Source organism: Amborella trichopoda, chromosome 12, assembly GCF_054954075.1.
Source record: "Amborella trichopoda isolate Santa Cruz 75 chromosome 12, AtrichopodaSantaCruz75HAP2 v2.0, whole genome shotgun sequence".
Taxonomy (NCBI): domain Eukaryota; kingdom Viridiplantae; phylum Streptophyta; class Magnoliopsida; order Amborellales; family Amborellaceae; genus Amborella; species Amborella trichopoda.
The window spans coordinates 29,179,466-29,306,458 of NC_142347.1; the positions used below are offsets into that span (position 1 = coordinate 29,179,466).

Below are 126,993 nucleotides of genomic sequence, written 5' to 3' on the forward strand. Positions count from 1 at the left end.
ACCCATAAACAGGTAGATTTGGCATAACAGAGAGACTAAGTTTAGCATGTAAATGGTCCCCTTGTGGCCTAACTGATGGATTCACATAATGGGTTTGCCCAGGTCGAAGCATAGTAGACATGGGTATAGGTTCAGAAGGACCACTGGTATTAACAGTAGCAGCACATAAAGATGCAACATCTTCCCCAAAAATCAACTGATTAGGACGCATATAGGCCAACCTCAAAGAACCATTACCCAACCTTGGATCACCATTAGTGAAATTTGGAGCATCATTAGCCGATCTTGGAGCATCATTAAGCGATTTTGGAGTAGGATCTGCAGACTGAGCATTATGTATTGATGGTTGAACTGGATTGACATGACCCGCACTCATAACAATCCCTGGATCACTAAAGGGATCAGCCACTTGAATAGAATCCAAAGTAACCTGTGGCTGCACATTCAACCTTATTGTTGCCCTGAATCTTGATGATTCGCAAACTGAACAACACCATAGCAGTCAGGCTCTGAGGCTGAAAACAAGAAGACATGAAGCATCCGAGATCGCGCTGGTGAGGTTTTCAAAAGCGTGTCATATTCCATCATATTTTGCAAATCTTCATCGCACGAAACTGAAATCAAAGTATCGAGATCCTCATTAGGGAGCTGATACTTAATGACCATACGTTGCCCATACACATCAACCATCTTCTGAAGCTCTTGAAATCGAATACCCCTCCACAAATTGATGATCCGTGTATGACCCCCTACATATCTCGGCACCCCATCACTTGGCCTAGGAACAAATTTACCCCAAAAACTAAACAAGAACTTCTCTTTTTTGGTGGAAAAATCATCAGTAGATTCAAGAGAATGAAAATTTTGAGAAGTTGAGGGCTTTGAGGTTTGTTGTTGGCGCTGATAAACGTCAAAATGGGGGTGAGAAACATTATCAGATTGGCCATCAGAATTATTACTCTCATGTGTAAAGGGCCTCCTCTGCACCACATCATAAGGGCACTTATCAGTTAATGATTCATTACCAATGCCTGAAAAAGTGTTAACACAGCCCGGCATCTCAATGGCTGAAGAAGAAACCAGGGGCCGTATCATCTTAGACTCAATATAGGTCATGGGATGGTGGCCTTTAAACCTCGTTGTTGTCTCTCGTGATACAAAGCAATCCTAGGGCTACCAATGATGTTCTAAACCAGTATAGGTTGCCAGTCTGCAATCTTTCGACCAAAATCTTCGGGCATTGAGTTTTGATCTGCTGCCATTACACGAAAGCCTGAATCCTGAAAATACCAGAAAGCAATTAAATTTTAGAGATTCTAGCAAATCATCCCAATCCCCGAATCAATATCAAATTTTAAAATCTTTGAGAACAGAGAAGTCTAAATCCTACAAATTTTAGGGATTTTAGCATATCATCCCTATCCCCATCCCCGAAGGAATATCAAATTTTAGGGTTTCCTGCAAAACACTAAAACCTCTAATTCTCAAAGAATTAAGACACACATGCAACGTCATTATTTTCAAGCAGACTCTTCGCAGTTGACATAGCAGTAAATCAATGTCTGAATCAGGAGAGCGAAAGAGAATATCGCAGTATGTCAAGTCGATCGAGACTGCATGAACAAGATTTTGTAGAAAGAGAGAGACAATGAAAAAAGGAGATGAAAGATGTTAAAGAGAGAAAGTACACAGAGATAAAGAGAGAGAGAGAGAATACCTGGTCGGAAGAGGTTGAAAGCTCCTGTACTTGCAACAGAAGGGAGGACCTACCGAAGACTCTCTCGCTATCTGAAATTCCACAGAGAGAGATAAATGGTCGTTGAGTTTTTAGACCAAATATTTAATTCTCAAGAAAGAGCGGTAGAGACCGTTGGATTGTTAGACGAAATATTTGATTTTCAATAAAGATAAGAAATAGGCGTCGGGCTTTTAGACCGAATATTTGATTTTCTAGAAAGACAATAAATGAGTGTTGGGGTTTTAGACCAAACATTTGATTTTCAAGAGAAAGAGAGAGAAAAATGGGCATTGGGTTTTTAGATCAAATATTTGATTTTAAAAAAAGACAAGAAATGGGCGTTGGGTTTTTAGACCAAATATTTGATTTTCAAAAAAAGAGAGAGAAATGGGCGTTGGGTTTTTAGAAGAAATATTTGATTTTCAAGAAAGAGAAATAGATAGAGACCAAATATTTGATTTTCAAGAATTGTTTTCAATTGGATGCAAGTACGTGGTCCATCTAAAGACAATAGAAACTAACAATCTTAAAAACTAACAGTCTAAATGCTTTCTTAATCGAATTATTATTTTTAGTTTTTAAATTTTTTTTTCTCATATTCATTTATATATCCTTAAAAATTAAGTAAAAAAATCTAGTTTAAAAATAGTTTTTTAAGAGGCGTCGGATCCTTTAGGAAAATGTATATCATGTGTACTTTGAAAATTTAGGAAATAAGTACATAAAAATATATAAAAGTGAAAATAAATCGAATACATAGTTCTTAAATTCCATTCTAATATCATTGTCTATTGTCAATATATACTTAAGTGAAAATTAATTGATTACTGTTTCAGTAATGAATATTTGAAATAATAATAATAAAAACAATATTGTATTATTGTATTATATAATAATACAAAATTGTAACATGAATACTAATATAATACTACCATCGCATCCTTTACGATTTTATCTAAGAATAGCCACCCTAGTTTGTAAGTGACGCCCTTGAAATTGGGACCCTAACAAGCAAAAGAAGCTCACCACTTGCTTTCTTCTTTTGCTCTAGCATATTTCATTGCTAGGGGTATGATATATACATTTACATTTAAATATTTAGGTATTTAACTAAGAAAAAGGTTAGGTAAAGCGTTAACCTTATAATAGAAGGGAGTAGCACCTAACAAATACATAAAAAAAGGTCATTCCGCTGCTGAAAAACCCTCATATTGATCATCTTGACATTTAGATATTAAAAAATAAAAATTTCCAAGTCTTCAAATTAATTCATCATAAAACCTAGTATATCAACTATCTATTTTCAAGATTTCAAGTGTTTATAGAACTGCTCGACTTGAAATATTTTTAGAACTTAAAATTTCATAATTAGAAATAGAAACAAATTTTACGTCATCAAAAGAGTTTTCGGCAACAAAACTGCATCTACCAGCAAGGTGCATCTTTCTTTAATTGTTTAAGGTGAGTTACTTATATAATACCCACCCATTTAACTAAAGGAGGGCTTTCTATTGACCCCACCCATATGTAAACATATGGTACATGTGACCCCAGGCCTCAGCCATTAGATCTAAGTAGATAGCTGAGATGGCTTGAATCACAATGTCACAAGTTAACACTTAACCGTCACATCTTGATCAGACGACTCATAGTATTTTATTTTATATTTTTGTTTTACAAGGCATGCGTAGACGCACATGATAAAAATATTTTTTTAAAAAAAATATTTTCGGTGATGAATAATTACCAAAATACCTTTGAAAATTGCAGGGGCATATTGATCATCTATTTTTACATAAATTTTTTTTTTTTTTTTTTCTAGGTTCGCCCTAATTTTCTGATGGGACGACCAATTTTATTTTTATTTTTTTTGACAGGAGTGTGTCTATTTCATTACAGTATCAAAGATGTTACACATATACATAAGTGAAAGAAAGAGACGGAAAGAGAAATTCAAAAGAGGATATCAGATATCTCTAAGTCATCCATCACCACTCCTTTGTTTGCAAGAACATCAGCCTTTTCGTTTACTTCCCTATAAACATGCTGAAAAATAATCAACATCTGATAGCTTAAATCCACGATTTCGATCGACTTGCTTCTCAATCTCCATGGTGACCTTGACTCTTTCTTATACTAATTAATGAAGGTAAAAATTTCTATGTCCCCCCTGCAACATGGAAGTTCTATCCTCCCCCTTACATCCAGCAGTCCATTTTTTATCAAGAGAGCCACTCACCGTTTGATCTTAGATCTAACGTCTCAAAGTATTTTATTTTTATTTTTTCTAATACAATTTTTCTGAATATGAAATTTGGTACGTGCTATCTTCTCATTGGGCTGCACCTATAAAAAATATTAACAATAATTTTTTGATAAAAAATAATGACCAAAATACTCCAGGGGTATTTTGATCATTTTATTTTATTGAAAATATTTTTTTTATATTTTTCGTTAGTGCGAGTTTATTAGAGGATAGACGTCCAAATTTTGTGTCAAAATAGTTTATAGAAAAAATTTGAAAATAAAATAGTGTAGAGACGTGACATTGTGATTGGGGTAATCTTAGCCCTCCATTCAAAAATAGACGGTTGGATAAGGGGGAGGATAGAACTTCTATGTTGTAGGGGGAACATAGAAAGCTTTCTCTTTAAAGAATCCCCTTCAACAATGCACAGACAATTTCTAAAGCGGTGAAACAATATACGCGTACCTTAAAGAATAACCTCTAACTCCGTAGCATTTGCCGTTACATTCCCACAAGGTCCCCCATAGCATAAAACCACATCCCCATAAGATTTTCTGATCAAACACCCATACCCAGCTGCACCAGGTTTACCATGTGACCTTCCATCAAAGTTCAGCTTGAGTAAACCATGTATAGGTGGACACCACACACTTCTCGATCGAACTTTAACAAATTTCTTTACAAACAGAATGGAGAGGTTTATTTCAATATCAATTTCAGCACGCTCCTTTGTGATGGAAAGCCAGCTACAAATAGTATGAACAATTATTTTTATCACCACCCCTATTTCTACTGTTCTTCCTTTAAAGACCCTATCATTTCTCTCTTTCCATATTTCCCACAACAACATTGCCTTTGCAATCTGCCATAGCTTTCTCCCCAAACCATAAGGACCAATACAATCCCATTGATCCAAAATATGAGCAGAAGACACCAGGGACACCAAAGAGACCCCAAGCTTATGAATTAACCAGCACCAGATATTATAAGTGAAAGAGCACCACATTCAGCATCATCTTTGGGTATCATACATACATTCACCATCACAAACCCTTTTGATCAGATTATCAACAGTTAAAACTCTGCCTTGGAAAAGAATCCACAAAAATCCACACATTTTCAAAAGAATCGACTATTTTCAGATACTATGCAAAGATGACCAATTCCACTGTATTCTATCATAGAACAATAACGTGTAAGCAGACTTATCACTAAATTAGCCATCAGTGTGGGCATCCCATATCATTTCATCCTCCATCGAGAGCATAACGTGATGGCTCTAAAAATGCCCATTCATGTTGAAAATTGCTGAATCATGACATCTAAGACATAATTACGTGTCAAAGTAATCTTCCACTGGATATTTTCCCCAAATACTTCCATCATATTTGCAACAGTTGCCTCCTTACAAGTAGAAAGCTCATCGAAATGTTTTGTAGCAAAAAAATGAAAAATAAAACAATGTTTGACATGACATTGTGGTATAAACAATCGTAGCCATTTGATTCAAATCAAACGACTAAGAAGTGGGGTTGCATATAACTTATATGTTGTCAGGGTTACATAGAAACATTTCCCCTTAAATAATTGGCAAGATGTTATTAGAATGTAGGCATATCACCACTCGAAACTGGAACCCACCACCATCTTTTCGACAAATCTTACTGCAAATATTTCTCCTAATCCATGTCAATTTCCATGTAAAGAGTTTATAGTTTCTACTCACATGGGTGCAAATATTATAATTATCAATAGCACGGACTCAATAATTCGCCTATGCATTTTGGTTCTGGCTTCTCCCCAAAAATCTTTGGGGGTGCTTCAGCCATTTAATCATAATCCTATTTTAAACCAGTTTTACTAGCATCGATGCTTCAGTCATTTGACCTCATTTCTATTGTAAACTTGATTTCCTAATTTATAGTCAAACAGTGTGAAAAATATTTTGGGTTTTTCAGCATGAATTTTGAGTCAGGAAAATATATATATATATATATATATATATATATAGTACCTAATGATGGTACCCAGCTTCGGCTGACACCTTTCATTGGACTTGATTCTTTCCAAATGTCCATTAAGTGGGAGAAAATGTAACTATGAGATTATAACATCTCTGAACAAATTAGAATTAGAGTTTTAACTTTATCTCCAGTGGAATATTTGAGGAATCTTTGTATAAAGAAAAATAGGTTACCAAATATATATATATTTATATATATATATATATATATATATATATATATATATATATATATATATATATATATATATATATAGTTATGTTCTCCTATAGGAAGATTGTTTCAAGAAAGCTGGACTTCATGACTACATATATAGTCCAAAAACTGTAAAGCGTCCATCTTAAAGATGGATGCAAGTAGGTGTTCCATCTGAAAACAATGGAAAGTAACGGTCCACATGTTTTCTTACTAGAATTATTATTTCTAGTTTTTAAAATTTAATTTTTTTTTCATATTCATGATCTTCATGTTAGATATTCCATGTTCTTAAAAAATTAAGTAAAAAAATCCATCTGAAAAGTAAATTATTAATAGGCCCGCATTTCTACATATGCGGGCTTGGCCGCATAAAAACCGGGTCCTTTCCTATAAATCAAGAAGTCCACTACTCAAATCACTACACAAGTAATATCAAACAATCGCAAATAACATGTTTACAAGACAATGTGAAAATTAGACTTGACCAGCCATCTGACCAGAAAAACAATTGGACACATACTAGCCTAAACCATGGCTGTGCAGATGAATTTGAAAGTAATCGAGTATTTGACTCAGGAAAACTCCAATCATTCTTCTTGCCATTTAGAAAAGCCTCATTCCAAGTATTAAACACTACATAAGTCATGTTTCTACTCAACATGACTATATCTTCAGCAGTCACATTCCATGTATTTGAAGAATGAAAACCCCCCTCTCTCCTCTTAGATTCATCTTCGAGGAAGACCCACTTGCCAATGCCTCTATCTCCATATCAAACCACCAAAGTTTTAGATTACTTCAGAAGGCAAAGCTGCCAGCAATTGCTCCCTCCTAGGCATAAAAAGTATGGCATTTTCAAATACTTTTATATACTCTTACACAGAACAAAAAATAGTGGCAGTTTTGTAATTGTTATAAAACAAGTATCACATATCAAAGCAAGTGGCACTTTAATGATTGGACATTTCGAAGCTAGAATTTATGAAAGCAATGAATTGGGAAGGAGAGTGAAGAGGAGTACTACAATTAAGTACCAAGGAGTTTGCCATCCCTGAGAGCGAGAGCCAAAGAACTAAACTATTCAAAAGAAGGATCCTTTTAAAGGTTGATATAAATAATATAAAGTTATAAAAATATCTCACCACATATTGGTTTGACAAATACTTCATCCTCTTTAAACTCACAATTATCACATTGGCACTACATTAATGTGGCTTTCATGCTCATTTGACGTAAACCATTGCATATATTCCTTTGGAAGTACCAAGCACTCAAGCAAACAAAGCTTAGCAACACCCACATAAAAAATTTTATGTAAAAAAACGTGTAACCTCGAGGAATAATTTCTCTTGCCTTGGATCAATAATCAATATTATGAGAATCAAAAAAATTTCAATGGGTTTAGCAAATCATGGATCATGTTTCATAATTTTAGAGCTCAAGAACAATCAAGACAACATTACATAAGAGAAAAGCACAAAATCATTTCAAGTTAACGAATAATACCCTAGAGAACACACTCCATAAAACATTGGGCTCTTTCATCCTATGCATTCGTTGCCCAGAGAGATGAACAACCATTTCATCCTTAGAGAAACAAAAACATAGACAATGGGCTTCGTGGTTTGTCAGCAGTGGAAATTGTAACTTTTTAAAATTGGAGGCCCAGTGACACTATTATTTCAAGCATGTGACATTGCAGTGGTTATCCTTATCAAGCCAAAAAAGAGGCAGTTAAATTGAGAGCCTGTGAGAACCCATACATTGGAAATAATGTGTTCACAATCAAAGGTTTAGAAACAAAAATCAATAATTGATAAGGACAAGAAATCATAATTCAATTGATGGGAATAAATATTTTTGTTGGAGCACATGAAGGTTGTATCATATTTCATACTTCTCCCATTCTTTACCATGTTTCTGAATCTCTATCTTACATGTTTATGATCTCAACTTATGAAGTAACAATCACAAATACAAAATGCAAAACATAATAAGAATATCACTAAAATATAAGTAGGCATCCTCTTGTTTATTGAATTTTTTAATATATAAGATTGAGATTATCAAACACCGGTAGAACAATTAATCAATATGATCAATTACCAAATATTTTCAATATGTATTGTGTGGACAGATATAATAATAAAGAGCATAATTTTATTAAAAGCCTTATCAATACGTCAGCAACCAGATGACTGTGATTCCCTCATGTTTCTAGGTGGATGGTTCACTTATATAATAATATCAGCTCACCACGCTAGAAGGCAGATGGCATGCTCTGTCGTATAACAACACTAAGATGTCGCATCAACACCAAAGCATAGGAGCTCTTCCAAGTCGAGCTATTTACTCATTGAAGAGCACATACACAAAAGAGACACATAGGAATGCATGTCAATGAAGTAGTGAACAAAGCACAATGGTTAATAATGTGAATTGTTGAAATCTATGAAATCCCAACATAAGTAACAAATTCAATTGAGAAAATTGTTAGTATGGAAAATTTTTGACTCTGGGGAAGTCCACAACTTGCTTCACACTTTGTGTTCACAATTGGCAAAAGATAACTATCTGCATTGTGGTAAATAAGAATCAACATAAGCAATTAGGAGTCTGAATGATTAAACATATTAATGTTTAAATTCACAATTTTCTGAATTATTTCAGTGGCACATTTAACATGAAGTGAAAAGCAAAATTGTGTTTACCAATTGTGTAGGAGCAAATCAAAAAGAGAATATTCAGATTGAAAGCTTCTGCCTGAATGGCCCCAATAACAAATTGGATAATTGCCTCTTGTTTTGGAAGATCATACTGAAGGTATCACAAGGTCCAGATCAGGTTCTATAGCAATTTCAAGTGCACACAATTAAATAAAAAACAACAACTAAATGTCATATAATCTAAAAATTCATATTTCTTTAGATTTCAACAAGTAATAACATCACAAGTACCTTGATTACTACAACAGAAGATCAACACAATTGACACAAAATAAAGGGACTTTTATATTCTTATTTTGTTACCAATTATAAAAGACCCCAAGTTATTACATTCGCAACTATTACTAGAAAATACCATGGTATTATAATGAGTCTAGAAAATTCACAATTTAAAATTTTACACCATTACAATTGGCACATGCATTGCACGACCTGTAGAGTAAAATTATTTTTTAAATATTTAATTGAGAAGTAAATGATTTATTTTTTATTTTAAATTCATTCAATATAATTTTGTAAAGTTTTAAAATTTTTACCTAACTTTTTTTAATTCCTTCTTATTATTATAGATTTTACTATTTATAATTCTTATTTGTGATAAACATAATTAGCAGAAAAAATACTTTTCTAAATTTTAATTTAATTTTCCTTTTTGTTCTCTTTCCAAGATATTATGTTTTAAGGAAACGTACACAACAAACCCATTTATCCTTAGCACAAGGAGGTCATAATCTTTCTAAGCAGTTGGATGCGAAAATGTGTGGTTGGAGGTATTTTAATAAATGCTCTCAAAGTTAAGAAAAAAGGTACACTTTGTAACATACCCAAGGTTGTCATATTTCGCATTTGACGGTTAGGCGTGATTGTGGCCTTGTCGTCGTCGTCATCAGCAACATCATGTTCCTCCTTCTGCTCTATCAATGCCATACCCTCAGTAAGACTACAAGTCCCCATATCGTTTCTTACCACTTCCATCTATGTCCTTTTGGGTTTTCTCTTAGCCCTTTTAAAGCCTTCCACTCGAATCAAATCATAACTCCTAACCAATGTTGTATTGGGTCTGCATTGCATATTGCCAGCCCGCTTACTTTCCCACATCTTGTTACCTATTGGAGCCAAGTCTAAGTTCCCTTAAATATATTTATTTGAAATTCTGTCCTTTCTTGTGTCGTTACTCATCCTTCTCAACGTTCTCATCTCTGCTATCCTCATCCTATGTTATATTCTTTTTGACTGCCCAATATTTTGTCCCATAAAGCAACGTTGGCCTCACAACTGCGATTATGACCTTGTACCAAAAATAAATAGTCTTATATTATACAATCTTTATCTTTTTAGCTCAAGACTCGGATGAAACAAGAAAAAGATCTTCAGGAAGAGATGGATATGAAATTTTGGCAACTTTGTCATTGGATTTACATAACAAATCAAAGATAATATTAAGCAAAGATATTTCAAGGATTAGAGTTTAGAGAGAAAAGATGAAGACAAATTTAGAGGGAAAATTACTAGTTGTGAATTTCAAAAGTCATATTGCTATTTATTTTCCCTTATGTAGATTGATGAGTTTCTTTTAAAGAAAGAAAGTTTCATGACAAAAAATGCAAAGCAATTACAAAGACTAGAAGATCACATAGATGAAAAGGTGGCATCTCATAAAAAAGTACCCATCCACCAAGGACTCCCAATTTCACGCCATTATAAAAAACATTGGCATCCTCATTTGCCCTGAGGATGTGATTAAATCCGACCTCTTTATGATGACTAGTAAAAAATTTCCAACATGGTAATTTGGACCATTTCACATTAATAAGAACTCACATGCACATGAACTTAAGCAAAACGAGATTTATGGTTTCCAACACGATATGAAAGGAATATATGCACTCATTTACACCTAAACCACTTTTTTCCATGCATGACACAAGAAATGTAGTAGGAAGACTAAGGCCTCAGACCACATATTTGAGTTTATAGTCCACTCTTAATATTGATAAATAGTCTAAAACAAGAATACAAATTGCTAAAGTTCCAAAAACAAAAATATGGAACAATAAGTGGAATCCACTATTGAGAAATAGATACCATGGAAATGACCAAGAGATGAACATGATACTGAATACTAAATAAGGTCCTCATATACTTGTGCATCACACTATGTGGCATCAAGGATGAGGGTGTCGATGCTACAAGACAGGATTGAATTGGTACCCATTTATGCGTAGAATTGAAAATCACCGGAATGTAAAACAACATGCAATTTTATTGCATAAATAAGCATTAAACTCATGGAATCAACAACAATTGCAGTAAACCACATGGAAAGTTACTCAGTTTTCATTGTATTAAGATACTGAATAACAAGAAATTAGTGCCAAATACAGCAACCAAATATTCACTACCCTCAAAGTTAGGACCATCAGACTGCACCAATATGGATATTGCTAAGTTTTAGATTCAGTAATTGTGACATGTTTATCATAAGAACTGTATGTGACTTGGAAATTGTTATTTGCGAAGTGGAGTTATATTTTGTATGTAATTTGGACATTAATCTTTCACGGCAAAGGGAATATCCCATTTCTCATTGAGTTTGCCACAAAAACATGGTATCTAATATTAAAGAACTCCATTTAATTTGGCCTACCTTCCCATTGGATGGTTCAAAGAGAATCATTATAGAGCCGGGGCAATGATTTGCATCAAAGCAAGTGACATTTACTCCAGCAATATTTATTTTACAGTTCAGAGGTAGAACTTGTATCTTGTCCTAAGTGATATTATACCATCTTCAATCAACTTAACATGTATGGAGGACCTTTATGGATATACATTGTTATGTCCATATTTTGATATTTATTAGATGCGTTGTGATCTCAGAGCAATAAATTTTACCATGACGGAATCCCCTAGTAAGTCGTTGATAATCTTAAAGAACCAAAATCTAAAATTAGCAAAACAAAAACCTAAGACAAATTATAAAGCATAAGTTATACTGTTGTTTACAACAAGCAATGAGAATTGCCTTGTGTTAATGAGTATTATAATTCAATGAGGGGAGGACATTGAAGCCTTGCGTAGCTTGAGCAATCTAGGCTTTGGGGGGAACATAAACTATCATGAAACAAGAATACAACGCAGCCTTATCGGGCTGTTATTGAACAGGCAAACACATTCGCAAGGATATGCACTTTGCTTTCAACTGCCATGATTACTTACTAGCATGACATGGATGGCAAAATTAACCAAAGTAACATCAAAAAAAAGAAAAGGACAAGAGATGAGCACTAGATGAGTCAACTAGTACTATATGGACTTGTGCAATGTATAATAGAAAGCAAACTATTAATATTTCACAAAGAGTTTGTTTTGGCATACTGGAATATGGCTTGTAAGCATTGCATGAAATGGAGTTTAAAAGAAATTATAATTTATTTTTTTTATGAAACATGATTAAAACATTTCCGTTGGGAGTAATCATCACAACCACATAAAAGCTACAAAACAACTCAGTTCTAAAAGATTTTAGATGTGGGAATTGTACGCATGCTCAAATTAAGCTTGAGTATTACTGTCTATATGCTCAAAACAAGGGTAAAAACATAGATGGAACATTAAACAATGACTTTCCTTTTCTTTTTCTGTTAATTTTTATATGCTTAAGATAGGTTTCTAGGTGGCGGATTATGCAACGACCATAAAAATAAAAATTAACTACTAAATAAAGAAAATAGAATTAAAAATAGCCCAATTAGCAACAACATTGTACAAGCATCGTTTTTTACAAAAGATGGCAACAAAGAAATTAAACAACAAATAGAAAAGACAAAAATATGGCTTTTTAATTAATTTCTTTGGTAAGTAATTAGCTAAATTATATTTTAAGGATGGGTGTTAAGAAATATTCATACTTCCACTTACATTGAGTAATTTTGTTTACATGTTTAGTATGCATTTCCCAAAATTCTCAGATCTTTATAACTTCTTAAAACTTTTGTAGAGCTATATATATAAGGGAGAATAAATATGAATGAAACTATTAAATTTCTAGCTGCTCTTACTTTTCCCAATGAATTTCCTAAAATATCTCTGTGTGTAAATTCACATTCTTGAAATTTCTTTGCTTAAAAGTTTCTTTGATTAGGTATGTAAATTCATTGATAAAATTGCCCCAAAAAAAAGGCAAAATAGCCTATATGGAGAATAAAAAAGTGCAAGCTAAAAAATAAAATTTAATTAGAAAACTCTCAAAGGGAACTTCTATGCTAATCCAAACTAGGAATTCATATATTAGTATATAGCTTACCAAAACAAGAATACTCGAACAAATTGAATTAGAAAAGGTATAGTAGAAGATTAAACAACAATGAAAATATTATTGAATGAAAAAAGAAATAAATCTAAGAATATTATTTTTATTAAATACTTAAAAATAATTTTTGTGTAGTTTCTCTATAAGTGCATTGTGCAACACACATCACATTTGCTAGTACTGTGTGTGTGTGTCTCTGGAAATACTTGTACAGATATGTCTTAGGCCTGTGTCTTGATGATATTAGTTTGAAATTTTAGATGCTTGCATTGTTGTCTAGGTAACATCGGCTGCAACACTTTTCATTGCTATTACAGATTTCTTAAATTTGTCTATTAATCCCTCCCTTTTAGTGGGGGGAGATCCTGAGATATCTATTTGGAAACATTTTTGTCAATTGGAGTAGAAAATGTAAATAAAGTGGCCATAAACAATTCATGTAAATTTAATAAAAAAAACCAAAAACAAGTATTACATGCATTTACAACTACATTTCCATCTATATTGGACTTAAAAAAGTTAATCTTAATGCTCATGGACAAAATGGACTTACGATCTAGGTGAAAGTGAGTGTGAAACCAGTGGGAGAAATCCCCTCTTAGATAACAAAACGTGTCCTGCAAGCATATATTAGAAATGAACTCGACATAATTCCCTCAAACATAAATCATGTGGGAAAACATAAGTGGTCACACAACCTTCATAATATATATATATATATATATATATATATATATATATATATATATATATATAAAGATGGGATTAGCCCACTAACTCATATGAACATATGAGCCCAAAATCCCAAATTCAATTTGGACAGATCTGATGATCACGGATGTTCGGTAGTGCTTGAATTTTATTTATTTATTTATATATCCAAATCACTTAAATTTTAAGTGTGTGTTCTTCTTATCAAGGAGGACATAATAAAAATATAAAAAAAATTATCCACAAAAAAAAACCAAAATACCCCTTGAAGTTTTTTCGGGATATTTTTGTCAATTTATTTCATGTAAAATATTTTTTAAATATTTTTTGAAGATTCATCTACTTTTGATGAGCACACTCCTAAAATTTCAAGGTATTTGGATTTGTAGAAAAAAATTAAAATTAAAACACTATCAGACTTCTGTGGTCATCAGATCAGCCTAGATTCAATCTGGAACGTTGGGCTCATATGTTCATATGAGCTAGTGGGCTATATATATATATATATATATATATATATATATATAACCTATAGGCGAAAATGACAGTCACAGTTATCAGGTAGTGTTTCAATTTTTGTTTTTGTTTTACTAGTCAGAATGATCTGAAATTTGGAGCGTGTATACATTTTAGTGAGACTCATCTAATAAAAATATGAAAAACATAATTTGTAAAATATAAATTGACAAAAATACCCTCAAAACATTTTCAAGGGTATTTTGGTTAATTTATATTTTACAAATTATTATTATTTTTTTCATATTTTTATTAAGTGCGCCTTACTAAGATGTATATACGCTCCAAATTTCAAATCATTCTGATTAGTAAAACAAGAATGAAAATTGAAACACTGCCGGACAACTGTGATTGTGCGATGAAGTTTGGATGGTGATGAGGGTAGATGAAATCACTATTCATTTTCGCCTATAGGTGTTTTGTAGTACCTTCCTTGTTTGTATAATACTAATACTATATTACAGTAGAGTATTAACATATAATATCATTATATTATGATAGTTTTATATTAGTATATATGTTACAATATTGTATAATACAATAATAAAATATTGTTTCTACTATTATTATTTAAAATATTTATTACTGAAATAGTAATCAATTAATTTTTACTTAACTATATATTTACAATAAACAATGATATTAGAGTGGAATTTAAGCACTATGTATTTCATAATAAATAGCCTATATACATTAATATATATTTATTTTCATTTTCATATGTTTTAGTAATATGCTTTCCATTTACTTATTTCCTATATTTTCAAAGTACACATGATATATAAATTTTTTTAAATGACACGGTGCCTCTTAAAAATCTATTTTTGAGATGGATATTTGGATTTAAGTTTGAAAGATACGTAATATCTAACATGGAGATTACGAATATGAAAAAAAAATTAAGAAAATAGAAATAATAATTCTATTAAAAAAGCATTTGGACCGTTAGTTTCCATTGTGTTTAAATGGATTTGAGATGGATGCAATACACTTCTGGACCGCATATGTAGAAACTTTATCCAGCCCGCATGAAACAATTTTTCTTTCCTAAAATCTCTCAAAGTACATAGATTTTTTTTTATATTTTAATTTTTTTAACTCTAAAATATTGTCTAGAAATAAAATTCTCTTTTATTCTTACAATATATATCCTATGCTTGCAGAACATAGTATAGATACATAAAGAAGGAGTTTGATAAGAAGAGCAACCTTAAAAAAAATATTATTAAGTTTTTAGTATTTTTTTATGGGAAAAATATCTTCATATCCCCTGTTTTTAAGTTTTATTTCTCAATACACCTAAGGTTTGAAAATATATCTTGGGGCATAAAAATCTCAAGTATTGTATCTTCCAACCCTTTGAACTAATTTTCTCTATTTTTTAGACCAAACAAATCTTAGAATGACACACCCTTTCTAAACCCACATTCTCTCTTCACTTCCCCCAAACTTCTCTCTCTTCCCTCGTGATTGTCTCCAAATCCCCCAATTCTCTCTCTCTCTCCCCGTGTTTCCCTTACCCACTCTCTTTCCCCGTGTTTCCCTATACCCACTCTCTGCCTTGTGTTTTCCCTAAACTTCTCTCTCTCGCCCCATGATTTATCCCCAATCCCCCCAACTCTCTTTCTCCCTCTATTTTCCCGTACCCACTTTTCCTCCCCTGTATTTTTCTAAACTAAAGAAGCCACATCTTTCTCTCTCTACAACCCAGTCATGACAGTAATCCAAATAATAAACACTACCCTCTCTCTGATTTTCAATAGCTTCGCTTCCCCATTGTAGGAAACCAAAAGTCTCTCTGATCTTCAATAGCTTTATGCAACCTAGCCCAATATCTCGATCACAATAATCAAAATAAAAAGCACTACTCTCTTTTTGATCTTCAATAGCTTTGCTTCTCCATTGCAGGAAACCAAAAGTCTTTCTGATCAGTTTTTAGTATTGCAGAAAACCAGAAGCCTGACTTTCTAAACAACCCTCATTGCTGCAAACCAAACATGTCCACTTGATCACTGCAAACCAAAAACTCCTCGTCTTCTTTAACTTTTCTATCAAGAACTGTAGCAATGGCTTCCAATGGTGCAGATGTGGCTTCAACCAGTCAACATCAAAGCCTCATCCTTCTCCATCTCCCCTACGAAATTTCGTAAATTTTAGTGATGGGTGGAGCTGGGATCATTGGCTCCCACTTAGACAGAGGCTTGTCGTTCTAAAAAGGTAACACCCTCCCATTTTTGCATATGCATTGTTGGGGATCTTTTACGGGTACCAAAAAACATTGTAGGGGGAATTCTCATTCAAGTTGGTTTTTTATTGTAGTCTTGATTAATAGATGGCAAGTGTTGAATCTGGTTTGAAAAAAGAAGATACATAGGTTCAAGGCTGATGATATCAATTTCTCTGGTGTTCTTAGTGCTTGTGCAACTATAGATACCCTTTCTCAGGGTTCACTGATCCATACAAAATACAAAAGTTTAGAAGAGGCCTGTAAGGTCTTTGGTGAAATGGTTTATAGGGATTTTATCTCATCAAATTCTATATTCACAACTTACAAACAGAATGGAGATGATATGGAAATATTATCACACTGCAACCGGATGCTTTCTTATGCCATGAAGCTCGATGAATGGAAGTGTTCTTAAGGCCTGCTCTGGGCTTCACAGATAGAGAGAGGGAGGTTTGGGGAACCATGAGGGAGAGAGAGAGTTGGGGAAGTATGAAGAGAGAGAGAGGGATTTGGGGAGAATCATGGGGGGGATAAAGAAAAAGAGAGACAACGGTGAGGAATATCACGGTTAAGAGAGAGAAAGGATATATGCCTTTCTAAGATTTGTTTAGGCTAAAAAAAAAAGATAAAGGAGGGTAAAGTTGGTGTAGGGGTTTAGAAGATATAATAGTTGGGATCTCTATGATTTAATATATGTTTTGAAATCTTGGGTTCATTAAGAAATAAAACTTAAAAACAGGGGGTATGAAGATATTTTTCCTCTTTTATGCACCATCCATATCATATTTATGAACAATATATTTCAGATAGAGAAATGATACGATGTAACCATTGTATCTTAATATAATGAAACGGTGTAGTGGCTATCTTCAGTCGTACAATCTACTTTAACCTAATAGTTTATATATAGACAACAAAAAAATATTTTTTAATCTAAATTTCAAATTTTGAATTTGAAATCAAATTTCACGATCAAATTTGAATCCCTCTTTACTTTCTTCAAATCTAACCACCTTGGTCTCTCTACGTGAGGACATGCTCTCTCCCTCCATTGTGGCCAGAGCACCGAGGGCTCTCTCACTGTGGAATTCTTGGAGAGAGAAAAGGTACAGAGTGATTAGAGGAGTCCACTTCAGGGAAGCGAAATGAGAAGGGATATCGTGAGAAAAAGAAAGAGAACAAGCTTTAGAGAGAGAACTTGAATCATAAGGGAATACGTGGTGTTCCTTGCTATCAGTGGCACCTCAGTAGAGCCTTTGTTCCGTCTTTGGCCCTAAAAAACTCGTTGTCTGGCACCCATTGGCGAAGCTTGAATCGGAGGATGATTGAATTGCTAAGGGAAATTTGGGCTTCAACTAATAGTGGGCCTGATCCTCTGGAGTCTCAGAGCGATAGGCATATAATGAAAGAGAGAGAGAGAGAGAGGAGATAGAAGATGAATTAGAGCTACATTCTCCTTCAATCCATGCTTCCACCATATTCCAAGGTGCCGTGTATTTTTATAGCAGCAAAAGCCCTATTTCGTTTATAGCAACAAAAGGTTGAACTTTTTAATGGAAGTATGTGAATATGCCTGAGCTTCTTGGGTTTCTTTCACTTTCTCTCTATCTAAATTTATGTCCCTTGGGAAGAGCTCGAAGAACAATATCTATCTAGCTTTCTCTTGTTCTGGAAATCATTTTGTCCAATAGTTTACAAGAATCCTTAGTAAATGAAAGAGTCACTTGATGTGTTTGACTGGTTTAAATGTGCTTGTAATGTCTACAGCTTCTATATAGCTTTGCCTCTCCAAGGGAGCACTTAACTCAAAGGATATTAGTTAGAGTTGAAGGTTGAAGTGTTGTTTTATTTCAATTTGTTTTTGTTTTCATTCATTACAATGGATTTTCACTACAACTTATTCTTGAATTACAAATCAATGGCTAGAAAGTACTTAGGATCAATTGCAGTGATTATGTAACTCAAAAAATATGTTATTTTATAATCAATTACTGTTGTTTCTGCTGCCATTTTTACAATAGAAAAATTACCATTACATTCTTGTTTTGATGACATTTTCTTCATCTCTATTACTCTTAACTGTATCTTAATATGTGCTCATGTCTAGAAAATGTTTGGATAGAATTTAGATTAATTCACATGAGCAATTCACATTGAAATTAAATTTACTTTACTGTTGTTTTTGTATCATAAAAGGTAGCAGCCTTTTCTTTGATTTTGATCAACAGCAATCATCAAATGCTAAGGGAAAGAAATTATGAGGCGTCACCCACCTGCTCAATTATTGGTTTCAAGTGTATCAATAAAGGACTTTTAGACTAGTAGTTATCAATTGGAATTCATTTCCAGACTTCTACATTACTCAATCTGTTGAATGAATTCTCATTAAAAATTTGAACTTATTATGTTTGAAATTATGTGGTAGGGAATAGCAAGGAAGCTTCTTAGGGAAGCTGCTAAGGTGACATCTAAGAAAAGAAGTTGATGAGAATAGGTGTGCACATTTGATTGCAACTTTACAAGAAAAGGAAAAATGAGCTCGCATCTTGTCCAATGCTTGTAATGGCTTGTGAGAAAGCAGTGGAGACTTTGTCTAACATGAACCACCTAGATGAAAACTGCCCATTGTATTTGTATCCTTTGGTTACTGAAGTTAGAGAAGAACATTATGTTCCCTTTATGAAGCTGATGTCTTGGTATCACTGCTTTCACAGTCAATGCATTATTAGGTCGTGGAAGTGGCTCCAAGAGGAAAACAGAACCAGAACCTTGTCAAGTTACTTCTCAACAACATCTTCGCCTCTTTCTATAGATTTGGAGGGAGAGGGAAATGCTTCAAGAGAAGCTCAGAACCACTTGCAGCTGAAACTCACAATGTGGGGAGATAATGAAGAATAGAGCTCAAAGAGCCGTGCTTATGAGCTCTAAGCTTAATAGGCCTGGGTCAAGTGTGGATACTGGATTCATGAATACTGCAAACTCTAATGAGAGAATGAACAGAGCTCATAGAGCCCATAAGTGGAACCCGAAGATGAATGGAAAACTGGATAATAAAGGAATTGAATTCCATTGAGTGAATTCAATGAATATTTTCCTTGGCTATCATCGAAATCAAATGGCATCACCCATACATGTTTCTTTTTACTTCATGTCTTTTCAACTTTGGTGGCAATCATTTGATTCATTTGATCTTTTAATTAATACGATCTATGTAATCCATTGTTTCCAAGACAGTATCGACAAGAGTCATAGTGATTAGTTGGAATAATATTCAGTCTCCATTAAACGAATTGGATATCTTTTACTTATTCAAAGCCATTCTGCCTCTTCTCTCCTAATATGCGATTGACCTTTATGAATTCTCTACATAAATTCAAAGCTCCTTACAAAGTAACAACCACAATTTTAAAGCTTATTGCAAAGTAACATCCATTCTTTACAAAGCTCCTTGTTTATTTTTATATATATCTATTGTGAATAATGCCTTCTATTCTAATGAACTTTGAATTGGGTTCTGAGTGGATAATGAATTCAATAAACACCGGTCTAAACAATTTGGAGAGAGAGAGAGAGAGAGAGAGAGTTAGAGTTGTGATCTCAATGCATTTTCCAATATTAATGAATACATCCAACTATTTTGAGACAGAAACATAGAATTGAAATTACAAGAATCTCTTTATCTGATCTATGCTATGCATTATAAGAAAAGTGACCCCAATATGAAGCCTCCTCCAAGCCCAAAAAGCCCACCAACCATACCAGCCAGTATTCTACCATGCTCACACCCACAAAAACAAGAACCTGTCATAGGGTAAGTATGTGGTGCTAATGAGAGATCACAAGTTCCACCCAAAGAACAATTTCCTGAGAATAAGAAGTGGTGCTAATGAGAGATCCTTCAGTTCTTCTTGATATGTTGACTTTCATGAGACCAAGATATTACCAAAAGAGCAACTTCCTGCAACATGCAATTAGATTTTATACTTGAGATTACAAAACCAATTTACAAGAATAATTAACAATGCAATAAACGTTAATTACCAATAATTACTAATGCAACTTCTCCAATACTCTTCAAATATGAGTATGATTGTCATTTGAATCTGTTACAAAAAAAATATTAATTAATTGAGGGTGATGGGTTAGGAGGTGGGAGAGAGAGAGAGAGAGAGAGAGAGAGAGAGAGAGAGAGAGAGATCAATTATGAATTCATTAACAATTGAAATGATGGATTTAAAAAAGGGGTCAGTTTAGGAACCTTTTGATTTGCATTCTTCAGTATTCAGTACATTCCTCAAAGTTGGGCAATTCCTCTTAACTTTACACTTGATACATTTCCTATCATCTTTTGTGTATTCTCCAAGAAGAATTTCAACCGATGCTTAGGAAGCTTCCCTTTCGTCTTCACTGGTAGGGGGTCAAGCACTCTCCTATTGTTTATTAAATTCACTTCTTCACTTACATTTACATTTAATTGCAAAAATTCAGAATCTTTCGGGCTGCCTTGTTGACGTGTTTAATCGATATTTTCATTGACAATTGCAACTTTCTTCAATGCATTGCTTCTTGAAATGTTTCTTTATACATAGCTCCATTCTCTGCAAAGTTTATCGCCCTTCAACACAATTCATTGTATTGTACAGTCGAGGATTCATGCAAACCAACTTGCATTGGATGACCATGTCCATCTATTACACATCCTTCCTTGGCATTTTTTGTCCATCACTTCAAAATGTAACAAGGTGGGATTTTAAAAAAAAAATTCATTCTAAGAAAAATTAAAATGTATCTACAAAGTAATCCAGTGATGTCAAACAATTGGCAACTACAAGTTGCTTTGATTTCAGGTACATTCAATGCAGCAATGAATACCCTTTTCTCTTCGTCATATTTTGACAATTTAAATACCATGATTTCTCCATCATTCTCTGATTCTATCACAATATACTCAATACTGCGACAAAATTCCTATTGGAAATTTCAAACATTTGCGACGAAATTCCTATTGGAAATTTTCAAACATTGCTTTGGTATAAATGCATGCTGCTTCTTTCTCCATTGGAAAATAAGTCTTCAAAACCCGATGTTTGTGAATTGTTTCAAAGTTCACATCTCTCTCCTTTCTAAACCGACAATCTAATGTAAGTGCATAATTCTCAACAAATTTTTTTAGAGTGCTTTTTGCATTTATATAGCCATCAAACAATGAATTCATACTTTCATTATATTGGGTTGTAGAAATCTCTGCAAAAAAGATGTTGTGCATGAATGCCGGAACCCATTGCTCCGAATGCCATACATTTTGATTAGGCATTTATTCTCTCTTAAATTGTAGCGATCAATGATTGTTTGCCAATGTTATTCAAACTCTTATATTGTCTCGGAATTATGGATGCACTTGTGAAAATTATCACTAGAACTTTTTCCATGCTCTGCATATACATAAGACAACTTCTCTAGTACTTTCTTCAAAATGTGCCAAAAGCAAAGACGATGGTGAGTATTTGGAAATACTCGTCTGATGGCTGCTCCCATAGCAAGATCTAGATCAGTAATTATTGAACTTGGATGATGGCCAGACATTGCTTGAAGCCATGTCTTAAAAAGCCAAACAATGACTCTTTACTAGTAAAGCACCTCCAAATAACACAGATTGACGATGATGATTTACTCCTGTAAATGGCGCAAAACGTATTCGATACTTGTTTGTTAAATAAGTTGTGTCAAACACAACAACATCCTCAAAAAATTGATGGTTCATCCTTGATCTAGCATCGACTCAAAATATTCTAGTCAAATGTCCATTATCATCTACTTGCATCGCATAGAAAAATGCAAGATTATCAAATTGCATATTTCTAAAGTATTTAAGGACAAATTGAACGTCTCCTTTTTCAAATCTCTTTTGCCGACTTTTGGCAATGTATTTCGACAATAACGATCAGTGAATGCAAGATTGTCACTTCCACCCGTTTCTTTGCTAAGCACAAACATTATAAGGTGCAGACGTAATCCTGCACTGGTGTGTGTGTCTATAATGTGTTGTGTCGTGTTGGTCATCTTCTTCTGTGATTGTAGATATTGAACTTCTCCTGGCTTCACTAGAAAATGGTTGTGATTTTTTATAAACTTCCTAATGATCCATTTTCCACTATCAACTTTCTTCACCATCATCATTGCCTTAACACCTTTCTCTAGGAATTGCAATTGGTTTTTTAACTCTATTTTCATTTTTCATATATTTCTTCTCTCAAAATCCTTGTTTTGAACAAACAAATCTTCTAGCATTAGCAATTCCATCATGCGTATGATAAAGGCTATTGGCATGCATGCTAAAGCCTACCCGCCTAGCGTATTCATTATAGAACTCCTTCGCAGATTCCCGAGATTCAAATTCCATTCCTTCAAATGGTTCAAACTTCAAATTTTCTTCATAGTCAATTACAACTTTTACCATAGAATTTTCTATCATTCTAGCATCATCATTGACATAATGAGAAGCTTCCACCATATTTCTCACCTACAATAGGAGTAATGGCCCAAGAATTCAATTCACTGTAACTGAAAACATCATTGGTGAGGGCATGACTCTGATCTTTGTCAATATCCATGACAATATGTGTGCAATAATAACCTATGCAAAAAACATCATTCCCATGAGGACTTTGCAATTTTTAAATTTTCTGAACACAATAAAAAATTCCCAAGAAAATAATGGGGAGCTTAAAAAATTTAGGAGTTTCGCAATGATGGGAGAAAATAAAACAAATTAACTTTATGCATAAACCATAAAAGAAATTCACCAAAAAGTTTACAAATATCCAATAAATGCATTGAAGGATCCAAAATATAACTTGGTAGAACTACCAATTTGTCATGATATTAATGAAAAATTGCTAAAAAATAACATTTAAATTCCATTGCAGCAATATTTTTAGGTTAAACTCGCCAAGAACATTGTACAAGTTCTTGGAAATCTCTAAGCCTTGACACAAAAACATTCAATAAACATTAAAAAATCACACTTCTAAAAATTTTTGGTGATAACTCATAATTTCTTGGGATTTTTCTGAAAAATCCTCTCAAAATCGTGATTTTCCAATGCGGCAAGTTTTTAGCTTAAATTTAAAAGAAATCAACTCGTAGTTCCATCCCATTAAAAAAACTCATTTTTCAAAAGAAACTCAAACAAAGTAATCAAAAAAAAAGAAAAGGGCCTAACAATGCATGCAAACCGCAAAGCATCAAACTCTAAACCTAGAATAAAGAAACAGAACATGGCTCACTAGCCTTCTCTACATAAAGAAATCAAATCAAAGAACAAATGCCCGCCATCTGCATTATTTATTGATTCAAGAATAACTAAAACACAAGAAAACTGCAGAAAACTCGCATCTTCTACAAAAGCCCTAATTTGGCTATACACTGAAATCCCACGAAATGCCCACCATAAGAGTTTACGGAACTTCTGAGTTTGCTGGGACTATCACACCTTCTACAATGAGTGGAAAAATCATGCCTTTTGAGTTTAATTTGGTTATTTGGAACTTTTGAGTTCGCTGGAAAAATCGTACCTTCTACAATGAGTGGAAAAGTCACGCCTTCTGAGTTTGGAACTTCTGACTTTGCTTGATTATTTGGAACTTCTAGTTTTGGGAGCAATGAGAGAGATGGAGGAAGAAAATGAGTGAGGAAAGAAGTGAGAAACAGAGGATTAGCGGAGAAGGGTAGAGATAGAAGAGGAGACAGCAAGAGAGAGGCAACAGAGAGGAGAGAAGAGCGGGAAATAGAGGTGCACAAATGAGATTTGGGGCATTAATCTCAACCGTTGGATTCAACAGAATCCAATGGCAAAAAATTGGCCAATATACCGTCTCATTATATTAAGATACAATGATTGCATTGTATCATTTCTCTCTTAGATAACTCCATCTTTAGGATGGACGTTTGTAGGTCAGCGGGTTCTTGCTGATTCATCAAACCATTTTCCTAGATTCTTTAACACCAAAGAGCGATAAATTAACTTTCGAAGGAGTCCGAGAGAGAGAAAGAGAGAGAGAGAGAGAGAGAGAGAGAGAGAGAGCCGTTGCAAAAAGGGCAATGCCCATAGATCTCAGGTCATGAGAGCTACTCCTGTCTCAAAAACTCTATTCTCTATCACAATTTAGGTCACCCAAAATTGGCGGAGACCTTGGAATCCCCAAGCTATGTTTGAAGAAGATGATTTCCATTACCCTAGCCACTCTTTTACCCTCACCTAAAAGCTTATCCTCACTTCCTGCAAAAATTCATCAAATAAATATACTAAAAGACCCGGTCTATGTCTATTGAATCAAGATTGTAATGGTTGGGAGACAGTAAGAAAGTGTGTTCGAAATATGGCTTTGACTTCAGATCTGTAAATGATTTGGAGTGTTTTGGAGATGGTTGGATGGGGCACTTCGAGCATACTTCTCAGTTGGATGCTTTGAATAATTTGTTGTGCTTCTAGATTAGCTGAAAAAGAAGTTAATTTGGGTATGGAAGGAGAGAATACCGAGGTTTTAGTGAGAGAGAGGGGCTTGCTTCGGAATGATGGTTGCTCTGAATTAACTGAAAAATAAGTTAATTTGGATGACGAAGAAGAGATTTATTGAGAGATGCAGGCTGGCTTGAAAATGGTGGTTGTTCTGGATTTTTTGAGAGAAAAAAAGCTGGGGCAATGAAGGAGAAATATGATGTTCTTAGAGAGAGAAAGGGCTTTGCAGAGAATGGTTGAGGAAATTGAAATAGATAGAGTTGGGGTTCATCAGTTTCCCAAGTAGTGGAGTGTCCTTTATGTGGGATGGATATCATATACTTGAGTGAGGAAGAGAGGTTAGTTCATAATAATGGTTGTCTTGACAACGATGAAATTCCCAAGGGAATGTCTTGGCCTGAAACTTTATATTCATTCATTTTTTTCGGTTTTTATTTCTCTTTGAAGTTCATGTGCATATATTCTATTATGTATAGAAGGAATGGGGATGAGATCATTTTGGCTGCACCAACTGAGCCGCAGCTACCGGTCTAGGGTTTCATTCTCACTTATACATTCGAAACCACTAACTATTTCTAAAAAAAAAAAACCCAAATAAAGAAGAAGGGCTTTAAATCAAAATTTTTTTATTTGAAAGCAGGTCTTTATGTATATAATAATCCTTGTTACAATAGTATAATTTGGGGTTTACACTTGCTCCTTTCATGAACAATGATACTTTTAAGTAACACTATTTTTTCATGAACAGCTCAGGAAGTTATATCCAAAAATCCTGTCACCAGTAGAAAAATTATTTGTAATTGGGTATGAAAAGGACTCACCGGTGCCTTTTACAAGGAGACTACAAGAGATGTTCTTCAATAAGTATAAAGGTAAAATACCCAACAAACATGGGCATATGCTTCCTCTCAGGCTGGAGAGTGAACGGCTTGAAATGATGCCTCACTTCAAATATTTTTATGAACTTGGCAAAGACTTGATAAGCATGTCATGGAGCTATTGTGTTTAGTTATAATTCGCTCAACTTATTGATAATGGAGGTATAATTTGAAAAATGTGCCTCTGCAAAATGTAACTGGAAATAACAATAGAAACATAAACTTGAGATAGAGGTATTTATTGTTAATGGTTCATGATTGGACTTCATCTTCATCGAAATAAAAATTAGCTTTTTTGTTGCTTTGTTTGTTCATACTGCACAATTAATTTTTTGTGCTTTCGTTTGTTCACTCTACACAACTACTGTTTTGATCATGAGAATGCAATTGTATGGAATTACAATGCAATCAACTTGGTACCGCAATAAGCTTGTCACCAAGGTATGATTCTCGCCAGTGCTATGGACAAGTTCAGACTTTGTTTTTTTGTGCTTTGTTTTGTTGACACTACACAATTAAGGGCCATTTGGATACTTAGAAATATATCGTCTATGAAATATATTACGGGCGTAATACATTACTGCATAATACATTACCTACAAGTGGATTGTTGCTGTTTGGGTAGTACTTAGATGCAACTTGGGAAATACATTGCTACTGTTTGGCTATGTATGGAAGAAATATGATAAATACATTACCATCCAAATATGAAAAATATGGCTATGTTTGGCTAACATGATTAGACTTTGGTTTCAACATGACAAGCCATTAGAATAATATGACTGGAATAACATGATTTTATTGTGATAAACTTTATTTTTATTTCGAATAATATGATTGGAATAAAATGATTTTATTATGATAAGCCTTATTTTTATTTATTTTTTATAGAAGTCTTTCAAATGTCTCTCTATATATAATTTCAAATCAGCAATAAGTTTATGATACCAAAATCAAAATCTGTATAGTACAAGTTAAAAAATAGGAAGAAGTTAGATTAGTAAACTAGAAAGTTTTGTAATTGCAGTATAAAATTTTGAAGCATTGAAGGAAACTAAAGATATATCTTATTTCAATTAAGCTTTTACTAATCTCTTATGAGGATTATGTTGTGGGAAATTTTTTATTATGATTATGTTGTGTAATTTCTTATCGATTACCAATTATTATTTTTGTTTTTATATGAGAGCTGATGGCGGGCTACAACCCAAATTGGGGATAGAGGGATGTAGAAATTTTTTTTATTATGATTGCAATAGAAAATTGTTACTCATCGAGTTCTATAATGGTTGAAATCAATTTAAATTTCCCTTTACTTTCACTTACCAATTATTAAAAAATTTTGTTTTTATATGAGAGTCAGATAAAGGCTACAAGCAAATTGGGGAGAGAGGTATGTAGAAATTTTTTTATTATGATTACAGTAGAAAATTATCCTAGTACATCTGTTCAAATCAATTTAGATTCCCCTTTTCATATCCCTTAAATTTAGATTCCGCTTTTCATATGCCCTACTTTCACTTTCTACCTACCCTAATAATTATACAATACAGCCTATACTTGATAGAGGGAAATGTTTTTTAAGCGGAGATAGGGCAGAGAGACGCACACCAAATATTTTCAAATATTACCCGTTAACTTCGTAATAGATTTTTCACCATCTCAGTTAATCTCGAGTAATCTCTTTCCATTTCCTTACTATTAAAGTATACCCAAACATTATAAATGTCATATTTCCTTGTAATCGATTGTCACATAATAGATTTTCACGTACCTAAACGGCTCCTTAGCGTTCTGAGCACGACCCCTTAGCGTTCTGAGCACGACAACACAGTTGTATGGAGTTATAATACAATCAACCTGGTACCTAAATAAGTTTCTTAACAAAACATGATTTCCAAAGGTTTATGGGATGGTTTGTACTAGCCAATTTAAAAGAAGCATTGGAAGTCCTAGAATAAAGAAAAAAGAAAATACATGTACCCAGCTTATGCTTTTGGAAAAGAAGATGTACCATATCGTCAGCACTTGAATCTCATTTGTAGTGAGAAATAGAATATTATAACTTAAGAGTAGGATTTGACCTAGGGCTACTTGTACTTTTACTTGCCCCTTTGTGATGTCCTATAGATACCTAGCTTCCAAAGAACTGAACTGAATTTTGTGTGTATCTTTAAAAGTGCAAGGTCTTAAATATCCGTACAGGCGTGATTTAAAATTTTAAAAATCCAGATACGTGTGAGCATATTTGACAAGCTTAAGGATGTTTTCTACTTAATCTTCTTGAAACCACTGAGAATTATTCTAGCATAGGTTCTTGGCCCAAGTTCTTTTAACTCTTAAAACCTTAAAAAAGAGACAAAGTGGTTTTTGTCTTTGAACATCATTTTCAAAGCTTAAATGTATGCCTATCAATTATATATCTTTGAAGATGGTTTTCATGTCACAATATTTACTAATTGAAATTAACTCTTACTGGGTTGTGAACGAAAACTTGAAGTATAAGACAATATGCTCCAAACCTCATATGATCGTCTTAGTTAAACTTAAAGGTGCCGAATACTATAGCTTGTTGGTTTCCAAATACTTTATTGAGCATTTTCTTTAAATTCTTTTATAGGGACTGATTTGTCTTGGTTATGCATGATGTCGTTAAAAATTAAGTCCAAAAATCGTCCTTAAGGAAAATGTATATATCATCAATACTGTAAAACTATAGGAAATAAGAAAATGAAAAGCATATTACAAAAAAATACAAAAATGAAAATAAAATATTCCCGAAAAATATATAAAAGCGAAAGTAAATATATATTAATGTATATAGGCTTAATACATATTGCTTAAATTTCACTCTAATATCACTGTTTATTCTAAATATATAGTTAAGTAAAAATTAATTGATTACTATTTCAACAATAAATATTTGAAATAATAATAATAAAAACAATATTGTATTATTGTATTATACAATAATACAATATTGTAACATGAATACTAATATGTTAATACTTTACTATAGTATACTATTAATATTTTCATAATAAATATTTATTTAAAGTAAAAATACGTAATTCTTAAATTTCACTCATAAATTTTATTGTTAATATAAATATTGATTTAAGTAAAAATTATTTGATCATTATTTAAGTAAGAAATATTTTAAATAACAATGAAAGATAACTTATCAAAATCTATATATGTACTACATTATTAATGCTAGATGTAAGGGGTGGACATGTGTCGCGAAAATAAAAAAGGATCATAGTGCTATAGAGATTGGACACATTCCCCTATGTTTAGGTAGAGAGAGATGCAAAACCCACATTACGGAGAGATTGAGAGAGAGATGCTTACTATGCATCTCTAGTGGAGAGAGAGAGAGTCTGAAACTAAAGAGACAATCTCCACCTTTAGGGGAGAGAGACAAAAAAAAAAGACATGGATGATATGTGACAGAGATATATAAAGAGAAAAATAGGGAGAGGAGATTTTTAGAAGATAATTTTTATGCATAGAGAATCCATAAAGACAAGTCAGGCCTTATGAAAGAAATTTATTTGTTTCTAACACGAGGGCAATTAAGCTACTAAACATTAGTATATCATCCACATATAAGGAAATAAAGACGACATACTCACACTGATCTTTTTATAGATGCAATAGTCTTCCTCATTTGAGGTAAACCTTGTCAGATACAACGTTTCTTAAAACTTGATGTACCGCTGGTGCGATGTTGGTTTTAGGTCATAAAGGGATTTTCTAGGTTTATATACAAGGTTCCTATTTCTTTACTCTTGAAATCCCTCAGAATGTTTCATGAAAATTTTCTCTTCTAAATTCCCATTGATAAAGGTTATCTTTATGTCCATTTGATGGACCTCAAAGTCAAAATGGGCAACTATGGATATCAATATTCTAATAGATGGAAACTTAACAACTGGAGAGAAAGTTTATTCATAGTCTACCCTTTCTTTTTGGATGAATCCTTTGGCTACTAGTCTATCTTTATATTGCTCTAGTTTTTCTTATGTGTTTGGTTTCTTCTTAAAAAACCACTTACATCCAATCGCCTTACGGTTTTCAGGTAGACGTGTTAGTTCTTAGACTTTGTTTTGGGTTATGGGCTTATATTTATCTTTATGGCTTCTACCCAATAGTTCTTTTTAGAACATGCTATGATTTCTTTATAAGTGGAAGTTCATAATCTGGCTCATCCCCAACCCTCTCATAGTGTTTCCCTATATAGGTGAAGAATTCAGGTTGATTTCTAATTCGTTGGCTTCTCCTAATTTGTGGGTCGGGTTCTCAAGACTCAACCTTGTCACTAGCTAGTTCAAAGGTATCAACTTGCTTGTGAGTTATGTTTTTTTCGAGGAACTCATACTCAAAGAAGTGTGCTTCACGACTTTTTATGACTTCCTCATTTTTAAGGTTGAAGAATCGATACTCCTTTCCATGGTCAAGTAGCCAATGAATATACATTTGATTGTCTTGGGATTTCGTTTTGTCCCATTTTTATATGGGATTAGGACATGGCCCGAACTGCCCCACACTTTTAAATGATCAAGGGACGGAGTACGACTAGTGAAAATCACGTGAGGAGTAAGATAGGCAGCCTTAGTGGGTGCACTGTTTAAGATGTAAACTGTCGTCAATACTGCTTCTCCTCAGAAATCTAGAGAGATCGTTGCATATTCCACCATACTTCTCACCATTTCTATCAAGGTTCTATTCCATCTCTCGGCAACTCTATTTTCTTGAGTGTGTAAGGCATTGTGTCTTAGTAAATAATATCTTGCTCCACACACAAGTCCCTAAAAATTTGTAACGATTACTCACCAACCCTATCAGTTTTAAAGACTTTGATTTTCAAGTTTATTTGGTTATCTACCTCAGCTTTATATTCTTTAAATTTTTCTAAGACTTTATATTTTGTGTGCATTAAGTATATATGTTTATATTGAGAGTGGTTATCAATAAACATGATGAAGTACCTCTTGCTTTTTTAGTAGCTTCATTCATAGGACCTCAAGTACCTCTTGCCTTTTTAGTAGCTTCATTCATAGAACCTCAAATGTCACTGTGAATGAATTTTAGTATACTAGAAACCATTTGTGCCCTGGTAGAATTTTTCTTTGTTAACTTTTCTTGCACACACAACTTACACACCCTTGGTAGGTTGCATTTATAATTTTTCATAATTCCATCTTTCCTTAATCTTTCCATTCTCTTAAATCTTTTGTACCCTAGTCTCATATGCCATAAGAAAGCATCAACATCATTTGAAGACGAGATATAAGCAATCACATCTTTTATTTCAATGGAATAAAGATTGTCTACAAGTAGACTAGTCATGACAATCTCATCATGGCCTTTCACTATCACCTGATTTCTAGAGAAGGTGGTGATAAACCCAACCATACATTCTGGGACTGAAACCAAGTACTTCTTCATATCATAGACTGCTTATTTTATGACCATGACTTTTCTATTCCTCAGTTCTAAAGCAAAGTGACCAAACACCCAGAACATGGTCTGCCTTTGATCTCAATGCTTCCAGTGACCCTGTGCAGAACCCGGCTCGAGATCGCTCTCTCAGATACCGCGGTGCATGTGCTCACTCGCTGTTGTGGATACATGTTGGTCCGGCCAGAACCAACAAAGAGAAATGTTTAAAGGATGCGAGACAGGACCTACCTCACGTAGAAGGGTTTGTGATATGCTTGCCCGTGTGAGCAGCCCTCTTAGATCATGAAACGCAAAGCCCTCTGCCTCACAACTCAATCCAGCTCTGATTCCCTTGCTTCTCACTATGCATTGGTAAACAAACATGAATAAGATGGCTGGATTATGGGTCGATGACCCTGGCTTGTCCTCAAAGATGTGTCTTGATAGTTATGAATGGATGGCTGTAGGGATCGGTCAAAAGAAGGAGAGTAGGAGAAAAAGAGGAAGAAGAAGATAAGAAGAAGATGGGAAGAATAATAGAAGAGGAAGATAATAAGAAGAGAAGAGAAGAAAAAGAAAGGAGAATCAAGAAGCAATTCAAGAGCCTTTTGATGCCACCTTCCCTAGGAGGCATCAACTGTGGTATGAAAAGGCATCAAACCGAAGTTTGAATATCCTGCAGGATGCCTTGAGGATCAAATACTGTGGATCGAGCCCAAACATGATAAACGTTAGCAGAGCCTCCTAAGAGCAATTGAATATAAAGGAATAAGAAGAAAAAAGAGAGGAAGAAGATAAGAAGAGAAAATGAATAGAAGAAGAAAGGAGAAGAGAAGAGAAGAAAAGGAGAGAAGAGAAGAAGAAGAGAAAGAAAGAGAAGAATCAAGAAGCAATTCGACAGTGTTTCGATGCCACCTCCCTTAAGACGCATTAACAATGGTACAAAAAGGCTTAAAACTGAAGACTAAATACTTCGGAGGATGCCTTGAAGATCGAATATTGTGGGTTGACCCCAAACATGATGAACTTCAGCAGAACCTCCTAAGAGCAATCAAATATGGAGGAAGAAGAAGAAGAAAGAGAAGAAGAGTAAAAAAAGAATAGAAGAAGAGAGGAGAAGAGAAGAGAAGTAGAAGAGAAGAGAAAGAGAATAATCAATGAGCAATGCGACAGCCTTTCAGCACCACCTCCCCAGAGGATGCCTTGATGATCGAATACAATGGATGGGGCCCAAACAAGATGAATCTCAACAGAACCTAAGAGTAGTCGAATATAGAGGAAAAAGAAGAAGAATAAAAAATAAGAAGAAGAGAAGAAGAGAAAAAAGAATAGAAGAAAAGAGAAGAGAGACGAGAGGTCCATAGAGGTGAAGAAAGAGAAGAAGAGAAGTACCCCAAGGGATGGCTAGAGGGTCTAATACTGTGGGACAAGCCCAAAACAAAATGATCCCAATAGAGCCTCGTAGGGGTAGTCTAGAAGAGGGAGAAACAAAGAGGTTTGTAGAGGTGAAAAAGATAGAAGAAGAGAAGTACCCCAAGGTACTATGGGACGAGCTCAAAACATGATGACCCCAGTAAAGCCTCATAGGAGTAATCTAGAAGACGGAGAAAGAGAGAGGTTCGTAGAAGTGAAATACGAGAGAAGAAGATAAGTACCTCCTCTATTGTTATCTTCGCTTCGTTTCGGGTTTTCCCTCCAGAGTGAAGAAAACCTAATACTGAAAGACTATTCTTATCAATTTGAAACTTGTTACTTTTCAAAAGTTTCCATAAGCTAACAAAATGACGTGTAACTAATTCTTGCCACATATAAGTACAAAAAGAAAATGCCACCTCACATTATTTAACATGTATAGAGATAGAGTAATATATACAAAAAAAAAAGTAATAGTATTTCCATAATACCCCTTTATCAACTTTGACAGGGCTCAAACAAAAGTCAAAAGTAATAGTTTTGAAATTTTAAAAAAATTCAAGTACTTTCATTACTATGCTCCTAAGTAAGGGCATTAAAAGAGTAAATTTAAAATTAGTAGTATTAAAATAATATCTCAACCATTGTATTTATTATTAAATGTAGTAATAAATTTATATATTGGTAATTTTTTATTTGTAATTATTTATAAAATAAAAAATATATTTTTATTTATTTTAAAATAAATAAATACGACTAGAAGTCTTCTACCAAATCAACCGAAGCACTGAATTTCTTCCTTTTTTTTACCAAACCGAAGCAGGCTCCGAAGAAAATATGATAACATTAATAAGTGCTCCAAAGGCTGCTTAGAGGGTCTAATACTGTGGCACAAGCCCAAAATAAGATGACCCCAATAGAGCCTCATAGGAGTAATCTAGAAGAGGGAGAAAGATAGATGATCGTAGAGGTGAAGAGAGAGAGGAAGAGAAGAAAGAGAATTCAAGGGAGAGAGATTTAAGAGAAAAAGAGAGAAATTAAGACACAAAGAAGACTTAAGGGGGAAAGAGATTTAAGAGTGATAGAGAGAAATTGAGAGAGAAAGAGATTCAAGGGAGAGACAGAGAGAGATTTAAGAGAGAGACAGAGAGAAAGAAATTAAGAGGGAGAGTTCGAGACTTCAGAGGCAGATAGAGTTTAAAACATTTGAGTGAGAGAGAGAGAGAGAATTTAAAAAATTGAGAGAGTAAAAATTTAAGAGAGGGAGAAAGAGAGTTTTAAGAGTGAGATTTGATAGTTTAAGATTGAGCTAATTTCAAAAGAGAGAGAGAGAGAGAGTTTGAGAGTTTCAAGACAGAAAGAAGCTTGAAAATTTTAAGAGCGAGAGAGAAAGAGTTTAAAGAGATGAGAGAGACATTTAGAAATATTGGAGGGGGAGATAGAGTTTAAGAAATTTAAGAGAGAGAGAGAGAGAGAGAGAGAGAGAGAGAGTTTAAGGATATTAAGAGTTTGAAATTGAGGGAGAGTTTCAAGAGAGGAAGAGAGAGTTTCAGAAGAGATAGAGATATTAAAAGAGAAAGAGAATTAAGACGGAAGGAGAGTTTAAAAGGAGAAAGAGAGTTTAGAGTTTAAGAAGATTTAAAGTAGATAGAGATTCACTCAAGAGAGACAGAATTTAAGTGAGAGGAAGGTTTAAGAGAAAGATGTATTTTAGAGAGAGCGATTTTAAAGAGATTAAGAGAGACAGATGAGGGAGAGAGAAAGATTTCAAAGAGATTGAGAGAGAAAGATTTTAAAGAAATTGAGAGAGAGAGAGAGAGAGAGAGAGAGAGATTTGAGAGATAGAGATTTTAAAGAGATTGAGAGCGATAGATTTGAGAGATAGGGATTTAAAAGAGATTGAGAAAGAGTGATTAAATTTAGAGAGAGAGAGAGAGAGTTAAGAGGAGAAAAGAGAGGCGATAGAGAGAGAATAAGGGGGAGAGAGAGGAGGGGAAAGGCCCGAACCAGTGGTTTGCACCATCCCTCTAGAACAGAGAGAGAGAGAGAGAGAGAGAGAAAGAGAGAAGGGGGATGGGCCAGGGCCAACATCCTGGGCTGCCCCTCTATAGGAAGAGAGAAAGCGAGTGAGAGAGAAAGTTAGAGAGAGAGAGGAAGAAGACAGAGAGGGAGATAGAAAAGAAGAAAAAGGAAAAAAGAGAGATGGTGAAAAAGGAAGAGAGAGAAAAAGGGGGGGAGATAGAAAGAGATATTACAAGAGAGAGGATCAAGTACCTAAGGGCAAGGGCGAGCCCGGGCTCTGGCTCGGGCTCGAACTTGGTTGCTAGGTTTGATCCAAGTTGTCTTGGGGTCCTCCTTGAAGGGCTACGGCTCTTGAGAAGAGGGTTGAGTCAAGTGGGTCAAGTGAGTTTGGGCTTGGGTTAGTCAAGGAGAATAGAGTCTCTTTTGTGTTGGGGTGTATGGACTAAGGTAGCATAAGGGAGTTGGGTGAAGTATAGGTTATGATGATCTAGAGAGTATAGGTGGGGTGTAGTGTATGACGACCTATTGAGTATAGGAATGGGAGGTGGGGACAATAGTCTTAGGAGTATAGATAGGTGGAGGTAGGGCCTATAGTCTAAGGAGTATGGACAGATGGGAGTGGGAACTTTGAAAGTGAAATATGGGAGTAGGAAGTTCAAGGGTTCAACTATCAAGAGGATAAAATATTCCCTCTCCTCTCTCTCAAGTTGAAAATGAAGGCACACAAGGAAAAATCAAGCTAAAAATCTTTTATCTCCAACCTTTTTCGCTTATGTCAAACTTAAGTTCACAAAATGAGCATGAAAACTTATATATCACTCCCTTAAAACATTAGTGGATGAAGAAAAGTGAAAGAAATTGATTGAAATTACAATTTAAGAAATTAAAAAGTGATTCTCGGGTATGAGAAAAAATGATCATTTTGCCGTAGCAAGAATCATAGAAATGGCAAAATACTCCCTCAAAAAGGTGTCATATGCCATCACCATGGTTCGTGACCACTTTTTGTGGCTTCTGGTGACATTCCGAACAAGATAATATTGTAAATGTGACGGGTTCATTGTAACAATCGATTTGATACCCACTTTTAATATTGGATTGAGTATTTGACCTCACTTTGAAAATCCGGCCAAAACCCATAAACTTGTCATCTTCGATCTTTGATCTTGCTCGTTCCGTCATGTTTCCGATAATTTTCTTTATCACAAATTGAAGGGCAAATTGTTGCGATCATTTTGCAACAAAAAGCCCTCGATTTAGTCATCGTTTAGCATTTGCCAAATTGGGGAGGTTGCCGGAATATGAGATCCAGGCGACCAGTAAATATGCCTTCTTGTAAATTGAAATAAGGTATCTTTCAGTCTTCAATCTCATGCAAATTATACCTCAAATCAAAGTCCACTGAGTTGCGATCGTAACGGACCCGCATTTGAGGTGACCTGATGTCGGAGCTTCAAGATATGGCCATTTGAATGGATGTGTATTCTTCTTTAAATTTTTTGCAATACATGAGTTTTCGGATTCAACTTCTCTACGATTTCTCTCAATTCGAGCGTCTTCTCAAGCTGCGCCTTATATTAAAATGTGTGGTCAGATGAGACCTACCATATACTGAAATTTGGGTTTAATTGCCCTCAAGATGAAGGAGTTATGACCTTCGCAAGATAATTTCATATTTGAATGATAGAGTTTTCATAAATAGAAAGTAGTTTATTGGAACAACATATGAATAGTGTGAAACCCACCTATTTTAGGTAAGTTGGTCTTAGAATGGTCCATAAGTGTCCAAATGAGTTGAAAATTGATATTTGGGGATTTTCAGACCTTCTAAATCTAATGATGGTGGTCTGGTGATCATTTGAGACCTTGGTAATATAGCTCTAGTTATGAGGTATTTTTTTTCATGCTAAGAATTGGCTTCGTGAACTTTGTTTCAGTGAGATCTGCTTTAACCTTGTTGGATATTTGCTTTAGCTTTGTTGGATTGAGACGAAACTTGATGGGCATCCTTAGGGCATAAAATGCTACCCTCACATGCTTTTCAGAGCCGTTATGACACCATTTCAAATTCACCTAAATTTTGGCTTATTTAATCTATGCTTTCGTAGACCACATGTATTTTTGGCACCCACGGGTCAAGGTTGCAACTAGATTATTCCTTATTTGCAGCGAGGATACAAGTGCATCAAAAATACCTCACAACAGCTTGCCTGTCGAATATTGCTCTTCAAGAGGAGCGAGAAGTGTAACATTCAGAACAAAATTGGTCTCTCAATTTTCATTTTCTTCCCAATCACAGGCACCGACATGACCTTCGAGAAGAAATCATGCGAAGCTTCTTCCCTAGAGGATGATTGAGGTGGTTTCGGGTTCGAATGGGGGCCTTGTTTAAGGGCTTAAGACTCAGTTCGCTATAACGTTTTGGGGGAAGGTTGGTGGCTAGGGGCGTTTCTTAAGGGCTCGAAGAATCAACTCACCAATTATTTTTAGCTCCAACAAATGGGGGCCTTGCTTAAGGGCTTCCTTTCCAATCTATCAGGTTTTGAAGAGAGTCTGGTGGTTGGGGCTTCCTCCACTGGCCATCAGAACTTTCAATTTTGAGGAAGTTTAGTGATTGGGGCCCTAGGTTAAGGGCTTGAAAACCGAACCCACCAGGCCTCTTGTCTTTATCTTCTGGTGGGGGCCTCACTTTTTTCTTGAAAACCCAAAGACGTTTTGTTTTTGATAGACAGTCAAGGGCCCTTTGTGGGCATACAAACCGCTACACCATAGTGAGGACCTGTCAATAGTCGGAGTCTTCTTTTAAGGTGTGTACCCAATCTGCTAGGGCCTAGTCGGGGCCAATGGAGGCTTTCTCCCCGATTTTCGAGGCATGTATAACAATGGGGAGCCTTATTAAAGAGGTTACCCAAGCTACCGAGGTGCTGACATGGCTTGATAGTCAATAGGCCTTTTGGGGGTATTGCCACCCACTCTGTTGGTGTGATCTTTTATTTTTGATGACTTCATGGTTGGGGAATTCCTTCAGCATGTGGCTGACCTGACTTGCCATCTTGAGGATTTTTCTGATCTTCAGGGGGTGCCTTTGGAGGCTGACCTGAGCTGTTGGAATTTTCTTAAGCAATTTTTTATTTCAGTAATAGGGTACCCTTTGAGGGATATTGACTCCCAAACTACCAAAATTTTGTAGGGAAGGGATGGTCGAAGCCGTCTACGAAGGTGAGCGCTGCATCAAATTGCTTATTGGTCCAAATGCCCTTTTAGGTTTTCACCAAAACTGGGTGGAAGTGGTCGCATAATGGTTTCCACCAACTTTCTTTTTATTAGGCAATTTTGCCTATGACTTCGTGGTCATGTCTGCCTCTATTTCAATTTTTACTCATGACGCCTTTTTGAGTTTTCATCATGCCCGGTTTCTATTATTTTTTTGGCATTTTTGCCGATGGCTTCATGGCCATGTTCACTTGTCTATATATTTGTTGATGAATGATGGGAAGGTTTTTCACTTTTCCATTGGATACGGTGATGGTGTGCTTGATGAATGATGGGAAGGTCCCCTTATTGGTGGTAAGGATTGAAGAGTGGGTTGAAGTGGTATTTTGAGGCTCATTTGGGGCTACAAATGCCTTGGGTGAGACTTGTTGGGGATGAAGAGGGTGGTTAGGGCGAGAGCGCTCATTCATGATCTTAAATGATGCTCAATGAGAGGCGAGGGCGGCAACTCAATCCATGGTGGAGTGATCTGTCTAAGTGACCATCCAAAGCTTTGAATGGTGAGTGTGACAAGGACTCACTGAGGATTGGGTTGGTTTGGATGAGAGCGGTCATTCATGATTTTGAATGGTGCTTTGCATGTGACAGAAATGTGTTGAGTTGGGTGAGGAGGAATGGTCAAGTGAAGGCGACCATTCAAGGTTTTGAATGGTATCATTGGTGAGGCGAAAGTGTGACTAAACTGGGGAATTGGTGTTTTGCGATGGTAGATGAGACGAGACCTCACTGTAGATTGTGTGGGATGTATCTTGCATGGGGGTGGTAAACTGTTGAAAGTCATGGATAATGGGACAACTAGGGAGAGTGAGGTGCGGCAGCTAGACTTACTAGGGGGTAGGAGACCCATGCGTGACTCACTGGGGATGAAGGGGTCAAAGTGGAGTGACCCCTTATGGTTCCTTACAACAGGTGGTGAGGGCCCGTAAGGCATGAGGGTTTTGAAAGTCGGAGGGGTTCAAAAGAGGTTTTGAAGGTTTATGGGTTTGGGGCTTTTAGTGGGCCACAAGGTTTATGGTTGGTGGGGTTTCGAAAGTTTGAAGGCTGAATGGACCCACATGTTCATGGGTTTAGAGGTTTAAGAGTTGGGATGGGCTTAATGGGCTAAATGAGTCCAATGGGTTCAAGGGTCCCATCGGTTTCATGGGTTAAATGGGTTTAGTTTATGCAAGTGGTGTGTTTGAAATGGAGTGTGTGTGAGAAAGATAGAGAACAAAGAGATGAGAAAGAGAGATTAATGGGGGGAGAGAGACGATGGGGTTGGGAGAAGAGAGATTAATGGGGGGAGAGAGACGATGGGGTTGGGAGAAAGAAATGGAAGAGGTCGAGATTTAAAGAGATGAGAGAGGAAGATGAGAGATGAGAAAGAGAGGGGCAAAGGGGTGAGAGAAATGAGTGAAGTTGGGGTGAGAGAGGGGGGGTGCCCGGGTCGGCGGCCTGGCCTGCCAGTAAGAGAGAGAGAGAGAGAAAGAGGGAGAGGAAGAGAGGAAAGAAGGGGTCTCTTGTGCCCCTTTGTGGGCCTAGAGGCCTGTTTCGAGTGGTGAGTGAACCCACCCCACTATTTTAAATATGTACTTCGCAATGGCGTTGGTTTCGGGCCATTCTGAAAATATAAATTGACCGAAACACTTTTGAAATATTTTGAAGGTATTTTGATCAATTTGTTTTTTACATATTTTTATTTTAATTTTTATTTGATTCTCCTATTTTTGAAGAATAAACGTTTAAAATTTCAAGTTATTTGTATTTGTAAAAAAAAAAAAATTCAAATACGAAATGAGGTTGTGTCCAATAGATTAGGTCCAAATTCAATCTGAGCCATTGGCTGAGATTGTTATATAAGCAGCCTGGCTGACTCTATCTTTTTCATATATATATATATATATATATATATATATATATATATATATATATATATATATATATATATATATATATATATATATATATATATATACACACAGGTGCGGTTTCTATAAGGTTGCATCTTTAAACAATCCAATTAAGGCTCACCTCCAAATTGTACTATAACATGTAATTTTGGTGGAAACAATTGTTAAGATTATCTCAAAATCTAATTTTATATCTAATTATAAAATTTTAAACTCCAAAAATAGTTAAAATCAAGTAGATCTACAAACATATGAAATCTTAAAAATAGACGGTCTAGATAATCTATTGCAGGACACACTATTTTTGGGACTTTTTCATATATATATATGAAAAAGATCATTCTGATTTGTAGAAAAAAAATGAAAAAATGAAATACTAGCAGACAATCGTGACCGTGCGATGAACTTTGGACGGTGATGAGGGTAGGCGAAATCACTGTTGATTTTTGCCTGTAGGCGTTGGGAAGACTTATATATATATATATATATATATATATGTATATAGATATCTTAAAAATGCCTATAAGCGAATTGCTACAGTGTTTTTCCCTCGTCATGGACAAGCTACATCCGTGATGGTATGGTTTTGCCTGAAAACCACTACGGACCTACGGAAGCCGTAGCGGTTACTGTATATTTTATACGTCAAATTTGCATAAAAAAATCCCGTCATGGACATACTATATCCGTGACGGTCTTTAATCTACGTCATTCAAAAAAATCGAACGGCACCGAGCCTATGGGCGAAAATACTATTCATTTTCAACCATAAGCATTTTGAGAATAATATTTTGATTTTACGATGAGGCATTACTATACAATTCAAGCGGATGGTTCATGTTTTGTATGTATAACAATAAAGTATGTATAACAATAAATTTTGAAGTAAACTTGAGATAGTAAATAAACATTTCCTATGGAAGACATTTGGAAAACTACCAAACTTTACATAGTGGCTACAATATCATAAAAGAAATATTGTCTTTCATTTTCAAAATGAAAATTTTGTTTATAACTCTATTAGAAATTTATGATGACAAAAGCAAAAAAAAGGGAATAAAAATATGAGAAAGCAGGATAGAATCCAGCAATCATTCACCCTTAAATGGATTTTAAGGGCCAAATCCGATCTAACAACCAAAGAAGCCTTCAGCATGAATAATCATTCTTTATTGTGGATTGTATCTCTATCTTTTAAAAGGAAAGTAATCCGTGATCATGAATGTCGGTAGTTACCTTTGCTTGCAAAATGTCACATATCGTCAAATCCCAGGAGAAGTTATACACTAAGGCCGCAATAGAGTATTGCAACTTCCAATTTTTCAATCCAACGTAAATAGACATTGATTACTGCAAAGGAAAATCAAGAAATTCGTCAACCTGACTTTTCAACTTGCATATACACGTTTACTATAAACACAAAAATCACTAGTTCACGAATGAGATATACCGTGAATTTGAATATTAGAATCATTCCAATTAATGCACGGGCTTTTATTCATATGCATGATGCATAAGCATCAATGAATGTAAACCAATGGGATGACACCAGATGGATATGGAAATAGCCAAATCAGTTGTTATTGTCACCGTAGAAATGTTAATATGTTTTGATAATAAGTAAACAAGATGTGGCGTAGCATTTATTCTAATTGACAATGTTATATGCCATTTTTTACATGTTATCTTCAGGGCGAATCAGGAGAGAGACGGTAGTAACATTGTAAGGATTTAGACTTTTTTGGCATATATGAGGATGCCATCGTGTGTGCATGAGGAAGCTGCCGTGCGTGCGTGAGGAAGTCGCAGTGTGTGCAAGGGATGCCACCATGCGTACGAGAGGACGCCACCATGCGTACGAGAGGACATCACCGTGCGTGTCATGAGGAAGCTGTCGTGCTGCAAGGGATGCCGCCGTGCGTGCAAGAGGACACCACCGTGCGTGACAGGAGGAAGCTGCCATGCGTGCAAGGGATGCCGCCGAGCACGACACCACCGTGAGGGTTGTTGCCGAGTGTGTGACGCTGTCGTACGCGATGTCGATGAGAGCTTCCGTACGCGATGTGGGTGTGAACTGCCGTGCACGATGTGGGTGTGAGTCACCGAGCGCATGTGAGCCGTCATGTGTAATTGAATAGGGTAGTACAGGGGACTTCTTCTTCTTTTCCCTCTTGATTATTTGCTCTCCCTCTTGTTTACTACTTGTCACTTGCTGCCACCACTTGTCACCTGTGTGCTACCACTTGTCAATGCTGCCCCTTCCTCTTTGTTTATAAGTAACCCCCCTTCACACCCCTCTCAAGGGTTTTGCTCTCTCTCACCTACATCCTCCCTCTCTATGCTTAGAGCCTTAAGCTTGAAACCACTCTTGGAAGGTTGGCTGTGTGAAGGGAAGCTTGGAGTCTTATGGTGCATGTAAGTGGATCTAATATCCCATGGCTCATGCTTTATTTGCTGTAAAGTCAAATTGCTTGTCAAAGTATGAAATTGAGTAGAGGTATAGAGGTGATTGTGAAAACATGTTCTTGAAAATTGGGTTATGTGTGCATTCTGTTTTTTTTTCCAGAAGTACAACTCTCCTGTGAATGATTATTTGAGCATTAAAACTATTCCTGTTGATTATGAAATTCATGAGGAATTATCCCTTTGAGTCTATTTTCAAAGAGAAGAGACCTCATGTTGATATCTCTTTTGATTGGGAAGTTACAAGCTAATTGCTAGAACATACCAGAACTGTGAAAGGAAAATTTCAGAACTATATGTGCTCTGTAAGTGGAACTATTCATTGACCCATAAATGTCCAATTGAGGTCAAACTACTTTTAAATGAAAGATGAGTGAGTCTTTTCAAAGATGGTTTTGGAGTCAAGAAGAAATTCCTTATAAATTGCAAGTTAGGCCCATTTTCTTAAGAACTGTCACCATGAGATTTCTGCAAAATTCTAGAACTGTATGTGTTCTGTAAGTGGAACTGTTTATTGACCAATATATATCCAATTGAGCTCAAACCGAATTCCATCAATAATAACGCCCACTTAGCAAGGGGTCCCGACAAGCATGGGTATGTTATGAGAAATTTCACAGTATCTGCTTTTGATATAAGTTTTACTTCATGACAAGTAAGTAATGACGAAGTTTTTGGACCTCTAAGATTAGGGTCAAGCACATCTTCTCTATAGGGGGATAATTCTTCTCGGCCCCTTGCATCCTACGATTGAGATAATATAGTGCAGTCTCTTTTCCCTCGTCATTGTTTAGTGCCAACAATGCCCCGAGAGACTCGTCCAGAGCAGTCACATATAGAATGAGGGGTTTTCCCAACACTGGTGTAGAGAGCACTAGAGGGTTGAGTAAATATTGCTTGATGTCATCAAGTGCTGCCTGATATGCTTCATCCCATATGAATGGAGTATCCTTTTTCAGCAGGTGTGTGAAAGGTTTACAGCGACCTGAGAGATTAGAGATGAAGCGGTGAATGTACACCAACTGCCCTTGAAGAGACAGCAGTTCTCACAATGTAGTTGGTGACGGTATTTCTTGGATCACCTTGATCTTTACTGACTCAACTTCAAGTCCTTGATGTCTGACAATGAACCCCAAGAACATTCTCGAACGCAGGCCCAAAGCGTAATCGCTCAAATACCTTTTCAAGGTCTCTGATGTGAGCATCTTCCTCTTCAGAGTTTGCCACCAAGTCATCTACATAACACTCTACCTCTTTGTGCATTATGTCCTTGAAGATGGTCATCATTGCTCTCTGGTATGTAGCACCAGCATTCTTTAATCCGAAAGGCATTATTGTATAACAGAAGACCCCTTTTGGAGTTAAGAATGCAGTGGCTTCTTCATCTTTGGGGACCATCCGTATCTGATTATACCCGGAGTACCCGTCCATGAAGGAAAAGATCTGACAGTGAGCCGTAGAATCGATGAGCATCGCGGTGAATGGCAATGGGAAGTCATCCTTGGGACAGGCAGTATTGAGGTCACGGAAGTCAATGCAGACCCTAATTTGACCGTTCTTCTTCTTGATTAGAACAACATTTTCTAACCATTCGGGTACTTGACTTTGCGAATAAAGCCTACTTATCTGATTTTTGTCACTTCGGCATCTATCTACATTTCGAGGTCAGGACTAAACCTCCTTGATTTTTGCTTGACGGGTTTGACAGTTGGATCATTGCCGAGATGGTGAACAGCCACTTGAGGGTCTAAACTAGGCATCTCATGGTAATGCCAAGCAAAGACGTCTCGGCTTTCTCGCAAGAAGTAGTGAAATTTTGCTTTTCTTCTGGAGACATATTCGTCGAGATGAAAGTAGGCTTAGGGTCGGCTTCATCCCCTACATTTATTTCTTCAAGTTCATCTGCAGTAGCTTGATCGCCTTCTTCCCATTCTTCTGAGGATTCTTGCAACTCTTCCTCATTGTTTTCAAAGGTCTTTTCATCAACCTCAAATGCAGAGACCCATGACCCTGACATCTCTGCCTCCAATAGGGCCCCAAAGTAGGTCATGATTTAGGCGCCTTTCTCGAACCGAGGGATGGAAAGTTTAGCCTCAAACATGGAAAGCCTATCAGGCTGTAGGAGCTTGTCTTGAAAGTTACAAGGAAATTGAGGTTCAGCGATGGTGGGGCTAGAAGCATCTTCGTATGAATCACATGGTATTTGCACGAGTGCGTGTAGTGTTTGCCCCATGCTAGCTGGTGCTTCATAGACTTGTACCATGTGGCAAGCTTCCTGAGAATAAAAATTTTGCTCCCTTGATTCTTTCATACTCTGCTCAAAGTCAGGCTCAGAGGGCCATTGGGGTTTCCTTGGCTTTGACTTTTTGTTCTTCTTTGAAGAGGATGGTTGTGCTTTGGCTTGAGCTGCCAAGGCGTCAGCAACTGTTAACAACCTTGCTGTCTGGGCGAGCGTCTTTTTCAATCACCTCCATTGCGTCCTGGATATATTGGATTCTTCAAGTTCTCTACCGAGAACCTCGAAGTCCGGACTTATCAAGGTTGTACCTACATTATACATAGAAGAGGAAGGAAGAGAAGCAGAAGAAGTAAAAGAAAGAAAAGGGTCAGAAGGTGGAGGACTTTTAAAATCGTTCCCCTCACCAGACCTATCTGGGCAGCTTTTTACGTCATCACCAAGTTGGGCATGTGCAGGGGATCTTTTATGTCTTTCCCATGCTTAGACTGTTCGGGAGTGCTTTCAACGGCGCCACCCTCATTGGACGTGCTCTGAGCAGAAGATGACTCTGGGAGGTCCTCTTGATGAGACTGGGAAGGAAGAAGGATTGTGCTAGGGATAAAGTCCAGTAAAGTTGGCAGTGGGGGAAGGGGCCTGAAAAATTCCTGCTCAAGTGGCAGTTGACCGGTCCTATTTCTCTAGCAAGCGTCCCTTGGTGCCCTGTCTCCTTTTGATTTTCTGAGGTGGTGTTTGATTCGTCTCACTAGGCTTGTGAACAACCCTAGCTTGACGAATTGCTTCTCGTCTTAAGGACTTGAGTCTACTTCACCCCTGGCGGACTATCCACGGTTGGAAAGTCGAGGGTTCAGCAGATTCTGAATCATTATTAGGAAAGTCTTGGAGGTCCTCTTGCACCGGTGGAGCACTGGCCTGGGGATCATTTACTGGGACGTTGTAAAACTCCTGACATTCCTGCATTTTCTTTGTGAATATATCATGGAAACTGGTACATTCCCACAGGTAATAGCCCCATATCTGGTGATACAAGCACCAACGGTCCTCAGTCCCCTACGCAAGGCGTTGAGGCTACCTTGCAGGCTTCGGTATAATTATGCCTTCCTGGAGCATTATAACAACGAAGGAGTGAAGGATGTCAAGGGCTTCGTCTTCCTCTTGGACGGTTACTGCATGTGAGGCTTATGCTGCTCCGAAGGCCTTCTTTAAGTCTTCAAGCTTTATCTTACCCTTCTGAATCAAGGCCTCGATAATATCCTTTAGCGTGAAACAGTCATCTGTGGGGTGATTGATCCTTCTGTGGTAAGCACAATAATTTGCCTGTGTCGAGCCCAGCTTGCTTAGGGCACTTGGCTTCTAGAAGCTCAATCATATTTTGTTGCAATCATAACCGGAACAGAGCAGGGACCCATTCCTTTTCAAAGGGGTAGACCTTTCTCCTATGCCTGGTGAAAAAATCATCCCGATTAAGATTCACCGGCGGGGGTACTCGATTGTACGACTGTTGTTGCTTGTCTGCCTGGGGCGTTGTCTTTGATGTGCTCACTTTGGAGAGGTCCAAAGTTTGGGTGGGAGCCTTCTTTGGATCAGTGATAGTGACGGCTACCCTGATTACTCCTTTTTGTTGGTTGCCCCAGGTGTTGTTCCGAGGGCTACCGTTGCCTCGGTCGTTCACAGAGCTTGGAGGTTGTTGTCGTGACCCACCATGGTGGCGTGACAGAATTTCTATATGGACTGATTTAGAAATCAACTCTGACATGGAAGTTGGATTAGAGGCCTCGACGTGTAGAGCAATTCAGGTCGCATGTTCTGCACACAAGTTTGAACTACTTCCTTCTCAGGCATAGGATTGGGATGGCGAGCAGCCAAATTTCTCCATCTTGATATGAACTGGTCCACGAGCTCATCGGGGTCTTGAGTCAAGGTGAGAAGTTCAATGGTTTGAACCTCTCTCTCGACCTCATAGGAGCGTTGATGGAACAATTTCTCCATTTCCTCCCATGTATGTACTAAGTTTAGAGGGAGTCGTGCATACTGCTGAAATGCTGGGCCGTCAAGGGTTTCAAAAAACTGATGGAGAAGAAGTCTCCCATCAGCCATTGTTTCTCGACATGCTTCATGAAAGTGGGCGATATGTTGGTTCGAGGACGTGGTTCTGTTGAATAGAGGAAACTTCCCTTTCTTGTTATCTGAGGGAAACAGGACCTGGTCAATGTATGAAGGGTACAGCCTTTGATAAGGCGTTACACCCTGTATCCCTAGAATTTGTTTGTTCTCCAGGCTATGGGTCACCATAGCATCAATGTCTGCCTTAGAGATGGGGTGAGGGACAAAATTGTCTTGTGAGGTATAGGGAAGGGGCTGCCTTGAAGGTACATCATCTGAGTGATGGGAATTGACCTCATGATTAGCTGATTGTCGTGTGGCTCCTATACGATTGATCTTCTGCATCATTACACACACCATATCCTCAAACTTGTTTATACGCTCTTCTTGCGAGTCGTCAAGCTCGTTTACAACCATTACGCTGACTGTTTCTCCAAGGAGGTCAGTGTTAGTTGCAGTTGAGGGCTTGCGAACTTGACAGGTCGTGCAGAGTAGATCGGTTAATAGGGGGTCAGCATGCCCCTACTATCTCGACTCTTATATGTCGATCGCGTTAAGACCGGTTCTCGACGGTCTTGGGACTGTGGCTGTTGAGTGGCTGGGTCATCTTCTACAACACTAACCACAGTGCAGAGCTCATGTACGTCTTCTTCAGGCTTAGTCATTTGAAGAGGGTAGAAGGGATTCAGACGTAGAGGGTTGTCAGAGCTGGTTGCCCTGACCCGCCTTAGTCACTTCCTTGGTCAGAATTCACAAACCTCTATCACGCTTAGCTCTGAGGCTTTGATGGACCTCGAACCAAAATTGTAATCGGGACTACGGCTGATTATCTCTTCTTGCACAAGAGAGAGTTGTCTCCATCAGATGCGGCAAAGGATGAGTGTCAGGGATTGGAGTCATCTTGGGCCAGAGAGGATGAAGGACTCGATCTTTCATCTGGTCTTTGCCCCAAGCTCTCTTGTGGATTCTAAAGACATGACCAAAATGATGAGGCTGGTTCAGGATGGTACTCTTGGGGAAGGTCTTCAAAACCACAGCTGAAGATTCTTGCTCAATGAAGGAGGAGCAGGCAAGAGCGTGGTTGACTCTTGAAGACACATGAGTCAAGGGTGAGGAGTTGTTTGTGACAGCGACATGTGTGTGCCCCATGAAGAAGGGTCATGGGTGACCTGGGGTCAGCCCGGGCTCGAGCAAGTGGTCTGGCCTTAGGAGGTCAACAACTGCGAGAGAGTGTCTGTAAGAGAACAGGTGGCGGCCTGCCTCTTACAGGGTACGCTTGTGTGTGCTGAGTAGGAGGACGAGGAGGTCGTCTCTTGTGTATTAGGGTTGACGCATCAATGGCGTTGCCCTGAGTAGTGAGATGCATATACAAACGTGTGCAAGACCTGGCCTTGGAAGGTCAGATCTTGAACATGGACTCGAGGTAACATAAGGGTTGCCCCGAGGTGTGGCTCGAGTAGGTGACCCACGAGCCTTATGGTGTGTGCAAGAGGTGGAGGCCTCAAGGTCTCCACCTCTATGCATCGAGCCTCTAGGGATAGAGACTCATGGTGGTGCAGGAATGTGGGGGGTAGCCTTGCGGCTACCCACAGAAGCAATGGCAACTTGATTTCCTTTTGCATAAAGGGACTGGGCAGCCTTCCGGCGTACCTCGGCAACATAAAATCGACAAGTGACTCGCCGGTGGCTTGGTGCATGCGGTGTGTGGCAATAGATGTGCTACCAATGCAGGGTGCCTTGGTGGAGGTTCCACCAAAGCGAGCCTTTAAGTCCCTCCTCACACCGATCCAGGTTAAGACCTGGGAGCCAGCCAAGGGGTCTTAACTCAAAAGGATAATCGAAAAAGACGTTAGAGGAACTTGTTCCCCAGGGAAAGCCGCGAATGCAGGGATAAAAAAATCCCCGATCCAAATGAATGGGTTACAGAACCCGCACGGCATAAGTGATGTGTGAAAACAGAAAAATAGAAATGAGAAACTAGCCAAACAAGTACGATCCGACTAAGGTGTAGTAAGTCTCCAGTGGAGGTTAGGTGCCTCTTTCTCGCCCTCCGAATCAGGATGATCGGGCAGCACAAGTCTCGAGTTTCAGGGAGACCCGAAAATTTTGAGATCGCTGTCTCGAGAATTTAAGGTGGGTTCAGGACCAACCGATGAGAGAGGAATTTCAGGTGGGTTCAGGACTTACTCGGGCTCACTAGCGTGGGCGCCTTCTTAGAACACGAAGAAAGCCCCCCGGTAGTAAAACTGGTTCAGAATCTCCTCCCTTAGCCAGTATTCTCCTGTTTTCTGCAATCACACATATAGGGCAAGTGTTATAAGACAGGTGGGTCAACAGACCTCACCATGCCTCTTCAGTGAACGTACACAAGCGTGCACATCCAAAAAGAAGGAGAGAAGAATGAGAGAAGAAAGATGAGGGAGAGAAAAATTTGAGCAGGCAGGGAGATCAACACAGTGACTAAGGTTGTAAGTAATTAGTCTGACGTGGCAGTAAAACGGGCTCGGTAATTCAGACCGGTTCAATATAATTACTATTAAACGTCAATACCGATTCTGACTAGCTACACACGATGGTTAGTCTGTCGTGGCAATAAAGCGAGCACAATAATTTTGGTACAACAATATTAGGCTAATCTCAACCCCTCTTAATTAAATGAAAGAATAACAAAAAGAATGAAGATCATAAAGAAAGAATAAGAAGTAAGATAAGAGAAGAAGAAGAGAATAGAAAGAAGGAGAGGAAGAGAAAGAAAGAAGGAGAAGAGTGTAAGAGAAGAGAGAAGGAAGGGTCGAAGACAGAAACATATGGCAATAAGAGGAGGAGAAAGAAGGAAAAGGGCACATGCAGAGGTGTGCTTCCGTCGACTGTGGTGGAAGGGAGGAGAGAGGAGATATAGACGGCATTAAGCCTTTGCCGGTTGTGTTTAAAAAATAGGAGAGAGAAGGATACAGTCGGTGCTAGGCATTGCCGGATGTGTTTTGAGAAAAGATGAGAGAGAAAGACATAATCGACGCTAGGCATCACCAGCTGTGTTTAGGAAAAGAGGAGAGAGAAGGACATAGTCGGCACTAGGCATCGCTGGTTGTGTTTAAGAAAAAAAGAGAGAAAAGGACACAGTCAACACCGGGCATTGCCGTCTGTGTTTAAGAAAAGAGGAGAGAGAGGACATAGTCGGTGATAGGCATCACCAGCTGTGTTTAAGAAAAGAGCAAAGAGAAGGACACAGTCGTCGCCAGGCATCGCCGACTGTTCTTAATAAAAGAGGAGAGAGAAAGAGATGGGAAGAAGAGAGATAAAGATGAAAAAAAGAGAGAGAAAGAGAGATAGAGATGAGAAAAAGAGAGAGAAAGAGACATAGAGATGAGAAAAAGAGAGAGAGAGAGATAGAGATGAGAAGAAAAGAGATAGAGATGAGAAAAGAGGAAGAGGAGAGAGAAAGAGGGGAGGAGAGAGAAAGTTATCAAAGGGTACCAGCCCTTTTTTCTTTCTCCTCTCTTTCTCTCCAAGACGCACCCATGAACTTAAGTAAAAATTGAAACTTTATTGGTTGATAGAAGATATGAACTGAAGGTCCTTTACAATTTGGCTTTACATGTTTATATAGAATTGGGCTCATGGGTGGATGCCCAAAAAATACCTAAAATTGAAGATAATTACAATTTAATTGAATTAAAAAAATTCTAAAAGTAGGTGCAAAAGGACTGTTTTGCCCTTCCCAACAACGTGTGGAATTCCAGAGCAGTCTTGCTGCTGCTCGTGAACTTGCGTGATCTTCCATGATTGATCTGGGGTTGTTCTGATGTCCGTTTGGGCGAAAGATGAGTTTTTTCTTATAGGGATCGACATGGCGATCAATTTGATAACAACTTCGAGCCATGAATCATTTTTTTAAATCATGATCATGAAACTTGACTTTTTGATGAACCTTGAAAACTTCGGATCAGTAGTGTGCTCATTTCTTGATGTTTTTCATCTGTTTCTTCGCTGAATCACACTGCGCATGCCGTCACAATTATGTTGTAACAAACGCAGCTCGATTTCCTGTTCGGACGAAGATTTTGTCATCTTGGGTTTTTGACTGGAATCTTGAAATTTAGTGGCCGAAATTTACAGCAGCTTTGACGCCTTCATGTGTGAAATCCAACTGTTCATTGTAATCGGGGTTTGGACCAAAGATAGCCTCGGACCTTATACACATAATGCAATTGGTTTCGCATTGATCGGGAATGCCAGTGTCATGATTTGGCCGTCAGAGTGAGGCGTGCTACTGCTGAATTTTCTGCAACTTCCTTCACAGATCAACAACTTCTCTATAGTTTTTCATCCTGCTCGGGCATCGTCACAGGGCGTACCACATATAAAAATGCTTGTCTTGACGAGACGAATGTGCTCACAAAATTTGAGAGCAATCCAACTCGGAACGAGTGAGATATGGGTTCTGAACGTCACTACCAGTGACTTTAAAAAAAGCCTCCTTTAATGGTGTTTTGGTGCAAGGTGGCCACACGAGAATAGTGTGTGGCCTACCCCTTTTTGGTATTTTACCCATAACATTGTCCTGGAGTACCCGATTAAGCCGAAACTTGACCCATAGGGCTTTTTAACCATGATGGATCCAATAGCGGTAGTCCCACAGCTGTTTGAGACACCAAACATATAGTTCTAGTTACGGGGTCCATTTCTGAGTGCTAAAGGCTAATTTTTTTGAAATTGTTTCTTTATGTTCACTGCCTTAGACATGTCTTATCGTGATAAAACTTGGAAAGTGGCCTTTTGAAGTGCTGATGAAGATCTTGACCAGTTCTGGGCCTATTCTGATAATGTCGGGATTTCTATTGTTTTTTCAAGCTTTATTGACCTGCTTCCTCTTTATTCCACATCAGGCACCAAGGTGCTGAAAAATACGTTCAAACAGAAATATCTATCTAAGAGCAAACTGAACAACCTATTGGTGGCTTATCCTCAGTGGAGCAGCCAGTTAGTCGAGCCTAGATCTGCCTCACCCGGGCTCCCTCTAGAACCCGAATCCGATATATCCCCTCTCAAACAACCGCCTTGACCTCACGAGCATGTGTGCGGCTCATGTGCCATGTGCCGATAGGTATGTCCAACTTGTGACAGGATTTTAAAGCAATGAAGAAATGAACTCGAGCACCTACCTCACCACAGTTTGAGTTCGTGGGATAAGTCAGGGCTATTTCTCTCTTAGATCAATTAATGAAAGCACTCCAACTGTCCAACAACGCAATTTGAATTCGGTCGGCTCTCGAAACGCGATATCTCACCTGGACTCTTTCTTGAAAAACTACTAATGAGATCCTAATAGAATGTACTCCTCTCTGATGTACCTTTTTATGGGTGAATGGCTTTAGTTCTTGGGGGTAGAGTGTGGTTAAAGAGATAAGAAAGAGAGGGAAGAAAGGAGATAATAAGAATGGGTGAATGTGGTTTAAAATGAGAGAAAAAGAAGAAAAATAAGAAGAAGAAGATAAAAGAAGGTGAAGAGACGACCCAAAGAAAATTGGGCAGCCTCCCTACGTAACCTCTCCTAAGAGGTATTACCAGAGACAAGGAAAGCACCAGGCTCAAAGCCTTGATACCCGGTTGGAAATTGGAGTTATAGGACTAAGCCTATAACTATGTCCCTAAACCAAAGAGGCCCCTGAAAGTGATCAAGTGAGAAGAAAGTGGAAGAGAAAGAAGTTTCTCAACACCCAAACAATTAGAGTAGCGAAAAGGTAAGAACTCTAAAGAAAGTTGACTCAAGATGACCCCAACCTGAGCGACCTAGTGTAAGAGAATCAGTGTCTCTTATGACATCACTTCACTATACGAGATGGTGGTTAAAATAGCAAACCAACAGTTAAAACCCTGGGGCACAATCTCAGGACGACCCCGAGTCGATTGCTCAAGAATTGAAAGAAGCAACCAGCATAAAGAGAGAGATAGAAGAATGATGGAGTAAAAATAGAATAAAGTAAATGAGGAATTAAAGTATGATTTAGAGAGAGAAGAGAGTGAAAGAAGGGTTAATGGTGTCACACCCCAAGAATTTACAATACTGTTATTCCTGAGATGTGACAGACAAAACATATATACATCTCTTGATAGAACAAATTTACAGTGGCGAGGTCTTACAAAGTAACAAAGGAAAGCTAGCACAACAACAATATCTTCCAAGGTTGATCTTGACTAGCACTCAAAATGAATCCGTAGTTATCCTGAAAAAATGTTTACCATAGTTTGATGAGTTTGGCTACTTAGTAAGTGATCATCATAATCCTAAAAATAATCATCGATGAAAGATATAAACAAAATTTCAAAATGGAAGTCAATAAAAAATAATGCGAGCACTAGCATTTATAGATAACAATTTCACCTTCAGAAATGCACAATTAAATACAATCCAAATGATTGAAATGCATATAACACTTTAACGGCAGTGCATAATTCAAAGGATTTCACAAAATACCCTACTGGCATCCCAAGTAGGTCACCTATATACCCCATCAACGTCCTGATGGGTCCACTTAATCCCTATTGGCGTCCCAGATAGGTCCACTTAATCCCTGCAGGTCCACTTATACCTTACCGGGGTACCGGATGAGTCCACTTAATCCCTACCGACGTCCCAGATAGGTCCACTTATACCTCACCGGCGAACCGGATGAGTCCACTTGTATACTTAAAGTATTTCTAAATCTCTTTAAACATTCGAAAGCAGCAATATCATGTACTCAATATATCACTAAAATCATTGATATGAATTTCACTGAAACCATTAATAACAGTCACTTTCAATAACATTTTAAAAATAACCAATCAAATATTTGGGCTCAAATTTAGAAAGGTAGCAGTTCGTAAAGACATTCTAGCATAATTTCCAATCTAATATGTATAGAAAAACTCTTATAAAAATTCAAGAATACAGAATTATCACAATTTATGGGATGTTAATTTGCAATAAAACATTTCAAAACAATACTATAATCAAATGCAAAAATATCATTTTTCAGATAATAAGGCAGTCATTTGCACATGAAATTCAGAATGTCTAAATATTTTAAAACAGTAGAAAGAAATCTCACAATTTTACTAAAAGCAGAAATATCACATTTATTTCTAATAATTTGATAGTATCTAAAATTTTCTAACAATCGACAAGATAAATAAATAAATTTATTTTTCTAAGAATTTACAGCATTTAAAATTTCTAACATAGATAAAATATCACAATTTTTATTAAAAAGATTATTTTTCAAGATAATTAGGTCGTGTGAGCATAAAATTTATCGCACTTAAAATTCATGATAATAAGCAGAAATAATTATTTCATTTTATTTTTAAAAAGAATGGATTATTTTTCAAGACAATGAAGTCACTTACACACAAAACTTATAAAATAAAGATCCTAGACGGAAATATCGCTATTTATTAAAAACAGACTATTTTTCAGGAAGACGATATCACTTACACACAAATATTTAAGAGGGAGCTTCCGATAAAAAATTCGATTCGAGAGAGGAGTTCACTGTGTTTCGACCAGAGAGAGAGAGATCTCAAAATTTTCTAGGGAGGGAGTGCTCACCTCCCCTATTTAAATTCTTATAACGTATTATTATATTAATTTATTAGACTCTACCTCATACCTGAGGTGTCGCATTAAAAGTCCATTTTTAACATATGAAAACCACGTCCACTAAAGGACGTGGCAAGCAGCAAGCAAGACTTTAAACCAAGTAAAAACTTTTGAAAATAGTGATGGTCCCTAAGGACCATCATGCTCAAACGGACCATCACCTATTTAAAACTATCTTTTCTCTTTTTTTTTCTTTTTTTTTTTTTTTTTTTTTTTTTTTGAAATGTTAGGATTGTTACAAATGGGGTCAAAGAAGGGTTAATGGGGTCAAAGTGGTGACGGACCTACGTAAGGTAGGGGTCTGAGCTCACAAAGTGTGGATAGAAGTTAGGGCGTGAGAGGGGCAGATAGAGGTTAGGGCATGAGAGGGGCGAATAGAGGTTAGGGAATGAGAGGGGGTGGATAGAGGTTAGGGCGTGAGAAGTGCGGATAGAGATTAGGGCATGAGAGAGATAAGGGTCAAAGAGATGAGGGCGAATGGAGGTTAAAGCGCGATAGATATGTATGGAGGTTAAAGAGATGAGGGTGGATAGAGGTTAGAGAGATGAGGACATAAGGGAGTGCTAAGAGAGTGAGGGCAGATGGAGGAGTGAGAGATGAGGGCAGATGGAGGTTAGAGAGATGAGGGAGGAGAGGAGTGCTAAGAGAGTGAGGGCGGATGGAGGTTATAATGATGAGGGCGGATGGGAGGGTGAAAGAGATGAGGCTGGCGGGGAGAGGGTGAAAGAGATGAGGGTGGACAGAGGTATAGGAGCGTGAGGGGGATAAGGGTTGATGGGAGAGGGTGAGAGAGATGAGGGCAGATGGGTGAGGGTGGCTGGGAGAAATGAAGGCGAGAGAGAGGGTGGCTGGGAGAGATGAGGGCAGATGGGAGAGGATGAGAGAGGTGAGGGTGAGAGAGTGGGTGGCTGGGCCCACCCTAGGTGTGGGTCCAGGGAAAGAGCGAGATAGAAGAGGAAAGAGAAAAAGAGAGAGGGGGAAGGATGGGAGCTTGGACCCATCCTGAGTTGGAGCAAGAGAGAGAGAGAGAGAGTGAGGGGAAGAGAAGAGAGAAAGAAAGAGAGAAAAGAGAGAGAGAAAGAAAGAGAGAAGAGAGAAGAGAGAAAGAAAGAGAGGAGAGAGAAGAGAGAAAAAAAGCAGAGAGAGTGGACCTAGAATGTGCTTTAACCTAGGTGCACTTTCATTGGTCCCTTTGCATGCACATAAGAGAGAGGTCATGGTCTTTGTGGATCATGACTAGGGTCTAGGGCTTAGGTGTATGGTTTAGATAGGTTACGTCGGGGTGTGGTGTTCGAGAATTAGGGTATATAGGGTAGGCTAAAGTTCAAGAGACACTTTGGTATATGGTGTAGGGTGTATGGTGTAGGCTAGGGTGTAGGCAAGCTAAAGTGGGGTGTAGGGTGTATGGGTTAGGACTAGGAGTTAGGGGTTCTAAGGGTGTATGGAAGCTAAGAATCCTAGGGAATATGTGTATGGTTCTAGGGGTATTCTCTCAAGGAAATGTTTCTATCTCCTCTCATTTGAACCTTGAACTTGAAAACAAAATAAAAGAACAAGCTAAGAATTCAAGAACTTCACTCTAAAATGCTTAAGAATTTGATTGCAAATGACCAAGTGTTTAAGAGTTCAAGAGCGCCATTACAATTGACTTGGGTTTCCTTATATAGAGCAACCACTAAATAATAGTGGAATGCTCAAAAACACCCAAAATTATCAAAAAAAATACACATTTTATGAATTAAAATACTAATCCCGTTTTTTGACCGAATGACTAAAATACTTCTAAGCATTTTTCAACAAATGACAACTACAGCTCTCCATGAGGGGCTTCTTGTCATTGCTAGGCCTTGGGAGCTTTTTTGGGTGTCTACGGTGGTAATTTGGGTGATCAATCATCATAGAATCGATGTTTGAACCATTGTACATGTTTTGATACCCTTTGATCGTCTTAAAGCAGATTTTTAAGGAAGAACCCAAACTCGGGCCAAGTCAATTTGGTACGATCTATAACATTCCAAGCCTTCATTTTGATCACAAATTGAAGAGAGCGCTATCACAATCATTTTACAATAAATTTTGTCCATTTTGATCTTCGTTTGAGCACGTTCCAATTTTGGGAAGTCACCCGAAAATTGGATTCTGACAACTGGAAAAGTATGACATTTTCGACCTTAAAATTTGTGTCATCTAGCCTTCGATCATACATAAAAATTATATAAAATTGTAGCTATTCGAAGCACGGCCGCAACGAACCCATACTTGCAACGATCCGTCATCGAGATCTTGAGCTATGGCATCTCAAAGAATTGGATGTTCTTCTTTATAAAATCTGAATTTTCATGTTTTGAGCCCATCATCTATTTAGAAATTCTCTTGTTTTGGGCCACGTCATGATGTGTGCCACATGTCAAAATGATCGGTCGTCGAGATTTAGCTCGTGTCTAAATTTGAGCTTACTTGCAATCAAAATAAGTGAGTTATGAGCATTTGAAAATCATCTCGAAATGAGAAAACATAGTTTCCATAAATGGAAACTAGTTCACTAAGGCTGCACCGCAATAGTGTACAACCCACTTTTTTATGGTAAGTTAGGCCCATAATAGTCCCGGAGGGTCCGATTGAGCCAAAATTTGGTACATGTGAGTTTCTCAATGTTTCAGATCCAACAGCGGTAGTCTAGTACCTTTTTAAGACCCAAAAATAGGGCTATAGTTATATGGTCTTTTTTCAGCATGATAGGAACTAGATTTGAAAACTAAGTTTCATCCTGATAATATCAAAACTTGTCAGAATGCGACAAAACTTTATAGGTATCCTTGGGGTATCCAAAACTACGCTCCCATGCAATTTAAGGTCATTCTGACACTTCTTCAAAGGTCTAACGGCGTATTGGGCACCAACAAGACAAGGTTACCACCGGTTCTCTCCTTACTCGCCTCGAGGATACAAGTACATCAAAAATGATGTATAACAGTGTCTACATAACTATACTTTTAATAGAGCAGAATAAAAGACTAGAATTTATGTAGCCAACCCCAACTAAGTTAGGAAAAGGCTTAGTGGATGATGATCATCATCATCATTATATAATTATAATAAATTAGAATAAGATGTCATTCTAATCGTTATCATAAACAAAGTAAAATTATGATCTAAATAGATTAGATAATCATAATTAGATTAATAATATTTAAAATTATGATCTATATAGATTAGATAATCATAAATAGATTAATAATATTTATTATAATATTGAATATTATTTGCTTATGTTATAACTTTGCCACAAAGTAAATTCTATGTAGAATCCATGCAGAGTGAATTATTTAGGAATATATACTCTGTACATCTATGACAGCGACAAAAATATGTCCCCAAAAAAAAAAAAAGCACACATATTACAGATAATTATAATTTTATCATTAATATACATAATTAAGTTTATGTTATACACAAAAAAATTTATCCAAAATATCAAATTCACACATATTATAGACAATTATAATTTATCATTAATATACATAATTAAGTTTATGTTATACCTAAAAAAATTCTATCAAAAATAAATGAACTCCAAAATATCAAATTCATAATTTGATACGTGGAATTAAATAAAAAAGTTACAGAGTTAATACTTACATGTGATTTAAAAAAATGAATACCCTCCTATATAGGGATCTAAAATTGCTAAAAAATCTACATGTAAAAAATACAAATTGACATTCAATTATTGGCCATATTTACCCAATTTTCATACTATCCAAATATAATAAAATAAATATTGAACCTTTTTTTCCAAATAAAAGGTCAATGCCACAAATTATACAAGCCCAACAATATACTTCTTCATTTTGAACCCAATAAAAAATAATTTTATTAATTCAATAAATAAAAGTACTATAAGGTTAAATGGCTAATAACGTAAAATTACGATACTAAATAGATTATCATAATTAGATTAATAATATTTACTATAATATTGTATATTATTTTCTTATGTTATAACTTTGTCGTAGAGTGAATTATATGTAGGAATACATACTCTGCATATCTGTGATAACGACAAAAATCTGTCAACAAAAAAAAAAAAGCACACATGTTATAGATAATAATGCTTTTATTATTAATATAGGTAACTAAGATTATGTTATACACAAAACAATTCCATACAAAATAAATGAACACCAAATATCTATCAAATTTGTAATCTGATGGGTGGAATTAAATAAAATAAATAAATAATAAATACTTATATGTGAATTTAGAAAAATGAGACTTTAAAAAATACATTATGTTTCCCCTGCAAATCACATTATCAAATAATAGAAATATCACAATAAATCAAAGCAAAACCCTCAAATTTTTAAGACAATAATTCAATACTATAGTATATAGAGATCTAACATTGCTAAAAAGTATGCATGCAAAAAATAAAAATTGACTTCTCAATTGATTATTAGCCCCATTTTACTTAATTATTCATGCCATCCAAAAAAAAAACGAAAAACAATACTGAGCCCCTTTTTCTAAATAAAATGTCAAAAAAATTATTAATTCAATAAATAAAAGTATTATTAAGTTAAATGGTAAATGATATAAATAACTGCAGTACCTATCGTTTTGATGCTATGAAAAATTTGCCAGTGTCAAAATCGCTATGGTTATCCGATTGTTTTGGTATTCAGGTACAAATTATGTTGAAAATAATTTGGCGAATTTATATTAGGTAAAATCATAAAGAAATAATATATATATATATATATATATATAGGGAAAAGGATTCGGTACGCCAGCCCATGCATAGGGTTTGGTACGCCAATGGTGATCTACCATTTTCTCTCGATGGAATTCTCACACTCCCCAACTCGCCCTCAAGCTACAGCAGCCACTCTGACATTTGAATAGGGCTTGACGGCTTATGTTGGCAAGTCTCTCTTTCTCCCTCTCTCCATTTCCCACCGCCCTCTCCCTCTACCGAAACTTGGCCCTCTCTCTCTATCCTGATGTCTCATGATGACAACTCTCTCTATCTCTTCCTCTCTCTCGCTCCTGCTGTCTCTCCCAAATCATGTTGGCAACTCTCTCTCTTCTCAATCTCTGACTGCTGCCCCTCTCTCTCCACCCAAACTCCATCTTCTCCCCTCTCTCTCTCCACCCAAACTCCATCTTCTCCCCTCTCTCTCTCCACCAAACTATCTCGCGCTCTCTAAATCTCTAACGCTGCTGCTCCATTGCTGCTGCAAACCTCTCTCAGACTATTGGGGCAACCAAACCATCTCACCCCTCACTCAATCTCCCTCTCTCAATCTCTCTCGTTCCTGCCCCATTGTTGCTGCAAAATTGCTACTGCTCCATTGCTCGATTGGGGCAATCTTCGAGATTTAAGGTGCATCCAAGGTTTGCTACTGCAAAATTGATGCTGCTCCATTGCTTGATTAGCGCAATCTTCGGGATTTGAGGTGCATCCAAGTTTTGCTGCTGCTCCATTGCTTAATTGGGGCAAATTTCGGGATTTGAAGTGCATCCAAAGTTTGCTGCTGCTCCATTGCTGGATTGGGGCAATCTTCGGGATTTGAAGTGCATCTAAGGTTCAGGTATGCATCTTTGCCCCATTACTGATTGATTGAAACTGTGGGCAATGAAGTGCAGCATTGTTTTATCGCTCAAATAGTATTCCACCATGACATTGTGGATAATAGAGTTCTATGTGAATGTATTATTGTTTATGTTAGAAGAATTCATTAGTTTCTGGATTGAATAGGATGTGAGATGTATCTGAGATGATACATGAACATGGAGAAAGATGGGGTTGGGTTAATTTGATTGCTTGACATATCTGAAACCAAATGATCCTATTTGTGCCTAACTTGGAAAAACTCATATAGTCAAGTGTTTGTCTATGTGTTGTATGTGTGTGCGTGCTAGTTGGTGTGGGGTACATATCGATGAATGTGCCCCTTGTTATGTTATTTTTAGAGATGGAAATTCTTGAAAAAATATTATTGTAGAGAACATATGAATGCAGGTTCATGGGGTTTTACTGAAAATGCCATCCAGTTTGTTGCTTAAATATGAATGTACTTAATGTTGTGACTTACAATACATCATACTTATAAAATGGCCTGTAATCAAACCAAAAATACTAACTGCATTCCCCTTCTCTAACACGTTTTCTAATATTCTTTATCCTAACTGTGTCCCTGCATTTACTATAACATCACTTTTGTAGAGGCTAGTCTTTGATCCTTTGCCCTGATTCTTTCATTTATGAATTTAGAACATTCATAATGAGTACATGCATAGGTGACATTCTTTTTTTATCATGGTTACTTTTACCTAGATTTAATCGGCCTTTTTATTATTCAAAAAAGCACATACGAGATGCTTTAATGAAAATGCAGGACTTAGACAAGACTGAACTTATGCACATAAATTTCGATTATGTGTTCCTTGAAAAACCTTTCCCATACAGTCCTTCCACCAACTATGCATTTCCCTCATCAATATGAACACATGCATGAGTTTTCTGCTACATCCAAGTATCATAAATTGAATTGGCGCCTTAGTTGCTCATCTTTTTTATCTATTACTAGGCTAAAAAGGCAATTAAAGCTGTTGAAAGTCGATTAGATAGTCCAACAAGATATCAAAAAACGTTGTAGAGTATTGACTCATCTTACTTTATTGTTTGTTTGGTTAAGAACATTTTTAAAACTTCCATAAACAATCTATTATGGTTATTCTTTTGTGATGTTTGTCTATATAGTGTTTTGATAGAACCACTCAATAGATTTTTGCAGACATCTACTTAGGTGGTTTGGTTTTTTATGTAGGGTCAGTTGAAAGATTTTTATGGACCCCACCATATCAGTCGGTGTGACATCTTCCCGGTGCCCAACTGTAGACAGCACGAATGATACCATGGAGCTGGAGCAGGTTCCTTATCTTACAGAAATGAGAGACGGGGAACATGGCTCATCAACTAAGGGCCTACAAATAGAAGAACCATATATAGGGATAAAGTTTGGTTCTGAGAATGAAGCATATGAGTATTATAAGGAGTATGCATTAGCCAAAGGTTTTGGCATCCGTAAGGGGACAACCCACAATAAAGATGGTCAAAGGCTCAATTGTTCTAAGGAATGATTTCATCGAGAGAAAGATTGGGTAGGTAAAAAGGTACACCATGAATCAAGGTGTGGTTGTATAGCTAAGATGGGCCTAAGTAGAAATGCAAATAACGAGTGGGTTGCGACTAGGATTGCTAAAAAACACAGTCACTATCTTTTGTCTCTAAGAAAAGATCGTGTAATTCGCTCACATCCAAAAATGTCAGGCGCTGCAAAGTTGATGATAGGTTCAATGAGCTCGGCATTGGTGAAGGCCACAAATATTCATGGCATTTTCATAGAGCAATCTGGAGGGATTGATAATGTTTATTGTACAGAAAAAGACATCCAAAATGTAATCGCTAACTTTAGAAGAAAACTAAGAGGAGAAGATGGAAGTCTTGTTATGCAATGGCTTTATAAAATGAAGGAATTGAACCCATCTTTTTTTTATAGAATGAAATTAGATGAAGCCAATCACATCTTGAGCGTCTTATGGGTAGACGCATTTTCTAGAGTTTCATACCAGTGCTTCTCTGATGTGGTAACTTTTGATACGACATACAAAACAAACACATATGGTATGCCATTTGCACCCATTCTTGGTGTAAATCACCATCACAGTACCACTCTCCTCGGATTTGCGCTCATTTTTTATGAGAAGGTTGAATCATTTGTATGGATATTTGAAAATTGGTTAGAAGCTATGGGGAGACGTCAACCTGGAGTTATTCTCACTAATTAAGACTCTGCAATTTCGAATGTAGTCAAACGAGTTTTAGATCAAAGTAAGCATCATTATTGTAAGTGGTGTATACTATCAAAGATTAATGAAAAAATGTGTCATGTCTTGCGTAGGCATCTAAATTTTTCAGAAACCTTCAGGAGGCGTGTGGCTAGTGCAACAGTGGAAGAATTTGAATTGGGGTGGAAAGATATGATTGAGAATTATGGGCTGGAAAGTAATGAGTGGCGTACTAGACTCTATAGTTGTCACATGCAAGGGGTTGATACGTATTTGAGTGACGACTTCCACTCAAAGGAGTGAAGGGATGAATAAGAACTTCAAAGGTGACTGTAAAGGTGCAAGGTAAGAAGTGACTGTAAAGGTGCAAGATAAGAAGGTGCGAAAGGACAAGGAAAATGACTTAAGAGACATTAATACTACTCCAATATTAAGAACAACTTCTTTTATTGAGGCCCAGGTAGCAAAGATCTATACTTAAAAGATTATGAAGCTATTTGGGGAAGAGGTGGTGAATTGTATTAATTTCATGAGCGAGTCAATTGAGGACAGTGGATTGCTTGCCACTTTTAAGGTATCAATACTAAGAAGTGATTCCAAACCCTACCTGTGGAATTCAATTCCAATGACAAGAGCGTTTGTTGCAGTTGTCATTTATATGAGAGGATGGGTCTTCTTTGTAGGCATGTGTTGAAGGTTTTTGTAGTGAAGAATGTATTCGAAATACCCCCATAATATATAATGAGGCATTGGACAAAAGATATAACAAATGGGGTTTTTATCAATGAGAGTGGCAATCAAATTCAAGAAGCATCTCGACTACAACGCTCCATTCGATATAATTAGGTATATCAGGCAACTCGATACCTCGCCGAGCATGCTTCAGAGAGTGCAGAGCTCCATTAATTTATAATGGCCATAATACACGATAGAATTTGTCAGGTTGATAGCCAATTCAAGCATAAGGGAGGTCAGCAGAATGACGCCACAATCAATTGTAATGCTGAAGAGAATGGTAATGTTGAAGCAAATGCTAATATTGATGAGAATGCAGCTAGTTGTAGTGACACACCAAGTGCAAGTGACTATTGCCAAAATATTCTTGAGCCTTCATGTGCACGGACAAAGGGAAGACCTACCGATAAAAGAAAGAAAGCTTGATTAGAAGGGTGGAAGCCGAAGGAAAATACTAAGAAGCCGAAGGAAAATACCAAAAAGCCAAACGAAAATACTAGAAAGTGTGCAGTTTGAAAGGGCATTGGGCACGACAAAAGAAATTGTTTGTCATTCATTCGTGCAAAGCATACCATTAGTATCTCTTGCATTTTGATTATACAAGCTTCTTAATTCTGGTTGTAGTAGAGCTTACTTATAATTGTCGAACTTTTAAATGTAATATAAAATGCTAACAGTGCAAATTGTCTTCCATCTTCAGGGCTGCTGACAAAATGTGCCGTATGGAACGGTCTGTTAGGAATGCTGAAGAAAACCATTGGTCATAAGGAGCACCATGAATTGTAGTGATTGCTTGCTTTATTTTTGAAGCACCTGTAAATTGTTTGCTTGTTTGTAGTGATTGCTTGCGTACAAAACTGGGTTCTTTTCCTGTCTTGTATGGCTACCTTTTATTGATAAACCCTTTAATTTTTAAAGCACCTGTAAATTGTTTGCTTGTTGTAGTGATTGCTTGCTTGTTATATAGTGATTGATTGTAGGGATTGGTTTTGATGTTGTGAATATTGCTAAACAAGATGGTCATATCGGAGTGGGTAATTTTGAACTTGGTCTTGGATACATGCCATTGGATAGCATCTGGATACAACCCAGGTTTGGTGTTCCCACTGTTTGGACTAGTAATCACACTGTTTGGATATCCTGTCTTGTATGCTACCTTCTATGGTCCAGACTATCATACTTTGTCCATCTACACCCTTTAATTTTCCTGTCTTGTATAGCTACCTTTTATTGGATACAACCCAGGTTTAATGTTTGAATTTGTCAATGATTGCTTGTTATTGATTGCACAATTTATAGAACATGAATATGATTGTTGAAATACAATGTGGCTTTGTGAATTAGGTTGGGTGCAACAAAGTTATCTAAAATTGGTGGAAAGCAACAAGCTGATCTTCGTTGATGCATACAACAAGAGCAGATGGTTCTCAACCATCTCAGGGAACACTAGGGAGAAACTTGTTATTGCGAATTCAAGATTTCTATTTTAGCTTTTTCAATTTGCTATTGCAGACTCAAGATGTCTATTTTGGTTATTTGAATTTGCTGTTGCAGACTCAAGATGTCTATTGTGGCTTTTTAAATTTGCTGCTATGGACTCAAGATGTTTATTTTGCCTTTTTTTGTTGTATGCGCTTTAGAAAAGAACATTATAGAATATATGTTCATTGTGTGGGTACATGTTTCTAGATATGTCGGCATCATGGGCACCTAGAAAGGAAAGAAATGAAGATATCGCACTTGTCATATTCGGGATCAAATGTTTCCCTTCACTGTGACTTTAATTTCAGTATTGCAATGTATCTTGCCTATAAAATTGATGTTCTTTCGTATAACAATCAAATTTGTGCAATGTTCATATGTGCACCTCACGTTTACTTTGCAAGTGTTGAGTTGCAAGAGTGCTTTTTCTCCATAAAATTTTTGTCCATTCAAATGCCATTCACATTCATACAATGATAATTGAATTGTCGTCCAAATGCTCCCTATGCTTGGGGAGTGCATTGCATGGCTTCTGGCATATGTATTGAAGCATTTTAAAGGAAGAAAACTGATTATTATGAAACATCGGCGCCCATTCTAAGATTTCTTGTATTAAGTATCAATGCATTCAGTTAGGAAATAATGGATGTTGCAACATGTATTAAGTATCAATGCATTCAGTTAGGAAATAATGGATGTTGCAACATGCAATGAGAATTGATTATAAGAATTGTCATGTATGTCTCTTTTAGACAAAGACGTTTCTTAAGTTGGCATACCGCATTTGATCTCTATTGTTGGATGGATGGACCAAATTTTGGAAACGTGCCTGTTATTCTTCCACCCCTCAATTAAGAGAGAGAAAAGGCATATTTGATTGATAATAACTACAATTGTAATAATATTTTTTAACCTATTAACCATATTACAATATATCACCAAACAAGAAAGTGTTATATGAAAAACTGAATTACATTTGTAATGATACCATGAAACAAATACCCATTCCATTCAAAAGAAAAAGAATGGTGAGCATCAACAGTAAAAGAACAATTGCGCATACAATAATAAATTTTACAACGACTACTTTCTCAAGAACCATAGCAACAACTTTGGTCTTCTCTTCTTCATATAGAGCAGGATGTACTCCAATAGTGACACAAACATCTGGCCTAACAAACATCTGGCCTCTGTGACACGAACCTTCTAACTATGGGTTTTCTAGCTTGGCCTAGTATCTCGTGACACAAACATCTGGCCTCACAAACATCTGGCCTCTGTGACACGAACCTTCTGACCATGGGTTTTCTAGCTTAGCCTAGTATCTCGTCACACCACACTAGATAGCCGCATCCCACTTCATTCTAGTGGTTAACACAAACATATAAAAGGTTTTAAGTTTGTGCATACAATTGAACAATAATATGATTTTACATTATTTTCATGAATCAATGTCACATAACTTCCAGTTGGAGCATTTGTAGAAAGGCTTATTGTAGTTATCTCGTGTTTTTGCGATAAAGACGTGCATTTGACCACATTGTGGTCTGCGTTTACAAAATAATAGTGGGAATTGGTTGTCGAGATTTATTCTGCATAGAAGTGACATGAGAACTATAAAGAACTTCATCATTAACATTCTAAAAAAAACCAAAATACTATGTAGAACTTCATCACAACCATGTGAAACACAAACAATTAAATTCATTATGTAAAATTATGATGTTACACTTTACAATGTAAAATTATGATGTTACAATGTCAATTTATGATGTGTGGACACAGCAAAAAACGGGTGCATGTGTTCATAATAGATATAGATTATTCAAGTCTAATTCTCTATCTCAAGCTCTTATGCATTCGACTAGTAACAAGTATACATATGTTCTTCAGAACCCAGAAATACTGCTTTACTTGAAAGATCATAAATGAAAGTTATTTTTTTTGCGTTTTTAAATTGCCTGTGGTAGATATAGCTGCTATCCAAGCAGCAAACTCAAATCTCTACTTCAAAGGGCACCTTATATGGAAATTACCAAATTTTGGTGAGTGCAACTCGAGACACACATAAAAGAATTGTATGAATGACAGAAAACACCTTGGCATAGTACGTGCAGGTTGCATGTAAATTTTCCAAAAAATTGTAAGTTAAGTTGTTATTAACCAGCTGATGACAAAATGACTATTTCGTCACAAAGTAGAACAGAACAAAAAAATCATAATCAGTTTATAGGTCATGAAACTTAAAGATATCAAAAACCTTTAAGATATGGAAGTCAATTGTAAACTTCAAAGCCAAGTAATCTCCGCTAAGTATGATTGGGTGAGATAGGCTTATGATGAGTATGATTGCATAAATGTGCAGTACGTTACAAGAGAAACTGGGAAGAAAAAGAAACCTACCCACAGATACCCGTTGAGATTTTCATGAAAAATAGTACGATGAGAATGAGACAACAATACAAATTAGAGAAGTAGAACCTATATCTCTTAAAATTTTCTTTAAGTTAGGAAAAGAAACCTGATATAACCACGAGACTGCTTAACTCTTAGGAAGTGGGTGGGGAAGGAAGGTAAAACAAATGCCACTAAAGGAAGAGACGACCTTGAAACCAATACCTCCACATACCATGCCCAAATAAAATAGGAAACTTGTTTTATTATATTGAAAACGAATAAGCACAGAGACAATGAAAACCCCCAAAACTCAAAACAAAAGATTGATATCACCTGTAAAAATCAAAATAATGCACTAACACAGTATCCTAAAAAATAAAGATTAAAAGAAAGCACTAAAACAGATTCAAAGATATCCTAAAAACATAAAGAAATTGAAACAGTAATAGGAAAGATTCAAAGATAGAATATCTGAACCTCGGATGAGCCTCAAATCTACTGAAGATTGCCCCAATCGTCTTTGCAGTAGCAATGGAGCACAAATTTTTTTTGAAATTTCAGAAATTTTCCGTGTTTTAGGTTGTATTTTTAGAGAGAGAGAGAGAGGGGCATAGAGGGAGATTGAGAGAGAGGGGACCCAAAAAGAACTTGATGGAGGTTAATGCAGAGGAGTCACAAAGGTTTGTTAATCATAAACTTCATGCAAACTGCCTAAATCTTGGTGTGGTCTCAAGAAGGTACCAATAAATACAGGCTATGCTTGTCACTTAGCCATTGTCATTTCTTTCACATTGAGAAGAAGCATAGGGATGGTTTTGGTTTCCTTAGTGACTTCAGCACCTCAGATGGTTTTGGTTTCCTTAATCGTTTTCATCAAAATTGATGGTTTTGGTTTTCGTAGTCGATTTCATCAAAATTGAGTGCATAGTGCCTGCAAATTTACTTGGGAGACCTGGAAAGTTTGTCAAATAGAATTGGTGCTACTGTCTACAATTTTATCAGCTGTGCCAAGGCAGGTGGGAAATGTGTACTTCTATGTTTATTGATTTTGGTTAGGAATCCTATCACTTAACCTCTCAGTTCATTCTTGCGATTCATTGAAATTGTAATATATTAATGTGAACAGAATTTCTATGACCATAGTTTTGTTGCTCTGTATCCATTTACAGTAACACATTCAACGACTGAAAAACCAAAACCACCAAAATTTAAAATGGGACAAACAAAATCAAAATGCAAAGATTAAGCGATAGCATACCTAAACCTCGGATGAACCTCAATGCACCAAAGATTGTCCCAATGTCTTTGCAGCAGCAGCAATTGAGCATAGAAAATTTATGAAATTTTGAGAAATTTTTCATGTTTTAGGTTGTATTTCAAGAGAGTGAGATGGGCATAGAGGGCGATTGAGAGCGAGGGGCAGCGAGAGATGTATAGAGAGGGGCGGAGAGGGGTAGGTGGGAGAGAGATTGAGAGAGAGGGGTGGGTATCAAAGAGATTGAGAGAGAGGGGTGGGTTTCAAAGAGATTGAGAGAGAGGGGCAGCAGGTCAGCGAGGGTTTGTGAGAGAGCGTCATCGAGGGTTTGAGAGAGAGGGGCCAGTCAGAGAGAGATTGAAAGAGAAGAGACTCATATGACATCGTATTGGAGCAATGGAGCGATAGGGGAGAGAAAGAGAGAGAGAGAGAGAGAGAGCCATCAAGTTTGGCTAGAGAGACAGAGGGTGGGAGAGTGGCAGCAGGAGAGAGAGAGGGGCGGAAGATGAAGAAGAGCGATAGAGACAGTTGCCGTCATAAGCCGTCAGGCCCTTTATAAAGGTCAGAGGTGTTGTTGTAGCTTGAGGGAGCGTTGGGGAGCATGAGGTTTCCATCGAGAGAAAACGGCAGATCACCACCGTTGGTGTATCGAATCCTTTTCATGTATATATATATTGAGTCGAGGCTCCAAACAATCAAATTGGAGTCTACCTCAAAATTTCACTAGAAGATGTTTTGATGCCCAAATATCCTCAAATTGATCATCTCAACATCAAGATGCATGAACAAGAGAAAAAAATGGATCTCAAGTTTCAGAAATAGCATATCTTGTAATGCATTTTTGGACTGTCAATTTTCAAAATTTTCAATTTTTCATAGATACACTCGGTATACACTATTTTTGAAGGTTTAAATTTTATAATTATATATGAAAATCTATTTTAAGGCTACCACAAAGATTTTCAGTATTGAAACCACAATTATCGGTACTATTTGAAGGTGCGTTTTACTTTGATAGTTTAGAGCCTCGACTCTATACAAACCTTCCAAACACTTGGCACCTATAATGAATAGCAATGTAGGTGGAATCCCAACCGTCAGATTTTTATTATGTGGTTCAGAATGCATATTATTATATGAATTTTAATATTTTTTCTAAAAATCATATTATAACGAAATTTTAGATGAATGTACTAAGGGCGTATAATTTAAAATATATATATAAAAAATATTGCCCAAAATATAAAATGACCTAAATACCCATGAAAAATGATGGGGGTAATTTGGTCATTTTAAATTATTGAAAATGATTTTTTTATTTTTTTATATGGTGGGCAATAGTGTTAGGTATATACACCCAAAATTTCATCTTAATCAGATTCATAGAAAAAAATTAAAATTAAAATAGTGATATGTATTTTGAACCACTCAATGAAGATCTGACGGTTGAGATTCCTTCTATATTACTATTCATTATAATTGCCGGTGTTTGTTAGCCTTTTATATATATATATATATATATATATATATATATATATATATATATATATATGGCAGTGATCTAATGCAACGGATGCATCATAGTGTAAGAGCAATGATCCAATGCAACCGTTGTATCATAGTATAATGCAAGACACTTCTAGAAAACTATATTTATGGTATTTGTATATCCTCAAAATTTTCACACACACTCTCTTCATCTCAATAATCAATTACCCAAAAAAAAAAAGTTCAATTTGAAGCCTAGATATGGTCAAAATGAGTCCCTTCCAAAAACGAATCTACACCACTCATTTTGTGAATTTCAAGATCTTAGCCTTTTATAAACTCAAAATCATTTTTTTATTTTTTAACATTGTTCATCTAATGATAATAAAGCCATCCAAAAAAATTGAAAATGAAAAAATCCTTCTAAGGCGTAGATCGAAGCATCTTACCTAAATGAACGGCCTATATTAATTGGGCTAAAAAAATACTTTCTAGGTTGTGTTTTCGAATTTTTCTTTTTTTGTGATTGTTAATTAGAATGAAAATATTGTATATTTCAAATTTTGGATCAAACAAATGGTCATAAGATGGTTTTTTATGTTGTTGCATCATATTATTATACAACGGTTGCATGATATCATTACTCATAGTATAATTCAACCACAAGTCCAGAAAACCATGTTTGTGGTATTTTTATAACCCAAAATTTTGCACACAAACTCTGTTCCTCTTAATAATCCAACCAAAAAACAAAGAAAACAAAAACTAATTTGCACGCTATATATGGTCAAAGTGAGTCCCCTCCAACAATGAATCTAGACTATCCATTTGATGAATTTCAAGATCTAGGATTTTATGAATTCAAATTTTTTTTTTTTTTTTAATATTGTTAATCTAATGATAATATAACTCTCTAAAAAATTTTGGAAAGAAAAATGATCATTCTAAGACCTAGATCTAAGCATCTCACCAAAATGCACGACCTATATTCATTGGGCTAAAAAAATACTTTCTAGGTTGTATTTTTAAATTTTTATTTTTATGTGATTGTTCATTACAATAAAAATATATATATATTTGTTAAATTTTGGATCAAACAAAATGGCCTGCACATGGTTTTTTAATGTTGTTGCATCATATTACTGTATACAACCGTTGCATGAAATCACTGCCCGATATATATATATATATATATATATCGGGCAGTGATTTCATGCAACGGTTGTATCATAGGATGATGCAACCACACTTTATAGAAAACCATATTTGTAGTATTTTTATGACCCAAAATTTTGCACACACTCTGTGCATCTTAATAATCAATCTAAAAAAAAAAAAGTTCAATTTAAACGCCTAGATATCGTTACAAATCTAGAATTTCAAGATCTCAGCCTTTACAAAAAATCATTTTTTCTTTTTAATATAATAATAATAAAGCCATTTAAAAAAATTGGAAAAGAAAATATCCTTCTAAGGCTTAGATCTAAGCATCTTATGTAAATCAACATCCTATGTTAGTTGGGTTTAAATAAATACTTTCTAGGTCTCGTTTTTTTTTTTTTTTCTTTCTCTTTTGGTGATTGTTCATTAGAGTAAAAATAGTGTATATTTTAAAATTTGAATCAAATAAATAGTCCTAACATAGTTTTTTAATGTTGTTGCATTATATTACTATGCAACCGTTACATGAAATCATTCCCCATATCTATATATATATATAAGAAATGCTAGCTAATGAGCTTACAACTACATGCAAGCACTACAGACTAAATTCAATCTCGGCTGATCTGACAAACACAACCTCATTTCATATTTTAATTTCATTTTTTTCTACAAGGAAAAGGGATATTTTAAATTAGAAAGAGATGAGATATTATAAAAGAGAGAGATTATCTCATGTGGAACATTTTTGACGGGGATGCAGTTTGTGTCCATGTTGAAAAAATCGGGCAATCTAATCGGTAACTGCCCGGTTGGATCGGAACCGGGCACCACCGGTTTCATGCGGTTTTAGTGATCGGGCGGTATTTTAAAAAAAATGTCTATAATATATCAAAAATAAGGAATCTGGTTTGTAATACATTTTTTAATATTCTTTACATTATAATAAAGATTAAAAATTATTTTGGTCATTAATACTCACTTTGGTATTTTCCCATCTTTTTCGAAAAATTTTAAACCCCCTAGGCACAAATCGACTCTTTAAAATCTATTTTTTTTCATTAATTTTCAACTTCATTTGAATGTATTTTGTTTTAATCATTCTTTATATGCTTCTCATAGTTTAATAGATATTTTTTTGTATCTTTTTTATTTTTTTCAATAATTTGGACCGTCCAAAATTTGTCTGGTTAGAATGGTTGAATTAGCAAGTTTACTGATTAGGCCGGTTAAGCTACTTCCGTACTCATGTCCGATTAACCACCTCAGTTCGATTTTGCTAACAATGGTTCACGTGGAAGAGGAAGAAAGTTAGAGATAGGTGGGAGAGAAAGTGAGATAGGGGAGAGAGAGGGAAAAAAAAGGAAAGTGAGTTTTGAAGGAAGAATTAAAAAAGATATATTTTGTGAGATCTTTTAGAAGCAAATAGATAGATTTGAGAGGTGAGAGAGAGATTTTAGAGATGAGAGGAACGACGAACCTTTTAGCGAAAAGATATTTTCGCAACATTCATAGCTACCCATAGAAGAGAGTATAAAGAGAGATAATAGGTGGCACAATAATAAATGGGATTCCCTTCTCACTTGTGGATCCATGGCCATCCACCCTAGGCATTACAACCCTTGTCACATTACATACGGGATTTCTTTATTTATTCATTTTTTTAACGTTAAAAACGGGATTTCTATCTTATAATAAATCTCAATGTAACAATTTTCTTGTTAATTTTTTTATTAGCTTTCAAAAGCCTGCACTAATTATGAGTTACAATAAATAGTTGATATTTTAAGTTTATTTTTACAAATAATAAATTATTAAGTTTTTAATCGTATTATGTTAATTTTTCTCTAAAAGTTAATCTCTCAAAGTTAATCAAATTTTTTTTTGAGCGATTATGTAGTCACATTTTTTAAATTTCTGACATCCATGTTTTGATTCCAACTCAAGACGACTTTTATAAAAAACACGCAAGGAAGGTATTACTATTCCTTCGTTTTCGATTCAAATAGCAAACATATGCGGTTTGGTTCCTTGTTTTATTTTAGGAAAATCAACGTGATTTCCCCAATATAGAAAATGCTCTGAAGTATACACTGATTATCGACAATTGAAAAATACATTGTATGAACTTGTTTGGAAAATTTTAAGTAGAAAGCTTTCTATATGCCATTAGGACTAGGGAATTTATACATGTCAGTCTTTCCTAGCCATCAGATCTTAATGAATAGCTGGGATACTTTTATCAAAATAATCATAAGGGTTGCAATATTTAACATTCTATCTTTGACAACCTATTTTTTTCAAGTAGATTAGGAGTTAGCTTTTTGAAGGCATTAGTGGGGTGATGTTAACGATGGGAATGAAATAATCATAATAGTTGCCCTTTTTTTCAAGTAGATTAGGAATTAGCTTTTTTAAGATATTAGTAGGGTGGTGTTAGCAGTGGGAATGAAATGGAAATGAAATAATCATAAGAGTTACCGTTTTTTTTCAATTAGATTAGGTGTTAGCTTTTTTAAGGTATTAATGGGGTGGTATTAGCAGTGGGAATGAAATAATCATAAGAGTTGCAATATTTAACATTCTATCTTTCGCAACCCCTTTTTTTCCAAGTAGATTAGGAGTTAGCTTTTTTCGTAATCCGTTTTTTCAAGTAGATTAGGAATTAGCATTTTGAAGTTATTAGTGGGGTGGTGTTAACGGTGGGAATGGAGTGGTGACTAGAGTGTGGGGTGCTACCTATTACAAACTCAGAATACTGCATAGAACTCTCTCTTTATTTATTAATTATGGATAAATACCAACAGTTATTGATAATTACTAACTAATCTTATCATAATCCTAGACACCAAATAGATATATACCCATACAATCAAGAAATATGACCGACTTCACCACATCCCTAAAAACAAACTTGTTTTCTCAGCCTTTAGACTTTGATAGACACTTAGACTTCTTGAAGAATTTTGAGAAAAATTACTTCGCTCACTTGAACGACCCTTTGATATGTGAATTTTCAATTCTGAATCTCCCGTAGATGCCTTTTTCAGAGCTTATGGGCAAGCAAAGTACTAAACATAGTACTTCAGACATGTAGATCTTCTTTAGTGCAACTTAATGTTGTCACTAAATTATTATAAAAAATTCGATAAAGTACATGAGAACATTATTGCCTTGTCCGCATCTTTTCCAACACTTTCAAAGTTTACAAATAATATCGTTGAAAGTGTTCAAATGATCAAAAACTTTTGTCCCCTCTTTCATCCTTAAACTAAACAAATTTGTCTTTAATAGAATATGGTTTGTAAGATATTTGTTTTGGCAAACACTTTCCAATTTCTCCCACGAGCCATTTGTCGTCTTCTCTCCCACTATATGGAATAAAACCTTATTCGTTAGGCACAATCAAATTGTAGTCATAGCCTTAAGATCCATTTCCTCTGATCCTCATTACTCATGAATTTAACATTTTTTTCTTTCTGGGTAATGTTTTTTATAGTACCAAAAGACAATGAAAAAAAAAGAGGTTGAGGCCAAAGGCTCAGGATAGTGAATCCTCAAAAAAACAAAATTCAAAACCAGACCCAAATGATGTTCGAGTTGGTCAGGTCAAATTCCCTAGGAAAGAAATCCACCATGCCAAGTGCATTTCATTCCAGGAAAATCAACAAGATCTCAAATCAAGACCAGGAAAGGTTCCATGGTGGCAAGAGCCAAAAGAGCTCACCAAACTCCATCAGTCCTTCACCAAAATCATTTCAAGTTCTTTGGAAATTTAAAATCACATAAATTCATATCTCTATGAGGACACGAGTTAAAACTACTTACCAAAAAAAATTTCAATTAGATCCAAAACGTATATCCCATACGACATAAAAAGATCAAAAATCAAACTCAGAAAAAGTCCATCCCGTATGACATAAAAAGGTCAGGAATATCAATCAAAATCAATTTCGGAATACCTCTATCCGATGTGATGTAAAACAGTCAGGAAATCAATCTCTACCAAATGTCAAATTCGTGCGAATTAAAAGAGTCAAGACAAGAATATGTCAAACCCATGCGACATAAAAGAGGTGGGGTAGGTATATCCTATACGACGTAAAAAGATCAAAAATCAAACTCCAAAAAAGTCCATCCCGTGTGACATAAAAAGGTCAGGAATATCAATCAAAATCAATTTCAGAAGACGTCTATCCTGTGTGACGTAAAACAGTCGGGAAATCAATCTCTACCAAATGTCAAATTCGTGCGACTTAAAAGAGTCAAGACAAGAATATGTCAAACCCATGCGACATAAAAGAGGTGGGGTAGGTACAAAGATACGTCTATCGTTTCATGATGTAAAACTGCTTAGAGGGCTCCATGGTCACATGAACTTAAAAGGCTAACCGAATCAAATTTGATTTTCAAAATTATCCCCTTTTTTTAAGTTTTTCCCTATATATCCATGAGCATTCAAAAATTTTAATTTCTTTGGTTAAATAGTATGCCCGAAACCCTGTTTTTGTTTTTAAAATTTCTCCTTGTTTTCCAACTTTTCTAAAATTCTTTAAAAAACAAAAAAGTTTCAAAAAGGGGTCGCACATGATATTTCCGGTGCCACGAAATCCATATTGTTATGTTGCAAACCCTTAAGGAAAAAAAACCAGCCTACAAATTCATAAAACTCGAGCCTAAACTGGTGGACCTTTCATAAAACTCGAGCCTAAACTGGTGGACCTTATGAATTTAGAATTAAAGGTTAATAGAAGTTCAACTAGCTAAAACTTCATCACCAATCATTTCTTCTCAATCAAATTCCCATTCAAATGAAAACTAAGCCCAAAAAGCAAATGTCTAAAGGCAAATATAGCTACACTGACGTCCTAGGTAGAATTGAGGTGAACTCAGTCTCAAAGATAGTACAGTTTCTGCTAACTGTCACTTCGGATCCTAATTTTCAATGAGCTCTCATCGCCACTGCCTTAAGGATAGTATAGTGCTAGTTCGATGTCCTATGGATAACAAATATCCATTGGCGTACCGCCTTCCCAAAAAGTACTAGTCATTCAAACTGATGATTACTCATTTCTTTCCATCATGTCTCGAGTGTCTACTTATTTGCCAACCACCCAATATCTCAGGAAAATGCCAAAGAAAGACAACTGTAGACATCCCCTTCGAAACTCTGGCTAAGGGAATTCCTAGTGAGTCATAGGTAACCTAGACCCAGTTTAGATGTCCCCAGTTTAGATGTCCCCAAGCTATTTAAAACACATTCAAATTGAAAAATTTGTTGGAAAGTTAGTACCGCGAGGGGGGGGGGATTATTGGACAAAATAACCAAACTACCCTTATGTGTGACTCATACAGTATTGTGCATGGGCTATGAGCCACGCAAAGAGTCGTGCCACATGATTCACCACGTGTCGTGCAGCCTGATGAGCCTTGGTCGGCCCAAAACTCGTCCCAATCCCATTTAATTAGAATTTTAAGTCAAATGTTTAATTGGAATAATCCAAAAACATATGAAAATCATCTTATTCCCAAAAAAAATAGGACTCAAAGATTAGTTTAATTAATTTCAAGCCTAACAGTCTTAACCTATAAATACTCCCTCAAAATCTTTGGAAAAAACATATTAAACATAACCCAAATATTAGTTAGAAAAATCACTAGAAATATTAGCAAATTCCCAAAAAATTCTATAAATTAGAAAAAAGCGTACATGAATCCTAGAAATTCAAGCAAAATTAGGAAAAATCACAATAAATCCCAAAATTTTGTATTAAACCTTAGGGTATCCCAAATCCCTTAGAAAAACATAGGAAACCATCTCCTATCCTTCAAAATAATTAGGAAAATTCATACGTAAGATCCCTAACCCCTTTTTGAACCCTAGAATCATCGAATCTAGGTAAAATAACACAAGATCCAGCAAATCCAATAAGCGAAAGCATTCAATGATGAGATAGTGGCACAATAAGAGTGGCCTAATCCGAGCTCGAAACTCCAAATTTCATGTTCCTAAGGTAAGAAATATCCCTTATTCTCTTTTAATTTATTATTTTCTTTAGTTTGAGTTTATTTTTTGTAATTTCAATTTATTTTTTTCATAGAGAATTTAGTCAGATTTTAGAAGCTTTTTAAACTCTTATAAACGGATTTCGTGCTAGTACTACTAGTAGGATTAGAGGAGAACTAGATCTACAAAAATATGCGATACTCCTAAACCTATAATTTGAGCGATCCCACTCTCTACTTATATCTAACTACTTAACTTATTTCGCAAGAGATTTGAGCCGAGATTGATCCAAATTTGAGCGCAAACAATATTCTTAGGGCCTGTTTGGGTACATGGATTTCAAGGCATGGAATCCTAATATCTTGGATATTGCCAAAATCTACTGTTTGTGTTGCTTAATGACTAGGATACTCAAAATCAGGAAAATCAAAATCATCGAAATGAGACCTACTTTCACATGATTTCATTTCCACACCAAAACTTATTTTTTTGCATTTTCAAGGCCCATGGATTTCACTCATTAGCTCTCTCGATCCAAAACATAGGGAACATTTGATAGGTATGACAATTTTAGAGAGAGAAAGTACTTAAATTTTTTAAACGGAGAAACTATCTAAAAAAAATTAGAGAGAGAAACTATCTCAAATTTTAAAGAGAGAAAGTGCCAAATGTTTTTAGAGAGATGAACTATCTCAAATTGTTAGACAGAAAATATCTCAATTTTTAAGTTTTAGAGAGAAACTATCCATTTTAGAAAGAAAAAGTACATGCAAATTTTTAGATAGAGAAACTATCTCGATTTTTTAGAGAGAGAAACTATCTCAATTTTTTAAAGAGAAACTACTTCAAAACTTTTAGAGAGAGAAACATTGATAGAGAAACTATATCAAACCTTAAGTTTTAGAGAGAGAAAGTATTATAAAAATTATAGAGAGACAAAATATTCTTAAACTTTTAGAGAGAAATTATTATAAATTCTACAAAGAGAAACTGTCAAAAATTTTTAGAGAGAAATATCTCATTTTTAAGAGCGAGAAACTATCTCGAATTTTGAGTTTTAGAGAGAAAATATCTCAAATTTTAAACTTTAGAGAGAGAAAGTATATCAAATTTTAAAAAGACACTATATCAAATTTTAAAGAGAAACTATTTCAAAATGTAAAGAGAGAAACTATCTCAAACTTGAAGTTTTAGAGAGAGAAAGCATCTTAAAATTTAAGAGAGTCGTACAGTATCGTGCGTTGGCTATGAGCCACACAGATAGTCGGGTCATATGATTCACCACGTGTCGTGCAGCCTGATGGGCCTTGGTTGGTCCATAACGCGTCCAAGACCCATTTAATTAGAATTTTAAGTCAAATGTTTAATTGGAATAATCCAAAAACATATGAAAATCATCTTATTCCCAATAAATATAGGACTCAAAGATTAGTTTAATTAATTTCAAGCCTAACAGTCTTAACCTATAAATACTCCTTCAAATTCTTTGGAAAAAACATATTAAACATAACCCAAATATTAGTTAGAAAAATCACTAGAACTATTAGAAAATTCCCAGAAAATTCTATAAATTAGAAAAAAGCGTATATGAATCCTAGAAATTCAAGCAAAATTAGGAAAAATCACAATAAATCCCAAAATTTTGTATTAAACCTTAGGGTATCCCAAATCCAGTATAAAAACATAGGAAACCATCTCCTATCCTTCAAAATAATTAGGAAAATTCATACGTAAGATCCCTAACCCCTTTCTGAACCCTAGAATCACAGGATCTAGGTAAAATAACACAAGATCCAGCAAATCCAATAAGCGAAAGCATTCAATGATGAGATAGTGGCACAACAAGAGTGGCCTAATCCGAGCTCGAAACACCAGATTTCATGTTCCTAAGGTAAGAAATATCCCTTCTTCTCTTTTAATTTATTATTTTCTTTAGTTTGAGTTTATTTTCTGTAATTTCAATTTATTTTTTTCATAGAGAATTTAGTCAGATTTTAGAAGCTTTTTAAACTCTTATAAACGGATTTCGTGCTAGTACTACTAGTAGGATTAGAGGAGAACTAGATCTACAAAAATATGCGATACTCCTAAACCTATAATTTGAGCGATCCCACTCTCTACTTATATCTAACTACTTAACTTATTTTGCAAGAGATTTGAGCCGAGATTGATCCAAATTTGAGCGCAAACAATATTCTTAGGGCCTGTTTGGGTACATGGATTTCAAGGCATGGAATCCTAATATCTTGGATATTGCCAAAATCTACTGTTTGTGTTGCTTAATGACTAGGATACTCAAAATCAGGAAAATCAAAATCATCGAAATGAGACCTACTTTCACATGATTTCATTTCCACACCAAAACTTATTTTTTTGCATTTTCAAGGCCCATGGATTTCACTCATTGGCTCTCTCGACCCAAAACATAGGGAACATTTGATAGGTATGACAATTTTGGAGACAGAAAGTACTTAAATTTTTTTAAACGGAGAAACTATCTAAAAATTTTTAGAGAGAGAAACTATCTCAAATTTTAACTTTTAGAGAGAGAAAGTTTGTTAAACTTTTAGAGAGAGAAAGTATGTTACAATTTTAGAAAGAGAAAGTATCAAATTTTTTCAGAGAGATGAACTATCTCAAAATTTTAGAGAGAGAAACTGTCTCAATTTTTAATTTTTAGAGAGAGAAAGTATATTAAAATTTTAGAGAGAAAAAGTATGTTAAAATTTTAGAGAGAGAAAGTACCAAATTATTTTACAGAGATGAACTATCTCAAAATTTTAGAGAGAGAAACTATCTCAAATTTTAACTTTTAGAGAGAGAAACTATGTTAAACTTTTAGAGAGAGAAAGTGCCAAATGTTTTTAGAGAGATGAACTATCTCAAAATTTTAGACAGAAAATATCTTATTGTTTAAGTTTTGGAGAGAAACTATCATATTTTAGAGAGAGAAAGTACATGCAAATTTTTAGAGAGAGAAACTATCTCAATTTTTTAAAGAGAGAAACTATCTCAATTTTTTAAAGAGAAACTACTTCAAAACTTTTAGAGAGAGAAACACTGATAGAGAAACTATATCAAACCTTAAGTTTTAGAGAGAGAAGTATTCTAAAAATTATAGAGAGAGAAAATATTCTTAAACTTTTAGAGAGAAATTATTATAAATTCTACAAAGAGAAACTGTCAAAAATTTTTAGAGAGAAATATCTCATTTTTAAGAAAGAGAAATTATCTCGAATTTTGAGTTTTAGAGAGAAAATATCTCAAATTTTAAACTTTAGAGAGATAAAGTATATCAAATTTTAAAAAGACACTATATCAAATTTTAAAGAGAAACTATTTCAAAATGTAAAGAGAGAAACTATCTCAAACTTGAAGTTTTAGAAAGAGAAAGCATCTTAAAATTTAAGAAAGTCGTACAGTATCGTGCGTTGGCTATGAGCCACACAGATAGTCGGGTCACATGATTCACCACGTGTCGCGCAGCCTGATGGGCCTTGGTTGGTCCATAACGCGTCCAAGACCCATTTAATTAGAATTTTAAGTCAAATGTTTAATTGGAATAATCCAAAAACATATGAAAGTCATCTTATTCCCAATAAAAATAGGACTCAAAGATTAGTTTAATTAATTTCAAGCCTAACAGTCTTAACCTATAAATACTCCTTCAAATTCTTTGGAAAAAACATATTAAACATAACCCAAATATTAGTTAGAAAAATCACTAGAACTATTAGAAAATTCCCAGAAAATTCTATAAATTAGAAAAAAGCGTATATGAATCCTAGAAATTCAAGCAAAATTAGGAAAAATCACAATAAATCCCAAAATTTTGTATTAAACCTTAGGGTATCCCAAATCCAGTATAAAAACAGAGGAAACCATCTCCTATCCTTCAAAATAATTAGGAAAATTCATACGTAAGATCCCTAACCCCTTTCTGAACCCTAGAATCACAGGATCTAGGTAAAATAACACAAGATCCAGCAAATCCAATAAGCGAAAGCATTCAATGATGAGATAGTGGCACAACAAGAGTGGCCTAATCCGAGCTCGAAACACCAGATTTCATGTTCCTAAGGTAAGAAATATCCCTTCTTCTCTTTTAATTTATTATTTTCTTTAGTTTGAGTTTATTTTCTGTAATTTCAATTTTTTTCATAGAGAATTTAGTCAGATTTTAGAAGCTTTTTAAACTCTTATAAACGGATTTCGTGCTAGTACTACTAGTAGGATTAGAGGAGAACTAGATCTACAAAAATATGCGATACTCCTAAACCTATAATTTGAGCGATCCCACTCTCTACTTATATCTAACTACTTAACTTATTTCGCAAGAGATTTGAGCCGAGATTGATCCAAATTTGAGCGCAAACAATATTCTTAGGGCCTGTTTGGGTACATGGATTTCAAGGCATGGAATCCTAATATCTTGGATATTGCCAAATTCTACTGTTTGTGTTGCTTAATGACTAGGATACTCAAAATCAGGAAAATCAAAATCATCGAAATGAGACCTACTTTCACATGATTTCATTTCCACACCAAAACCTATTTTTTTGCATTTTCAAGGCCCATGGATTTCACTCATTGGCTCTCTCGACCCAAAACATAAGGAACATTTGATAGGTATGACAATTTTGGAGACAGAAAGTACTTAAATTTTTTTAAACGGAGAAACTATCTAAAAATTTTTAGAGAGAGAAACTATCTCAAATTTTAACTTTTAGAGAGAGAAAGTTTGTTAAAATTTTAGAGAGAGAAAGTATGTTATATTTTAGAGAGAGAAAGTATCAAATTTTTTTAGAGAGATGAACTATCTCAAAATTTTAGAGAGAGAAACTATCTCAATTTTTAATTTTTAGAGAAAGAAAGTATATTAAAATTTTAGAGAGAAAAAGTATGTTAAAATTTTAAAGAGATAGTACCAAATTATCTTACAGAGATGAACTATCTCAAAATTTTAGAGAGAGAAACTATCTCAAATTTTAACTTTTAGAGAGAGAAAGTATGTTAAAATTTTAGAGAGAGAAAGTGCCAAATATTTTTAGAGAGATGAACTATATCAAAATTTTAGACAGAAATTATCTCATTGTTTAAGTTTTGGAGAGAAACTATCGTATTTTAGAGAGAGAAAGTACATGCAAATTTTTAGAGAGAGAAACTATCTCAATTTTTTAAAGAGAAAAACTATCTCAATTTTTTAAAGAGAAACTACTTCAAAACTTTTAGAGAGAGAAACACTGATAGAGAAACTATATCAAACCTTAAGTTTTAGAGAGAGAAAGTATTCTAAAAATTATAGAGAGAGAAAATATTCTTAAACTTTTAGAGAGAAATTATTATAAATTCTACAAAGAGAAACTGTCAAAAATTTTTAGAGAGAAATATCTCATTTTTAAGAGAAAGAAACTATCTCGAATTTTGAGTTTTAGAGAGAAAATATCTCAAATTTTAAACTTTAGTGAGAGAAAGTATATCAAAGTTTAAAAAGACACTATATCAAATTTTAATGAGAAACTATTTCAAAATGAAAAGAGTGAAACTATCTCAAACATGAAGTTTTAGAGAGAGAAAGCATCTTAAAATTTAAGAAATTCGTACAGTATCGTGCGTTGGCTATGAGCCACACAGACAGTCGGGTCACATGATTCACCACGTGTCGTGCAACTTGATGGGCCTTGGTTGGTCCATAACGCGTCCAAGACCCATTTAATTAGAATTTTAAGTCAAATGTTTAATTGGAATAATCCAAAAACATATGAAAGTCATCTTATTCCCAATAAAAATAGGACCAAAGATTAGTTTAATTAATTTCAAGCCTAACAGTCTTAACCTATAAATACTCCCTCAAATTCTTTGGAAAAAACATATTAAACATAACCCAAATATTAGTTAGAAAAATCACTAGAACTATTAGAAAATTCCCAGAAAATTCTATAAATTAGAAAAAAGTTTATATGAATCCTAGAAATTCAAGCAAAATTAGGAAAAATCACAATAAATTCCAAAATTTTGTATTAAACCTTAGGGTATCCCAAATCCCTTATAAAAACTTAGGAAACCATCTCCTATCCTTCAAAATAATTAGGAAAATTCATACGTAAGATCCCTAACCCCTTTCTGAACCCTAGAATCACCGGATCTAGGTAAAATAACACAAGTTCCAGCAAATCCAATAAGCGAAAGCATTCAATGATGAGATAGTGGCACAACAAGAGTGGCCTAATCCGAGCTCGAAACACCAGATTTCATGTTCCTAAGGTAAGAAATATCCCTTATTCTCTTTTAATTTATTATTTTCTTTAGTTTGAGTTTATTTTCTGTAATTTCAATTTATTTTTTTCATAGAGAATTTAGTCAGATTTTAGAAGCTTTTTAAACTCTTATAAACGGATTTCGTGCTAGTACTACTACTAGGATTAGAGGAGAACTAGATCTACAAAAATATGCGATACTCCTAAACCTATAATTTGAGCGATCCCACTCTCTACTTATATCTAACTACTTAACTTGTTTCGCAAGAGATTTGAGCCGAGATTGATCCAAATTTGAGCGCAAACAATATTCTTAGGGCCAGTTTGGGTACATGGATTTCAAGCCATGGAATCCTAATATCTTGGATATTGCCAAAATCTACTGTTTGTGTTGCTTAATGACTAGGACACTTAAAATCAGGAAAATCAAAAGCATCGAAATGAGACCTACTTTCACATGATTTCATTTCCACACCAAAACCTTTTTTTTTTGCATTTTCAAGGCCCATGGATTTCACTCATTGGCTCTCTCGACCCAAAACATAGGGAACATTTGATAGGTATGACAATTCTCGAGAGAGAAAGTACTTAAATTTTTTAAAACGGAGAAACTATCTAAAAATTTTTAGAGAGAGAAACTATCTCAAATTTTAACTTTTAGAGAGAGAAAGTTTGTTAAAATTTTTGAGAGAGAAAGTATGTTACAATTTTAGAAAGAGAAAGTATCAAATTTTTTTAGAGAGATGAACTATCTCAAAATTTTAGAGAGAGAAACTGTCTCAATTTTTAATTTTTAGAGAGAGAAAGTATTTTAAAATTTTAGAGAGAAAAAGTATGTTAAAATTTTAAAGAGATAGTACCAAATTATCTTACAGAGATGAACTATCTCAAAAGTTTAGAGAGAGAAACTATCTCAAATTTTAACTTTTAGAGAGAGAAAGTATGTTAAAATTTTAGAGAGAGAAAGTGCCAAATATTTTTATAGAGATGAACTATATCAAAATTTTAGACAGAAATTATCTCATTGTTTAAGTTTTGGAGAGAAACTATCGTATTTTAGAGAGAGAAAGTACATGCAAATTTTTAGAGAGAGAAACTATCTCAATTTTTTAAAGAGAGAAACTATCTCAATTTTTTTAAAGAGAAACTACTTCAAAACTTTTAGAGAGAGAAACACTGATAGAGAAACTATATCAAACCTTAAGTTTTAGAGAGAGAAAGTATTCTAAAAATTATAGAGAGAGAAAATATTCTTAAACTTTTAGAGAGAAATTATTATAAATTCTACAAAGAGAAACTGTCAAAACTTTTTAGAGAGAAATATCTCATTTTTAAGAAAGAGAAACTATCTCGAATTTTGAGTTTTAGAGAGAACATATCTCAAATTTTAAACTTTAGAGAGAGAAAGTATCTCAAATTTTAAAAAGACACTATATCAAATTTTAAAGAGAAACTATTTCAAAATGTAAAGAGAGAAACTATCTCAAACTTGAAGTTTTAGAGAGAGAAAGCATCTTAAAATTTAAGAAATTCGTACAGTATCGTGCGTTGGCTATGAGCCACACAGAAAGTCGGGTCACATGATTCACCACGTGTCGTGCAGCTTGATGGGCCTTGGTTGGTCCATAACGCGTCCAAGACCCATTTAATTAGAATTTTAAGTCAAATGTTTAATTGGAATAATCCAAAAACATATGAAAGTCATCTTATTTCCAATAAAAATAGGACTCAAAGATTAGTTTAATTAATTTCAAACCTAACAGTCTTAACCTATAAATACTCCCTCAAATTCTTTGGAAAAAACATATTAAACATAACCCAAATATTAGTTAGAAAAATCACTATAACTATTAGAAAATTCCCAGAAAATTCTATAAATTAGAAAAAAGCGTATATGAATCCTAGAAATTCAAGCAAAATTAGGAAAAATCACAATAAATCCCAAATTTTTGTATTAAACCTTAGAGTATCCCAAATCCCTTATAAAAACATAGGAAACCATCTCCTATCCTTCAAAATAATTAGGAAAATTCATACGTAAGATCCCTAACCCCTTTCTGAACCCTAGAATCACCGGATCTAGGTAAAATAACACAAGTTCCAGCAAATCCAATAAGCGAAAGCATTCAATGATGAGATAGTGGCACAACAAGAGTGGCCTAATCCGAGCTCGAAACACGAGATTTCATGTTCCTAAGGTAAAAAATATCCCTTATTCTCTTTTAATTTATTATTTTCTTTAGTTTGAGTTTATTTTCTGTAATTTCAATTTATTTTTTTCATAGAGAATTTAGTCAGATTTTAGAAGCTTTTTAAACTCTTATAAACGGATTTCGTGCTAGTACTACTAGTAAGATTAGAGGAGAACTAGATCTACAAAAATATGCGATACTCCTAAACCTATAATTTGAGCGATCCCACTCTCTACTTATATCTAACTACTTAACTTTTTTCGCAGGAGATTTGAGCCGAGATTGATCCAAATTTGACCGCAACCAATATTCTTAGGGCCTGTTTGGGTACATGGATTTCAAGGCATGGAATCCTAATATCTTGGATATTGCCAAAATCTACTGTTTGTGTTGCTTAATGACTAGGATACTCAAAATCAGGAAAATCAAAAGCATCGAAATGAGACCTACTTTCACATGATTTCATTTCCACACCAAAACCTATTTTTTTGCATTTTCAAGGCCCATGGATTTCACTCATTGGCTCTCTCGACCCAAAACATAGAGGACATTTGATAGGTATGACAATTTTAGAGAGAGAAAGTACTTAAATTTTTTTAAACGGAGAAACTATCTAAAAATTTTTAAAGAGAAAAACTATCTAAAATTTTAACTTTTAGAGAGAGAAAGTTTGTTAAAATTTTAGAGAGAGAAAGTATGTTACAATTTTAGAAAGAGAAAGTAGCAAATTTTTTTAGAGAGATGAACTATCTCAAAATTTTAGAGAGAGAAACTATCTCAATTTTTAATTTTTAGAGAGAGAAAGTATTTTAAAATTTTAGAGAGAAAAAGTATGTTAAAATTTTAGAGAGAGAAAGTACCAAATTATTTTACAGAGATGAACTATCCCAAAATTTTAGAGAGAGAAACTATCTCAAATTTTAACTTTTAGAGAGAGAAAGTATGTTAAAATTTTAGAGAGAGAAAGTGCCAAATGTTTTTAGAGAGACGAACTATCTCAAAATTTTAGATAGAAAATATCTTATTGTTTAAGTTTTGGAGAGAAACTATCATATTTTAGAGAGAGAAAGAACATGCAAATTTTTAGAGAGAGAAACGATCTCAATTTTTTAAAGAGAGAAACTATCTCAATTTTTTAAAGAGAAACTACTTCAAAAATTTTAGAGAGAGAAACACTGATAGAGAAACTATATCAAACCTTAAGTTTTAGAGAGAGAAAGTATTCTAAAAATTATAGAGAGAGAAAATATTCTTCAACTTTTAGAGAGAAATTATTATAAATTCTACAAAAGGAAACTGTCAAAAATTTTTAGAGAGAAATATCTCATTTTAAGAAAGAGAAACTATCTCGAATTTTGAGTTTTAGAGAGAAAATATCTCAAATTTTAAACTTTAGAGAGAGAAAGTATATCAAATTTTAAAAAGACACTATATCAAATTTTAAAGAGAAACTATTTCAAAATGTAAAGAGAGAAACGATCTCAAACTTGAAGTTTTAGAGAGAGAAAGCATCTTAAAATTTAAGAGAGTCGTACAGTATCGTGCGTTGGCTATGAGCCACACAGATATTCGGGTCACATGATTCACCACGTGTCGTGCAGCTTGATGGGCCTTGGTTGATCGATAACGCGTCCAAGACCCATTTAATTAGAATTTTAAGTCAAATGTTTAATTGGAATAATCCAAAAACATATGAAAGTCATCTTATTCCCAATAAAAATAGGACTCAAAGATTAGTTTAATTAATTTCAAGCCTAACAGTCTTAACCTATAAATACTCCCTCAAATTCTTTGGAAAAAACATATTAAACATAACCCAAATATTAGTTAGAAAAATCACTAGAACTATTAGAAAATTCCCAGAAAATTCTAGAAATTAGAAAATTCTCAGAAAATTCTATAAATTAGAAAAAAGCGTATATGAATCCTTGAAATTCATGCAAAATTAGGAAAAATCACAATAAATCCCAAAATTTTGTATTAAACCTTAGGGTATCCCAAATCCCTTATAAAAACATAGGAAACCATCTCCTATCCTTCAAAATAATTAGGAAAATTCATACGTAAGATCCCTAACCCCTTTCTGAACCCTAGAATCACCGGATCTAGGTAAAATAACAAAAGTTCCAGCAAATCCAATAAGCGAAAGCATCCAATGATGAGATAGTGGCACAACAAGAGTGGCCTAATCCGAGCTCGAAACACCAGATTTCATGTTCCTAAGGTAAGAAATATCCCTTATTCTCTTTTAATTTATTATTTTCTTTAGTTTGAGTTTATTTTCTGTAATTTCAATTTATTTTTTTCATAGAGAATTTAGTCAGATTTTAGAAGCTTTTTAAACTCTTATAAACGGATTTCGTGCTAGTACTACTAGTAGGATTAGAAGAGAACTAGATCTACAAAAATTTGCGATACTCCTAAACCTATAATTTGAGCGATCCCACTCTCTACTTATATCTAACTACTTAACTTATTTCGCAAGAGATTTGAGCCGAGATTGATCCAAATTTGAGCGCAAACAATATTCTTAGGGCCTGTTTGGGTACATGGATTTCAAGGCATGGAATCCTAATATCTTGGATATTGCCAAAATCTACTGTTTGTGTTGCTTAATGACTAGGATACTCAAAATCAGGAAAATCAAAAGCATCGAAATGAGACCTACTTTCACATGATTTCATTTCCACACCAAAACCTATTTTTTTGCATTTTCAAGGCGCATGGATTTCACTCATTGGCTCTCTCGACCCAAAACATAGGGAACATTTGAAAGGTATGACAATTTTAGAGAGAGAAAGTACTTAAATTTTTTTAAACGGAGAAACTATCTAAAAATTTTTAGAGAGAGAAACTATCTCAAATTTTAACTTTTAGAGAGAGAAAGTTTGTTAAAATTTTAGAGAGAGAAAGTATGTTACAGTTTTAGAGAGAGAAAGTATCAAATTTTTTTAGAGAGATGAACTATCTCAAAATTTTAAAGAGAGAAACTATCTCAATTTTTAATTTTTAGAGAGAGAAAGTATATTAAAATTTTAGAGAGAAAAAGTATGTTAAAATTTTAGATAGAGAAAGTACCAAATTATTTTACAGAGATGAACTATCTCAAAATTTTAGAGAGAGAAATTATCTCAAATTTTAACATTTAGATAGAGAAAGTATGTTAAAAATTTAGAGAGAGAAAGTGTCAAATGTTTTTAGAGAGACGAACTATCTCAAAATTTTAGATAGAAAATATCTTATTGTTTACGTTTTGGAGAGAAACTATCATATTTTAGAGAGAGAAAGTACATGCAAATTTTTAGAGAGAGAAACTATCTCAATTTTTTAAAGAGAGAAACTATCTCAATTTTTTTAAAGAGAAACTACTTCAAAACTTTTAGAGAGAGAAACACTGGTAGAGAAACTATATCAAACCTTAAGTTTTAGAGAGAGAAAGTATTCTAAAAATTATAGAGAGAGAAAATATTCTTAAACTTTTAGAGAGAAATTATTATAAATTCTACAAAGAGAAACTGTCAAAAATTTTTAGAGAGAAATAACTCATTTTTAAGAGAGAGAAACAATCTCGAATTTTGAGTTTTAGAGAGAAAATATCTCAAATTTTAGACTTTAGAGAGAGAAAGTATATCAAATTTTAAAAAGACACTATATCAAATTTTAAAGAGAAACTAATTCAAAATGTAAAGAGAGAAATTATCTCAAACTTGAAGTTTTAGAGAGAGAAAGCATCTTAAAATTTAAGAGAGTCGTACAGTATCGTGCGTTGGCTATGAGCCACACAGATGGTCGGGTCACATGATTCACCACGTGTCGTGCCGCCTGATGGGCCTTGGTTGGTCCATAACGCGTCCAAGACCCATTTAATTAGAATTTTAAGTCAAATGTTTAATTGGAATAATCCAAAAACATATGAAAATCATCTTATTCCAAATAAAAACAGGACTCAAAGATTAGTTTAATTAATTTCAAGCCTAATAGTCTTGACCTATAAATACTCCCTCAAATTCTTTGGAAAAAACATATTAAACATAACCCAAATATTAGTTAGAAAAATCACTAGAACTATTAGAAAACTCCCAGAAAATTCTATAAATTAGAAAAAAGCGTATATGAATCCTAGAAATTCAAGCAAAATTAGGAAAAATCACAATAAATCCCAAAATTTTGTATTAAACCTTAGGGTATCTCAAATCCTTTATAAAAACATAGGAAACCATCTCCTATCCTTCAAAATAATTAGGAAAATTCATGCGTAAGATCCCTAACCCCTTTCTGAACCCTAGAATCACCGGATCTAGGTAAAATAACACAAAATCCAGCAAATCCAATAAGCGAAAGCATTCAATGATGAGATAGTGGCACAACAAGAGTGGCCTAATCCGAGCTCGAAACACTAGATTTCATGTTCCTAAGGTAAGAAATATCCCTTATTCTCTTTTAATTTATTATTTTCTTTAGTTTGAGTTTATTTTCTGTAATTTCAATTTATTTTTTTCATAGAGAATTTAGTCAGATTTTAGAAGCTTTTTAAACTCTTATAAACGGATTTCGTGCTAGTACTACTAGTAGGATTAGAGGAGAACTAGATCTACAAAAATATGCGATACTCCTAAACCTATAATTTGAGCGATCCCACTCTCTACTTATATCTAACTACTTAACTTATTTCGCAAGAGATTTGAGCCGAGATTGATCCAAATTTGAGCACAAACAATATTCTTAGGGCCTGTTTGGGTACATGGATTTCAAGGCATGGAATCCTAATATCTTGGATATTGCCAAAATCTACTGTTTGTGTTGCTTAATGACTAGGATACTCAAAATCAGGAAAATCAAATTCATCGAAATGAGACCTACTTTCACATGATTTCATTTCCACACCAAAACCTATTTTTTTGCATTTTCAAGGCCCATGGATTTCACTCATTGGCACTCTCGACCCAAAACATAGGGAACATTTGATAGGTATGACAATTTTAGGGAGAGAAAGTACTTAAATTTTTTTAAACGGAGAAACTATCTAAAAATTTTTAGAGAGAGAAACTATCTCAAATTTTAACTTTTAGAGAGAGAAAGTTTGTTAAAATTTTAGAGAGAGAAAGTATGTTACAATTTTAGAGAGAGAAATTATCAAATTTTTTTAGAGAGATGAACTATCTCAAAATTTTAGAGAGAGAAACTATCTCAATTTTTAATTTTTAGAGAGAGAAAGTATATTAAAATTTTAGAAAGAAAAAGTATGTTAAAATTTTAGAGAGAGAAAGTACCAAATTATTTTACAGAGATGATCTATCTCAAAATTTTAGAGAGAGAAACTATCTCAAATTTTAAAATTTTAGAGAGAGAAAGTGCCAAATGTTTTTAGAGAGATGAACTATCTCAAAATTTTAGACAGAAAATATCTCATTGTTTAAGTTTTGGAGAGAAACTATCATATTTTAGAGAGAGAAAGTACATGCAAATTTTTAGAGAGAAACTATCTCAATTTTTTAAAGAGAACCTACTTCAAAACTTTTAGAGAGAGACACACTGATAGAGAAACTATATCAAATCTTAAGTTTTAGAGAGAGAAAGTTTTCTAGAAATTATAGAGAGAGAAAATATTCTTAAACTTTTAGAGAGAAATTATTATAAATTATAGAAAGAGAAATTGTCAAAAAAATTTAGAGAGAAATATCTCATTTTTAAGAGAGATAAACTATCTCGAATTTTGAGTTTTAGAGGGAAAATATCTCAAATTAAGTTTTAGAGAGAGAAAATATCTCAAATTAAGTTTTAGAGAGAGAAAATATCTCAAATTTTAAATTTTAGAGAGAGAAAGTATATCAAATTTTCGAGAGACACTATATCAAATTTTAAAGAGAATATATTTCAAAATGTAAAGAGAGAAACTATCTCAAGCTTGAAGTTTTAAAGAAAGAAAGCCTCTTAAAATTTAAGAGAGTAACTATATCAAATTTTAAAGAGAGAAAGTAAATAAAAAATTTTAGAAAAATAAATTATTGCAAAATTTTTAGAAAAAAATTATATCAAATTCTAGCTCTTAGAAAGAGAAAGTATCTTAAACTCTGAGTGAACAACTATATCATATTTTAGAAAGTGAAACTACATAAAACTTTTTAGAAAGAGAAACTATCTCAAAATTATTGAAGAGGGGAACTATCTCAAGTTTTAAGTTTTAAAGAGAGAGTATTTTAAAATTTTAGAAAGAGAAACTATATTAAATTTTAGAGAGAGTAAAGTACCTAAAATTTTTAGAGAGGGCAATTATCTAAAAATTTGTAGACAAACAATTTCAAATTTTAAATTTTGGATAGAAAGTATATTAAATTTTAGAGAGAGAAATCATGTAAAATTTTAGAGAGAGAAAGAGAGAAATCATATAAAATTTAGAGAGAGAAACTATCTCAAAATTTTTATAGATACACTTGTTTACAGTGCAAATCAGAGAGATCTTGAGAGGAAGATCCCTCTAATCAAAACACCAAGAACTGATTTTTTTAAAAAGAGTCATAAAGAGTGGGGAAAATCAAATTCTGATTTGAGGTAAGATCTGCTCATTCTGAGCAGATCTGCTCGCAAATTAGTGACAAAGCTAGCATCGATCTGAAATACGAAATAGGAAATAAAATACAATTAAACAGATTTAATCTAATAAAAATAAAAAATACAAAAACGAAATGCCGAAAGGTGAAAGGAATACTAGACAGGGCTAGTTGGTCCGGGACTCCCGTGGCTTCGAGGCCTCGCCCATATCAGGAAGGGCTGAGTTTATGCCATACGTCCTCTTTGTCTCTCTCTTCAAGTCTTGACCAAGTCTAGGCTTGGTTGAATGGCTTTCTTAATCTAAAGGTTGCTTAAAACTAGGGATTTCCTAGATCGAGATTTTTCTTACTTTGGGCTCTTTCTCTCTAACTTCTAGCCTCTCACGTCTCAGCTCTCTCTCTCTCTTGGCCTATACATCCCACCTTCCCTTAGGCACGCTAGTTTTTTCTCTTAAAGACCTAATCGGGGTGTAGAATAGAAACTATAGGATTTTGCAAGGTATAGAATGGATAGCTACTAAAACTATGGGTGTGGAATGGATAACTACTAAAAACTATGGGATTTGCTAGGTGTAAAATGGATAACTACTAAAAGCTAGATATTTGCTAGATGTAAATTGAGTAACTTCTAAACACTACAAGATTTGTTAGGATGGGGACCATGGATTACGGTGGTCTATGGTTAGGGGTCTACTGAAATAGTGTAGTTCAATGGGTTTTCTAAAGTTCGAAAAATCATGGAATTTGCCGGTTTTTAAAAAATGGGGTGTTTACAGATGCCCCTTTTTGACACTCCCTGTTCTTCAAGGGACAGGCAAGTGGCAAAGAAGTAGACACTCTTTAGTACTCCATGTCCTTCGTAGGACATGTGAGTGGCAAAGATAATGCAAACATTTTAAATTTCATCTTGACGTTTCGTGGTCAGAGGGCACACCAACTATCCCTCCAAGACATTACTCTCCCCGCTCACCCACCTAGGGTATTTTTATTTCTAGGGTTTTCAACGTGAGATGTCGGTGAGTTACGCAAGCTTGAAACTCGAGTTGGATTTTCTGGTCATGCCACTTAACTTCAGGGGCTTTCACAATTTCAAATTCTTAAACTTGTTATTTTCTTTGATTCCCTTAGGGTTTCCTAAGCTCAATTTGAAGAGAGAGATGAGGCGGGAATGCGGTAATCATTATATACGGGTGTCCAAGTTCCTTCGTTTTTAAAAGTCTTTTCAGAAATTTTGAAGACAACAGAGGAATTTTGAAATATAACCCAGAACTTGGACAAGTTACGATTTTAACAAAGAAATCAAATTTTTTGAAGACACAAGACAGATAATGAAAATTTAGAAAATGAGAAATATATTTTAAAAACCAAATGTTTAGTTAGCAATTTTAACTCATGCAACCATAGAGCCCTCTAAGCAATTTAACATCATGCAGCGATGGACAGGGTAGTTGGCAATTATACTCATACAACCATGGAGTGTTCTTATTTTTTTTTAAAGAATAGTTTTGAAATGAAATTTTTAAGATTTTTTTTTTCTTTTTTTCAAACGTGGGTCTTACAGTTTAACCACGTGTGACCCCTTTGGTGGACCCTATATGAGCGTGCCGGGTCCTTGCTTGAATCTTCAAGACGAGGAATCATTAAGTATTTCTTTATCTTCCAATCTCAACTCTTGTATTTCAATTCAAATGAGAGTTCTCTAGAGTTTTTGAGCAAAATATGGTTTTGAAAATATAGGATACTGCCCCTGGGTATTCAAAATCTCTTTGGATTTTCGATTTCGTTCCTACACCATTCACCTTTCGAAGTCTAGATGATCGATGTCCTTAACAAAGTTCCATCAAGCTAATGCCTATTGATTTTTATTTTGACACCATTCTGACTCAGGAAGAAGGAAGAGAATATGTTTAGAGAGAAAAGACTTTGTAGAATATAAGGAAGGAGAAAACTTCTTCTTTTCATCGCCCCTGGATTCCCTTTCGGATGTTAAGCCCAGTAGCTTTTTTTCCAACGCTTGGGGTTCTTTTTGGATTTTAAATTCAGCGAAATTTTTATTTTTTTTTGTTCATCCCCCCGGGGTCCCTTTCGGGTGTTCAGTCGGTTGCATTTTTTTCCAACGCTTTGGGTTCCTTTTGGATTTTCAGCCCAACGGAATTTTTTTTTTGGAAGAAGAAGAAGAAGAAGAAAATGATGACAAACGAAGAGGAGGAGGAGGACGAAGAAGAGTCAATGTGCCTCTTCTTTTTTTTTTTGTGGCAATTCGCTCTAAGATCATGTAGGAATTCGATCATCTTTCTCTGCTCCAAGTGGCAGTGAGGTTGTAATATCGGTTATCCTCTTATTTCCTTTGCCCCAAGTTGGCATCCAATATCTCTTTGACAATGGTTGTTGAATTTCTTCTGAAGTTTTCCTTTGAACTGCTCCACTTGAACTTTGATTTTGGGACTAAAAACCACTCTTAGTTTCCTAATTCCTCAATCTTTTGTGTGGACAGGCAAGCTCATTAGATCCTTCCCATTAATGGGATAATTTGTGTTATTCATTAGGTGTTAATGCTTTTTGAAGTTTGAGGCGTGAATGCCCCATTTGGTTTTTTTTTACATGGGGTGAGTGATCACCCAACTCCTTTTCGATTGTCTCTTTCATTCCAGATTTTGTGTTTATTTTTCAGGAGTTAATTCCGTAGTAGGCTCCTTCTCAATGCTTAAGCTCGGGTGAAACTCTCGCACAAGAAGAGTTATTTAGTTAATATTGGATGGCCTTATGGCAAGTTGGGAGTTAACAAAAAAAGATTCAATCTCATTAACTGCCCCAGTTGTGCCCTCTACATAAGAGGAGATTGCCCCTATTGAGTAGTTTGATGGGGTTGTCTCTGCCTGGCATTATGTTTTATTAGAAACTTGTTCTTCATGAGATGAACTTTATTGCTATGGGGTTGCCTCGGTTATCGGAGTTGCGCTCCTACCCCAGTTAAGCTTTGGAAATCTCTCCTCTTGACGAGGTGACCCAATTTGGTCATCAGCTTTTAATTCTTTGTCCGAGATGGGTGGATCATCTAGGAAGTACTGTGAAGACGGCTCAGGTGGTCCTCTTAGAATTTCCAAAAGGACAACTTCTTTTGATATTTGAGGCAATAGATCTCCTTGAAGAATTTGCTCATCTGCCTCCTCTTGAGTTATTGTCCCAGAATTAAGGTTCTTCTTGTCACCATGAGTTTGGGAATCCACAGTTTCAGAGTCTTGGTTGAGCTTATGCTGGAGTTCATCTTGATCTTGCGAGTTTGATTCATTGTCACACATGTGTTAATCTTTCATTGTATTAATTTGGAAGTACGTATTGAGGGGATCATCTACCCCAATTTGTTATCGATGATGGGGACTTCTTGTACCACTTTGGGGACTGCATCTTGGAGTGGAATTCCACATGTGATGACCCTTTCTCGTGTCCTTTTTTAGGTTAACTACTGGGTGAGCTTATGCTCGTTTTGTTCTTCATCTATTGGACTTTCCGGTTGAGTTCTTCTTGTGCTCCAAAGTCATTGTAGATGTTTTTCGGGTTTGGGTGCAGTTTGTGATTCTTATGAGTTAATCAGGTTGACATCCAAACTGTTTGTTGAGACATCTAGAGTTTTTGTTTTTCCTCTACCATCATCCTCTTTCTTTCTGACACTTATCGTATCGTTATCAATGAGGTCTTGAACTCTAAGCCTAAAAGCTCAGCATTCTTCAATGTTATGAACATAATTTTGATGTCACTCACACCATCGAGATGTATCACCTCCATGGAAGGGAGGAATCCTAGCTACTGCAGGTAATTCTATGAGCCTTGCCTTAAGCAACTTCTTAATGACATCAGTCATAGGCTCATTAATGGGAGTGAATTCCCTTGGTGTGGAAGTCTGCATTCTCCATGTGGTAGAGTAATTTTTAGTCCTTTCTTGTGAATGATTTCCAAAAAGGTTGTTTTTCTTAATCATGTTCACCTCTCCTTCTTAAGAGGGCTCTTCACCAGTCGAGTTATCAAAGACTATGGCCTCATCTTCCTTGGCCTGTTCATAACGCGCTACTCTTTCGAGCATAATGTCAAACGAGTAAGAGACCAACCCATTGCTAAAGAATGTGACTTATTCTGAAGTCATGTTCTCTAATGCTATGCCTACCTTCGCAGATTCACGGAGTGTGGTTTCGACGACTAGCATAGCGGCCTCTCTAAATCTTGTTATAAATTCAAAGGGAGACTCGCCCGACTTCTGTTTGGTGGATGTTAGCTCACCAAGGGTAATGGGTCTTGGCCCTGCCCACAATAACGGAAAGAAAATTGCCTGAACATTTCGTCAGGAGTTACTTGAGAGGCCTATAGACTCACCCAAGGCTTTTCTTATAAGTCATATGAGAACATGACCTTAAGATGGTTGGGTAGGTCTCGCAGCGTATGGACCATTAATAAGTACGCGTTGATGTGTGCCTCAGGATCCTCTTTCCCAGAAAATTTGTTTATGAATTGTAGCATCACAAACCCGACTAGTAGATCTTTAAAGTATCCTAGAGTCTTTTGTGCGTAGGCTTTAGAGCTGAGAAATCTCATATTCTCATTTTCTCTAAAAAGTCTTGGAGGCGTTTCATGTGGGTGAATTGAGCCGTTATTATAACAGTGACCTGACTCGGCTGCATGGCCTGTTGAACCTGCATTTGTGGTATGTGGCTTGTATAGACTGGTTGTTGGGCCCATGTAGCGGGTTGCCCCAAGGATGAACCTGGGGAATGTGTTGAACTTGATTTGCCGATTGTCGGCTTATAAACTCACCCAAGTTGAATTGAGCCAGAACAGACCCATTACTTAGAGTTTGTACTACTTAGCCATGCAAGAAGGCTTGTAGGTTAGAATCACCACTTGACTGGGATGGACGACTCGAGCTGCTATGATGGCTAGACCTCTGACCTTGGGCAGTGAAGTCCGTTTGTCCTTGACCTTGACTGGATGATCTAACCCTAGGGTCATGATATTCTCTTGCCCCAGCATTGGACTGAAATAGTGAAGGGAGGCCATAACTAATGTCAGATGGAGTCTGTCCTCGAGCTAATCCAGAACTCGAGTGATGATTAGAGTTAGAATCATAGCCCCGAGTTGATTGGATTGGCAGGCTAGTATCTCTAGGGTTATCATGGTTTGAGCCAACAAGTTGGGCTTGGTTTATAGCTTGAGCTTCTGAACTAATCGGCTTGGATTTACTATGCTAGATGGTGTACCCTTGGTTCAGCAGGTCTTGGAAGAATGCATGCACCTTAGGATTGTCTTGATACCAGTTAGGTCAAAGTTCTGACTTTCACTGATGCTGGGTTGCTTGGGCAGACTTTTTCTAGCTGTATGTCAACCCACTTGCCCCCTAATTGGCTGATTACTAAGACTTGAATAATGGGCTGCTAATTGAAAATCGGGGTTAACTCGACTGGGATTGACTGACTCAGAGATCTGAGCCAAGGCCTTACCTTTGGCATATTGACTGGATTTGAGGCTAACCCCCATGTCTTAGAGGATTGCCCCTGGCCTAACCCCTTGACTGTTCAGGGTATTACGGACCCTACTAACATGTTGGCCCGCGGCTTCTAAATCATGGCCCTGCTCAAACCATTAGGTATGGTTCTATGTGGGTCGAGACTCAGCTCACTGACACGAGTGTTATGGATTTGTAAGGGAGCACTGTGATGTTGCATGTACGACTGACTGGGTTCCTTGGATCTAGACATGGCTGGAGTCGTAAGGTTGGACCTTGCTCTGATTTCATCTTGGGCCATGACTCCTAGAATTGTGCTAAATTAGAAGGGTAGACTTGGCTTGGGCATGGACCTAGATTAGGCTTGATGGACTTAAGTTTGAATCCTGAACAGAGGTGAGCCCAGTCTAAGTGTAGGGACAACTCTGAATCTAGACCTAAGCGAAGACCAGACTATATGGATCTTGCTAGACTCGATGGGTTTCAGTTTGAACCCTGAGTTACGATAAACCTAGTCTAGTTCTAGAGGCAACTACATACTTAGACCTAGGCTAGGACCTAGACTGAGATCTAGACTAGATGGGTATGAGTCTTGGCTCGGACCGAGAGGGAGCCCAGGTTCAGACCTGGGAGTGAACCTAGTTCGGACCTAGGCATGAACCTGGTTCGGACTTGGGCTAAGTTAAGCACAAGCCTGAGCTTGAACTTAGAGGGTTAGTTATCAGATCGGTTGTTGACCTGAACTAAATCAAGGTTGGGTTGGGCCCAAGCTTTGGCTTGGACCAAAAGGGGGCCTAGGTTCGGACCTAGGTGTGAACCTAGTTCGAACCTGGGCTAGGCTGAGCACAAGTCAGGACTTAGACCCAGAAGGTTTTGAAAATCAGACCGGGTATGGACCCGGACTAGATCAAGGTTGTGTTAGGCACGAACCTTGGCTCGAACAAAAAGGGGGCCTTGGTTTGGATCAATGTGTAAACCTGGTTCGGACCTAGGCTAAGCTGGGTACAAGACTGGACTTAGGCCAGAAGGTTTCAATTATAGACCGAGTGTGGGCTCGGACTAAGGTTGAGGTGAGATTTGGTGTGATTCTTGGCTCAGACCAAAAAGGGACCTAGGTTCAAACCTAAGTGTGAACCTGATTCAGACCTGGGTTGGGCTGAGTATGAGCTTGGACTCAGACCCAGCAGGGTTCAGCTCGAATTAACAAAATTTAAGAACGGGAAGAAAATGACAGATAATAACAAGTTAACAAAATTTTGATGGAAAGAAAAAAAAAAAGACCTTAGAGGCTTGAGTAGAAGTTGCCAGAAATAGGGAAGACTGTTTTTTTTCTTAAAGACACTTCTAAAGAAAAAGGTTTTTTCCTTGTCTTTTTTTTTTTAAGAAATTTCCTTTTTTGAAAATGACAAACACCACAAAAGCTTGTTTTTTTAGCAAGAAAGTTTTTTTAAAAAAATATATATTTAAAAAGAAAATCAACGAAATAGAATGGATTAACTACCGGTGATAAAATGGTGGTTGCTCTCTCATGTTTTTAGGGAAAATAAATTATGACCATGAAGAGAGAAAGCCCTTTTTTTTTTTTTTTTGAGAAAAAAAAGATACCTAAAAATATGGAGATTTTTTTTCAGTAAAGTGATTTTTTAAATGAAAAAAGATTTAAAACAGTCCGAGAAAAAATATTTTTTAGTCTCTTGGCCCTTTTAATTTTTCAAAAACATGCCCTTGAAACAGAAATCTAGGGCTTTTTTTTTTTATACGGATCTAGCTCAAAATGCCCCATGGTGGGGGCCAAACTGTTTACAGTGCAAATCGGAAAGATCTTCAAAGGAAGATCTCTCTTATCTGAACACCACAAACTGATTTTTTTAAAATAGTGATAAAGAGTGGGGAAAATCAAATTCTGATTTGAGGCCAGATCTGCTCATTTATGAGCAGATCTGCTCTCAGATCAGCGGCAGAGCCATCATCGATCTGAAATACGAAATAGGAAATACAATGAAATAAAACGGATTTAATCTAATAAAAATAAAAAATACAGAAAGGTAAAAAAATACCAGAGCGGGCCAGTTGGCCCGGGACTCCCAAGGCTTCGAGGCCTCGCCCGTATCAGGACCGGCTGAGTTTATGTCGTGCGTCCTCTTTGTCTCTCTCTTCAAGTTTTGACCAAGTTTTGGTTTAGTTGAATGGCTTTCTTGATCTAAGGGTGGCTTAAAACTAGGGTTTTCTAAGTCTAGGTTTTTTTTTTTCTGGGCTCTCTCTCTCTAACTTCTAGCCTCCCAAAGTTTAGGTTTTTCTTTTTTTGAGCTCTCTCTCTTTCTAACTTCTAGCCTCCCACATCTCAGCTCTCTCTCCCTTGGCCTACACATCCCACCTTCCCTTAAGCACGTTATTTTTTTCTCTTAAAGACCTAACAAGGGTGTAGAATATAAACTATAGGATTTGCTAGGTGTAGAATTGATAGCTACTAAAACCATAGGTGTGGAATGAATAACTACTAAAAACTATGGGATTTGAAAATGCATAATTACTAAAATCTGGGGATTTGCTAGATGTAAAATGGGTAACTTCTAAACACTACAAGATTTGCTAGGATGGGGACCATGGATTACGGTGGTCTATGGTTTGAGGGTCTACTCAAATAGTGTGGTCTTATGGGTTTTCTAAAGTTAAAAAAATCATGAAATTTGCTGGTTTTTAAAAAATAGAGTGTCTAAAACACTATCCCAAATTTTTAGTTTTACAGAGAGAAAGTATATATAAAAATTTTAGAGAGAGAAATTATATAAAGTTTTGTTACCAAACAATGGACATGGAAGTGATTGTAAGAAATCCATGAATTTTGTATAGTTTATCCAAATAAGAGATTTAAGGAAAAATACTTGATATTGAAAATCCATAGACTTCCTTAGATTTCAAATATCTAAGATTCCTAATTTCTTTTTATCCAAATGGGCCCTTAAAAAAAATCCGGTCTGGGCCTAATTTTTCCACAAAGTTTTTGCAATTGTTATGGAGTCTAACTTCTTATTGGATGCAACTTTTTGTATATCTACTTCGTTTCAATATACGAACATCTTTCACCCCAAAAAAACTCAATTTAAATAAGGGCAATGATTTCATGCAACGGTTGTATCATAATATAATGCAATCACATTAAAAAACCATGTTAGAGACATTTGTTTGACATAATTTTTTAGATGCATGCTCTTTTCATTCTAAAGAACAATCACAAAAAAAGAAAATTTAGAAAAAACGCCCTATAATATGTTTTTCTAGCCCAATTAATATAAGGCGTCTATTTTAGTGAGAATGTTAGATATAGGCCTCACAAGTATATTTTTATTCCCAAAATTTTTATATTAGTGTTAACATCATGAGATTAACAATGCTAAAAAAATAAAACAATGATTTTGAATTTGTCAAGGCCTAGATCTTGAAAATCACCAAATGGATGGTCGAGATTCACTGTTGGAGGATACTAATTTTAACCATATCTAGGATGTAAATTGAATTTTTTTTTCAATAAAATTGATTATGAGGATGAAGAGAATGTATGTGCAAAATTAGGGGTCATACAAATACCAAAAACATGGTTTTTTAGAAATGTGATTGCATTATACTATGATACAACCGTTGCATGAAACCATTGCCCTTTGAATAATGCATAGGGTTCGATAAAATATTAAAACATTTGAGTGGCCTAATGTGCCCTTTTTTTTTTAGTGAAATATCGGACCTATTTATTCCTCTTGATTTATGAAGGCATGAGTTGAATTTTTAAACACAAATATGGTTCTCTACTTGGACCGGGAGTGATGGGCCAAAACGTCCTATGCTTTCCACAGCTCAAGAAATTGGATGCGATTTTACACTAACCTTAAGATTAACGGTTAAGATTAACTGTTAGCCATGATCTTAAAAAGAAGAGAAAACTATATACGGACTATATTGGCGGTGGTCTACTACTATTTAGTGTCCAATATGTCAAATATTACGACCATCACCCTTTTCTTGTGGGTTTTTTTGTTTTTTCTAAATTACACTCCTATCCAACAATAAAACACTGGACAAGAGGTTATCCTTTCTTAGTTTAATATTCCCAAATTTCTCAATTGAATTCTCTTATGTCCATCATTAATAACTTCCTTTTCAGGATTGAACGCAACCGCGAAAGCAGCTCACATCCAAGGTATCTGCTGTTCCCATGGAATGTTAAGGAACCAACGTGTAAAACCTTAACCATATGTAGATATCAAACCACTTAGCCATACCAGAGGCAACCATAGTTAATGGCGTGTTCAAGTAACCAGCTGGTATGTCCTTCATAGCGGCGAAGAACAAGGGCCAACTGTGCAAACTAGGTTATCCCAAAGCATTCGAAGAGAAGCCGCTTTTTCCTGTGTGGGGTTCAAGCAAAGTCCTATAACCTTGGAGGCAAAACCTAGACTGCGACAATTTAGAGAGAGAAAGCACAGCTCCAAGGCTGTATGAAACAATATGTGTTGACTCAAAGAGAGTTTTGAGAGGAATTCAAAGAATTCAAGGTTGTATGTTTGTTAGGCGAGGTGGCTTAGGAAGCAGAAGCTGCAACACGATCAAAGAGAAAAACCCTAGTTTTGGAGGGCTTAACTATATGAGAGGGAAAAATACCAAGTTTTGGATACCACCATGAAAACCCAAAGCTTGGCGGGAAGTGTTGGAAATGTGGCCTATCAGGCCCTTTTCTATCGGAAATTTATTTTTTCAATAATGGTACAAAAGTCATATTGAAGTATATGTGAATTCTCATGTGGTTAACATGAGACAATACCATATACTTAGGTTCATTTTTTAGCTTTAATAGGATGTTACACTGGAGAGAAAACCTAGTATAACTGGAGAAAAAACCTAATGATGTGTTTAGATTTCTTGCAATAATTTATTTTTATACTATAGATATACAAAGTTTATAAAATTTCAAAATTTCTTTTATCAAATTGTGGGAATACTTAAATGACATCCTATTATGTTAATCATTACTGGATTAATGACAGGTTTAGCTCATTACATAAAATTAACAGTTTGATGACAACTGTGTTAATCCTAATTAGCTGCATTTAAGGGAATTAAGACAGAAGTTACATTTGAATCTCAACTCTTATAGACCATGAATGTGAGAGTTACAAAATAAATACGTTCTCAATAAAAGGAGGTTAACCCCTCTAGAAAATAATAAGAAAAAAGAGATGAAAGGTGAATAAATTCATTAAATATGACTATCAAGGTTGTCTGTCACCTGATGACTTGGTCTATAGGATTTTGGTATGGAACTTCAAGTCCCTCGTGTGATTTAATGATAGATTTGAGTAAGTTGTTTATTAAATTTTTTTTATTGGGACTAACAGGAAGCATTGTAGCTGGTTAAGGCAAAGCTTGGACCCAAATTGTTTGGGATCTAAAGCAAGGAAGAAAGGAGTTTAGTGGATAACTGAAGTAGAAGCCATGGCCATTATTGTGTTTCTCTCTCTACCTCCTTTCTCTCTCTAACTGAGGAGACTTGGAATATTCGTCGCTTTCAAAGAACTATGAAATAATAGCCCCTTGTCCAGTCTTTTCATTGCTGGACATGGGGGAGACATACGAAGAAAATAAAAAAAAATAGACCGCGGGGAGGGGGGTGGTGCTCGTAATATTGGATGTATGGGACACCAAATGGTTATTGACCACCCCCAATATGATCCCAACATAATTTTCTCTAAAACAAATGTGCATAAAAATATGAGAATCAAACATATACAACATTGAAATTCATTGGAGCCAACCCCAAGTTCTCTTGAAAATTTTCAATTTGATTCATATCATTTATTATGTTGGGACTCATCCATCTCAACATTCTCATCTGAGCTTCACTCATCCTATGGGTATATTGTTGCTTGACTGCTCAATATTACGTTTAATACTGGTATCACATCTCCAACATTAAAATACATTAAGAAGAACAAAAATGTACAGAACTCCTAAAAATTATACAAAATGCTTTTTCTTGAAATGGGAAAAGAAATACTCTCTCTCTTTCCACTGAATCAGGAACCTAAATAAAATCTAATTAATTAAAAAAAAAAAGTATACAATAAGACCATTTACCATTAGTATAAGGTGGTCCAATTACTCTTGACCATTGGATGTAAAATCGGATGGATATATTTATTCCATTGACCAGGCTCAAACTTCAAAAGAAATTTTTTCGAATTTTGTGACATACCCAAGCTATGAGATTTTACATTGGATGAAGTGACTGCAACCTCATCGTACCAAGGGTAAATGTTCTCATAGTATACAATCCCGTAAAGAAAAGTACGCTTAAACCAAAAACCAAAAATGAGAACAAATAGAAATAGAGAACAAAGAGAAAAAACAAAACACATGAAAAATAAAAAATAAAAAATAAAAAAAATAAAAAATAAAAGAAATAAAAAGAAGAACAAACATGATGAAATGCTACATTACACTGCGTGGGCAGCATGCTCTCCCCTCCAAAATACATACAGTGTGCACGTGAACCAGCAGTTACAGTAGTCGTATACATAGAAGGCGATCACGTAAGGGTTTTCGCTTATGATTTTTTTTATATTTTAATGGTGGGAATGGAGGGTAGGACGTTATGTTGAGGGATCCGCCTCCCCTAGCCGTAATTGCTCAAAATTTACAGCCTTTAATGGGATCATCTCTTATTTTTGAGGGGACCAATGTGAAACTTGTGGGAGCTAAGGGATTACCGCCGCTGGTGGAGGTGGTATTACAGTCACTGGTAGACGCAGCACGGGAGGAGAGAGAAGAGGCACTGGGGGTGGTAGGTCAGACCGTGGCGGAGGAGAGAAAACAGGTACTGGGGGTGGTAGGTCAGACATTGGTGGAGGAGAAAGAATTGGCAGTGGCGGTGGAAATATTGGAAGTGGAGGAGAGAGAAGTGGTACAGGCGGCGAAAGTATAGGAAATGGTGGAGGAGAGAGGGACAGTGGTGGTGGAAGTATAGGAAGTGGTGGAGGAGAGAGAACCGGCACAGGTGGTGGAAGTATGGGAATTGGTGGAGGAGAGAGAACAGGCACAGGTGGCGGAGGTATGGGAATTGGTGGAGGAGAGAGAACTGGCACAGGTGGCGGAAGTATGGGAAATGGTGGTGGGGAGAGAATGGGAATTACTGGAGGCGAGAGAGCGGGAATTGGAGGAGAGAGAATAGGATATGGCGGTGGTGATAGAACAGGAATTATTGGAGGAGAGAAAGGTGGAATTGGTGGAGGAGAGAGAACTGGCGGTGATTGTGGAATTGGTGGAGGAGACAGAATCGGGGGTGATAATGGAGTTGGGGGAGGAGAGAGAACCGGTGGTGGGGGAGAGGGAACAAGAGGTAGTGGGGGAGAGGGAACAAGAGGTGGTGGTGGAGAGAATACAAGGGATGGTGGAGAAGGGACCACAGCTGGAGGCGGTGGTGATGGTGGCACAACAGGAGGTGGTGGAGAGAATACAAGGGGTGGTGGAGAGGGGACCACAGCTGGAGGCGGTGGTGATGGTGGCACAACAGGAGGGGGTGGAGAGAATACAAGGGGTGGTGGAGATTGGACCACAGCTGGAGGTGGTGGTGATGGTGGCACAACAGGAGGTGGTGGGGATGGTGGTACAACAGTGGGTGGTGGTGGAGAAGGAGAGACCAGTGGCGGAGGAGAAGACACCACTGGTGGCGGCGGTGACGGAAAAACTGGTGGTGGTGGTGAAGAGATGACTGGTCGTGGCGGCGGCGACGAAGGTGTGATTGGCGGTGGTGAAGGGACGGCTGGCAGTGGTGGCGGCGGTGACGGAAAAACTGGTGGTGGTGGTGAAGAGATGACTGGTCGTGGCGGCGGCGACGAAGGTGTGATTGGCGGTGGTGAAGGGACGGCTGGCAGTGGTGGCGGCGGCGAAGGTGTGATCGGCGGTGGTGGTGAAGGGACGACTGGAGGCGGCGACGGTAGGATGAGCGGGGGAGGTGGCGATGCGACAAGCGGCGGTGGGGGCGGCGACGTGGCGGTCGATGATGGTTGTGATGGGGGCGGCGAAGCAACAAGTGGCGGAGGGGGGGAAGTTTTGATGGGTGGAGCAGGGGATGGAGCGAGAGGTGGCAAAATGATGGGTGGTGGAGGAAGAATGGGTGTTGGTGTTGGGTTATGGGGTGGTGGACGGTGTGGTGATGGTGGTGTGTGATGGTGGCGGTGGTGGTGGTGGTGGTGGTGGTGGGGGCAGGGAGAGCGAGAAGGCCCGAAGGGGTTAGAAGGGAAGCGAGGGAAAGGCCACCGTCCACAACTGCCAAACAGAAATCTGAAGACTGGATCACAGGAAGAAGAGTGACTGCTCCTCTGATGTCTACTGTTCCCGCGTGACCTTGCTTCGCAAAGATCAAATGTAGAAGAAAGGAGGAGACAGAAAAAGAAGAGAGTCTTAACCCACTGCCACCCTCTTCCCATCTCAACGCTTCGCTCATCTCACACTCCTCTCTTCTCTATTTTCCCTGTATAAGTAGAGACAGAGCGACCCGGACACGAGATTTTTCTTTTTTTTTCTTTTTGTATAGCAAAAATTGTTTTATTTTTTATTTTTATAAGAGATATATTTGAAAGATGAGATAATGGAATTTTAGAGAGAGAGAAAGAGGGAGGCTTTATTGCTATTACTTTGAATGGGGCATTTAGTTTGTTTAATGGGGCAAAAGGATTTTCGGTTGCCGCAACAATGTGATCCAGCTAGGGTGGGCAGGAATTGAGAATGCAGGAGTGAGAGTGTCTTGTGATATGTGCCCTTAAATCTTCATTCATTAACTCCACCCTCTTCTATACTCACATTTATTTTACTACTGAAAGTCGTCGAGGTGAATGCATGTGGGGTGGCCTGTCTTTATACTGGTCAGCCACCCAATCTATATGCACGCTACTCTATTATGAGAACCACCTCTCTCTCTCTCTCTCCTCCATGAGATCCTCGTCCCACTAGGGGTGGCAAGGGCGGGGTGCTCCGGCCCTAAAAAATTTGGGCTGGGCTACAAAAATAAGCCTGGGACGGGCTACCATGGCCCGAGGACCGGGCCAAACCAAAGCAGGAACGACCTATTGCTCATTTCCTTTGTTTTTTTAGTTTTAATTTTATTAGCTCAACACTAATAGGGCTACGGCTAGGGCCTCCTCAGTTCAAACCAGCTTAGTCTTGGGCTAGCCCTTAGAGGTCAAGGCTGCCATGGCCAAGGCCCAAGCCCAAGCCCCTCCGCGACCGTTGCCTGCCCTTAGGGGGTCAAAGCCGGCCTGGATCATAGTAAGTAAGTAGGGGAAAATCAATATATCGGCTCAGCATAAAATCAGAAATACATCGTTTTTATTTTAAAAAGTCGAATAAAAAAATTGGGTCAAAAATACGGATCGGCAAAAATACTTTATGTAAAAATATCGCCAATATATCAGACGAGGCTAAAAAAATCGGAGTGAAAAAAACATCCATGTTTAAAATAAAATTAAGTAAAAATTAAAATAAAATTAAGTAGAAATAAAAAATAAAATGATAAGTTGCTGATAAATATACGATATTAATTTTTCTCATTAAATGCTTTAACAAAAATCACGCATACTTAATACTTAACAACAACAAAAAAAGAGGGGCAATGTGAGATAAGTATAATAGAGTTGGGTATATTCATTTCTCGCTCTCTCTCTCCGTATGGTGACTGTCCATAGTTAAGCAATGGGAAGATGTACACCTTTTTTGTTAGATGGGCAACAAATATAGTAGACCAAGACGAAACATAGAACAAGAAGACGAGCATTATGCAGAGTGACAGAGAATCAAACACAAAACATAGAACAAGAAAACGAGCATTACGTAGAGTGACAGAGAACCAAACATAAAATCTTCCATAAAGAAACAAAAAAGTAAGAGAGAGAGAGCATGCATAGGCACATAGAAATAAGATAGACATAAAATCTCATAGAAGATGAAGAACTCGGCGGACATAAACTAGGTCATGAATTAGGTTAGGGGATTGAGTCCTAATCTGGTTTTTTTTTTCTTTTTTTTCTTTTAACTTTTGTTTTAGGGATTTAAGATGTTGTACACATTATGATAAGCGGGTTCTTTGAGCCCTAATTTGGATGGATTTTTTGGTGGAATTTTGCCTATCCAAAATTTGAGGATTTTTTATTCACTGATTTTTATGGTATTTTATTCTAATTTGATTCAATGGATTTGAGCATAAACCCTAACATAAAAAACCCTCACAATATACATGGGGATAAAAATTTATTTTTTTGTGAAGTTTTTTTTTATTTTTAAAAATAATAGAGTTTTTGGAAAGCATGGAAATAACAATTACATAAAACTGGAAAAAAGTTTTCATCTTCTAGAAAAAAAATACATGTAAAAAAGGAAAAGTCTTTTTGGATCGATTTTTTCATAAAGATTAATAAGACATGTTTTAAATGTTTATGTAAAATAAATACGTATTTTTGTCAATCTTTTCAAAAAATTATTGTTTTAAACGTTTTTGAAAAAACCTCCGTATTTTTTAAAAAATCGTGTTTTAAACGCTGAATTGCCAAGCCCGTCCCGTCTCATCCTCTCTCTCGGTACCCCATGAGATCCATGTCTCACCCTCTTGAACTTCCTTCTTTAAAGTTGTTGGCACTTGGTCTCAAGTCTTCAAGAGACAAACGTCTCAACGAGCAAGATTTATTAAAGGGACACATACTACACCAACGTGAGCAAAACATTAGAGGAGATAATTTGTGGAAATGGAAGGATGGATGTCTCTGTGACGTGTCCCCTCCCATGAAGGACGGAAACTCGTGATAATATCTCATTGAATGGGTATTAAGTGACAACAATCTATTGAGTTGTTATAAGTGGATAACTATTCATGTGAGTTGATTGTTACAAAAGAGACTATCATTATCTTTTTTAGTAGGAGACAATAGGGATATCTTCTCATACGATAAAACTTTGTGAGATAAAAAGGGAAAACATGTGTAGTGTTTGTTGTTCCCTCTCGCCATTTTCTACCTCTTCTTTCCGCGTAACTCTTTTGGTGTATTAGAACAATAGAGAGAGCTTTCTCTGAGAGATGAAGAAGAGATAGAAAGTTACCCTTTTTGAAGAGAGAAGAAGAAGAGAAAAGTCTTTTAAAGAGAGAAAGAGAACATTTTCTTTTTAAGAGAGAAAGCCTTTAGAAAAAAAAAACCTCTCAAACGAAAAAAAACCTCAAAAAGAAAAAATCTAGAAAGAAAAAACTCTTCAGAAAACCTTAATAAATCATATTTCTCAATAAAGCTTGTTTTTTGGAAGAATATTGTAACTATTATTTTAATAATGGATTTATCTATTTCTCCTGTGTGGACGTAGCCTGAAAAGGTGAACCACACAAATCTCAATGCCAATAAGATATTTTATTTTATTTACTTTACTGTATATTTTCCTACTCATACACACAGACAACATTTTGGTATATTTTGTGTTCCATAAATCTGGGCTCTATTGCGCATCTATATTCGTGCGATAGGCTTGACTGAGTAAGCCCAAAAAGTGATATCTGAGTACGTTTCCCTTGACTCTGACACACTGCTTGGTCATCCCTATCATCGTTTGAGGGTATAACGAAACGGTTGTAGGACGAGCAAGGAAGAAAACCTCCTTGCAGGATGGGCTCATATTTGACCTTCGAATAGAATGTTTTGGGACACATTGTCAGTAGAGACTATTGGTGAGTGGTTACTGTGCAAAGAAGGTCTTGACCGATTGACCGATGGACCGTTGGTCACAACCTTGACCAACAGTGAATCACTTTGACTGCCAGTGACTCACATTGACACCCTAACAGTGAGTGAGTACTTGATCGCCGACGTATACTTGACCGTCGACGGATATTTAACCACCGATAAATTGACAGCCGGTGAATTCTTGACCACTGACATATACTTGAATGACGATGGATGCTTGACAGATGACGGATACTTGACCGACGGTGGATCCTTGACTGTCGACAGATACTTGACCAACAACGAATACTTGGTCGACATTAGTAGCTTGATAGATGGTGATCGTCAGTGAATAGAAGAAAGGGGTGTGGAAAGACAGTTTGTGTAGATTAAGGATGGATTCCAATGCCGGGAGTAGGATGGCATCACTCAACGGGAATATCTAGATCATTTGGAAGCCAAAGAGAGAAGATTTGTTATACATAGGGCTGGCAATGGACCTGGACCCGACCCTGAACTTGCCGGGTATACCCGACACAAGTCCGAGTATGGGTCCAAATCTTGGACCCGTGGATAGGGTCCAGGTCCTTCTTAATGGACTCTCGGGTATAGGTCCTGGTACTAGTGGACCCGCCCATACCCTTCCCTGGACCCGAAGTTTCTTACCCCTTTTGAAACCTACCCTTCATTTTATAGTGAACCCCCACATTTACCTCTCTAAATCTTTCGATGTGGGACTGAAAGATTTTTCCAACCCACAAAGCAACAACAATTATCTCTCTCTCTCTCTCTGAGTTAAAAAAATTCCCACCTGCACATTGGTGGGCCCCCAAAACATTATCAAAGACCCCTAAGCCCATCAGATCATGGCAACTCCAGTTATTCAAGGAACCAAAAAAATCATTGCCATTTCCGTGACTAATTGTCAGTGATTTCATAGAATCACCCATGTTACAACTAGAGCTCGAGCATTTTGGAGCAGAAATGGGAGCCTATTTACGTTGAGGCTTGAAGCCAAAGTGATCTTGCAAAAGGCCTAAAAAATCATCCATCTCTCACTCGATCCAAAGGTGATCAACTCAATTAATGAATGTGGATTTTGTGCCCTAGGTTTTGAGATCGAGAAAATGGTAATTGGGGTGTCGACGAGAAGGAGAGGATGAAGAAAGAGAGGCCGAGTGGTAGAATAGGGAAGAGGTTCAGGCTTAGCATATTGAGCTTCAGGCTCTTAGCCCCTGTATCAAAGCAATGTTTCGGGTAAAGGGTGCCTTAGATGATGACCGGAGAACGGCGTGTGTTGCCAAAAATTATATTTAAGGCAATGTTTAAGAGTTCACCTCAGACCAACAGAAGTAAGTATGAAGTGATAAGATAAGAGAGGTTGTTATTTATATACAGGAAGATTAATCCCACATCGATAGGAATAGAAAGAAATAAATTGGTCGAGATTTATAAAAGTAGAAGCATAGGGAAACTATTTCCAAACCCCCTCAATAGCTAGTGTCGGGTACGGGTCCGAGTCCCCAATCTAAAATTTCATATTAGGTACGGGTATGGGTCCGTTAAATTTGGACTAGTTTGAGTCCGGGTTCATATAGTCTTGTTTACGATGTAAAAGATCTCTCGGATCTTGACACCTTAAACTGTTGAAAAAGATATGGTAGATAAAGTGGGACAAATCGAATTCAGATATGAGGCCAGATCTGCCTGAAAACGAGCATATCTGCTCTCAAATCTGTGGCAGAGCCAGCATGATCCAAAACATCAAAACACGATTTCGAAGCAAACTAATCAAAATAGATCAAAATAAAATAAAACAGTGAGAAGAAGAAGAAGGAAAGGGTAAGAAACAATACCGAACTGGGCCGGATGGCCCAGAACTCTCGAGCCTTCGAGCATTCGTCCGCATCAAAATCAACGTCCTCTTTGCCTCTCTGATTCGGATGTTGACCAACATATGTCTGATGTAAAAGAGTTGTTGTGCCTTGGAGATGGTTCTAGAACTAGGGTTGTTGTGCCCTAGAGATCTAAGGTTTAGGGTTTTCAGGCTTAGGGTTCAAAGTTAGGGTTTTCTCTCTAAGTTTCTCTCAAGAGGTCTCTCTAGGATTTTCAATATTTGTTTTTTAGGGTTTCAATCTTTTTCTCTCAAATGTACATGAAAAAGAGATTATATAAGGGCCAAGGATCTGTTGGGAAGGATATCTTTCCATAACCAACAGATCCTCTAGCAAAAAATTCCATTTTTTGAGATACGGATCTAGGAGACACTGGTGGTGTCGCCCAAGCAACACGCTTAGTGTCTCCCAAATAAAAAGGTAAAAATCATCACAAATGGGAAAGAAATCGACCCAAGAAGGAAAATTCCAAATTTGGGCCAAAAGGGGTTGGGCGACAGCAGTGGTGTCGACCAGTTTGAGCTGGGCGACACTGCGAGTGTCGCTCAAACCCAATTTGACCAAAACTGAATTTTATTAATTCCAGTGTGTATCTCAGCCTCTTGTGAAGCTCTCGAAGAAAATTTGGGTCAAAAAGGATTTGTTTACTATTTTTAATGAGGTTTTTGGTAAAACAGGGCGTCCGCAGGATTCTGGGTCAAAACAGGGTATTTACTAGGTTCTGAGTAAGCAGATTGGTTCTAGGTCACAAGGTAGGCTGTGTGAACTATGGATTTAGGGTTTACTATGGTATTGTGGTCCTAAGGGTTCAGAAAACTACGAAATTTGCCATATTTAAAATGGGGTATCTACAAGTCTATTTCGAGTGTGGGTGTGGGTGTGGTCTACCTAGACCTAACCCTTTGCCACCCTTAGGTATACAGTAGGGACTTGTACACACCCATTGAATGGATATAACACAAGCCTAAAGGTATGACAGACGATGAGTGGAAGAAACTAAACTAAAAGGCTCTCAGAACTATTCAATAATGGATGGACGAAAATGTGTTCCATCATGTGTGGATGTAGACATCCGGCAAGTCATAGTGGGATAAAATACATGACTTGTACAAGAAGACGATCGCCGAAAATAAGACGTTCTTGATCTGGAAATTTGTGAATATGAAGTTCAGTGATGGGGGATCCATTGCAGAGTACCTAAATGAGGTTCAAAGCATTGTTAACCAACTTGCAACAATGAAGTTGCTCCTGGAAGATGAGCTACAAGCTCTTTTTTTGCTCTATTCAGTACTGAACAATTGGAAGACCCTTGTAGTCTTTGTGGGTAACTCCTAATGGGATATTGACACATCGAAATCACAAGCTCTTGTCAAAAATCGATGAAGGTTCAGGAATGAGAACCAAAACCGATCGAACCAATCTAATGATAAAGTTAGATCGAAGATGGAAAAGGAGATCACGTGATTTCATTGTACTAAGGAAGGGCACATCAAAAAAGGGTGCTGAAAGCTCAAGAAAGAACAGGATGAGGAAAATGCCAAGAATGACGACAAGAAAACCACTGCAGTAACTACACATGTTAGTGTGGTTGGAAACTATGGTAACGAGTGCATCAATATTGCATCAAGTTCATGAAACTCAGACTGGGTTGTGAATATCGGAGCATCGTTTCATATCCCACATAGATACTATTTTTCTTCTTACAGAATGGGAGATTTTGGATCTGTAAAGATGGGGAACAACAATTCCTCAAAGATTGTGAGTAAGGGAGATGTACACATCAAAACTGATATTGGGATGAAGCTTGTACTAAAAGGCATCAAACATGCACCAGATATCCATCTGTACCTCATCTCAAGAAGGTATTTAGATGATGAAGGGTACCCACTCAGTGTTCGGTAATGGACGTTGGAAGCTGATAAAGGGATCTCTTGTCATAGCAAAGGGCAAAAAGTGTTGCTCACTCTACAAAAAACAAGAACATGTCTCTAATGACGAAGTTAATGCCGCTATAAAAGAACCCTCACTAGACATGTGGCACAGACGAATAAGCCACATGAGTGAAAATAAAAATTCAAATCTTAACAAAGAAATAGATTTTTCCCAATATCAAGAATGCATCTCTAACACCACATGACCATTATTTGCTAGGCAAACAACATAGAGTATCTTTCTCTCGTAAGAGCTCTAAAGATACAAAAATCTAGGATCTGGTGTATTCAGATGTGTGTGGTCCTATGGATTTTAAGTCAGTTGATGACGCATCATACTTCGTCACCTTCATCGATGATGCTTTAAGAAAGATGTGGGTATACTTAATAAAATCGAAAGATCAAGTGTTTGAGATCTTTCAGAATTTCCTTGATAAGGTAGAAAGGGAGGTAGGCAAGCTGCTGAAGTATCTCAAATTGTACAATGGGGGAGAGTACACCTCGAAGGCCGTCAAAAGTTAATGTGTCAAGCGTGGCGTAAGGCACGAAAAGACAATAGAATAATGGTGTAGTAGAGAGAATGAATCGCACCATTTTAGAGAGAGTTAGGAGTATGCTATCCGCTGCCAAGTTACCAAAGCTGCATTAGGGTGAAACAGTCATCACTGCATGCTACCTAATAAATTGGTCCCCGTTATTTCTTCTTCGGGTGAAAGGCATTGGTGTACACACCCAAGGAACAACAGTCCAAGTTGGATAAGAAAGCACTCTTATATATCTTCTTAGGGTACTCAGATGAACTATAGGATCCGAAGAACAAGAATGTGATCAGAAGTAAGGATGGGGTCTTTCAAGAAGACCTTACCACTGAAAACATGAAGAAGTCAATAAAGTCATGAATCTTCAATGGTTCAAAACCGGTCATAGTTTCTGCTATCGTGGTACATGAAGACGTGAGAGAATTGCAACAAGAGGATGGGTCCCAAGAGTTAAACATGCTAGTTATGGGTGGTGGAACATGGGGAGCAGCCAATAAGTGCTACCTATAGTTGAAGTAAGAAAGTCCTCTAGGGAACATAAACCTTCTACCAAATACCCCACATCGGATTATGTTCCATATAATTGAAGAGGGTAGACTAGAAAGCTACCAGGAAGCCCAGACCGACAAACACAAAGGGGTGCAGGCTAAACCTTTGCAAGATGAGATCGAATTCTTTCATAAGAATCGCACCTATGACTTGGTAAAGTTGCCTAAAGGCAAAGTGTAAGGATCCGGACTTTTTCGATGTGATTGTAGTGCGTTGCCAAGTCGTCGGCACGAGTGAGCTGGCGCACTGACACTTTTGAGAGCACTGGCTGATCAGTGTGTAGTTAAACACCAACAGACTATTGCGCCATAGGACGCGGATGGATATGGCGCGCTGGCGAGCACGAATGGATGGATGCGCGTTGAGAACGCGGGTAGATGAGTTCTCTACTGGGAGCATGGGAGGTTGTGTGCGCCGCTGGACACGGGTGGTGTACGGTGGTCCAAGGGAGCTTCTTCTCTCTCTTGTTTGCATGTTTCTTTTTCTCTTCATGCATGCATCCAACCATCATGATTATGTATCCCATGCTTGGTCCCTCTCTCTCGTCATGCATTCCCAATGATGTGCCACTTGTCAATTTCATGCTTCTATCCCAAGATGATGTTTATCATGCTTACCCTTCTCTCTCCTCATGCATGCCCAATGATGTGTCCATTGTCAATTGTATGCTTCCATCCCATGATGATGCCTCCCATGCTTGCTCCCCTCTCTCTCCTCATACATGCCTCTTATGTGCCACTTGTCATTTGCATGTTGCCACCCCATTTTGCTTATATATACCCCCTTCACACCTATCCATTAGGGTTTGCTCTCTCTCTACTCCTTGCCCTCTCTCACCCATGTTCTCCCTCTCTAGCCTTAAGACTTTAAGATCTCTCCCAGCCTTTAACCCTTGAGCTTGAACCCATCTTTTGGAGCTTGGCATGTGAGGTGAAAATTATGAAGAACCTTGGAGTTTCTTTTAGTGAATGTAAGTGGATCTGATTTTCATGTTTTCATGTTTTTGATTGATGCACGTTTACTTAGTTTATCAAAATATGAAATTCAAGTATGAATATGGATGTGATTATGAATGTGGGTGAATGTTTCTGAAATCCTGCTAGAGTGTGTCTATTTTCCAGAATTGTGACTCTCGTTTGTGAAATCATTTGAGTATCGTAAATATCTCTTTTGATCATGAAATTTTGTGGGAAGTACCCCTTTGAATCTATTTTAAAATGGAAAAGACCTCTTGTCAATACCTCTTTTGGTTTAAAGTTTATTAACCATTTGCTGAAGCATGCCAGATTTGTAAAATGAAATTCTAGGGATTTTATGTGATTTTGTGTGGAGCTATTTATTTACTAAGATATATCATAATGAAGTCAAACTACTTTTAAATGAAAGATAAATCATGATAAACTTCCCTGTGGTTTGAAAGATATGTTTATTTTTCCATGAGAATGTCACACTGGATTTTCTATTGTGAAGATGGGAACTCTATTCAAGAACACCAAATAGTTTGACAAACATTAAACCAAAATTTGGGGTTAGCCCCTTACGAAAGTTGTGTTTTTATGAGCCTAAATTGATATGAAAGTGGTCTTAGGTTCAAATGATTTATGAATTTCATGATATTCCTTTAAAGGTGGATTGTGTTCACTGTAAAAAACTAGAAAAATAATATGAAGATGTCTTTTGAGCTAATGGGCCTGATGATATGTAGTATGCTTTGGACATAGTGTTGTTTCATATGAACCTGTCTCTATTATGGTATGTGTTCATGAAAGCATGCTCTTTTATGAAATAAATGCATAATAATGAGGCATACTCTGTTATGGAATGAATGCATGCTCTGTTATGAAATGAATGCATGATAATGAGGCATACTTTGTTATGGAATGAATGCATGCTCTGTTATGAAATGAATGAATGATAATGAGGCATACTCTGTTATAAAATGAATGCATGATAATAAGGCATACTCTATTATGAAATGAATTCATGCTCTATTATGAAATGAATGCATGACAATGAGGCATATTCTGTTATGAAATGAAATTATGCTCTGTTATGATATGAATGCATGTAATAAGACATGCTCTATTTTGATATGAATGCACAATATTGAGATATGCTGAGCTATGATATGAATGAATGAAGTAAGACATGCTCAGTTACGATATGAATACATGGTAATTAGATAAGCTCTGTTATGATAGGGATGCATGTAGTAAGACATGTTCTAATATGATATGATATGCACATACTCTGATATGATATGTATATGCTCTGGTATGATATGAAAGCATAATCCGTGATAAAATGATATGTGTATAAGGCACTATCCAATGGGACATCCAGTGGTAGTGTAATCTGATATGGTAAGAAAGATGTATGGGGCACTACGCAACGGGTCAGCCGTTGGTAGTGTAATGTAATATGAGGCACTACGCAACGGGTCATCCGTTGGTAGTGTAATGTGATATGATAAGAAAGTTGTACTGACAGTTATAATCTTTCCCTGACTCTCGATGATAGGAAGGGAGTTAGGATGTGAGTCACATGGGGGGTCGCTCCCCCTAATATATGTGCATGGCACTATGCAATGGGTCATCCGTTGGTGGTGTAATACCCTCCAATTAGAATACAAATAAGGGTCGTGTCTTGCAAGGCCTCCACCTATCAAAAGCCCTAAAGTGCATTGGGTACTCTATGTGTGTGTGTGAGGCACTATGAAATGGGTCATCCATTTGTGATGTTTCTCCTCCTAAGTGATGGTAGAAGTTCTAAGCAATAAGATTGGCTTGACTAAGACTTCTACTTCGAGAGTAGGTGATATTAGGATTGTTTGTTTTTGATATATGCTTGCCTGATTTTGTTGATATGTTATGATGCTCATGATGGAAAGATTTGATAAACTGTTAGTTCATATGATATCTGATTTGTGATTGCTCCACCATGAAAGGAATCACTCATGATACATTGCTAAATATAATTGTAATACATGGCTCCATGTTTGTAAGACTTGCATGAACCTTGAGTATGATTATGAGTTACTCTGTGTAGGCAGAAATACATGACACCTTTATCTACTTACTAGGCTTTATAACTCACTCCTTTACCTTTCATCTATGTAGAGTGATAGCTCGCGAGTTATGGACGAGCGGTTTGGTGATCACGGCTAGCGGTTGGAGCCTCGTACTTCTTGTGAAAGCTTCTTTTTTATTGTTTATTTTAGATGGCAGTTTGGCCATATAGTTCTCTTTGTATTAAAGCTATGTAATGTTGTTAGGCCTTTGGTGCCTTAGACTCTTGTAATACTTTGGAGCTTTTATATATTACTTGAGACTTGTTTGTCCGGCTCTTTGGTGGTTGTCTGTGGTTGGAGTTTTGTTTTTCTTTCGTGGTTTGCTTTGATTCATTCTTTCCAAAGTGTTGAGTGCACTCCCACCTGAGTGGCATTCGCTACATATTATCGCAGACGCGCACCCTATTGCCATTCAGCGTGTGCGATAGGGGGTAGGGGCAGGGCTGTGACACAAAGGCACAAGAGTTACGTGTCAGGCAGAGCAACCAAGAGAAGAAGGAAGACATACAAAAAGTATCGTATGAGTCGATTGTAAGAAGTTTGATGCATGTCATGGTGTGCATGATGCCATATATCACACACAGGGTTGTAATGGTAAGAAAAATCATCGTTAATCTTGGCAAGGTACACTAGGTAACAATCAATTGGATATTCAGATATCTCAGAAAAACGTCTAAAGTTTATTTGAACTTTAGTGGAGGAAAACCTGTGTTACAATGGTACACAGACGAAGACATAACTGTATAACTAGACTCCAGGAAGTCAATCTCGAGATACCAAATTGTTTTTGCAAAAGGAGCTATTTCATGGCAGTCCAAGCTACAAAAAGATGAGAAATTGTTGCAGCAACAGAAAATCCATACCAACAGGTGTACATTAGATATCATGACAAAGACCTTAGCCATAGATAGACAAGAGCTGTGCACGAGCATGGTTGGGATGCGTGTCATATAAGCTCCTCATTGATCTATGAAGGGAAACCTTCCTCCTGAGACTGGAGGGAGATATTTTTTTTGTGTCCCTTCACATGAGGGAGAGGCACTGTTGATAATATTCTATTAAAGGGATATTAAGTGATAACAACATATTGAGTTGATATGAGTAGATAACTTCATGTGAGTTGGTTGTTATGAAATGTTCCATCCTTATCTCTCCTAACGAGAGAGAGAGAGAGAGAGAGAGAGAGAGAGGATAGTAATATCTTCTCATAAGATAAAACTACGTGAGATGAGGTAGAGATTTTAGGAAAACAAAATCTCATTCCTTATGAAAAGGGAAAACCTCACATAATATTTGTTAGTTTTCTCTCCCTACTTTGGACCACTTCTTTGAGCGTACTTCTTTTGGTATATTAGAACAATACAAAGAGCCTTCTCTGAAAGAAAAGAAGAAGAAAGAGAAAGTCACCATTCTTTTTAGAGATAGAAGAAGAAGAAGAAAAGTGATAAGCCTGTTAGAGAGAGAAAAAGAGAACATTTTATTTAAAAGAGAGAAAAAGCGTCTAAAAATGAAAAGAAGCTTCTGAGAGAGAGAGAGAGAGAGAGAGAGAGAGAGAGAAGCATCTCAGAAAGAGAAAATTTAGAGAGAAAAACCCTCTAGAAGAAATCAAAGAACTTATTTCTTAGAAGAACATTGTAACCATTATTTTAATAGTGAATCTGTCTCTTTCTCCCATGGTCGTAGCTTAAAAAAGTGAACCACATAAATCTCGATACTAGTTCATTATTTTATTTTATTTTATTTACTGCATGTTTTCCACTCATATACTTGCACACATAGAACTTTGATATATTTTGCATCCCATAAATATGGGTTCTACTGCACGCCTCTGCATTCGTGTGAGAGGGCTCGACTGGATGAGCCCAACAATCTCAATATAACATCCCACCCTCCATTCTCAATTTCTCACCATTAAGATAACATAAAAAGATAAAAGAAAAATTGTAGAATTAGATTATTCCATGCCCAAAATAGCCCTATATTTTCCGAATCACCAAAATACCCTAATTTTTGTATATTTTTATTTTCTTTTTGCCAAGAAACAAAACCCACACCCCAAAACATATACTCAGTGAATAGAAGCCAATAAACGGAGGTTGGGTTGGAAGAGTGAGCTATGGTGCAGTAGTCTTTTTGCCTCATTACCCTTGTTCCCACTCTCTCGCACTGCTAGTTAGAGGTGTCTTGACTACATGAGTGCATCCAAAGACCTGCAAGGGACAACTCGAATCACCTACCACAAACCCACTATTGCTGTCATCCTTCACTGTTTGATGATATTTCTAGGAGGGATTTAAGAAACACTTTGTTGCACATTTTATTTTAAGTAAATATTACCAAAGTAAAAATTGATCCAAATGAACTTCTGGTGGATATAAATTGGTGCCAAGAGAGATCTATTGGTGTTAAAATTAATCGAATATAGGGTTAAAAATCGATAAAAAATGCCTAAAAGTTTTAATATTTTTTCACATGAGAAAGTTGTATTAGGGGAGAATTGCCGCGACACCCACAGGTCATGAGCCAACTCAGGTGATTCTAAGTGTGCTCGGCAATTTTTTCAACCTCACTTTCAATGCAAGAAGGCCTAACCTGGTATCTAAAATAGTGTAAGGATGAGACCTTTCTCCATACAAAGATCGAGAAAATTTTTCTTAGACTCCGACATAACCAATGGCACATCTTGAGCCATCTAATTTCTCTTTTGACCACTAATAATGATTGTGGTTCACTTGTACTCAAGGTTGACAATCATGTTGCATGCTTTCTGAATTTTCATGGCCTACCCAAATCATCAATTGTTTTATGATAACTCTTTCTTTAAAAAAAGCAATAAGTGCATGGCATTTTACATATTTGAAGTTCTATAACAGTTATAAATTTATTTATCAATGAGGTCCTTTTGTTTTGCTAGGATGTTGCTAACATCAAGGTGTTTGAGGCTCATTTCACCAGAACTTTGGAAATGATATAAATCTAAGGTCAACGAATTAATGGCTCACATGAGTAAAGCTTTTAAAATGAAGGATCCTAAGGTTGCGGCCAAGATCAATTATTTCTAGGCTCATTTTAAGGCTTTCAAAACGAAGGACCATGGTTCTAAAGGCAAATCCTTAGCTTAGCATGTAAAAGGAAATGGCAAAGTTTTATGCTTTGAGATATCCAAATGAGTTACTTCTCAATACAGCTAGAAAGTGATTCATTTTTGCTAGTAGATGATATTCAGGATCGTTGCAGTACCCCATGGAAATTACGAACGATAGTTGACAACTGTTGTTCAAGGCTCTCAACACATATGTGGACTATTGCTTAGGTTTTTTGCGAGGTGAATATGGTAGCTAAAGCTCTAGCTAAGAAAGCATCGGCTTCCGGAAGTCCAACAATTTGGCGCCGTCGTCCGCCAAATTTTCTTTCTCTTATATTATTATATGATTTGGCGCAACTGCCCTATTATAGGGTTGTCAAATAATGTGCTCTTCTTTTTCCTATTAATAAAAAATTCGGGTAGGGTGCCTTCTCCCCCACTGACTTACCCAAAAAAAATGGTGCTAGATTCGAGCTAAGGCAAAGGACATTCAAATAGAAAACACTCGTAATGAATTAATGTTCATAAAAAAAAAAAAAACACTAGCAATGAATTAGTATGGCTCGCTTCTATCAAGATGGAAATTTTGCTATTTTGTATTAAGTGAATGAAGACACATGCATATGGAGTCACCCATGTGAGCAAGCAAAGGCTTTTGTATTTTAATGTGAAAAATGTGTAGATCTAGGTGTTGTGGTTGACTTATGCCCATCTGCCCCATTTTTGTTTTAAAGTTCGAGTGGGTTGTGAATTGCATCCTTCCCAAATGGGCATGATGTAATCATATTTTTTATAAAAGGCCGAAAAAAAGAGAGGAAATGAGGCTCCAAATGAGAAAGGATTTTTTAATAGTCTCATTTTTAAAATAAGGAAAATGGTTTGATAGGGCTGCAACTCTATCAAAACAAGTAAAGCCTGGTCTCATAACTCATCGAAAATTACAATTCCAGCATCACAAAACCTTTACATCAATCATCATGGCTTGAATATTATGGTTGTGAAAAAAAAAAGGACTTCAAACTCTAAAAATAATATATATTGTAACAAATTATCTAGATCGTCCCATTACGCCTTAAAAATAAGTATTCATAGATCCTCAAGTTCTGTACTATTTTTTTAGTTTCAAATTTTATTATCGGTGATAGAAATTAATTTTAGAGTAGGCATGGAGATTTCCATTGCCAAAAGTGCTTTTTGGAATAGGATTTGAGCTAAGGGTTTATTTTATTTTTATAAAGCCTAAGCCTTATAGGAGCCTCATCCTCAAAATAAAATTAAAATTTATAAGAGTGAATACTCTATGATACTCCATGATGACAAATAGAATCGAAGGCAAATGGAGGAGGTAATCGATCGAAGAACATCCTTATACATATTGGTTGGCATTATCTTCAATTGAGTAATGTTTATTCATCAGCATGATTGCAGGTTATTATTTAGTTCACCCAAAGAACTAGACCTAGAGAAGTAGTGATGTAATATTCAAGACTTTAATCAACTCATCCCAAGCCTTAAATACCTAAATTTTTGCCAATTTTAATGGGACTATATTCTATGAAACGATTTATTTTTGCGCTGAGAACGTCAAATCACCCCATTGGATTTGAAATATGGCGGCTAATCATTAGTTGCAAAGATTTGGAGAAATGTTTTCGAACATTGTACACATTGTACAATCATTGACACAACTTTAGCCATCGGATTTAACATAAGATGGCTAAGGAGATTATTGACCTCTCTGTGTCAAAAATAATCAGTCTTATTCTATACTTTTCCACTTTTAATAAGTGAAAGAGTGATTTACATATAGTCCCTAAAATTTTAAGTAAAATACAAAATGCTCTTTTTATAGGTGGAAATTACAAAGAAAATTGGTCCACTCGTCTTTTTTTTTCTTTTTTTTTCCAAAATTGCCTCTCAATCAACCCTAATTTCGATTATTATTTTTTATATAGTTTATTTGTTAGTAGGACAATGCTCCAAGCTTCAAGGCATTGCCCTACTAAAAAAAAATCTAAGAAAAAAAAAAACCAAAATCGAGTTGACTGAGGGGTAATTGTGAAAAAAAAAATAGGTTGACCAACCTTCTTTGTAATTTTCGCGTATAAGTGGAGCATTTCATATTTTACCTAAAATTTTAAGATCCGTATGTAAATCAATCTAAGTGAAAATATACCGTGAACAATACTTGTGCAAGTAGCATGGCCAATAGGGGCCATTATTGTTGCAGCAATGGTTTGAACCATGGCGATTAGAGTGTGGATACAACCAAACATGTGCGACCAACCTTCTATTGACTCTCTCTTTCTTTCACAAACCTGTTTCAGGTCAATTTCTCTCTCTCAAACCTGTTTCAAGTCAATTTTACACTAGAAAAGAAGTTGAGATGTATTTGATTAGATTTCAAGAGGATTATAATTCATCCATAATTCCTTGTAATGAATAATGAATATCCAAATGTCTTTTCTTTTGATCTCTACATAAGACAATTACAGCTACCAATGGTTTGGGCCGGGTCGGAACTTCGGGCTAGTTTTGGGCCAAATACGGGTCTGGTTGGGGTGTTAGCATTTTCTTAGTCGAGCCTGTGCCTTTAACGAGTCAGCCCGAAAAGCTCGGAACACCCTCCGTACCCCTCTCCTGCTTTTCTCTCACTTCTGCCCTATCTGACATCTCTCTCTTTGTTAGGAATTTAAATTCAAATATTTCAAATATTTTTATAACTTACATCCCTACAATCAAGTGATTGATTATTGACCATCATTCCCACAATCAAGGGATTACATCCCTGCAATCAAGGGATTACACATGTTATACTTCTATATTAACAACCAGAATGAAATTGCACCTTAATTGGAAGTTTTTCCCTCTTTCAAATTTTAAATGTTTTTTTCTTTTTCACATTTCACATGTATCAGAGCAGACATTACATGAGTATCATATGCCTCGTCTCCCATACCTGAGTATCATGCGCCTCGTCTTCCATGAGCCTGCAAGAGTGATGCCTCTATTGTTCTCCATTTTTAGAGTAAGCAACTCTCTCTTCTCTCTCTTCAAGTTTCCTTTTTATTCAATCACCATGACCAATGAAAATGATGGTACTTCTTTACCGAACAACTGTTTCTACTCCTCCTATTGCTTCTTATTCAAATTGAAGGTCTACAAGAGTAGGTCTAGGACAATACATTTTAGTGGGGGTGGTTGGAACAGTTTTAGTTCCATATGAAATCCTATTTAGTTCTCAATTTTTTTTATTAAAGAATGTTCTAACATTAAAATTTCTTCTTCTGAATAATTTGCAGTATCATCTTGAAGGTTATTAACTTGCTCTTTTCTTGATGTTTCAGTTGTATTAGTCTGTTTACCCTTGGATATGTCTAATTTAGATAGTCTTTTAGTGAGTTTATCTAAAAAGTCTCCTTGTTATATGTAATTTGAAAGTATCTTTAGGAATTTCAGGCGGTGGTTTGAATATAACAAATTATTTAGGTTTAAGACATGTTTTCTTTCCGATTTCTGATTCTCGTCTTTCTACTAGGTTTTCAATCCTAGTGAACTGCATTTCTAAGGATTTTAAATATACATTTTTATAGTTGTTTTGTTCTATTATATGGTTTATACTTTCAATAGTAGCAAGCATATCCATTTTCTTGGGCTCAAATTTATAAGGAGAAGCTTTAACTCCTTGTATTTCTAATGGTAACTCCGGTGGGTAGATAGACTGAATCGTCTTTCCATCTTTAGTTGTAAATGTTTGAAATATGTTTTCTACCACATTTACTTCCCATTCATTATTAGGAATTGATATATCCTGACTTTCACAAAAGTATTCTAACCATTTAAAGAAGCTAATATGGAGCATTTTTTCTTTCATAAATTTGTAATGCTTCTCATGAAGTTTTATTCTGAGTTTCTCATTAAATTTTTTTGTGAACCATTCTCTGATTTTTCAATTTTGGTTAGAATTAAAATCCTTTACAATAAACTTTTTATTAATTTTAAACGTTTCATCCTTTTGAAGAACATTCACACCAAATTCCATATCCAAAAATGTAGGAGTGGTAGGATTTTCAATTTCCTCCTTTTGTTTTAGGATAGCCATGTCATTGCCCACTGGGCATGACGTGGATTCCCATACCCTTAACGTGAAAAGCTTATCTGAATTGTTGCATATAATCTTGATTAGTGTATAGCATTTTGGCACATGTATGAGGTACATATGTGGTGATATGTGTGCGGACATATGTGAGGTGACATTTTATATTTTTCATAAAATATATAATCTTCTAATTTTATGATTTGTAAATCATTAAATTTTCAAAATGAGGATTTCCAATTGGTGGTAACAGGATAAAGGGGACACAGTATGACATGAGATGATGTAATGTTCCCCATGATAATGACACTTAAATAGGGTAATTGGAGTGCAAGTTTAAACTTCTAAGGTGGAAGAAGGGAGTGGCACACTACCCCTCATTTGGTTTTCAAAATTCAAGATTAAATCAATGGTGATGGTTAGTCATTTTAAAAATTAGAAGTTGAGATTTGTTCAAATTGAAAATTAAGTTTTGGTGGGTACTTATTACATTTTTGGAGTTTTGGAGGTCTTACGTAGACATCATGATAAGAGTGTGATTGATCATTACCATTCATACGATAGCTATCAATAGTGATTAATAAGGCTAGGTCTTTAGCTTCTCTCAACCATTGGATCACTCAATAGGTGATTGAGATCTAATCTAAGTTTCATGGTCATACATTAAATTTATATAAATAGGAGCCATCTCACTTCATTAAATACCCTTAGCCTCACTTTCATTTATCGATATATTCTCCTCAAAAGGGTCACCCTCCCACTCCCATTACTCTCTCTCCCTCCCACACTTACGTTTTGACCTTAAACAAGAGTTATTGCATGATTTCCACCCCATAATGGAAGCATGATTCCTTGAGCCTCATCACACACTCCTCCGTGGGTTCAAGCTATTGTTGTACAAAGTTATGTTGTTGTAATCACTCCTAACAATAAGCTTTCTTGCTTACATCTTTTCTCTTGAAGTGTTTTAGTCTTTGAATTAAAGAGCCTTTATTGTATGCCATTTTGTTGGTCCAGAATCCAGCTATACACAACCCAACTTGGCTCGATTTAGTCTTTGAATTAGAGAACCTCTCTCTAAGTTTTAAAATTCAATTTTGAAATCAAATGGTTTCTCATTCTACATATCACCCCCTCACACATGTGGAACAAAAAGTAGTCAATGGGAAAGATTCACCAATAGAGTTATTTTAGATCTAGGTCTACAATGGGTTTAAGGCCCCTAAGAATATAAAAATTATCTTCTCATAAAAAAATATCCACCTCTTTTTAAAATATCAAGGCTTCACACAAACTCACACGTGTGTGGTTTTAATAAATAATCAAAATCCCAAAATAGTCATCAATAAAAAAAAATATTGACGTCCCATGCTAGGGCTAATGTCACCCACACTAGGGCTGACCTCAGTAGCCACCATTGGCCATTTGGGCCCCATGGGTCATATCCTGAGTCGAAATAAGTCCAAACAAATGGCAAAAGTAGGGCTTAGGGTTCTAAAAATAAATTAAAAAAATTTCTATAAATTTTCAAAAATTATTTTTGCCATATTTCAACATTTTTCATAAAAGTTAGTGGATGGAAAAAATATATATTTTGAGAATTAAGATCCTTAAGGAGTTTATTCGCATTGTTTATTCTCATTGTTTGGGCACCTACTACAATCTCTAGTAGGGGCTTCATGATTGGCCCATCGATGCCAACCCAACAGGTAACTGGGTCTCAGACATAAAGTGGTTTGTAGATGGCCCCTGCAAACGTACACTCCATATGAGGGCTCTCTCTCCTGCGCATGTGCATGTCCCTCTAAAGTGGATATATCAGATAGAAGGTGGCTTCCTATTTTGCGACTGTCATATGCACATGTTGTGAGTAGGATCATGGTCAGTGATCTAGCTCATATCCTCTTAGAACCGGTCCTTCTCACAAGAGCTCAAACACACATAATGAACACACATATCACGATCCATATCGTGATTCAAAACTAACTAATCATTCTATCATCATGCCCTGCTCACAACGATCATGAGGCGATGTCAATAACCCTGACCAATGGAAAACCCTTAAACCTTTCTCGATATAATGATCCTTAAACAAGTATCATGATCTGGGATTTAGTAACTCTATGGACACTAACTGCGAATCCTAGTTTGTGCAAATCTAGTGAATCACACATCCTCGACCACCCCACAGTGACCAAGAACAATAGAAAATTCCAGCGTCAAGGCCCTGAATGTGGCCACAACCTCAACAATTATGTCGTTCCCAAAATTTGAGATTGAAAAAATCCTTCCAAGTATGTCTTGTAATTGAGGGAGTAGATGTCTGGAATATAGTAACAGCCAAAAGATATTCTACTCCCATAAGAGAAAATATCCATTTACTCCTTTAGGTAACACTTCAAATAGAAATTAACTTTAGGACACCAAAATTTAGGATGTAACCTCTTCAACCCATAAATAGATTAACCTTTATAAAAAAATCTTAACTGTACTCACTATGCACTTAAAAACAACAGTGTCTTAAGATTAAATAGAAACTATCTAATTTTTAAACGTTAAGATCGAAGTGTTAGCACTCAAGTAGTGTGTTGGATAGTGTGCATGTTTATTGTTCATTAGAGTAAGAGTTTGA

General features: G+C 36.1%; 5 long non-coding RNA genes across 5 annotated transcripts in view; 2 read left to right on the plus strand and 3 right to left on the minus strand.

Moving 5' to 3' along the window:
• The window catches only part of LOC148779514 (uncharacterized), a 2,875-nt gene extending 880 nt beyond the window's left edge, over positions 1-1,995 (minus strand). The window contains exons 1-2 of the long non-coding RNA XR_016046474.1: positions 1,718-1,995; positions 1-1,280 (exon numbers count right to left, since the gene is read on the minus strand). The exon at positions 1-1,280 is cut by the window's left edge and continues 880 nt beyond it. This is a non-coding gene — a long non-coding RNA (uncharacterized LOC148779514). The remainder of the gene's footprint in view (positions 1,281-1,717) is intronic.
• Positions 1,996-16,099: 14,104 nt separating this feature from the next.
• Positions 16,100-19,990, plus strand: LOC110007662 (uncharacterized). The gene is made up of 2 exons (XR_002281718.2): positions 16,100-16,690; positions 19,126-19,990. It is a non-coding gene; the product is annotated as an uncharacterized LOC110007662 (long non-coding RNA).
• Positions 19,991-59,360: 39,370 nt separating this feature from the next.
• On the plus strand, positions 59,361-64,934 carry LOC110007653 (uncharacterized). The gene is made up of 2 exons (XR_002281711.2): positions 59,361-60,179; positions 61,419-64,934. It is a non-coding gene; the product is annotated as an uncharacterized LOC110007653 (long non-coding RNA).
• Positions 64,935-65,471: 537 nt separating this feature from the next.
• Positions 65,472-69,095, minus strand: LOC110007647 (uncharacterized). The gene is made up of 2 exons (XR_002281701.2): positions 68,312-69,095; positions 65,472-66,248 (listed from the first exon to the last, which is right to left on the minus strand). It is a non-coding gene; the product is annotated as an uncharacterized LOC110007647 (long non-coding RNA).
• Positions 69,096-74,051: 4,956 nt separating this feature from the next.
• LOC148779515 (uncharacterized) lies at positions 74,052-99,593 on the minus strand. The gene is made up of 2 exons (XR_016046466.1): positions 99,510-99,593; positions 74,052-74,328 (listed from the first exon to the last, which is right to left on the minus strand). It is a non-coding gene; the product is annotated as an uncharacterized LOC148779515 (long non-coding RNA).
• Between the last annotated feature and the right edge of the window lie 27,400 nt (positions 99,594-126,993).